Here is a 144,179-nt window from a genome sequence, read left to right on the forward strand (position 1 = left end):
AGAAAGCAAAAAGAAGATGCTGACAAAGAAGCTGAGAGGCAAATATTTGCTGCCCAAGAGGCTGCTGAGAAAGCAATTACAGCTGAACAGCAAGTCCAAAGTGTTCTTTTTCAGCAGAAGGAGGACAGCCTGGTACAGAAAAGGCTCAAGGAGGAGTTTGAGAAAGCCAAAAAGCTTGCCCAAGAAGCAGAAAAGGCCAAAGACAAGGCAGAGAAAGAGGCTGCCCTCCTCCGCCAACAAGCAGAAGATGCAGAGCGTCAGCGTCAGGCTGCTGAGGTTGAGGCAGCCAATCAGGCCAAAGCCCAAGAAGCCGCTGAGAGGCTCAGAAAAGAGGCAGAGCTAGAGGCAGAAAAGCGTGCCCAGGCAGAGGCAGCAGCGCTGAAACAGAAACAGCTGGCTGATGAGGAGATGGCTAGGCACAAGACACTTGCAGAGCAAACACTTAAGCAGAAATCTCAGGTTGAGCAAGAGCTTGCGAAAGTGAAACTGCGGTTGGATGAGACCGACAAACAGAAGACTCTCCTGGATGAGGAGCTTCATCGCCTTAAGGACGAGGTCAGTGATGCCGTTAAACAGAAAGCCCAGGTAGAGGAGGAACTGTTCAAAGTCAAGATTCAAATGGAGGAGCTTATCAAACTCAAGCTCAGAATTGAAGAGGAGAACCAGCGTCTCATCCAGAAGGACAAAGATAATAGTCAAAAATTCTTGGCTGAGGAGGCTAAGAACATGAAAAAACTTGCAGAGGACGCTGCCAGGCTCAGCATTGAGGCCCAGGAGACTGCTCGCCTGAGACATATTGCAGAGACTGACCTTGCCGAGCAAAGAGCACTTGCTGAAAAGATGCTTAAAGAAAAGATGCAAGCTATTCAGGAGGCTTCTAAACTTAGAGCAGAGGCAGAAATGCTACAGAGACAGAAAGACCTTGCTCAAGAGCAAGCTCAAAAGCTGCTTGAAGACAAACAACTGATGCAGCAACGGCTTGAGGAGGAAACTGAGGGCTTCCAAAAATCATTGGAGGCTGAGCGCAAAAGACAGTTGGAGATAACAGCTGAGGCAGAGAAGCTTAGACTTCAGGTGTCCCAGCTCAGTCATGCCCAGTCTAGAGCTGAGGAGGAAGCCAAGAAATTCAAGAAACAGGCAAATGAGATTAGTGCCCGACTTCATGAGACCGAGCTTGCCACCAAAGAGAAAATGACAATTGTTGAAACATTGGAAATACAGAGATTGGGCAGTAACAAAGAAGCAGATGACTTGCGCAAAGCCATTGCTGATCTTGAAAAAGAGAAGGCAAAATTGAAAAAAGAGGCTGAAGAGTTACAGAAAAAGTCCAAAGAGGTATTGTGTAAAAGATGGCATAAATTGCTGCTTATGTCATTGTTAACCCGCTCTCCGAAAACTAACATTGCTTAATTCAGTTCCTTTTTTTGTTACAAATGTTCCAATCTTTGATTATATTCCATAATGATTTCTCATTAATCTTAAAATAGATATTTACATAATTGAAAATGATTTGTCTGAATGTTTTCCAGCATTGTTTTAACTTTGTTCATTGTTTCTTCTTTTACAGACCGCAAATGCTCAGCAAGAACAAATTAAACAGGAGAAAACAATTCTCCAGCAGACATTTATGTCAGAAAAGGAGATGCTGCTGAAGAAGGAGAAACAAATTGAGGATGAAAAGAAGAGGTTAGAGAGCCAATTTGAAGAAGAGGTCAAAAAGTCAAAAGCCCTTAAGGATGAGCAGGAACGTCAAAGAAAACAAATGGAGGATGAGAAGATTAAACTGAAGGCCACTATGGATGCTGCTCTGATAAAACAGAAAGAGGCTGAACAAGAGATGCTCATCAAGCAGAAAGAGATGCATGAACTTGAGAGGAAAAGGCTTGAACAAGAAAGGGTTCTTGCTGAAGAAAACCAGAAACTACGTGAGAAACTTCAGCAGCTTGAGGTTGCTCAAAAAATCACTCAAGAGATTCACATCCAGACAGAATGCAAAAAAGTCCTCAATGGTCAAAGTATTTCTGATGAAGTTGACAGCACACATGGCTTCTCTCCATTATCCTTCAATGGCATTCGTGAGAAGGTCCCTGCAAGTAGACTTTTTGAAATAGGACTTTTAAGCAAAATGGATTATGATAAGCTCCAGAGCGGTGGCACCACAGTCGAAGAACTCAGCAAGACAGACAAACTTAAAACAGTTCTCCAGGGCAAGAACTGCATTGGTGGGCTGCTTGTGCATCCAAATCAAAAAATGCCCATCTATCAAGCCATCAAGGAGAAGAAGATTGCTCCTGGGACGGGGCTAGTGCTTCTGGAGGCACAGGCTGCTTCTGGATACATAATAGACCCAGTTAAAAACAAGAAACTCTCTGTCAATGAAGCAGTTAAAGAGAGTCTAATTGGACCTGAACTTCACAACAAGATGCTGTCTGCGGAGAAAGCTGTCACTGGCTACAAGGATCCATACACAGAGGCAAAGATCTCCCTCTTTGAAGCTATGAAGAAGGGTCTCATTGGGGAGGATCATGCCATCAGGTTGCTTGAGGCTCAGATAGCAACAGGTGGCATTATTGATCCAGTCAATAGTCATCGTGTGCCCAATGAAATAGCTTATAAGCAGGGTCAGTTTGATGCAGCCACCAGTAAAATCCTACAAAATCCAACAGATGATGTCAAGGGATTCTATGATCCAAACACCCAAGAAAATCTGATGTACCAACAACTACTAGAAAGGTGCGTCACTGATCAAGGAACAGGACTTCTTCTTTTGCCCATTTCTGAGGAGGCTTCTCAAAATGCCAGGATATTCACAGATGAGGAAACAAGAGATGTGTTTGACAAGACAACTGTGTCTGTGCCATTCGGCCGTTTTAAAGGAAAGACTGTGACCATATGGGAGATTATAAACTCTGAGTACTTCACTGAAGACCAGAAAAAAGATCTTATACGCCAGTACAAAACGGGAAAAATTACAGTTGAAAAGATCATCAAAATTGTCCTAACTGTGGCAGAGGAAAAAGAGAAAAAGAATGAGCTTGCCTTTGATGGCCTGAGAGCACCTGTACCTGCAACAAAACTTCTTGAATCAAAAGTTATTGACAAAGACCTCTATAACAAGTTGCAGAAAGGACAGCTGCTGGTAAAAGACGTGTCTGAGATGGAGCATGTGCGCAATGCCTTGAAGGGCACTAACTGCATTGCTGGAGTAATTATTGACTCAAACAAACAAACAATGTCGTTTTATGATGCCATGAAAAGAGACATGATGAGACCTGGGCCTGCTCTTAATCTCTTGGAAGCACAAGCTGCCACGGGATATGTCATAGATCCTGTTAAAAACCAAAAACTTACAGTAGATGAGGCTGTCAAAGCAGGTGCTGTCGGTCCAGAACTTCATGAAAAACTACTGTCTGCAGAGAGAGCTGTCACAGGCTATAAAGATCCTTACACTGGAAAAACAATTTCTCTGTTTGAGGCTATGAAGAAAGAACTGATCATGAAGGAACAAGGAATTCGACTGCTAGACGCACAACTGGCAACCGGAGGCATCATTGATCCTGTTCAAAGTCACCGTATTCCACATGACATTGCCTGCACAAAGGGCTGCTTTGATGATGCAACCCAGAAGTTTTTGAGCAGCCCAAGTGATGAAGTTAAGGGATACTTTGACCCAAACACTCAGGAATATCTCACGTATCCACAGCTTTATAAACGATGTGTCACTGACAAAAAGACTGGCCTTCAGCTTCTGCCTTTGTCTGAACAAGCTATCAATGCCAAAGAGGAGATTAAATACACTGATGCCCAGACCAAAGACGCAATGACTCAGGCAACTGTTGAACTTCAGAGTGGACCGTTCAAAGGGAGAAAAGTTACCTTATGGGAGCTCATTTACTCTGATTATATCACTGAAGAGCAAAGGCTTGACCTAATAAGGCAATACAGATCTGGGAAAATGACAATTGAGAAGATTATAAAGGTTTTAATTGAAATTGTTACTAAAAAAGATGCCAAGAAACAAGAAGAGGGCTGCTTTAAGGGACTTAGGGCACCAGTTCCAGCCAAGTCATTGTTTGACTCCAAAATCATTGATAAGTCTACCTATGATTTGCTGGAACAAGGTAAAAAGACTCCAAAAGAGGTCAGCAAAAACACTTCAGTCAACAAGTATCTCCAAGGCTCTGAGAGCATTGCCGGAGTTTACCTTGAGCCTACAAAAGAGAAAGTTAGCATCTACCAAGCAATGAAAAGGAAATTCCTCAGACAGAACACAGGTATTGCCTTGCTTGAAGCTCAAGCTGCCACAGGATTCATCGTGGATCCATCAAGAAATGAATGTCTCACTGTGGATGATGCTGTTAAAGCAGGTCTTGTTGGCCCAGAGCTTCATGAGAAACTTCTCTCTGCTGAAAAAGCTGTCACTGGATATAAAGACCCATTCACAGGCAATAAGATCTCCCTATATCAAGCCATGGACAAAGACCTCATCCCCAAAGAACATGCCATGCCTCTCTTGGAGGCGCAACTGGCATCTGTTGGAATTATTGATCCAGTAAACAGTCATCGTATTCCTGTTGAGACTGCAATCCAGCGTGGATATGTTACCAAACAGCTGGCCAGCAGCATTGCTGAAAGCAAGTACTTCTCTGACCCTGCATCTGATGAAAATGTATCATACAAACAGTTGAAAGACAAGTGCATGGCAGATCCTGATACAGGCTTACATCTACTAAAGCTCTCCAAACCACAGGCCCCAACGGTTGTGGAGAAGACATACCTTTACAGTGAAGAACAAACCCAGAGTGATCTATCCAATACCCAGATTGACCTACCCATTGAAGGTCAGGGCTCTATGTCTCTCTGGGATGTCATGAATTCAAATCTACTACCTGAAGATCAGAGGGCTCGGCTTCTAGAAGAATATCGTTCTGGCAATATAACAAAAGAACGAATGATTATCATTATAATTGAGATTCTGGAGCAGAGAGAAATCATTAAAGGGGGGAGCACCCAGACCGGCAGCACAAGAAGACGTCAAATCACTATTGAAGATCTCTACAATGCCCGTATCATCGACCTTGAGACTTACAACCTGCTGAAGAAAGAGAATAAGACTATGCGGGATGTCATGGAGATGCAAAGTGTTAAGCAGTATTTGTATGGAACTGGCAGTGTTGCTGGTGTGGTGACTGATTCAAATTCCAAGATGAGCATTTATCAGGCAATGAAGAGAGAGCTGATGAAGCCAGACATTGCAGTGGCCCTCTTGGAGGCTCAAGCAGCCTCTGGATTCATTATTGATCCTGTCAGGAATGAAATGCTCACTGTAGACGAAGCAGTGCGTAAAGGCGTGGTGGGCCCAGAACTTCATGATAAGCTCCTGTCTGCAGAAAGAGCAGTCACTGGCTATAAGGACCCATATAGTGGAAAGGTGATCTCCCTCTTCCAAGCAATGAAAAAGGACCTTGTCCCAGAGGACTATGCCCTAAGGCTTCTTGAAGCTCAAACAGCAACAGGCGGCATCGTTGATCCAGAATATAACTTCCACTTGCCATCAGAGATTGCCACACAACGTGGATATATTAACAAAGAGACAAACGAAAAGCTCTCCGATGAGGTTAAAGGATACATCGACCCATTGACTGATGAAAATGTTTCATATTCTCAGCTTCTGAAAAGATGCAAGCTAGACAAAGATGGGCAATATCTGTTGTCTCTAGGAGACAAAAGACTGCTCTTCAAAGGTCTCAGAAAAGAAATAACAATCGAAGAGTTATTCCGCTCAAAAATCATCGATGAACAAACAGTCAGCAAGCTTAATGAGGGACTACTAACGGTGGAGGAAGTGAGCGATAGCTTGCGAAAATATCTTGAGGGCTCAAGCTGTATTGCTGGCGTGTTTGTGGAGTCTACTAAAGACCGACTATCTATCTACCAAGCCATGAAAAAGAATATGATCAGGCCAGGCACTGCTTTCGAGTTGCTGGAAGCTCAAGCATCCACAGGTTATATCATTGACCCTATCAAGAACCTCAAGTTAACTGTAAATGAATCAGTCAAGATGGGAATCGTCGGTCCAGAGTTCAAAGACAAGCTCCTGTCTGCTGAGAGGGCTGTAACTGGATATAAAGATCCTTATACAGGCAAAATGATCTCACTGTTCCAGGCTATGAAAAAGGGTCTGATTTTGAGAGACCACGGAATTCGTCTTCTCGAGGCCCAGATTGCTACTGGAGGAATCATTGACCCAGAGCAGAGTCACCGACTGCCAGTTGAAGTGGCCTACAACCGAGGCTTTTTTGATGAGGAGATGAACGAGATCCTCAGTGACCCATCGGATGACACCAAGGGCTTCTTTGACCCAAACACCGAGGAGAACCTTACCTACCTGCAACTGATGGACAGGTGTATTGTCGACCCGGACACAGGTCTTGTGCTCTTGCTTCTTAAAGAAAAGAAACGTGAGACAAAGAGTTCTTCCAAATCCTCTGTTCGCAAACGCAGAGTCGTCATTGTTGATCCTGACTCGGGCAAAGAGATGTCTGTGTATGAAGCCTACCGCAAAGGACTAATTGACCATCAGACTTACATTGAACTTTCAGAGCAAGAGTGCGAATGGGAAGAAATCACAATAACATCCTCAGAAGGGGTAGAAAAGTCTATACTCATTGACCGAAGATCAGGTCGACAGTATGACATTGATGATGCTATTGCAAGAGGTCTTATCGACCAGAGTGCAATTGAGCAGTACCGCGCTGGCACCCTTTCTATCACAGAATTTGCTGATATGCTATCTGGAAACATGAGTGGCTTCCGTTCCCGCTCCTCTTCCTTTGGTTCCACCTCCTCTTATCCAATGAGCCCCATACCTTCCATCAAAACCCCTGCAACTGTATGGAATGATCCAACCGAGGAGACCGGTCCTGTGGCTGGAATCCTTGATACAGATAGCCTAGAAAAAGTTTCCATCACTGAAGCCATGCGTAGGAACTTAGTGGATTCTATAACTGGCCAGAGAATGTTGGAGGCACAGGCTTGCACTGGTGGCATAATAGACCCATCTACTGGAGAGAAATTCTCAGTTACCGAAGCCACAGAGAAGGGTCTTATAGACAAGATAATGGTTGACAGACTCAACTTGGCTCAGAAAGCTTTCCATGGGTTTGAGGATCCTCGCACTAAAGTCAGAATGTCTGCTGCTCAGGCTCTCAAGAAAGGCTGGCTTTACTATGAGGCAGGGCAACGTTTCTTGGAAGTGCAGTATCTCACTGGTGGCCTTATTGAGCCAGAGGTTGAGGGACGAATCTCCCTAGAGGAGGCAATCAGGAAAGGTGCTATTGATGGCCGTACAGCACAAAAGCTCAGAGATGTGAGTGCTTACACAAAATACCTTACGTGCCCCAAAACCAAACTGAAGATCTCCTACAAAGATGCCATGGACAGAAGCATGGTTGAGGAGGGATCTGGCCTTAGACTTCTGGAAGCTTCATCAGTATCCAGTAAAGGTCTCTACAGTCCTTACAATGTCAGTGGTGCTGCATCTGCTTCTGGTTCTCGGTCTGGATCCAGGACAGGCTCTAGGTCAGGTTCAAGAAGAGGCAGCTTTGATGCTACTGGCTCTGGATTCAGCATGAACTTCTCCTCATCCTCATATACGTCCTCTGGTTACAGCCGCAGATTTTAAAGCCGGACCTCACAACAAACCTACCACATGGTCCTGCAGCTTTCATCATCAATGCTGACTCTATACACTACAGTTACATAAGACACAGAAATTAACTCAAGAAAAAAATAATCACTTTATTCTGCTTTGCATGTGTTTGGTATAGGAAAATGCATTCCAAAAACTACCATTATCTTTTTGTCTGGCGATGGTTAAGTTCCCATTTTATGTATTTTGGATGCCTAAGAACTATTGCCTGTTTAGCTTTAATCATAGTTGCCTAATTTAGGTTTATTTCAGTTCATATAGATTTTGCATATTTTGAAAGTGATATTTTTTTTTTCTTATTTTATACTACAGCATCTAAAATCAGGAAAAGTTCAAATACAGCAAATTACATTTTGGAGATTATTTTATTTTATTTTTTTCTTAAATCAAACTCTGATTAGACTGTATTTAATATTACTTACTATTACATTTCTACATGTTATTTTAGGGAATTCTTTTTATACTTAGGTTTATTTAAGCGTAATGTACCAGAAAAAAATACCAAGTTTTACAAAAAAAGTAATTAGATTAACAAAGAGTGTGGTTATTTTTACATATTTGTATAGATTTGATAGATGGATATATTAGAGGATGCTAGCCATCATATCAAATAAAAGTTGACGCTGGTTTCACAGAATGTAAAAAAAACACTACACCTATACATAAACACTAAAGGAGGAGCAAGCACTTTGTACAACAAGCCAATTTTAATGTCCCCTAAAACTGGATGTTATTTTTGTTAAGAAAGTCCATTTTTCATTTACTGGATCCAGTCCGTCTCCAAAGTCCTTTTCAAAACTCCTGACTACTCTATAAAGGAGTCCTCAAGGCCCAGATTTACTGTCAGTCCTCCACTGATGTGATATCCATTGAAGATTTCAGATGACTCAGGTGTCTGATCCATTCCTCACTCATAACATCTGGGCAGATCTGGATGAAATGTAGTACTTGTAAGTTGAACTAAATTTACATTTATTGCCGCTGTTTCCTAATGACCACATTGATTTTACTTTTCTATATTATTTTTATTGTCTCAACACCTATCAGCTTCTTTTTTTAATAAACTGATTGCCATACTGTATGTCTGCTCATTCTAAAGGATTTTTTTGACAGCATTAAGCCATATAAAAGTTCTTGTCGTTTATAGTGTATGTTTTGTCATGTTTTTTTCTCTCACAGAGATCATCGGTTACTAGATATGGACAACCTGATGATGCCTCGCATTTGGTCTTGGATCTGGAGATGAATGATGCTCATCAGCAGCCCACATTCTTAGACATTCAGGTATTTATGAAATATTCACCATCTCTCTATGATTTTGCCTTGTATGTACCTATGTTTGATATTTTTGTTTCCCTTCATTCACTGTTTTGTTGCCCTTTTGTCATTTTGTTGCTTCACAGTATATTTTTAATGTTGTTTTTAGAGCCTCACTGAGGGTTTCCTCCTTCCATTGCATCTGCCATTTGCATGAAGACACTAGGGCTACCTTGAAGTTTGCCTTGGATATCATATCAAGAACTGACACTTTAGTGGACTGCTCCTGTTTTCATCAGCTGGGAGCTGGACTTTGGAGTTTACACAAAATCATTCAAAACAACAAAAGAATTGGATCCATTAAATTGATCTTAATGTGGACTTTTATGTAGAATCTCAGAGTTCTATTGCCTACATTGTTTCTAGCCCCAATATGAATTTTTAAATAAAACACTCAATGCATTAGATACAGTATGCAAACCATTGTATTGCATTACACATTTACATAATACAATTAAATACTGATTACAACTTTGACTGAATGTATTTAGGCTCATTTAGCGTACGGCAATTTCATTTTTCATTTTTACATTTAATGTGCCAAAAAACAAACAAACACGTTTTGGTCATTTGTTGCCTCCCATGTATTTCTTTGCTTGTTTTTATATTAATTGTACTTGACTTGACTTGACTTTTTTCTTTCTTTTCTTTTTTTGTTCTTTTTTGATGTTGTATATGTAAAAACATTTTTTTTTTTTTTTGCATGTTTTACTAACTTGCTATAAAGCGTTCTAAAAAGATGAAGAATAGATTTTTGAATTTACACCAATATATGGAAGATTATATGAGTAAAAGATGTATGAAATACTAACTGGTGGATGAACTTTTTCCTTAAGAGATAGTGGTAATAAAGAGTGAGTTAATAACACTATACTCAAGTGTAAATAAATATTATTTTGGAAAGATCAGTTCCGGACTTTGTAGAGTTTGTGTTTTATCTTTTATCTTGTGTTTAATCTAAATGATCATCCGTGTCACTATGCCATTCCAATATATAAATGGTACAGTACACATATTTCTAGCAATCATATATCAGAATACTTTTACAAAGTAAGCGGTTAAAGAACAAAGATGAGTAATCACCAGACTGCTTAAACATACAGACATGGTGCTGATTAGAGTCAGTATTCGGGGGATGCTGTCCTCTGGGGGTAGGGGAGTGGAATGACAGGCTCAGATGACTTTATGTTAAATCTGTAGGATGAAAGACAGAACCCAGAGGGAGACACACTTATGGATGGCCTGCCTTTGTGCCAGTACACTGCTGACAGCCTCTCTGCTCCTCCTGCATTAACTGTGCCCATGCTGCATGATGGCGGCTCTATGGTATGTCTTCAGATCTGCAGAGAGATAGAATTATTATTTTTTAAATTAATTTATAAAAGCCTAACTGAAAATATTCCATATGCAAATAATAGTGAATTGTGAATGAATGAATAAGTATGTGCTTGTTGTGGTGTAATAAGCGTGTGTTCAGATGGTGTCCCTCTGTTTCAGGAAGCAGCTGCTCAGAAAGGAAGACGGTATGGGTAAACTAAACATATAATGTTCATTTCCCATTTTTATTTAATAATAAACCCCATATATTTTTTCAATTAAATTCCACAAATGTAATGTGTTCAGGCTGTAGGTCGTGTCTGAGCTAAAGGGTAAATAGTGTTATGTTATATATATTATTTAGATGATCCTTTCCCGTTCATGGAGATTTCACCTAAACTGCTATATATTATTGATATATTAATATCACTGACATGTTGAAGATACAAGCTCTGCTGCTGCTGATTACACTGGTCAAAAAAATTAAAGGAACACTTGGAAAACACAACAGATCTCAATGGGGGAAAATATCATGCTGGATATCTATACTGATATGGACTGGGTAATGTGTTAGGAACGAAAGGATGCCACATCATTTGATAGAAATAAAAAATTATCAATCTACATAGGGCTGAATTCAAGCCCTAAAAATCAAAGTGAAAAAATGATACAGCAAGCTAGTCCATTTTGCTGAAATTTCATTGCAGCAACTCAAAATGGTACTCAGTAGTTTGTATGGCCCCCATGTGCTCCTAATGAGACGACGGATGGTGTCCTGGGTATTTCCTCCCAGATCTGGACGTGGGCATCTCTGAGCTCCTGGACAGTCTGAGCTGCAACCTGGGGCCTCGTTTATAAAATGTTGCACAGAAACCATCTTAAAATTGATCTTACGATCATCTCTCAAATATGTGTATGGGTGATTCATAAAATGAACGTACGTACAGAAAACGCACGTACGCGTCTTTTTCAGAAGTGAAATCTATGAATCACGAATAATCTTGAACTTGCACGCAAATGAATGGTTTCAGCTCTCTGCTTGTAAACGACTCCTAATTAATGTCATTAACATATAAAAGATCACCAGTCATCATCCAAATCCTTTAATTTAGAACAGCAAGCTGCAAGAACAGCTTACATTTCCAAAAACCTGCAGTACTCCAACAAGAAAAGGTGTGTACGTCTGCTCAGACCCTGACGTGACGCTAAGTATTTTTCCACGTCAAAGACAGTTTTTACAAATATGAGCGTTGACGTGGATTAAGCGTACGCACACTCTAAAATCAAATCTGAGTGTGCACATGCTTTATAAATTAGGCCCCTGGACCGAAACATAATTTCCCAGAGGTGTTCTATTGATTTTAGTTCAGGCGAGTGTGGGGGCCATTCAATGGTATCAATTACTTTATCCTCCAGGAACTGCAGCATACTCTCGCCACATGAGGCCGGGCATTGTCGTGCACCAGGAGGAACCCAGAACCCACTGCAACAGCGTAGGGTCTGACAATGGGTCATACCTAATGGCAGTCAGGGTGCCATTGTCTAGCCTGTAGAGGTCTTTCCCTCCATGGATATGCCTCCCCAGACCATCACTGACCCACCACCAAACCGGTCACGCTGAATGATGTTACAGGCAGCATAACATTCTCTACGGCTTCTACAGACCCTTTCACATCTGTCACGTGCTCAGGGTGAACCTGCTCTCATCTGTGAAAAGCCAGTGGCGGACCTGCCAATTCTGGTGTTCAATGGCAAATGCCAATTGAGTTCCATGGTGCCGGCACAGGGCCCACTAGAGCACGTCAGGCCCTAAGGCCACCCTCATGAAGTCCGTTTCTGATTGTTTGGTCAGAGACATTCACACACTGGAGGTCATGTTGTATGGCTCTGGCAGTGCTCATCCTGTTCCTCCTTGCACAAAGGAGCAGATACCGGTCCTGCTGATGGGTTAAGGACTTTCTACAGCCCTGTCCAGCTCTTCTAGAGTAACTGCCCGTCTCCTGGAATCTCCTGCATGTTCTTGAGACTGAGCTGGGAGACACAGCAAACCTTCTGGCAATGGCACATATAGATGTGCCATCCTGGAGGAGTTGGACAGCCTGTGCTATCTCTGTAGGGTCCAGGTATCGCTTCATGCTACCAGTAGTGACACTGACCCTAGCCAAATACAAAACCAGTGAAAAACAGTCAGAAAAGATGAGTAGCGGAAAAAATGTCAGTGGCCTCCACCTGTAAAACCATTGCTGTTTTGGGGGTCGTCTCATTGTTGCCCATCTAGTGCACCTGTTGTTAATTTCATTGTCTTTGAGCAGCTGAAACTGATTAACAACCCCCTCTGCTACTTAACTGACCAGATCAATATCCCAGGAGCTTAATAGACTTGAAGCTATACTCTGATTAAAAAATGTTCCTTTAATTTTTTTGAGCAGTGTATAGTAAAATTGAGCAGAATTTCATGTTGTGCTAAAATCCATGATATAACAGCTATGATACACCTGCTAACCACATGCCTGCTAAAAATCCAGATTAAAGCAACCTAAACTAAAGCTCTTCAGCTGCTGAAACTGAGAGACCAGCAAGACCAGCCAAAACCAGCTAAGACCAGCAAACCATATCAGGCTGCATCTGTTGTTGTCCTCTAGCAGAAAGACAACATTACATTGATTAATTGGTGCCCTGTGTGAATTTTATGAAATTATTAAGGCACAGAGGCTGTGTTGAATATAGTCACTCCACTCTCTGTCATCTCTAACAATCTAACTACATTCACTATACAGCACAGCACAGCCTTGTATACAATACTGTTTAATTATCTATTCTATTCTATTCTATTCTATTCTATTCTATTCTATTCTATTCTATTCTATTCTATATTATATTATTACACACTAAAGGGCCTGTTGTCAAAATGTTGTTTTCTTTTGCACTGGGTAATAAAAGATAGATTAACTACAGACACTAGTCAACAAAACAGACAACAACAGACAGAAAAATATCTATAAAATATAAAGAGATAGAGAGAGAGAAAAAATTATAACACTTCAGCATAGGAACCAGTTCTCACTATTAGTTCACTATTAGTTGTTTATTAGCATGCCTATTAGTGCTAATATTAGTGCTGTTTATTAGTGCTTATAAAGCACATATTCAGCGCAACCATGTTCTACATCCCTATTCCTGCCCAATACCTAAATTTGACAACCACCTTACTAACTATTAATAAGCAGTGCATTAGGACTTTATTGAGGCAAAAGTCATAGTTAATGGTTTGTTAATGGCAAGAATTAGACCTTAAAATAAAGTTTGACCAAAAAAAACATAAAAACACTAGTCTTCACTGACACTGTCTTCTCAACATGTATGATTATTTTCTACATTTAAAAGCAATAGTAACACAAATGGAAATATCATTCCGATGTAGCGACTAAAACATGTGACTCCCATGAAAATAATATGTATTTGATATTCATTTTTGAGCTGCTTCTTTGTCACACTTATGTGAAGTGTGAATGTGTTCCTGTACTGTTGCTAGGATGGATTCAGAGGAGTGGAGTCAGTGGCAGAGTGAGTTCAGAGGGCAGATCAGGGCTCTGCGACACTGGCTGAAGACCATGGAGAAGAGACTCCCTCCACTCGATCCTGCTGTGAGTCTCTCACATACACTCCAGCCCAAACATCTGAGGACGCTTCTGAGACTGCTTCTGTTTTTTTTTAATTAAGTAATTAATTTAAAAACATTTATTTGTTCTTATTTGAGAATGCTCCCAATAAACATCACGTGCCTGAGTCACATGATCAAAGTCACTCATTTACTTGCATTTAATTAGTAACCAATAAATGACAACAATCTGAGGGGGGGCGAGTAAAAATCAGGATTAGGTATAAAATAGTGTCTTCAGATTCATTCATAAATGTAAAAATGAGTTGAGTATTGAACAAATGTAGTTGTAATTTGGTTCAGATGAAGACAGGAATCATGTCTTTGCAGTTTTTCTGATGATTAAGGAATAATACATAGAATAAACAGGAATAATACTTCTTCACCTTACAAATGGTTGTCAAAAGCAACAATGCTACAATATGCCCCATATTTTGTGAAAAAAAAAAAAGTGATGTGATGTGATGTGCACTATTATTTTGAATTTGCGCCACAAAATTTGTAAGAAACCAGTATTGGATTTTCTTCAACAAATTTGATGTGGGGCGGTGATTTCTGTTTTAGACCACTGGATCCCTCGTCACACAAAACATACATTTTATTATCTTCTGTTACTTGTTATACAACAGCTTTTTATTTGAATATTGAATAAGCTCAAGTTTCTTTTGTGCCACTTCTGAGACCGCCTTTAACCGTCTCCACCCAGGCTTTCCATCCTTTTGTCTTGATGAAGTATAACATCTCACTTCTCATGACATCATACTGTAAGGAGATGAACATTAAGGTTTGGAGAAACGTGGAGAGACATTTATGCCATATGGCTTTTGTCATTGGATTTAAAACTAATGATCTTTATTTGTAACTAAAACCAAACATATATATATATATTATTTATTTATTTATTTTAATATATATATATACTTTATATGTGTGTGTGAAATATTCTTTGACCACCTGGATAAAAAAAGCACATGAGTCCTGTCCTGAGCACATCTGGAATATGCAGGCCTCTTCGTTGAGTGGTAATTGTGTGGGCAGGGGCCTTTTTTGATGAGAAAAAAGCTGATCAAAGGCGGCGATGTGAGGCTTGTAACACACTGTCCCCATGGTGCTGAGATAAGCATCCCTATCAAATATGCTCAAAGAATATGCTTGAGCTATAGGCATAAATCCCCCAGCCCTGGAGGGCCGTCCTGCGAGAGGAGAGCGAGGTGCAGCTCCTCAGAGGAGAGCTCTATTGTGTTGAGGCTGGTTGATGAGAGCGGGGTGCAGGTTTGTGTGGGGCCCTGCGCACACATGAGAGAGCACTCTGAAAGCACATTAGACTCTGATGAGACGCTGACGGACCGGAGAAAACACACCGTCTTACAGTGGACCTTCTCTTATCTGTCCTCAATGGAAATGTTGTAACTCCTCTCTCGGCTTTATCTCTTCAGTGTCTCGCTCACATCAACAGTAATTGAGCCATCCACTGCCAGTCTTCATGGACTAGTTTTGTACTTACAGTCAACAGAAGAGCATATGGAAGCTTATATCCACCAAGGAAAAGAAGTAATTGCAACTTTGATAGTGAGATAGTGAGAAATTAATAAAAATTCAGAATTATGAGATATAAACTCACAATTGCAAGAAAAAAAAGTTGTCTGTTTCTGCCAAGAAATAAAAAAAAAGAAAAATAAATAAAAAGGTAATTGCAATTTATTATCTCACAATTCTGACTATTTTTCATACAATTCATAGAATATCCCAGAATTCATTTTTTCCCCCCTCACAATTCTTATAAAAGAGAGAATTGCAAGAAATAATCTCGAAATTGCGAGAAACAAAATTAGCTGTTTCTGCCAAGAAATAAAAATAAAAAAGGTTATTGCAATTTTTTATATCATAATTCTGACTGTTTTAAGTTTAAATAAGGTGTTTAAATCTCACAATTCTGAATTGCAAAAAAAAAATTAAAAAAGTCCAAATGACAGGAACTCTGAATTCTGTGATTAAAAGTCAACTTTTTTTTTATTCCGTGGTGAAAATACATGGAAGCCCGTTTCCATCACTGAATAAAAAAAGTAAAAATTGCGTGTTATAAAGTCAGAATTTCAAGATATAAATTCTGAGAAAAAAGGTTGTCTTTTTATCCTCAGAATTGGACTTTAATAACTGGCAATTGCAAATATTTATCTCACAATTTTAAGAAAAAAGAAACAATCTGAATCGAGATATAAACTTGCTATTGTCAGAAGAAAAGTCAGAATTAATTGTTTCTATGATGCTGCTGAGGTGGTGGCTTGTTAGTCCCATTCAAAAGAGTCTCTGTGATCTTGCCTGGTTCCTAAATATGGCTCAGGTTCCTCCTTCAGTGTCAGATTTTTGCAAGCATATTGTTGGGATTTCACCTGTTGTTTTGTTTTACAGGTGAAAATCCTGAGGGTTAGTATTAGTATGAGCTTTGTCGCTTCTAGCAAATTATATCAAATTTAATTACAAAAACTTTATTTTCAGTTTTGGTTTTGGCTGAATGTAAACTTCGCTCCTCAGTATCATCCTTTATGACTGGAGTCGGTGGGTCTGATTCTTGCCCAGGGCCTCATCCATTGCTTCCTGCTAACGGTGAAGTCTTTGTGTGTCTGTGTGTCTTTATCCCGAGCCTGTGGCAAACTCTGCATCTCAAATGAGCCTCGCACACATAACCTGCAAACAGAGCCATGATGGAGCAGGGTGAAGGGTTACAGCACAGCATGGTCTCCTTTTCTCCATCCAGACCCTTAATGACAGCCAGAAACATCAGCTCCCTCCTCCTGTGCAGCGCTCCTCAGACAAACACACTTCACACTTCCTTCCTTCTTACTTGCATACAGAGTTTTTAAAATGTGTTTACTGTTTCAGTAAATAGCCTATTTATTGTTGTAACCTGATAAACTTTGGACTGCACACAAGTAACCTTAAGTTTCATACATTGTTAAAAGAAAATTGGGTCACACTTTAGTTTGAGGACAAGTTCTCACTAACTATTAACTATGACTTTTGCCTCAGTAAACTCCAAAATTGCTGCTTATTAGCAAAAAAAAAAGTTAGTAAGGTAGTTGTTAAGTTTAGGTGTGGGCTTTAAGGATTAAGGGATCGAAAATACGGTCACATGGAATAAAGCGTTAATATGTGCTTTATAAGTACTAATGAGCAGCCAATATGCTAATAATATGCATGCTAATAAACAACTAGTTAATAGTGGCAACTGGTCCGTAAAATAAGGTGTTACTGCAAATTGATAACACTTTACAGTAAGGTCCAATTATCAATGATAGTTTATGTATTAACTAACATTAACTAATAATGGGCAATGCATTTATTATTTATTCATTTTTGTTACAACTATTCAATGTTAGTTTCCTTAGGTCCAATCCATGCTTTAGACGTATTTTTCATTGTTAGTTTACGTTAACTAACACTAATAAATGGAACCTTATTTTAAAGTGCTCCCAGAAAAATGTAATCATTTCTGTTCATTATTATTATATTATTCATAATAGTGCACACCATTAGTGAAATACCCATCTATGCATAATCAATCACATAAAATTAATCTAAAAATGAAAATTCTGTCATTATTTACTGGCCTTCATTTTGAAATATCTGAGAAAGAAATTCATGCAGGTTTGAGGGTGAGTAAATGACAGAATTAAAATTTTTTGGGTGATCTAGCCCCTTTAAGGTAAAAGTGTACTTGTAATGCACAAATGTTTGGTGTTGATATATGTAGTGTATTGTCCTCTCATCATAGCAGGTAGACTGAGATTTTGTTAGCAGGCCGGGTCAGTATTCACAGGAGACTCTGGCTGTCACGCAGTAATTGACTCAGGTGTGGAGGTTGAGTCCTAACATGATCACGTCACATTAATTACCATATTCACACATCTGTGTCAGATCAGCTTCAGATGCGTCACACAAACAGCTTAAAGTACATTGAAAAAAATAAAATAACCTAAATAAAATTACTTTAACATCTAAACTAATTGTTTTAATTCAATTAAAAAAAAAAAAGTAACATTGCTAAATCAACCTAAATATATTAGGTTACACCAACAAAAATAAATTTAAGCGTAAGATCAGGTATAGCTCTTTAACATAATTGCAGGTTACCACTTTTTACAGTGTATGAAATAAGATTTAGCATCTGTATAGTAAAAAATAAAAAATAGCAATGCTACTAACTTAAGTACTGTCACGATTACGATTGGAGCAAGGAACGAGGAAGCATGGAGATTCTTCAATATCCAATAACTTTAATTATACAATCACCAGGGATTCAGGAGGCCATGGCGGAGCAGGGAGAACAGGAGGCCATGGCGATGCGGCCCACCCACTACAGCCGGAGCCATATTACCCCTCCCCCCCCAAAAAAAATCCTTGGGGAGACTTAAGGGGCTGAACGTTGGAATAGGAGACGTCACAGGGCTATCCACAGGAACCTGAGCCATCACTGGGCTAGGCTCGGAATCCGAGGACCATTCAGGGCATGACTGGAGCCTAACAGCACTCCTAGTACTGGACGTGGAGTCAGGGGCTTGGGAATGGCCTCCGTGGCCATGACGAGAAGCAGTATGCTTCTGAGGGACCCCCACAGACAAGACAAGACCGACAAGACCAACTAGAATAGTTCCTGTGGACACGACAAGGCTTTCAAACATGGCTTCAGGGGACATGTCTTGACTCTGGTCAGGGGCTGGAGTCATCTCACTCGACTCTGGACAGGGGCTAGAGCAGACACTGGAGCACGCGTTCGAGGAGCGGGGACTGGAGGGCGTTCTGGAGGAACGAAGCTGGCTGGGACCAGCTGAGACGAAGGAGACGAAGGAGACGATGGAGAGCTGGATGGGACCAGCGGAAGCTTAGGAACTGGAGCCCACGAAATCCCCTCATATTCCACCAGCATTCCTAGGGGCACATGCGAGGTGGACAACATCGGGCATGACTTCGGAGTCGCTGACGGCGGCGGGCATGAGTGAGTGGCGGCTGACAGACTTGACTTCATAGCGGCCGGCTGACTTGACTGACGAGTGGCCAGTGGGCTTGGGATAGTCACAGCCGGCAGGCTGGACAGAAGATCGGTCGGCAAATATGACTGACAAACAGCTGACAGACTTGACTGACGAGCTGTCAGCGGGACTGATGGCGGGCTGGTTCTGACATGGGACCAGACACTTCCCTCAGTCCGGTGGTGTCAGGGAGGTCCACGGGGGCGATGGTAGTTGGCCCTGTGCCAGAACAGTGCATTGATGGTGGTGTCATCCAGCGCCGTTGCCGCGGACTAGGGCAGCGAATCGTGCGGCTTCCATGCCGTGGGGGAAAAAACAGGAAAAAACAAAAAACTTCCAAAAATGAAGCAAAAACAAGGGAGAAAAAGGCACTGCTCACTCTTTGTTTCGGTCCGCTTTTCTGTCACGATTACGCTTAGAGCAAGGAACGAGGAAGCACAGAGATTCTTCAATATCCAATAACTTCAATTATACAATCACCAGGGAATCCAACATAGGAAGACAAGAATGACATATATCAGCGGATGCTAGACACAGGGCTTAAATAAACATACTAAACAAGATAATTAAAGACACACGGCTGGACAGAAATGAACCAATAATAAACTAATAACAGGAAACTAACCAAATAAGGGCATGGAAATACTGGGAGCACGTGGGAACAAGGCAAACACAAGTACAATTTTTCAGTAATGTTTCTCAAAATAATTTTCAAAACATAAAACTTTTCCACGTGACAAAACACATTGCAGGTTTGTATGTCACATTATATTGTGTCCTTCAGTGTACTGCTACATTTTTACACAAAATTGGGTTAGAATCCAAAATAATTGCTTTTATTAATTGCATTAATTCAGCAATGAACATATAACAACAATATAGCATACTATTGCATTTTATTGTTATGTGTTGCACAGTGCTTCACATATTAACATTTATATTCTAATAGCAATCAGATAATTAATTCAAATAGAACTCAGCATACCATTTGTACTGTACATTATGCATTAATTCGGTTCTCAGTATTCTGGTCATTCTGGTAGTCTGTCCTGGTCATTTTTGCAAGCTGTTTTTTTTGACAACTGATATAAATGAAGCCGTTCAAAAAGTGATTCAGTGGATGATCATGTTTTGATTCCCTGTGCAGCTTCTTATAATGCAATATTACAGTTTTCATTACAAATCAGGTTGTCCTCTGAGTTTTTAGTGCTAATTAATTGTTTGTTTATTTGAACATTTATCTGTTGAGGTTGAAAACAGACACCCTAACTGAGAAAATCCTCATTTCTTTGTATGAGATAAATTCTTTTCTCCTTATTTTATCATATATATTTAAAAAGATTATTGCCGCTTTGCTAGCTTCAGTATATGTAGTGACTGTGTTAGTAGCTTGTAAAGCTACTACTGTTTCAAAAGGGTAACATGACTGTGGTTTACTCACTGCTTGATATCAAGCAAGCGTTCTGTCAGCCTCTTTTGTGTTTGATCCCCTGTGATGGTTTCATTTCCAGTATCCCAGCAGGGAAGCCTTCACAATGAGCGGTCAGCACCAGTGTGTTTTGGGAAGTGACCGTTACGGTGGACATCGTTGTGTTTGTGGAACAACACTTTGATTTTGCTGCCCAAAGGAGATGTGTAGTTTTTCATGAATCACCACGCAGCGCGCGACCTGTCTGCTGAGGTGCTAATTATATACTGGAGGAGCCATTGTGTGTTATTTGATTTGAAGCAGGAGTGCTGGGGGAGGAGAACATGTCTGTGGGATTAATCCACTTTAGGGCTCTCTGGGTATTTACACACAGGGGACCCGTGATCAAATTTGGCCACATCTGCAGCCCATTTGGCATTACGCTGATTCATCTGCTGCTCTCTGAACATACAAGCCACATGTGCAGCACACAATAGATCCGAGCTGATATTACTCATATCACAGCTTTCATACAGTCCATTATGCACAATATATACATATATGCATGTGAACTGCAGGATATTTTTTTAAGGCACATGGATTTTGTTGAATTCATAAGTATATATGTTTTTCGATTGCTCTTTAAATTTGTAAGATCAGAAGACTGGCATTGCCATAGGAGTAAAAAACCTAAAGTGCACTGCCTTGAATGTTATCATATGATTCGCACACTGGGTAAATGATATGGGAGGACAATTTGATTTTCCCCGTGAGTAACCAGGCCTGGATCAGGTGTCTCTGTCAGATTGGGTATATAATGGCAGCACAGCACTGCCAAATGTGGACCCTACCGTACTCACTCTTTGACTTTGTATCTCTTATCATAATTACTAAATTGGACTTATCTGTTTATATATATATCGGTAATAAATATATGGATGGTTATATCACTAATCTGACATTTTTGTGTCCAATAAAAGACTGATTTAGGTGCTGGTTCACACAAAAGGGCAGTATATAGATAAAAATGGTAAATGATAATTAAGACTCAAAATATAAGAAAGGAAATTAGAAACTATATACTACTATTTAAAATCTTGCCGTCGATAAGTCTGTTCTGCTCACCAAGGCTGAATTTATTTAATCAAAAACACATAATATTGTGAAATATTATTACAATTTAAAATAGCTGTTTTCTATGTGAATATATGATAAAATGTAATTTATTTCTTTGATAAAAACTGAATTTTCAGCATCATTACTCCAGTCTTCAGTGTCACATGATGCTTCAGAAATCATTCTAATATGCTGATTTGCTTCCATGATACATTTGATATTTTTTTTTAGGTTTCTTTGATGAATAGAAAGTTGAAATGAACAGCATTTATTTGAAACAGAAATCTTTTACACAATGCAATTGTAACTATTGTGACATGATGCATGATATGCTTAAAATCTAAAACATTACAGCATAAGCAAATAAAAACGATAATCATTCACACTGCCTATGTATATATATGTATATATCTCACAATACTTTTCTTAGAATCGTGAGTTTATATCTTGCAATTCTGACTTTTCTTTAAATCCATATATATTTATATGATTTGCTACCCAAATCTGATCTCGAATTTAAATTCTTGGCATGTGCATTCATATACATCACAAAAACAGATTTTCAGAGGTGGTCCGTTTTAGGACCATAACTCAGGACAGACGCTGATGCCCCGTCTCTGTTTAAGAGCCTGGTTCAGGTTAAATATCTTGACCTCCTGGGCTCACAGCACTGAATTCCCTTTCCCAGGACAGTCAGGGTGACAGGCATTGTTGCTCCTCCTTTTTTCTGGTCTCCTCCTTTTGTCTGTTTTATTTAGCTGGCTGTGCTGTCTCAGTCGGGGGATGGGCCGGGGTTAATAATTGAAGTGCTGTGGTTAGTGTAGTGGCCGTGTCGTCCCCTCTTCTGCAGGTCCCTGCTGAATTCGAGGTACTCATTCATCATCATAAAGTGGATGTGCGCACTCTGCCGCTCTCTCACGAGCGCTCTTCTTTATTCTCCTCTCTTCCTCCTTCCACTTCCCTGTTTTCACTTCAGTCTGAGGGTGTGTCCCGCTGCTCCTCACCGTCACCTCGGTTCATTACGCTCAAGGTCAAGACTCACATACACTCACTGTATTCTGTGATCATTTACACTCCCTGGAGACAGGAAACAGAGCAAGACAATAACACATTTACACCTGCAGGAGGAACCCTACTCAGAGCTGTAACACCTGACCCTGGCCGCACAAAGCCCTGCACTGTCTAGATTTACTCCGTGGAAGCTGGTTTCTGCTATGGAAGAAAAAAATAAATAAATACATTTTTTATTTCACAATTCTGACTTTTTTTCTCGTAATTTCTCTGAATTGCAAGATATAAAGTCAAAATTGTGAGATATAAAGCCATAACTGCAAGATATAAACTCACAATTCTGAGAAGAAACATCATAATTGTGAGATACATGCAATTGTGAGGGGAAAAAATTATGAGAATAAATAGTCACAATTTATATATTACACATATATATATATATATATAGAATTGCGAGATGTAAAAAAGAAAAAAAGTAAAATTGTGAAAAAGAAAGTCAGAAATACAAGAGAATTTTGACTTTGTTTGAGTTTACATCTCATGGTTCTGAGTTTAGAATTGCACACTTAGAATTGCAAGAACAAAAAGTCTGAATTATGAAGTAAAAGGAAATAATATGGTCAAAAATATTCCATATTACCCATATATCATCAAGGGAGACCATTGTAACTGGCTGGGCATCATGAGAGTGGCAACATGCCGCCTTGCTTTTTATATTTTAGAATATAAAAAGAAAAAGTATAGAAATAGTATAGAATAGAAAGTATAGAATATAGTATAGAATAGAAAAAGTAAATAAAAAAAAAAAAATTTGAGTGCCAAGTTTTGTTATCTACAATACTTCTATAATACAGCGTGTATATACTATTATATAGTATTACAGTTTTTTATGGTAACACTTTATTTTAAGGTATCTTAACTAGTTGCTAATTAGCATGCATAGTAATAGAATATTAGCCATTTATTAGTAGTAATATTAATGCCTTATTCTACATGACCTTATTCTACACCCTAATTCTACCCAATACCTAAACTTAACAACTACCGCACTAACTATTAATAAACAGCAAATTAGGAATTTATTGAGGGAAAAGTCGTAGTTAATAGTTAATGAGTGTTCCCTATTATAAAGTGTTACCGTTTTTATTAATATCTTGAATTAGCTTTTGTTCTTATAATTTCAGTTTTCATTTAAATTAAAATTTTAGTTTATTAGTTTATTAGATAACTTTAGTGTAAGTAAGTGACCAGCTTATTTTGCAATGCAGACGTCTATTTTCTGAGAATGTGCAAGCTTTTTGATTCATTAGCTGCTATAGTAAAATAACTAGAAGAATAACAAAGTGCAGTAAATGCTAAAACTATTTGCACTACAAACCAGTGGGTTTTAAACTCCTACTATATATTAAAATAATATGATAAGAAATATTGTTTTGCATTATCAAGCAGCATAAAAAAAGGTAACGTGACTGACACCGAAATGACACTGGAAGCTTTGCACATTCAAGTTACAAATGCCCTTATGTTAAAAATAAAGTGGATACCGTTGCCTGTATTTAGATACATTTCTGAATCAGCTGGTGTTTTGGTGGTTTTTAGTGGCGGTATGAAAGTCAGTTTTTCTTAAGTGTCCTAACAGAGGAACCACAGGTTCCAGTACCAGATTGTAATTTTGAAAAGTAGATCTACTGTTGTATCATTTTAAATCTTTTGTAAAAAAGTGTTGCATGAAAGGCAAGCTTATTATATTGTATTTGATAAAAGAGCGCCACCTGATTTATTTATGTTTTGTATCTGCTGCAATGACATCCTGCAAATATGTTTTAGGGTCACTGTATGTAAATGTAGTGGCATCACAAGGACTTCCACTTCTCTCCCATATGTTAGTGACCTGTTCTATTGAGCGATCGAGTGTTTCTTGTGTGAGATGAAGGGTACGTAACAGTGCAGGTGTTGGGTAGAGTCTTTTGTGTGGTGAAAGAATGGGGGAATTGTGTGTTTGTTACACACCTGAGTCTCCTCACTGCACCTGCTATACACACCTGTCCTCACTCTCCCTCTCGTCCCCCATGGGAACCAGTCAGAGGGATTATTTGAGATCTGACACCTACAGACACAGTGGCGATAGAAGCTTCTATTCTCAAGCAGCAACGGAGCAGAAAAGACTCCAAAAGTGGAGACGCAGCATCACGCAACTCCCATGAAACTCAGCCAGACGCGGCCGAGTCCGTCGCTCTATTGGTTTCTCTACTGTTCTTTGTTTGTTTGGCAATTTCGGGACTGAAAGTGACTTGAAAGTAATCAGAGATGTCTTACAGTAATTAGTCGTCTTTGTAGCTGTGGCGGGGGCTTTGAATGGTGATGAGGGCTTTGTGTGCGGGATGGTTGGCTCCTTTTGTAGCCCGCCTTGGTCTGCCCTGGAGAGGGAGGGAAAAACGAGAGCGAGGGGCTGGAGGCAGCTGTCACTTAACATGTGAATGTTCGGGAGCAGCCTGGGGGTCTTTAGAAAGCTTTTTATCCTCCTCGTTTTCATTTGAAGCAGAGTTTGTGAGCCAAAAGAGGAGCTGGGGGAGGGGCTAACGCTGGGAGGGAAAGAGGGAGGTGAAGGGACTGCTCCTCTGTCTAAATGTCTGGCACAAGAGTTCACACAACAGGCTGCCGACTTACGGACCTGCCTTAACTCTACCAAAACCACCGGATGGGGAACACCTACTATCCTGGAGCTCAGAGAACACAGCATACAGGACTTTTCCAGCAGCTGAACATCCCGTCGGTTGCCTCAGCAAGGAATTCCTCTATGGGACTGTGCACAACAAAGGCAAGAGAGAGAGAATACCGCTGACGGGAGGGGGCAGCCGGAGGGAGAGAGGGACATTGTTTGCTTGTGGCTGTGGGCGACGGAAAAGCATGGGTCATCTTGCATAAACTCTGTGTGTGTGTGTGTGTGTGTGTGTTTAAACCGGGATTTGTGAGCAAGTGAGGTCCTGTTTGAGCAAGTGAATGTGAAGGTTTCGCATGTTTATAGGCTACGTCTGGAAAGGAAGGCCTCTCAAAGGATGCTGAGAGAAGACAGGTTTTTTGTTCTCCTGTTTGAATGATGACGGAGGAACTTGTGGAATTGTTCGTTTGGCCGTTTGTCCTCCTCTATGCACGGGGGTAAGTATGCACCACAGAGACCCCAACCGCCACAACCGCCACCTCTTTCTGGACTCATTCAAACTTTCTCACTGAAACCAGCAGCTGCTTTGGATGCAGCCAGACAGTGATGCTATCAGAACCACTTAAATTCCACTGAAGGCGATTGTGGCAGAAATTTGGTACGGGTAGAAACAGCTTGCGAGGATTTGGATGTAATTAGTTCATTTCACTGTACTGTGAGTATCTGTTTATTTTGAATCAGTACATTTGTGTGTTATATATTCATTGCTACTGAAGTTAAATATATAATATAATTGTACATTCTTCCCTGCAGTTTCTTTATTAGTATAAACTTTTAGAACTGAATCAACTTTTAAATTCTGTACCAACGTTGACTAACATACAACATCAGTTCAACTAAAATATAGTATATTAATTATGCAGTTTATTCATGGTATGCTTTCACTTAACACCAGACACTCTTATGTTTCTAGTGGGTCTCCTCGTTAATTAGAGAAACCATTATCATGATCACTGCACGAACTCACCTACACATAGAGCGCTGATTTATGACTATTAAGAAATCCATAAAAAGACACAAGTACATCCCAAGAGAGCCACCACTCTCGCTGCTGTATATACGAGTTAATCCACCAGCAGAACGTGGCATGACACCAGTATACACCGTCTGTCTGCCATATTGAGGTCAGATTAGGAAAGGGTATTGTCATGGTGCTCTCTGACAGTACCCACACCCATCGAGCATCTCTGCCGCCTTTATTTGTTTGACATATCATTCATTAGAATATGACAAGAATCTTTCAGTTTGAGTCAATTGTTGTAAGCGATGAGACTATATTAATCATTCTTTATGGATTGTTGATGCACAAAGCTGCCCATCACAGGGGTTAATCTAGCTCACTGGGGGCCAGTCTGTGACATGCCTCATAAATCAATATCAAGAGGCTACACAGGGTGGTCTTAAATCAGAGAGTTGGGTTAAGAGGGCGGCTGCTTCAGACAAGCCTTGATAAACAAGCAAAGGAGAATCAATCTGTATCATTTATCTCAAGCCTTAGACAATTACATTAATTCGTTCAGGCACTGAACTGGTCACCATCGCACTGTATGTTTTGTTTTGGAGATGGTGGATCTTATTGTGCTGCTACAACAAGGTTTCTTGAGTAGCTTAACCAGCAAGACCTCCTTGGTCAAACAGAATCACCAGATAAACCTTGCAGATTGACCAACATCACTAGCTCAGATTAAAACATCACTAAAACAGCACAAAACAAGCAACATCCACAATAAACCAGCCTGGAAATTATGCTGGTGTTTTGAACAGGGGAATTAGCTCATTTAGACAATCAGATGCAGAAGATGACATCACCTCTATTGAAATGTTCAGCATTGAGGTGTAAAATGTTGTGTCACCTCTAACTCCGTGGAAACAGCCATTGCAGGTGTGATAATGCTTGTAAATCTTTATATTCAAATGGCTGTAGCTTCATTGACTGTTTCAACTTTGTAAACTCCTTCCCATCCTCCTTGTGTGATCCATCAAGGATGTAGGCTGGGCGTGAGATGGATGGAATGAGTTAATATAATTAAACTTGATTTGAGGAAGAGCGTTTGTCGATGGTGATATTGTTCAGATTGATTACATAGATTTTATGTGCTCACTTTATGGAAACCAAATGAAGAAAAATAATCTTAAAAGCCATATTTTTATTATTCACCAGTTTCTCTGCTGTAGTGTTGCAAATACATGAACAATGAGTATAAATAAAGCTATATCATAGAGGTCTTAGTAATTGTTTAGCTTAATCAATTTATAAGCTAGCGTCCAGAGCATTAAACTCATCATTACAGTATTTCCTGTCACATTTTAACAATCTCAATTCACACATTATACAAGCTAATCCACCCTGCTAGAATGTGGGCTGATACTAAGTCTTCTGCTCCAGTGATCTAGAAACACTGAGTCTGTCTGCTGTCTGGAGCCAGATCCCTCAGCACTCTCCATTAGCATGCAGTGAACCACAATGACCTGGACTGACCCAGATCACCTGTGCAATTAACATGCACGCTTATCTGGATTCAACAGAACTCTGTATTTCCTGCACAAACAAAGCCATCAGCCCAAAGGTTAACATGTCATTGCATTCTTTAAAATAAAGGATTTGCAAATTTGTTAGGTTTAAAACAAAACAGATTTTGTACCATTTGATTTATTTTTATTTTATCTGCTTTTATCCATAAGAAAAACAAAATCAGAAATTAGATCTGTTTAATAATTTCTCTTAGACAGGAATGAGATTAAACAGAGAGCAAATGGAGAATTTTTTTAGTTGTTTCTCTTTCAAAACAGACCCCAGTAATCTCACATCTCCTGTAGTTTCAGAAGAAATCTCAACAAAGACTCTGCGCAGACATTATGCAATTACCAGTCAGTGATTTCAGTATGCACATACTGTACATCTGTGACAAAGTAGTGCTGTCAAACGATTAATCGCGATTAATCGCATCCAAAATAAAAGTTTTTGTCTACATACTATATGTGTACTGTATTTATTTAGTATATATAAATACACACACACACACACACATACAGTATATATTTTGAAAATATATACATGTATATACATTTATATATTTATATTATTATATTTTATATTATTTATAAATATATTTAATATATAAACAGCATATTTTTTCTTAAATATATACACACACTCATATATTATGTAAACAAAAACTTTTATTTTGGATGCGATTAATCGTTTGACAGCACTAAAGTAATCTTTCTTCACTAAACAGGTGTATATTGACCTACGACCTGCAATCTTCAGGCAGATTCTATGAGCAAATAGCACAGTTTTTTTTTTGTTTTTTGTTTTTTGTTTTATTAATTGCGCTATTATAATCCACACAAAGCAGCCTGTAATCTTTTATTTTACAAATATGTACGTTTCCTATTCATCAGGACGATCACTGGTAAAGGCCTGCATGAATTTCAACCACACACATTCGCCTTAAGTAGAAAAAATATCTCTGAAAAAGTGTTTCTGAGCATTAAACTCGGTGTGCGTCTACGTGTTCATCGCTGTCCTGCTCCTCAGGCATGTGGTCTGTGTTTCCCAGTAAACCATGAACACGTGCACTAAAAAAACACTGTTCATTCTTTTGTGGCAAAGAAATGAAGCAGCATTTCCATGCCTGTCATATTTGATCAGGAGCTAAATGGTTTCCCAGGGCCATCCCGCGGATAGTCTTGGCAGAGGACAGTGGCTGTGGCTGCCAGGAGGAGCCGTGGGTATCCTGGAGGAGACTGCCCTCATAAACAGGCTTGTCACTTGCATTTGTATGGATAGTACTAGCAATTCTGTGTTCATGTTGTAGTTTTCCAGCAGTAATCTGGCCCCTCTTGGTCAGGACAGAGCCTCAGTCAAGTGTTACCATCTCTGCTGTATAAATAATGACGGTGGTGTTTGTTGGCGTGAAAGTGGTAAAAGACTCTCCTTTGTAGGACAGCAAGGAATCTAATTGAGATTTACGCTTAGTGGTCTTTGTCAGAGCTGGATGAATCTCTTTTGAAGACTGCAGTGGAAACTGGAAACTAATAGGCTACTATTTCCTTGAAAGGGTATATATGTTTAAAGAGTATCATCTCACTTTGACCTTCCTTGTGTTGTAGGTAGTTTAGGCGACGCCTGTATGTATGGCAAAGGGACCCAATTAACCCGTGGATTGAAGAATCATGGGTAACCTCATTAGCAGACCTAGCTGTTTGGGACAAAAGTCCAAACAAGTTAAGTCAGAGGAGAGCGTCTTGAAAGAGTGCTACCAGCAACGGAGAGAATGGCCGCTCCCAGAGCCTCCTAGAGAAGAAACAGGAAAAGAGGATGTGGAAGAGGTTCTTCGACAAACTCCAACACCGGACAAGCAGAGGAGTTCCCCAGCCCCTACTGTCACCACAACCAGCACTCTGGACAATGCCTGGCGAAGCACTCCGTCCCCGGTAAAAACACCACGAAATGGGTCTTTGTCCAGAAGGTGTAATATTCCAGAGTATAGAAGATCCCCCCTGAGTCAGTATGGATCCGTGGACAGGAGAGCCAGCCTGCAGAGAAGGGATTCTGGAAGTCCCTGGTCCTGGAAGCCTCTGAACACTCGAGAGGTTACTGAAGTCACAGAGGTGACAGAGACAATTGTTACCGAGATTGTAGAGGTGACAGAGTATCCTCCTGCAGGAAAGGAGGTGACCCTATTGTTACTAGAACTGTTAGAGTCCTTACTGGAGCTGCTGAGGAACTTGCAGAGGTTATTCAATTTAATTTTCATTTATTTTAATTTTACATGTTTTTCTTTCTTTTTGTTTTTACCATCATTTACCATTTCCATTTAACTGATTTTGAAGTCAATGTGTCAACAATGTTTCACCAATTTGTTCATTTTCCAATTAAATAAAATTGTTCTGATTCACAGCTGCAGAGTGATGGTCAATCAAGCTCAGACCAGGAATCAAGTCTAGATCAATGGAAGGTACAGTATCTTTCCTTAACCTGTACTTTTTTTATGAAAACGTGATAGCATATTGTCTGGTCTTATGTTAAGGATGGCAGAAGTGTTTTGGCTCTGAAAGATGAGTTCAGGGATCCGTTGAAATTCCAGCAAAATCTGGAAACGCTGTTGACGTGGGTCTGCGAGATTGAGGAGCTGACAGCCAATCAAAAACCACCATCCTCAGAGTTTAAAGTGTTGAAAGCGCAGCTGCAAGAACAGAAGGTATGTTAAAAACTCAGTTGTTGCTATATAAACAAACAAACAATAAACAAATACATTAATATTTACATAAACTATTGATAAAAAAGGCTACCCTATTTTAAAGCCTTGTCATGTAATTTATCATCCCATCCGTAAACTTTTCTTGAACTGAGAAGTATACTGGGCAAGTTCATGCATATAATAAGCTTTGAATGTCTTTGTGTATGATATGGGAATGGGTGGGGAAAAAACAATTCACCTTTTTGAGATAGACATCTTTGTTAGCTTAGTGAGTAAGAGAAAACATGCCTGAATGCCCACAATGATCCTCTGACACATGATACAAGTGTTTGGCTTAAGGACCACAAAGAAAGAACAAGGTGCATTATAAAGCTTGTAGATTCTCAGAAGGAGCAATACCTCTATGAACAAAATGTGTTTGCTTCCTCATACAAAGCATCTTTGAAGACGCAAAAGGGGGTGTTCTACAAAACTGTATTAGGAAGGCAATTCCCAACATGTCCTCCAACCGTATAGGTTGTTTGTCACTTTCCTGATATACGACCCATCAAAGCGTTTACTAAATTTGCGCTCCTATCGACAACAGCACACTTTCATATAAATGCATTGTACCCTTTTATCTGCATCGTAATTTGTGTTTCATGTAGCTCAATTGGTAGAACATTGCATTATGATGCGATTATGGGTTCGATCCCAGGTAATGCACATGCTCATAGAATGTATATGCACTGTAAATCACTTTCCAACACACCTGCCAAATTCATTTATGTAAATGTGTTTTGCGAAATGGAAATGGGACAAATGGTGGGTAAGGGACCATATATAAGTCCACACATTAGGCCTCATTCATGAAACATTCGTAAATATAGGAGTAAATTCTGAGTAATTTGCATGTAAAGTGGACCTTCCCGAAAACTGTCCTCTGTATTCACAAACGCTTCGTAAACATATGATTTGATAGTTAAACATGTGTATGTCAATGAATTCCAATCATTCGTAAATAGGGTGCTCGTGCACGCTCATACACAATTAGCATAATCCCCACCTATGAATTACAGCTATGCAAATTGCGTGTCCAGGAACGCAGTGGAATATTCTGGTCTACTTTCTCAGGTTTGACTCCAGTTTTGCATAAATGCAAAAAAGACTAATAGGCCATATGGCTAACAATAAATATTCAATAACGTTTGTCCACCAAAGCGATTTTAGCCAGCAGAAAAATGTCTTGAGAATGCTTTGGTGGCACACCGTTTTTCCAGCTGAGACGCTTTGGTTGCTATGATAAGGAATATCCATGACAGTAATGTATTACTAGTATCTCATTTTGAAGAATATTACTGAATATAAAAATGCAGTAACCAGCAATATTAACTTCTCTATTGTTGTTCAGTTGTTGTACAAGTAGGATGATTGGTCGGTGTAGTATTTGTCCCACCCCTCCTCCATTGATTGGACAGCTGGGTAAAAAGCGACAGTGACAAGCGCTGCATTTTAACCCAAAGCTAAACTGGAGCTAAACAGTTTATCAAAAAAAAACAGACAAAAAAAAAAAATAAACTTGTAAAGTATTATAATGGCAGTGCATCAAAATTCAGTGCCATCAGTTTGCCAAAAAGAACAGAAAACGTTTTACGCACCATTTACATGTGGTAGGGAGCATGTGTAGATTTCTTTCGTACCTACTAACGTTTTGAAAATACAAACAAAAAAAGTTTACATCAGAACGGCTTTACGAATGATTTACACAAAAATTTGTTCTGCTCGTGTTTCATGAATGAGGCCCATTGAATGAACACTCAATTTGATTGGTCATCATGACAGTATTCTTCATTTTATGACAGGAGACACAACACTGTCACTATTTTCTCGTCAGCTAGAGGGCACTTAACTTTAAAATGTAAATATAGGTCATAATAAGGTGCTTGCACCAGTGTTGCCAACTTAGCAGTGTTACCCCTTTAGTGACTTTTTTCCAAAAAAGTACCTAGCGACTTCTTGGACAGCCTCGCCAGTACTGCCTCACAAGCACGAGGTCTTGTTTTCAAGCTTTCAAGCTACTTTCAGTTGAAAGAAGTTGGCAACACTGGCTTTCACAAATGACCTATAGCAGGGGTGCCCAATCCTGTTCCTGGAGATCTACCTTCCTGCAAAGTTCAGCTCCAACCCTGATCAAACACAACTGAACCAACTAATTAATCTGAAGGAGCACTTGATAATTACAGACAGGTGTGTTTGATCAGGGTTGGAACTGAACTCTGCAAGTAGGTAGATCTCCTGGACCAGGATTGGGCACCTATAGGGTCGTTTTTTTGGAGGAGGACAGTCTCCCCACTGTCCTGCAGAGTTTAGCTACAACCCTAATCAAACATACCAGAACCAGCTAATTAAGGTCTTCAGGAACTCTTGAAAAATCACAGGCCAGGTGTGTTGAAGCAGGTTGGAGATAAAGTTGCAGGACAGTGGGTCCCCAGAAGCAGGGTTGAAGGGTTGACCTAGACATCTCCAAGACCAGGGGTGCTTCTCATTTCTTATTTGTGTATCCTCATTACCTTTCCTCGCTTCCTTTCCTTGCCTTAGCTCCACGAAGGAAGGCATGAAGGAAGGATGCAAGGAAAGAAAGCGAGGACGGAGGAATCAAAGGAACGGTTATTTGTACACTGGAATATTCTTGACCACTCAAGCGTCACTTCAATGCGTCATCAGCTGTGATAAAGGGATCTGCCCTTATGTTGTTTATGTTATGTGATTAAAAGTTAAGATATCCATAATAAATATTAATAAAGCAAGATGCCCTGTTGGAATATATAACATGTATTGTTTATCTAAACTGCATATGTAAAATGTAAATTTAAATTATTATGACAGATGAGAAGGGTGTGGAAAATTTACAGGTGTGTCAGGTTTTTCGACAAGAAAGACTCCCGCATAGGATACACCTGTTTATCCTCGCTCATAGCTCATAGCTCCTAGCTCCTCTGGAAGCCTCCTCACTCAAATGAATTGAGATGTCCTTCAAGATGGCTCAGTTTGATCGGTTTACGGGTCACAGGCTCGAGGATGGAAAAGCGAGGATACGAGGAAGCATCAACAAAGCCACTAGAAGGCAAGCCTGCAACCATTAGCCAAAAAAGGGTAACAGCTAATGCTAACGGAAAGGAAGAGAGAGAGGCTTCACTACACTGAATAAATATCTTTATAGAGGAAACAGCTCATCATTTAATGAATCCACAGACTATCGGTTAATCCTCAACATGTTTTACACTAAGCAATACTTTTGGAATGAACTATTTTTTAGAGTTTACACTGAATTTTTTTTTATAAGAGAAATAACTGACTTTTTGTGATGGGTGGGATTCACCTTACGGCACTTCTCATTCATTCCTATGGTATCCGTAAACAGCGATTGAGTGTCGCACAACTCTGACTGAAATTCAATGACGTCAAGGCTGTAATGTGATTGGTTATTACGGCACACGTGTGCCAACTTAGCCATTACTCTTTCTTCAATAGTAAGTAATACAGACCCTCTCATCTCCCTATAGTAAGACAATCTCTGGCATCAATTTGACTATTGAGAAGCATCCCAGGATTGAGAAGCACTTCCTTGCAAGCCCTTGCCCTTGGAGGAAGCATAATACATTTCTTCAGCATAATAAACATAATAAGTTTCTTGTCCTGCAGCTCTTACAGCGCCTCCTAGAGGACAGGAGACCCAGTATGGAGACCTTGATGCAGGAGGGTCCATACCTGGCAGAGGAGCTTCAGGGAAATGACAGTGAAAAGACCAAAGTGCAGCTTGCACAGCTCAAGCTCAAGTGGGAGGCTCTACTTCAGGGCGCCAACAGCAGGTCAGTCTGGTTGACACTTTGGTCCACATTTTGTTTCCAGGAAGACCAACTTAGATGGGGCTGTTTGACCGACATAAAAGAGCCAACCACAACTTTTTAACCTGATGCTTTGGGTGGGTAAATCTGACGTTATATGTTTTGTTTTGACAATTAATTTGTTTCACAGACACAGGATTCTGGAGGACATTCTGCCAAGAGCTCAGCTATTCCAGGAGAGGACAGACAGACTTCAGCAATGGCTTATATCTGTGGATCAGGACTTAGCTGAGCTCCGCTCTGCAGAGAGAGGGATGCTCCATCTGCAAGAAGCCACAGGACAGGCCAAGGTCAGCAAAACATTAGACATTTTTTTGTTTATCTATTAATGAATTTGTATACTAGATTCATTGTGGAACAATAATTGCTCTTCTTTATCACCTTTTAGGCAGTTATGGAAGAGATAAAAGCTAAGAGTGTTGACCTGGGGAAACTCCAGCAATGTGCTCATGAGCTCATGGAAAAGGTTTCAGGTGGTGTTTCTTCCCATTTTTTGTCATTGTATACACTCAACCTTGCACAGTTCCCACAAGAACATGTTTCAAACATGTTTCAATCTTTCACATGCTAATCTAAAGAGGAGGAAACCCAGCTGGTGCAGGAGCGGGTAGACAGTCTGCGTGTCCGGTACTCGGTGATGAGTCTAGGTAGTGCTGATGTCCTGCAGAGGCTGGAACAGGCTTTGGAGGCATCTAGTCGATGTACCTCCAGTCAGGAAGACCTCCACCTGTGGCTTGGTCGAATCGAGAGAGAGCTGCTGGCTCCTGCTGCCCAGAGTCAGACTGGGGACACAGTCTTGTGTTCTTCTGAGAGGCAGAAGGTAAGAGACAGGTGGATACCTCAGGTTGCATGAAGTGTACTGTAAGTCACTTTGAATAAATACAGCTGCTAAATGCCTACTTACCTATCAGCCTGTTTGCATTTGATCAGCTGGAACAGGCTGTTGAGAAAGAGTTGGCTTGGTTTAGAGACACCTCACTGGCACTGGAGGAGCTCAGAGCCATTAATCTGGACCCAGACATCATTGCATCCCAGCTCAATGAGCAGAAAGTGAGTTTTTGCACATTCACAATGGTGTTCTCTGTGCATATACTAGAAATTCTGTAAAATTCTTTAAAATAATCCATATAATGTCTGTTTTTCTGCAGATACTTGCTGTAGAGATTCTGCAGCACAAGTTTAACATTGAGAAAATGGTGAAGATTTTGGAACTCCTGCAGATGTACACTGAGGATGGAGAGACACTGAGACTCCAGGTAAGCTAATATTCATTCTTAATACCTTTTTAAATATTTTGACATAAGAACCAACATAATACTACTGTCTCTCCCCCCCACCCAAAGTCTTCCCTAGACACCTTACAGGAGCAGTGTCAGGTCACTACTGCCACTAATTCCCAAGTCTTGCTTCAACTGGAACATGCTCAGTCACTCTTGTCTCAGTTCTCAGAGGGCTATGCTGAGTTATTACCATGGTTGCAGGAAACCAAAGCCCTTATTGGCCAGTTTACCCTGAACACCATCAGCTACGAGGCTTTCCGAGAGCAACAGGACCTCTTACAGGTACTAAAATACTTGCTTCTTCAGAGCAAGATATTAACAACAGATGCTCATGTTTGGCCTCCCATTTGCTATAGTACAGGTTCAAGTTGAACACATTGGATTTTAATAGCCTTCACACTGTGTTCAATATATTAACTTTGTATTGCAATCATTAGAATTCATTAGTTGTTTCAGATGAAGTAATACAAACATCAATGTTTGATCATGTTGCTCCATAACTTCCAAACAGGGCATCAGGGAGTCCATAGCAGAGCATAAGCCACTGATAGCACGGCTGATCATGCTAGCCCAGCGTCTATCAGACCTGAATGCAGTTCAGGGAGAGGAGTTCTGCCAGAAAGCCAGGGACACTGAAGAGCAGCACCTGGCCATCAGAGACAGGGTTCGAGAAGCTGCTGGAGTACTGGAGGAGTCTCTGCCCCGCTATACACAGGTGACACACATGTAGATCCAATGCAGATTCCTGGTGCATATGATGAAATATTTTATTTATCCTATAGAAAGCAATTGTAGAAGTAGTTTGAATACTGTAAAAGCTGGTGTGTTTTGAAGGCCTCATGGCCTACGTGACTGTGAGAGAAGTCACACCGAAAAGAATGGGATTTTGGCTGAAGTTGCTTGCAAATGGCATCTGCACTGATACTAAGTTGCTCTTTTGGGCCACATGGCCTTCAACATGTTCTTTGGATAAAAATTATGAGGCAAATACACCAAATAGTCACTTTGTGATTTGTTTTGACATAGGCTAGTTGGCAGTCTGCTACCCTTACAAGAGAACAAGAGACCAATTAATGAGGTGAAGAGTTAGGGAGTATTGGGAGGAGAACACCTGCAATAAGATCATTGGTTGAAAACTGTATCAAATGGGTAGCTGTGAGTGTGTCAGATGTTCTGCAGGGATCTCAGATTTATTGTCTTCTTGCAATAAAGTCTAATTTTGACTTCTTGAACTCTGCTGCCTCAGTATTATTTTTCAAGACAGAGAAGACTTTTCTCCATAACACATACTGGAGAATCCAGCTAAATCGGCTTCTTATGGTAGTTGGTTTAACTTGGTTTGTAGCTATAAATCAGAGGTTCTTAAACTTGAATAATTCAGACCTCCACAGAAGGGACCTACTTTTGATGAATGCCCCAAAAACTCCATTGTAGATGCTAAGACCAGTGTACTGAACACTTTGAGAAGGTTTAAAAGATTAACCTGTTATTAAAAGCTTTTTCATAACTTACAGTATATCAGTTTATACAGTTCCAGGGATTTAAACCCATGGACTTGGTGTTGCTAACACCATGCTCAGCTAAACTACAGCAATGCAACCCACTGATGCAATACACTGATATAACCTGTTTTCAAAGAAGCCATGTTTTATGTTTCAAAAGTGGTATAGAAAGACAACATTGCCACATTTTAGCTGCATAAATGCTAGCTCACTCCTGAAACTCTGTATGTCCATGTCAGCTGAATGAGAGGATGACTCTGATTGGAGAGAGACTGGAGCGTCTGTGTAGTCACCTGCAGGCCTCAATGGCTCTTCAAGGCCTCACCCCACGAATTCAGGAGCAGCTACAGGACAACAAGCACACATTGTCTGAGCTCTCAAAAATGGATCTGGACCTCAGCAGTGTGAGGACACAGGCTCAGGAGCTCCTGACCAACACAGGGGCTCTTGGGGACAGTTCCATTGGCACAGGTACCTCAAACATGAATCGCATACATCTTCTGGCACATGCAGTTTTATATGCTAAAACATCTCATAAACACTATTGTTTAATAAGCATGGTCTGCCTATGATGATCTTGGTAATTACAGCTATTCAAGACCGGGTTTGCAGTCTAACAAGCCGCTGGGAGGAGGCTCAAAGACAAGCTCAGGAGAGGGAGAAGTGGCTTCTCAATCTCCTGGATCTGGCAGTCAGATTCTGGAATGATGTGAGTGACATGACATCTGGACTGATTGATGCTCAGCAAGCTGTTCTGGACCTCAACTCCAGTCGATCAGATTCAGAAACCATCCGACAGAGCCTGGAGACCATGCAGGTAGGCTACACAAATGATACTGTGGTCAATGTTTCTCTGCTCTACGCAGGCCCAGGCTGGCCCTTGCTGGTTTAGCTGGTGAACCAGAAATGCTGGCGAAGCTGGTTGACCAATATAATATTGCTAGATTTACTTTAGCAGCTTTTAGAAGTACATCCCATGTTTTGGACCAGCGTCCAAAACAGAACATATGCTCATTACCTGGTTTTGTTCTTTCAGCAGGGTTATTTAAGGATATTTCCTCATTGCGTCTTGAAAGTTTTGAATCAATGCAATGCCTCATACCATTCAAACTCTCTTATCCTTCCTTCTCAGACACTCAGGGAGGACATTGATTCTCTGCAAGGTGACCTGGACACACTAGGAATTCTGGGAATGGAACTCATGTCAGCTTGTGGTGACACAGACAAGCCAGAGGTCACCAAAAGTTTGGATGAGGTTTGTATTTGAAACTGAAATGAGACTAATCCTCGCAGAAACTGTTGTACATTATGCAGTCATTTGTTCACATCTCACTATCCAGCTGTCTTTTTCTGCAGCTTTATGGTACGTGGAACAATCTCAGTAAGATCTGGACAGAGTGCAACAGTAAGTTAGAAGAATGTTTACGAATGGCTCTCCATTATCAGGACAGTATGCAGGTGAGTTAGCCGCAAGGAACAAGTTTAAATTCCTTTCAAGTCATTCCTAATGTAGATCAACTATACATCCTCATTTTTCCAGATTGGACATGTCCTGACAGGATTTCTAAAATGTCCAGGTTTTGGCTTTATTTTCCTTTATTTGATGTTCTCTCTACTGTCCTCATAAATTTTATGTATGCATATTTGCATTGCTTTGACCATTCTCTGTTGATCCCACCTTTTCGCACGCCATGATTGGTCGATTGTGTACAATGCCTACATGCTATTGGTCAAACTACTTTTCAGTCAATACCTTCAGCAAGTATGAAAACAACAGGAAAACAAAGCTAAAACCCAGACATTCTACGCAATTTAGAAAAAGCACGTATGGTCACCCTACCTAATGAAGTTTGTACTTACTGTAGAAAACTTCAAAACACAATCACAAAGAATGCTCTGTTCATTACTTTTTCTATCTTGTCTCGTCCAGTGGTGGTAGGTCTCTGTATACAGCTGTAGTATTTCAATATTCATGCCTCCATGTGGTTGTAGTGATGAGTCTCTAACAGACTGGCCAAGTTCCTGCCAATTGGCAGGACTTTTGGATGCCCTTCTAGAGAGACCAATGTTAGCCATAGAGAATTTGGATTAAAGTCAACATATTTCAGTGAATTATCTTCTTGGTTGAACTGACTTCATGAGACAATGGAAGAAATTGACAATGTGCATTTATAAATATTGATATACTGCAGAGTGGGTCAAGAAAACACTACAAAAGCAAATTTAAAAATATGACCTTCTCTTGAAGGGACTCTTTGAGTGGCTGAAGTCTGCAGAGCTGAAATCCACTGAGGAGTTCTCAGTGGGATCTGACCTGGGATCAGTTAAAGAGCAGCTATGTGACCTGAAGGTTAGACCTCACAAACTTACCTCGAGAAACTGAAAACTGTGTCACAAACAAATCTGTGGTGATGCCATCACCTCTCCTTTCAGGAATTTAAGCGAGAGCTCTATCAGAAGAAGATCGAGATTGAAAGTCTAAACCATCGCTTTGTGTGTCGTCTTTCCCCGGGCACTGAGCGGCCTGGGTCCATCTCTCCACTGTGTGACTTCCGTCAGCGATGGGACAATCTGGAGTCAGAGACTGTCAGCAGACAGGTAAAATCTCAGCTATATGAAAAATAAATACTGTTTCATCATAATGGTACTTCAACGAGAGCACTGTGTTTTCGAGCAGCACCAGTTGGAGTGTGCACTGCTGGGCTTGGGTCAGTTCCAGAACACTCTTGATGAGTTGCACGCCTGGCTCTCTCACACGGCTGACCTACTGCAGGCCTCTCAGCCAATCAGCATTGACCTGCAAACCTGTGAGATAGAGCTAGCCAAGCACAAGGTACAAACACAGACTCTAAGTTGTCTGTGGCATGTTTTTATATGCACATTCTTGCCAATGTTGTGTCCTCACTTTTGCAGTGATTTTTGCTCATTTCAAATGAAACACTAGTCTGCTGCTTACTGAATGCTGCATAGATCTACTGTATCCCAACTAACAAGAAATGTTAGAACCTAAAATTCTAGCAAGGTTCTCTCAAAGTACAACTACCTTACTAACTATTATCAAACATTCTTAAAACATATTTGTGCTAGCTGGCATACTGGCTACTGCTTTTAAAAATAGTATGTGAAACAGCCACGTAAGACATGTTCCTGAATCAACCTCTTCAAAAACATAGACCTAACCCTATTCATACACTCTTAAAAATAAAGGTGTTTCACAATGCCATAGAAGAACCTTTTTTGAGTAAATGGTTCCATAAAAACCTTTAACATCTGAAGAACCTTTCTGTTTCACAAAAGGTTCTTTGTGGCAAAAGAAAGTTCTTCAGATTATAAAAAGGTAAGAAAGAGATGGTTCTTTAAAGAACCTTTGATTGAATGTTTCTTTGTGGAACCAAAAATGGTTCTTCTATGGCATCACTGTGAAGAACCTTTACGCACCTCTATTTTTAAGAGTGTACTCTTAAACCTACCCATAACCTATCCCTAAAATCAGAGGGAAATGATAAAAACAAAGGTTCAGAATAAGAAAAAGAAGTGCATGTAACCTTGGTTGTAAGCCTAAAACTGACATTTCCTTTAAATGTATCCCTCAATTCCGATAGGTTGATTAGAATGCTATACTTGGTGAAATCAGGTTCACTCCAGCCACTGCTTACTGCATCTTACACAGTCTTTACACAGTCTGTACTGTATACTGGCTACTACTTTTAAACAAAAGTGTTATTTGTTGTGTGCCTTTAGGTTCTGCGGAATGATGTGATGTCCCATGTGCACACGGTAGACTCTCTGAACCTGGCCGGCAGAAACCTGATGGAGTCTGGGGCAGGAGACAGTTCACATGTCCTGCAGACTCGTCTGGAACAGCTGAACGAACGCTGGGAATTTGTACGCTGTGAGACAGAGCGCAGACAGCTAGAGCTGGAAAATAACCTCAGTCAGGTGACCACAAACACCAGCAAAAAGATTACAGAATTCATGAAAACAGAATGGTTTTAATTGGTCCCAGACCCATTTCCTCATAGGTTAATGATATAGAATAATCTCTTATTATTCTATATCATTACCCATTCTTGGATTCAATCTTTTCTTCTACTTGTTTTCTTTCAGGTTTTGTATTTATTTTTGAAACTGACTGATCATAGTCCTCATTGATCTGAATTTATGCACGTCCAGTTTTGAGTGAAAAAAGCATTGTGGATTATTTTGGCAATGTTCATTCCAAAACTGAGGTGCATAAACTCAGATTAACGAGGCCTTCAACCAGTTAATTCCCAAATGAAATAAATTGAATAAATTGAAATAAAACAGTTTGACAAAAGGATTCAAATCAATATTTGGCAATAATGCAGCATAATGAGATATTTATCAGCAGGCCAGGTTTTTTTTTTTTTTTTGACTGGGAACACCAAAGAAATCCCCAGAAAGTACAAAAATTAACCAATTTTATGAGGGGGAACTTGATATACCCTGTGTGAGCAAAGTCAGTGAGTCCAATGCAATAACATTCAGTAGCAAAAAAGAGAAATTCCTCTCCAGGTCAAAATGACACTTTGTTTGTTAGAAAAAAGAAAAGAAAAAAAAAGGTGTTTTTTTTGTGCTTTTTGGAGGATTTTTCCCCACGTTGTTACACTTTTGACACGTTGTTATACTTTTGAGCAGGTTCTTTACGATTAGCCTGTTGAATTGTTTACCAAGTGCATTGAATTATTCATTCATGATCTGATTACAGCTGTTCGCAGGTTTAATTATTGTTATGGTCAGAGTGAGTCTCCAGTTAAATGGGTCATGAAATGAAAAATCAAATAGTTTTTGATATTTACATGTGAGAGGATTCTATGAAATGCAATAGAAACTTGTACCTTGAGTATATGTGTGTGTGCGTGTGTGTGTATTATAAACTCAGCCCTTATAACTGGGTTTCAGGTTCAGGACGTAACCATGGAGATCCAGGATCTCCTGCAGTGGCTGGAACACACAGACCTGAGGCTGTCCTCCAGTAAGACGGTGTGGGGAATGCCAGACTCTGCCAACGAGAGACTGAACGCTCATTTGGTAATGAGCACTTGAATGCTGCATGCTGAACTTGGAGTCTTAACCCTGCAAACTGTGTTTAGAAAACTTGATCCTACACTGAAGTCAGTAACATTTTATTTTGATGGTCCCTTCTGAATATTCTGTTGACAATAAGTAACTTTGCACTTATGTGTCAACAAACTCTCATTAGAGTATTAGTAGGCTGTCTGATTAATATCTGCCAACTCTTTATAGTGATAGTCTCGCAACAGATAATCGGTAACACTTTAGAATACTGTTCCATCATTAATGAATAATTACACAAGAACACATGAGTAACACAATATTAGCACTCTAGTAACTACTAGTAACTAACAAGAAACTCTGATTAATGAATTAGTAAGTGATAGTGCTTAGTCGAATGTGGTAGTTCACCATTAGCTAATCAGTAACTATTATTTTTTTCATACCTCCCTAAGAACTACTAAGAACTACTGTATACAGGTTCATAATTAATATGAATAATACATAATGTATTATTAATTCTAAAGTAAAGGTCATGCTAACCCACTAGTAATGACTCAAGTATTACCAAATTCTTCAGAAGGAATTACTAATTATTTGGATCAGTATTCTAAAGTGAAGATCATGATAACTCCCTAGTAATGACTGAAATCATTGTAAGCTTTTGAGAGTTTTGTAAAGTATTGGATAGTAACTATTCAGGTGGTACTACATCCTTCTAAAGGAATTACTCATTTTTGGATCAGTATTCTAAAGTGAAGATCGTGATAACTCCCTAGTAATTACTGACGTTATTGTAAACTTTTGAGGTTTTTGTAAGGTCCTGGTTAGTAATTCATTTTGCTAGATTTGGTAACACTTAAATCATTACTAGTGAGTTACCATGATCTTCACTTTAGAATATTGATCCAAATAATTAGTAATTTCTTCAGAAGGATGTAGTAACACATGAGTCATTACTATCCAAAACCTTACATATATTCAAAAGCTTACAATGACGTCAGTCAATATTAGAGAGTTATGATGCTTTTCACTTTAGAATACTAATCAAAGTAATTAGTAGTTCCTTTAGAAGAATTTGATCATTCTTGAGTCATTACTAGTGGGTTACCATGATCTTTATTTTATTACACAATATGCATAATTCACATTAATTATGAACCTGTATACAGTAGTTCTTAGTTGTTCTCCAGGATATATATAAAAAAAATAGTAGTTATTGATTAGCTAATAGTGAACTACCAGTGAACTTCAACTGAGTGCTATTACTTACTAAATCAATAATCAGAGTTTCTTGTTAGGTAATAGTAGTTACTACAATGTTAATAGTGCATTAGTCACTTGTTCCTGTATAGTTATTCATTAACAAAGGATCAGAATTCTAAAGTGTTACCAGATAATCTACTGACTATAAGTAATTTTGCAAGTACATGTCAACTTATTCTAACCCTAACCCTACCAATCTACTTATACTGTACTAACACTGTAATGAGAGTTAGTGTATTATGTAGGTGCAACGTTACTTATAGTCAACAGAATGTGTTACAAGTGGGACCATCAAAATAAAGTGAAACCCTGAAGTCTCATTTCTGTATCTTGCATTGCAGGAGTTGTGTAATGAGATGGATTCTAAAATGCACGCATACACAAATGTGCGCAACGCCATTCCACAGGATGCTGGAGGGCAGAGAAGTGGCCCGGGGCTCCAGCACAGAGCATAGCTTATGCATACTGGAGCAGAAGTGGAGCACTGTCTATGCTAAAATGCAAGAAAGAAAGGTGATGACAGCATATTCTGCATAATTATATTAGGGATGCACGATATTATCGGACTGATATTGGAATCGGCCGATAACAGCTTTAAATGTAAATATCGGCCCGATATGAAAAATTATGCCGATATGTCTTGCCGATAAGAGGAATATGTTAACTCACATGTGCTCAGGGTGTGCTAGTGATTAGATCACGTCAACAGTGTGGCTCATTCTTGAAGCAAAGTTTTGTCTGAATGATGATTAGATTCACTCTTTTGGATCTGCATTTAATCTGTGAAAGCAGTACAGAGTGACGCATTCGGTGTGTGATAGAGTAAATGGTAATAGCACGTGCAGCGGCAGCCTCCCCCGGGTCCTAAAGGAGTTTTAATCTGTAGGGGGCGCTGTTGGCCTACTTCTAATTAAATTAAAAGTAAAATAGCCTACACAAATAACATTTAGACTGTGTTTCTGATTAAATAAAGTAGTAATTGATGTCATAAAATAATGAGTATGTTTTGATTTAATGGTCAGGAGCTCTCAAAATCCCAAACATAACGCCTGTAAATTAAACAATTTTATATATTCTGATTTATTCATTAATGTATAATATGTTTTATTTTTAAACAAATCATAAGCTCTAAAAGATTTTCAGAATTTTTACAACTTTTGCTTTAGACCATCTACAAATGTTAAATCTTAAAATAAAATGTTAAGGTTAACACTGCATCTTTCTGGGGGAAAAAATGCAGCGATTGATATATAGTTTATTTATAGTTATTTTCAAAGCTTCAATGTACTGTCAGAAAACAGTATTCATTATTTTTTATTTAATTCTAACAAATAAGTTCTTGTTAAAACTAACCAAAATTAAAAATATTTTGCTTATCATTTCTGCACAGGAGAGACTTGGTGTTGTTTCCAAACAAAAGGAAATATATCGGTATCGGCCAAAATGAGTTGAAAAATATCGGCATATCGGATATCGGCAAAAATCCAATATTGTGCATCCCTAAATTATAGCTAATTTTAATTTTCTTAAATTTAAAAGGATTTTATACATATTAGTTTAGTTTAGGGACCAATTCTCACTATTAACTAGTTGCTTATTAGCATGCATATTACTAGCATATTGACTGTTTATTAGTACTTATAAAGCTCCTATAAATGCTTTATTCTGCATGACCATATTTTAGACCCATTGATCATTAAATCCCACACCTAAAATGAACAACTACCTTACTGACTATTAATAAGCAGCAAATTAGGAGTTTATAGAGGCAAAAGTCATAGTTAATAGAATGGAATAGAATAGAATTGGACCCCAAACTAAAATGTGACCAAATTAAAAATTAGGATAACTCTTTACAGTAAGGTCCCATTAGTTAATACATTAACTAACATAAACTACAATGAGCAATACATTTGTTACAGCATTTATTCATCTTTGTTAACACTAGTTCCATTAATTTTAGTTAAAAAACAACTATTTATTGTTAGTTCATGCCAACTCGGGTCGAATTAATAATATTAAAAGGTATCACTTTTGATTTGAATAAAATATGAATGTTGTTAATGTTGGCATTAACATTTACTGATATTAATAAATGCTTTAGAAGTATTTTTCATAGTTAGTTCATGATAACTAATGTAGTTATCTAATGTTGACAAAATGAACATTATTGTAAAATGTAAGCAAATTAACTAAAATGGTATGTACTCCAAAAGTGTGGCTGTGAATGATCTGTTGACATTAACATTTTAAAGTAAAATGATTAAAATAATTGTCTACTGATTAATCTTAAAATATAAATAAATAAAAAATAACGTTTTCCATCAACGTTTTAAAAATAATCTTATGTTATGATATGGAATACAATGTTATGATATGGAATTGCTTGGAAATGGTATTAAAAGTATTAAATGTGTATGTTTAGTGTCATATATAGTATTAGTGTAATTGAGATACTGTTGTAAATTGTTTTAATATAATATATATATTTTTTTAATTGTTAAAGTAATTTTTGTTTGTTTTTGTGAGCATTTTTTATTTTATTTTTTTAAATATGGCTACATAATTTTTATATATATATATTTTTATTTATTTAAGTTATTTTTATTTTATTTTAGTACATTCATTTTATAAGCTAAATAGAAATGTTGCTTTGGCAACTAAGACATTTTTTATTTTCATATTTTATTTTAGTTTTATTACAGTTAAATTTTATTTTATTTAAAGTAACAGTTTATTTAAAGTACAGTTTTAGTTTAGTCAACTATAATATGCCTGATTTTTTTTTAGGCAAAGTTAACAGAGGGACTTGGACTTGCAAAGGAGTTTAACAGTAATGTCCAGGACCTGCTGACCAAAATGGCCAAGTGTGAAGAGACCATAAACACTCTGCCTGCGCCCAGCTTCATCCTGGACACCGTCTGCGCTCAGCTTCAGGAGCACAGGGTATGTGCGTCTGCGTCTGCACCTGCGTCTGTGTGTGTGTGCTGCTGTGAGTGTCAGTTTGATTCAGTCCTGTTGTCTGTAGGTGCTGGTAGGTGAGGTGCAGTCTTATGGAGAGAGGAAGACAAGTGTGGAAACCGCTGCCATGCGTCTGTCGGAGCTCAGCAGGAAGGAAGACTGCGATGTGGTGCAGAACCTGATCATGACCGTCCGGGACCGATACAAGAAACTCCTCCAACACAGCACAGACAGGGGGAAAACACTCGAGGACGTCAAAAGACATGCTAAACAGGTTTTTTAAAATTTTATTTTCAGGTTTATTTGACAGGGACAATGCACATCAATAATACATAAATGTACAATGCGCCAGAATTAGCCAGAAGGCTATTTTGCATCTGCATTCCCTGGACTTATGGTAAAATTGTCACCCTAAAAATATAAAACAATTAATCGATACATAATAAATAGTACTGTCAAACGATTAATCGCGATTAATCGTATCCAAAATAAAAGTTTTTGTTCACATAATATATGTGTGTGTACTGTGTATATTTATTATTTATATATAAATACAAACACATGCATGTATATATTTAAGAAAAATATGTTATGTTTATATAATAAATATATTATATATAATATAAATTCTATGAATATAAATATATACAAGTAAATACATGTAAATATTTTCAAAATATATACTGTATTTGTGTGATTTTATATACATAATAAATATACACAGTACACGCACATATATTATGTAAACTAAATTTTATTTTGGATGTGATTAATCACGATTAATCATCATTTGACAGCACTAATAATAAATAAATGTTTCAAAATACATATAGATTTTATACCATCCCTAAAGAAATATACCAGCTCACTCAAACGCATACACAATCCAACTGTCAGACAAAATAACCAACAGTGTATCACTAATCCATATTATCAATATACAGGCAAAGATAATGTAAGCATACAGACAAGTAACAGAAGCAGTAATCATTCAATCAGTACTCAACCAAACAACCCTATGTATATAGCATAAAAATCCCAACTAGTAAAATAGACAAGACAAGACGCCAGTAGTATTTAGTTTGTAAAATTTATGTTGACAATACTGACTCTCAATTAACCACTTCTTTAAGTGAAACTTAAAAGAGGCATAAGTATTAAAATTTGTAATGTAAGTTGAGATGGAGTTCCACTCACGAGCAGCCCTAACTGAAAACACTGTTTGACTAAATGCACTTTTTTCTTAAAGGGACTATGCAATCAGTTCTTACTTCACTTCTCGTTAATCTGTAACCAGTTGGAGCTACAAACTGGCTCAATACAGGAGGAGATAGTCCATGTTTAATTTTATACATAAGACAAATCTGTATATATAATACAATTTTCCCAACTTAAAATGTTGTATTTTTTTTTTTTTTAAATATCACATTGATGATAGTGTATGGATTTCTTATCTAAAACGATCAAAGTTTGTTTATATAGAGAGATAAGAATTGGTTTGAGAGAAGTATTACTTGTAATTTGCTTTTGACCTCTCATGAACTACAACGCTGACAGAAAGACCTCTGTTCTCAGGAAATCATTTGGCAATACTAAACTTCTGTGCTTTTCACCTCCACAGTTCAATGAATCATGGCACTTACTGGTGGACTGGATGACGGAGGTTGAACAGACGCTGGATACACACAAAGAGATCGCAGTGTCACAGGAAGAGATCAAACAGCAGCTCGCTGAACAAAAGGTACTTCTCATCTCAGGACTCAGCGACGATGGTCTGCTGGTCTGAGGCCAGTGTGAGAGAGTTTGGGGTCAGGTGACAGTGCTGCACTGACACTGCAAATCATTTCCGGCAAACTAAAAACTTTGGTTTTCTTTGATATTTTACATTGTATTTGTAAAAAAAAAAAAAAATTTGTAGTACCCTTAAAAAATGGTGTAGGATTGACATTGAATTAGGAATGCACCAATGTATCGGCCAATAATCGGTGTCGACCAATAAAGCAATTACTTGTACTATCAGCCATCAGCTGATTGCTTAAAAACAGTCGATGATCAGGGCCGATTATACCCTGTCGATCAAAAGGTGGCAGAAAAACGGGTAACATTTTATTTTGATAGTCCACTTTAGACATTCTACTAACAGTAAGTAACTTTGCAACTACATGTCAACTAGCAGTCATTGGAGAGTAGACTCTCTGCTTAAAGCGGACCTATTATGCCCCTTTTTACAAGATGTAAAATAAGTCTCTAATGTCCCCAGAGCGTATATGTGAAGTTTTAGCTCAAAATACCCCACAGAAATTATATTTAGAGCTTGTTAAAATTGCCACTTTTAGGGTATGAGCCAAAACGTGCTGATTTGAGTATGTTGCTTTAAATGCAAATGAGCTATTACTCCTGGAGAAGAGGGCGGAGCTTCAAGAGCCCTAGCTTTGCCATTAGCAGTGCTAGCCTTTGCAAATAAACATTGAACTATTAGTACAAGCCTGTTATCTTTACAGAAAACATACTCTGTTTCAAAGTCAGTCATCTGATTATACTGTGCATAATAAATTTGCGTTTATGAATTACACAGACAGGGAGAACGGCGGGATAAAAATAACAACATAGCTGGTCTCATGCTATCACAAACTTTATAAGTCCCACTTCTGATTATGAGCTCGACTACTTCAAGCGATCGATTCCCATTACTTTCACATGTAACTTTTAACTACCACGTTCCTATTCACGATCATTCTGGTATCACTTGAAGGCAGCAGCAGTGAAAACAGACAGAGACAATGATAGCTTTAGCAATTAGCCTCACAGAGTGCCAAGAAGCTCTTTCAGAAAGGCAATTTGGAAAACAAAGTCAAGTCAAGTCACTTTTATTTATATAGCGCTTTTAACAATACAGATTGTGTCAAAGCACTTAACAGTATCAAATTGGAGGATAGAGTGTCAGTAATGTATAATGATAAGATTAAACACAAAATTTTCAGTTAAAAGCATTTCATTATTGAATTCAGAGATGGCATTGTCTAGCTCAGTTTAGTTTAAACTTTCAGCCTTCATGGACAATTATATATCACTTATAAATGATTAAATACAAAATCGATAGTAGTTATTGAGATTGATGTGATTTGGAATTGGTAAAATGTTCTTGGAAAAAAAATATGACCAGAATATCAACTTGCCTAATAATTCTGCACACAGTGTAGTTGCTCAATCAGCGTTTCAACCGAAAGAAAGACGTCACATAATAGTGTCACTTCTCAGCAGGCAGAGGACGTCAATATAACGTCAGGTTGAAGTTGGACAGATTGCATTTTGGTTAAGAATGAAAATCGGGTTGACGTCAGTATTTGACGGCAATTTGACTTAATGTTGGATTTTGGTTACACAACCTAAAAACAACAAATATCAGTATCGGCTGACGTTGGTATTGGACATCAAATTATCATTGACATTAGACGTTGAACTGACATAGAATTTTGGTCACCCGCTGTCACAACCAAAATTTAACCAAATATCAACGTCTTATGATGTTGTGTGCCTGCTGGGTAGCATTGCATTTACCTCAGGAAAGTTATCCAAGTTTGTTAGTTAGCTATAAAAACACTAGTGGGGGCTTATTTACTATTAATTACATATTTATATTTCAATAAATCTGCCATGAAGTCAAGTTTTTATGAAAACGAACTTATGTGCAATTGAGTTGTATACAAACATTTTTATTTGAGTGTGATTATTATATCTGAAAAATAAATGGCATTGAATGTAATAGTTTTGTTAATAATTTTAACCTCTAATATTATGTACCAAATGAGAGGGTTCTATGTATAGTTTACAGTATTAGTTGGGAGAATTTTTTTCCCCCTTAAACGGTTAGTTCACCCAAAAATGAAAATTAGCCCCTGATTTACTCACCCTCAAGGCATCCTAGGTGTATATGACTTTCTTCTTTCAGATGAATCCAATTGGAGTAATATTCAAAATTGTCCTGGCTCTTCTAAGCTCTATCACTGCAGTCAGCGGGTGTTTCTGTTACACAGTCTAAAACACGTAAAATAAAGGGCGCGAATCCATAACGAACGTGCCTCACATGGCTCCGGGGGATGAATAAAGGCCTCCTGTAGCGAATCAATGCGTTTTTGGAACAAAAAAATATCCATATTTAAAATGATATAAACAGTTTTGTGTAGCTTCCGCTAACTGTCGTACGCGCGTTCACAAGAGGCTGTCTTTCCGGCGGATGACGTAGGACGCCGGCGCAGTGCATGTGTGTGTGAGTCTCACAAAAACCAACATTTGTTTTCAGGAGCAAAGGAAGCAAAGTTTCCTTACTTTAGCAAAGGAAAACCAGTCTCCTCTTGGCTTATATCGAAATCCTCTGACATTTTTCTTGACAAATCCTCAGTTTGTACTTCTAATTCGTGACCGGTGTTTTGTTTTGTTCTCTCTCTGCATTCGTCACTAATCACGCAATGCTAACGTCGTACGTCATCTGCCGGAACGGCTTCCGCTTATGACAGTTGAAGTGAGAGAGATGTGTTTATTATGTTTGAAATATAGATATTTTTCTTACAAAAACGCATAGATTCGCTACAGGAGGCCTTTATTCACCCCTGGAGCCATGTGAGGCACATTTTTTTATGGATTCACGCACTTTATTTTATGTGATTTGGACTGTGTAATAACAGAAACACCCACCCACTGCAGTGATAGAGCTTAGAAGAGCCAGGACCATTTTTAATATAACTCCGATTGGATTCATCTGAAAGAAGAAAGTCATATACACCTAGAATGCCTTGAGGGTGAGTAAATCATGGGCTAATTTCCATTTTTGGGTGAACTAACCCAAAGAAAAGCTCAAGTCTTGAGTAAACTAACTTGGGTAAACTAACCCAAAGAAAACTAAACTCGGTATCTGTTACTGGCTATCGTATTGGCTGAGAAATTTAGTATCGGTGCATCTCTACTCTGATATATAGCAGTATATATTGCAAGATATAAACTCTGTCAAATTGTCAGATATAAATTCAGAGTTGCGAGACGTAAACTTGCAAATGTGAGAAAATATATCAAAGCAGTGAGATAAAAAGTTGCAATAGCCTTTTTATTTCTTATTCTTTGGCAAAAAATAAAATAAAATTGTGAGATATAAACTCAGAATTCAGAGAAAATATTTCTGAATTGTTAAATATAAACTCTGAACTACGAGAAACAAAGAACTACGAGAAGCTCAGAATTGTGAGTGGTTTCCATGAAAAACTAATGGATGGATAGATTCTTAAGGAGTTATTTCTGATGATGGCACCCGTTAAAAGTTGCTGTAAAAACCCTCATTAAAGTAAAACTTGACAGTGAAGTATATAAAGAAAGTGTAAACCACACTGGAAATTTCACCACAGAAGCAGTCAATTGCATCAGTTCATTTATAAGGTGAATTTGTATGTTTTCAGGAGTTCCAGAAACTGCTCCGCTCGAAGCGGCCGATGTACGAGGCCTGTCTGAAGAGTGGCCGCTCGCTGCAAGAGAAAGCCCAGAGTCCTGAAGACACGCAGCACCTGGAGAACATGGTGTCTGAGCTCAGAGACTCGTGGGACACCATCAGCGGCAAATCCAGCGAGAGGTGAGCAGACAGGAGCTCTGTCAAGTCAAGTCACCTTTATTTATATAGCGCTTTTAACAATACAAATTGTGTCAAAGCAACTTTCCAATATCAAAATAGGAAAATAGTGTCAATAATGTAAAATGATAAGATTAAACACTCAATTTTCAGTTAAAGGCATTTCATTATTGAATTCAATGATGTCATCGTTCAGCTCAGTTCAGTTCTAATAGTATCTGTGCAAGTCGACGATATCGCTGGAAATGAAGTGTCTCCAACTAAGCAAGCCAGAGGTGACAGCGGCAAGCAACCAAAACTCCATCGGTGACAGAATGGAGAAAAAAACCTTGGGAGAAACCAGGCTCAGTCGGGGGCCAGTTCTCCTCTGTAGTGCGCTGTGAGTCTGTTTCTGAGCTCTAAACTCTGCTTTTCTGTCCCAAGGCAACACAAGCTGGAAGAGGCTCTGCTGTTTTCAGGCAGATTCACTGACGCTCTGCAGGCTCTTAATGATTGGCTGTACAGAGCCGAGCCACAGCTGGCTGAAGATGTGCCTGTCTGCGGTGAAAAAGACCTGGTCAACAATCTGATTGACAAGCACAAGGTACAGCACGACTACGACATATATATATATATATGTGACCTGTGCTGGCAAAATGAGTCACAACGAGCAAATTTTAAAATCTGAGTTATTTACATTCTCCATTAGAAGACCTTCCAAATGATTAATGTTGGAATCTGACAAAAAATGACTGAGCTACAGACGTTTGAAGTCGATGAAGTCAGCAAAGTCCATTTTGAGAAAAATCAAAGTTTTCTGAAGGTTCCTAAGCAAAAACACCAAGCAACATTGCATCTTTTCCTCCAATTCTTTTCTTAATAATCATTACTATATTAATAATCACAATATAGCTGTTTTTATTTTATCTTTGTTGTTATAAATAAGAACAGATGAAAGAAACAAGTGTAGTGTATTACTTTTTTTCATGTTACATCTAAACAAAAGCATTCACGTAAGAAAAACAAATAATCAAAAAATCACTTCAGTGTGTTCATTACAAATAAACTGATTATTAAAACCACAAAAGCAGTTCAATCAAGAGCAGCAATGTCTTTTATTGTTAGATTAACATTAATGAGACATAATCAGCAGCAGTGCAAGAAGCGAGCAGAGAAAAGGGTACTCCTCTCAGAAAACATATACAAATAAAGATCATTTTAGATGTTTAAACACTATTTGGAGCATTGGGATCGCTAGACAAGGGCTTAATTGACTCATTTTTGTGAAAACCTCAAATTTGACCAAAATCAACATTTTAAATTTTTTTTGCATGTACAAAATTAGGCCGTGTGCATTCACACTCATTTTGCCAGCACGGGTCACATATGAAGTCAGTGTGTTATAGGTAGTGTATAGTGTGCTGTAGGTGAGCTCTGCACCTCCTCTGATGCGCAGGTGTTTCAGCGGGAGTTCGGGAAGCGTGCCAGCTGTATCCGCACGCTGAAGCGCTCGGTCAGGGATCTGACACGGAGCAGCACGGCCGATGCCCGCTGGCTGCAGGAGCAGATGGAGGAGCTGGAGGGCCGCTGGGAGGCCGTGTGCAAACTCTCTGTGTCCAGACAGACTCGACTAGAGGCCGCGCTGCAACAGGTACCAGCACACGCCACTGATAATCATGGGACCTTCATTCACAAACACTTATAGTTACATTTATGCATTTAGCTGGCACTTTAATCCCAAGCACTTACATAACATTCAAGGTACTGTAGTGTTGCTACTGTTAACATAAATACAATTGAATATTCAGTTAGTTGCAAGGTCAAAATGTCTTTTTTTGTTTGTTTGTTTCTAAATGACTAATTACAAAAACTAAAACTGAAATCAAAATTTAAAGATATTTTAAAAAGCAAAAAATAATAAAAATGACTAAAATACACAAAGTACTGAAACTTAAACATTAAAACATAAAAAAAAAACATTAATAAATATTGATAATTACAAAGTATAGTAATACTAAAATAACAATGTACATTTTTATGGTGATGAACATTTGTGAGGTACATTCGGACATATTTGATAATTCCAACATATTGCACACTACAGAGAAAAAAAAATAAAAATAAAAATTATATATATATATATATATATATATTGTGTGTGTGTGTGTGTGTGTGTATATATATATGTATACAGGTGCATCTCAATAAATTAGAATGTCGTGGAAAAGTTCATTTATTTCAGTAATTCAACTCAAATTGTGAAACTCGTGTATTAAATAAATTCAATGCACACAGACTGAAGTAGTTTCAGTCTTTGGTTCTTTTAATTGTGATGATTTTGGCTCACATTTAACAAAAACCCACCAATTCACTCTCAACAAATTAGAATACTTCATAAGACCAATAAAAAACATTTTTAGTGAATTGTTGGCCTTCTGGAAAGTATGTTCATTTACTGTATATGTACTCAATACTTGGTAGGGGCTCCTTTTGCTTTAATTACTGCCTCAATTCGGCGTGGCATGGAGGTGATCAGTTTGTGGCACTGCTGAGGTGGTATGGAAGCCCAGGTTTCTTTGACAGTGGCCTTCAGCTCATCTGCTTTTTTTGGTCTCTTGTTTCTCGTTTTCCTCTTGACAATAGAATCTATGTGGTTCAGGTCTGGTGAGTTTGCTGGCCAGTCAAGCACACCAACACCATGGTCATTTAACCAACTTTTGGTGCTTTTGGCAGTGTGGGCAATCCTCATAAGGCTGCGGTTCTCTCGGTTGGTTGTGCATCTTTTTCTTCCACACTTTTTCCTTCCACTCAACTTTCTGTTAACTTGCTTGGATACAGCACTCTGTAAACAGCCAGCTTCTTCGGCAATGAATGTCTTCCCCATGATTGTGTAGCCTAGTGAACCAAACTGAGAGACCATTTTGAAGCCTCAGGAAACCTTTGCAGGTGTTTTGAGTTGATGAGCTGATTGGCATGTCACCATATTCTAATTTGTTGAGAGTGAATTGGTGGGTTTTTGTTAAATGTGAGCCAAAATCATCACAATTAAAAGAACCAAAGACTTAAACTACTTCAGTCTGTGCGCACTGAATTTATTTAATACACGAGTTTCACAATTTGAGTTGAATTACTGAAATAAATGAACTTTTCCACAACATTCTAATTTATTGAGATGCACCTGTATATATTTTGTGTGTGTGTGAATATATATATATATATTATTTCAGTTAGCTGTGAAGGCAAAAAGTCTATAATTTTCTTATAGTTGAAGTACCAAAATATCTAAAACTGGAATACTGTACATTTAAAAAAGCAAAAACTAATAGAAATGACTAAAACACACAAATGACTAAAACTACAATTAAATGAAAACAAAATATAAAAATAAAAACAAATTCAAAAAGTATGAAGTTTGTTAATACTGAAATGTCACTGTACATTTTTTTTTTACCATACACATTCAGATTGTATATTCAGGCATATTGGATAATCCCAACACATTTGTTCTCAGGCAGAAGAGTTCGATGGAATGGTTCACTCTTTCCTGGATCATCTTTCTGATGTTGAGAGGGTCCTGAAGTACGGAGTGCTGCCTGAGGAAGAGGAGGCTCTTCTGGCATTTCGTACCTGTCATCAGGTACTGTGGACCTGGACTCATTTATTACTCCAGAGATTGGTGTCATGTGAGTTTCATGACATTGTCTTTGTGATCTGCAGGAGTCGATGAGTTCCTTGAACGCTCAGCAGACGGCGCTGGAGAACATTCACAAACTGGGTGAGGAGATACTGTCCTCCTGCCATCCAGACTCGGTCATCACCATCAAATCATGGATCAGCATCACAAAGACTCGCTATGAAGAGGTGAGTCGAGTTAGACGATGATTACTAGATATTAATTAGTTGAAATCTGTTGACAGTTGTGATTGAGCAAAACCATCGGGTTCTGGAAGTCTCATTCATTTTTCTATAAAGGCATGATAATTGAAGTGATGAAATATAGTTCTGTAAAATTAAAACAAAAATAAATATCTTGTCATGTAAATCAATAAGATGTTTATAACAGTACATCAGATAAATATCACTCTATATCTCCAATAATTAGTCTTAGTAAGATGATATTGAAATGCTTAGTTTGATTATCAACACGTATAATGCAATGCAACACGATGATAATTGAGAAATGAACAAATAAACATTTTCCAAAAGCCTGATGATCATATTTGAGACTCACTGATTTTTCCAAAAAAAAAAAAAGATGTCCGTATAATCAAGTAAAGCTGAGCTGCTTTACTCCAGTAAGTGTTCATTTTCAAATATTACTACAATATGAATGTTATTCTTACACTTACTTTATAAAAATTAGTAAAGATTTGACAGCAAAAAGACACATGAAGCACGAACTGAAGGCAGACGTTTGTACAATTATACTAAAAGACCTTTGACTTGATAATATATATATATATATATATATATGTGTGTGTGTGTGTGTGTATGTGCGTGTGCGTGTTATATGTGTAATTTCATGGCTCAGGTCCAGACGTGGGCGAAGCAGCAGGCCGAGAGGATCCAGACCACACTGTCTGCTCTCGAGGCTGAGAGAGAGGAGATACAGCGATTACTGGACTGGATCTCCTCCGCTGAAGAGTCTCTCAATCTGAAGGAGCAGGAGCCGCTGCCTGAAGACCTAGAGCTCACAGCAGATCTCATCACTCAGCACACGGTAATAATAGCCAATAACAACCTATTCACATTAAACTTAAAACAAATAGATGACAATTCTGTCCTCATTTACTCACTTATGTCATTTCAAACCTGTATGACTTACATTCTTCTGCTGAGAAAAAAGTCATGCAATTTTGGAACGACATAAAGCTGAGTACATGATGACAGAATTTTCATTTTGGAGTGAACTGTCCCTTTAAGAAAAGCAAAAACATAAATAAAATGTAAGTATTTACAACTATCACTACTTTATCCTGACAGAAGGAAGAGGTTCATTTTAAAAATACAGTTTTCTACTTCAAAAACCTTTATAAAATCAGGCAAAAATCAGCATCAGTTTTCATCCTGAAGGTCCTGTCAAGTTTTTATGTTTAAAAACACTGTTTCCTGTTTTGTTCTTTGTCTCAAACAAAAATCAGTATTGATCCACAATATTTCAAAAAAAAATTCCATCACATGCATATGTACATCACAGTTATTAGTTAACTAAAACCATAAAAAACTGTTTTGCAGTTTTGTTACATGAAATAAAATAAATGTTAACTAAAATAAAATAAATTTTCTCATTTTCATTTAGCTTAACGTGATAAAATATCTAAAACTAAAACTGAAATGAATATGAATAAAAACTATATAGACATATTAAAATGAAAATGGAAAATATGAAAACATAGACACGCACAAACCCACAATTAAAAAATCAGAGCAGACCCGCCTCTAAAAAACCAAAACCATGATGCAGGTTCAAAGTCAAGAAATCTTGCTGTTTCCTTTTTAAGGATTTCATGATTGAGATGAAAGGGAAGGTACCAGAAATTGAAAACGCCACAAAATCCTGTAAACACAAGCTGGTTCCCAAGCAGCAGGTTTCCCCCAGCCGCAAAGCACCAGCAAGTGAGTAAAGAATCGGTGTGATTCGTTGCTGTGATTATTGCGTGCATGTATTCGGCTGTAATCTCTGTGGATTGTATTGATGCACAGAGAGGAGAGGCACAGCGAAGCCCCCGCCGTCAGTGCCTCTTCCACTGGAGAAGCTGGACCCTCAGACACCCATGATGAGTCAGCTGGTGAGTCAGTGGAGGAAACTCTGGCTCCTGGCCCACGGCAGACAGAGCAGACTAGAGGAACATCTGCAGAGGCTGAAAGAGGTGACCATGACTGCGCTGTAGCTTTGATAAAACAACCTGTGTTTGAATCCATATGGCTGTCTAAGAACTGTCTCTTTGGCACGTGCAGCTGGAGGAGTTTGCTAATTTTGACTTCAACTTCTGGCGGAAAAGATACATGCAGTGGATAAGTCACCTCAAATCCCGGATACTGGATGTTTTTCGTAGCATCGATCGAGATCAGGATGGACGAATCACTCACAAGGAGTTCATCGACAGCGTTCTGGCCTCTAGTGAGCATTAAAACTCTTGGTTGCTGATTTTTTTTGCATGAAGTTGTTTGGGTGAACACCCATAAGGAAAAAATATACATGTACATATGTACATGTATTACATTTCAATATATGAAACTGTCATATGAATTAAAAACATATATGAAAAATATTAGAAATTGGAACAATTTCATGTTTATATGAAATATATGCAATACATACATGATACATTTTACTATTTTTTTATGTCCATCCTAAAACCAGTCAATACATGTTGATATTATGAGTAAATATAAAAAGAGACGTATTTACATTATTTATATATATATATATATATATATATATATACTCTCTATATACAGTATATATATATATATATATGCGTACATATATTGCTGACATAGATCTTTGCATCATATAATACTACATAAATATTATCATATAGATATCATTAATATATGTACATGCTTTTATATATGTTATAAGCATATCTTCGTCCACCCAGAGAATACACGTATGTGAAAATTTCATATCGCCTTGTCGTATGGGTATACTGTATATGTAACTGTTTGCAATATTTGACTTTGCATCTGTACAGAATTTCCCACCAACTCCCTGGAAATGACTGCGGTTGCTAACATATTTGATGTAAACGGTGATGGATTTATTGACTACTATGAATTTGTGAGTGCCCTCCATCCAAGCCGAGACCCTTACAGAAAGACAATAGATGCAGACCAAATCAATGAGGAGGTATGTGTCGCTCTGTTTTACATTCTTACCTGCACTGAGTATTTCTGTAAGACGACTAACAAAAACCTCAATTCTGCAGGTGAGTCGTCAGGTCTCTCAATGCAACTGTCCAAAGAGATATCAAGTAGAGCAAATAAGCGCAAATCGCTACAGGGTAAGTGGAATTCTATTCTCAGTACACATAATCCTGTTTATACCTGATATTAACACCTGGTCTTGGCTGATCTGATCACAATTCTGGTGCGGTTCGACTGATATATGAATGCAACACGGACCAAAGACATCTAAAAGAAGCAAAAACAGGACATGATGTCACAAGATTCAACCGTAAAAAGGACAGAATGTACAAGCATATCTGGTGTGAATGTTAAACAAACCAGGGCTACGTTTCCCAAAAGCGTTACAAGCCTAAGTACATTGTAAGATCTACTGCCACCAATGGTCCTTAAGATCAACTTATCTCACAATGCTTTTGAGAAACGCAGCCCAGGACTAAATGGACTAAAACCAGAACCAACAAGTGTATACACACACAGCCTTAGTGCCATCCAAATGCTCAAAGCAGATGTTAATACCAGGTGTAAATGGGGCGGCACAGCTATATATTCATGACTACATGCCTGATGATATTTCTGTGATTTTGACCAGTTTGGAGACTCTCAGCAGTTGCGGATGGTTCGTATTCTCAGAAGCACTCTGATGGTTCGAGTTGGTGGTGGATGGACAGCATTAGATGAGTTTCTAGTAAAGAATGACCCCTGTAGAGGTGAATATCTCACACTTATTCAAAACCTGCTTATTGTAGATGAAATCAGAGGACAAACAATATGCTGACAGCTTGGAAGATCTTGCTATTTTCTGTGTAATATTACCTAATGGGTCACACTTTAGTTTAGTAAAGACTTTTATGCATCGTTCCTTCTGCACACACAGTAAAGGGACGCACAAACCTGAAAATAAAGGAGAAGTATCTCTCTCCGGACGTGTTCGAGGCGTCGGGCCGCAGAGGCAGCGCTAAAGGCCTGACCGTCAGCAGATCCAACTCCAGCCTGAGTTTATACAGCAGCGCTTCGGCCCCCAGCAGCCCGCTGACACGCAAGGTACACCAGCTAACCGCATTCATACATACAATACTGAGATGCTCCAAATGTTTCTTGTGCCTGGGTGTCACTGGTCAGATTGATTTTTGTTTTTGTGCTGATATAGGCATTACTACGCAGAAGTTTCTCTGGTGAGAGGTGCATTCGACCCAGGAGCTCTATTGCAGCATTAGGGAGCGACCATTTCTCTGCCGACATTGACTCACCTTCACCTACAGGTTAAACTCAGCACTCTAATCATTTACATGATTTTGTCTTGTGAAAGTTATGGCTTGTTTTAGATTATGGTTAAAACAAATGAAAAAAATGAAAAATTGAATTACTGTATTGTATTGTATTGTACGGTGCTGCACTGTACTGAATTAAAAATACAGCAATATTGTGAAATGTTGTTTTCTATGTGAATATACTGTAAAATGTAATTTATTCCTGTGATCAAAGCTGAATTTTCAGCATCATTACTCCAGTCTTCAGCGTCACATGGAATCATTCTAATATGCTGATTTGCTGCTCAAGAAACATTTATTATCATTATCAATGTTAAAAACAGTTGTGCTGCTTCATATTTTTGAGGAAGCCGTGATTCATTTTATTTTTTCATGATTCTTTGATGAATAGAAAGTTCAAAATAGCTGCATTTATTTTAAATAGAAATCTTTTATAAGATTATAAATGTCATCTTTAAATTTTATTTTTTTATTTTTTTCCCAAACTGATCTTATACTGATCTTATTCTTTTGTACATGACATGCAGTGGGCAAAAAATGTCAATCGTGTGCACAATTTACTAATTCATTCCCTCGATTTAAGTAAATCATGCACACTAAATAATAATTTGTTACACTTTCTGTCTGCATTCTCATAAACCTGTTATGTTATTGACAGAGACACTGTAATTGGGTTTTATTTAGAGTTGGGAATGAGTTATACACATTCACGAAAGCCTTGCAGCATTGCATGGAATCAAGTGAGAGGCATCTACATCGATTTATGAGAATGCAGACAGTAGAATGGATTATTTCGTGCACACAGTTTACTTAAAACGAGGGAACAAATTAGTAAATCGAGTGAACGGATTAGTAAATAGTGCGCAAGATTTTCTTAATTGGCCCTGTACTTTTAAATATTACTGTACTGAAAAAGTACAGATTTTGTTTTATTTTTAAATTACATTTCGTGACTTGGGCCTAGTAGATTATTACCACATTGAGTGATTTTGTGATTTGTTTTCTTTAGAAGAGGCAGAAAGACCGCCAACATGATCACATCTTGTCCCATACCATGAGCTCAACCAGGCAGGCGTTCCTGATCCGCAGGATGGACAGAAAACCACCCCAGCAGGCCTCAGATCAGTGGCCACGCTCAGACAGTTCACTCTCATGGCTGGTCACTAGTGCTCTGAGGTGTGTTACACCATCCGTTTCATAGCATTGACTTTTTACCTTCACAGACTTTGTTTTTACAAAACGGACTCCCTGCTTTGTGTGTAACGAGAGACCGCTGGAATGTTTTGCATGGGTTTGAGCAGCACGACGCCTGTAGTATCAAAGAGCAATAGCTTATGTAGTGCTTTACACAGCATATATGCACAGATCTCTTTATTTTCTGTTGTTGCCTGAAGTAGGGACAAATGTTCAATCTGACCCTGCATCCTCAAGAGTAAAACCACTGCCTTTGTATCAGTTTCTCCCCACAGTTAGTGATGCAAAATACAAACCAAAATACTGCTGTTTTATGGTTTAGGCTTTATGATAAGCTGAGCTTTTGGGGTCCATGTTATTGTTTTGTGTAAGTGTGGCTATTATATCCTCAGGTCTGAAGTGCTAGAATATTTCACGGTCTAGAGTATGAATTTAAAGACCACATGAAATATACCACCTGCCACCATTAGCCAATAGTAAATACTAGTTAACGGTGGTAAATGAGCCCAAGAAATACATGACTGTGCCTACATTTCCCGAAATGTGTAAATGGCAAATAGCAAAACCAGAAATACATTGTTCCGGGTACATTTTTGTGCACTTTTCACATGACATGTCTATAAGAGGCGCTATAAGCTATATAATTGTTCCCCATTGCAGATGCAGATTTATTAAACAGCACAGTGTCATGAAAAAAAAAGAAAATGTGCCTGTGGATACAAAATGGTTGCAAAATGATATTGTGTTGGTTATAGCAGATTTCATGGCAGTTTCAAATCGAAAGGTCTAGTGTCTGATGCTAAATGGCATGTTCAAATGTCTCCAAAACAGTTAAATGTGACAATGTTTTATTACATTGGTTGTTGTACATGTAGTGGCTTTTCATGAATGAAATCTAACCTATATTGTTTACAAAAGCAAATGTGAGATAAAAACACATTTACTGAAGCAAGCATTCCATTTTAGCTTGCTAATTACAAGTGCAGTACTTTACCAGGTGCGCTACTGAGCAAGTTTACTGCATCAGAAATGCCACACGTATGGAGCTGATTATGTGATGCAAATGACAAAATATATTAGTTTACAAATAATGCACTGCGGTAAAAGTATTCTGTATTCATAACAGAGTATTGTTCAAGACAACATGCAAAAATAAGCATTTATTCTTCAATAATCTGCCCCGTAAACATAATTTGTGTGAAAAGGAACAAAAGTTGTTGGCGTTTACTGGCGCCTCTAGTGTTCATTTCATCTGGAAACTGCAGTCAAATGCGGTTTTGCAGAAATGTAAGCGGAGTCACATTTAACTGTACTGCCAATATTCTTAAAAAACAAAACTGTCTGCCATGATTCTTTGATAAACACATTACCAACTTTAGAAGTTGGAGCTTAAGAAAATCCTGGTAATTATAACTTCATGGTGGTGTAAATACAATCATTCCAACATGACTTGGACGAACAATTCAACATAGAAAAGTAAACTGTCATTTCATGAGGTCTTTAAATACTTTGAGTCTGTTTAGGGATGTTCTTTAGCATTTTAGCATTGCGTTTACTGTTTGTCTCCCTAATTATACACCTCAGTGTCTGTAAAATGTATATTAGTGTAATTTCCAGTATATAGACATACAGTATCTATAGAATATTTGTTTTGTTTTTTTCCCATAAAAACGGTCTTATTTGATTTTGAACAATCATGCCACCGGTTGTAATAACTTCCTTTGAGGATATGAAAGTGTAGGTCTCAATGAGATTAGCTGAATTAATACTCATCACAAATGCTCCTTTATCAGCACCAGCCGGGATTTTTGACTTTTATTTGAGCCAAACAAATCAACATTGATATGATCTGCTTTTTTACAGTGTCCTGCTCAGGGCAAAGTCTGCTGTATTCATTTTTTGCCTTAAACCTATTTGTGAATGTCGTGGGTTGAATTCTTATACCATTGTACCAAGTGTTATGGATGTAGCATTTGATTCGAATTACATATCAAATATGTGTGTCTTTTAATTTTGTGCATATGCGGTTCGGTTCTCTTAAGTTTGGAGAGCTGAAATGGGTTTTGAGGGTTCAGGATTGCAGCATTTGAGTTTTTTTTCTTAGCAGGTATACTTTGCTTTAGCTTTTTGCTTTGCTTTACTCTGTTCCATCTGAGAATCAACAAATGAAGGCATTAATAATAAAATATTTGGCCAAAAATATGGCACATATATTTGCATATTGAGGTGGTCAGCGTTTAGTCATTGAGCAGTGCTACTGAATGTGGTTGAATGGACTGTGATGATTGTCTTATTGCCCGGCAATAAATAATAATGTCTGGTAGTAATTGATTATCTATGCAAAATCCATTTGACACTCAAAATCCATTTCACTTCTGTGATTATTCATCACCTTATAAATGCTGGTTTATATAATCCATTTCTGGAAAGAGATCCTCTTCTGCTATGCACCTGCTATTATTGTACTGTAAATCTCTGATGCTGTAAATAATGGTATGTTCAGTAGCATTATTGCTTATTTACTGTACGTTTCTGATCTTGTAAAATAAGTTTACATAGAATTTGTGATCAGCGCTAAAGTACTTTTAGGTGTTTTACTTTAACACCTAGTTGTGGAATGACACTAATCATAACATTTCTTGTAATTATAAATCTGTTAAAATAAAATGTTTCATAGAGAGTTGTGTATAAATTGGTCTGCTTTGTGCATTTTTGGTCACATTTAATGGTTTTTCATTTAAAATACTGTTTCTTAATTATTTTTTATCAGATATGTGCATTAAGTTTTTGTGTTACGTCTTATGTTGTTAAATGAATGTTCATTGCATGCATTATTGTAGTGTTTTGATGGTATTTTGGTTGTTTGCACCTTCTATATATTAGTTTTACCTCAGCTTTTGGAAAAGCTATACTCATGATGAGTTTTGATTAAACGTGTTTTCATCTTTGCAAGGTGATTGTCAGTATATTATAAAGGTAAAAACAGATTTTAAAAACATTGAAGCCTTGATAATTCAGCTTTTTGTAATTTACCATTTTAAACTGTAAAATGTACAGTTTGTGTAAATATGTTAACACAGCTACCAGTTGTTTTTTTCTGATATGACAAGATATTTTTATAGTATGGCATTGTAAAACTTACTCTACAAAGTTTCTCATAATATGTGCTAATTCTGCTGTGTCTCACACCGGACTGTTTTAGGTTTTTTTGGGAATTGTTTCTACTGAAATTATCTTTAGCCTCAACATTCCTTGTGTGCTTACAAACTCCAAACACTGTGGGCTACGACTGATTTACACTCCATGCCGTTCAAGGATATTATAAATGCTGACAGCTCTCACTGCGAGGCCTTGGAGGAGCCTATCTTAACAAGTGACCATGGAGCCGGACTCCTGGCAGAGAAGTTAAGAAAGAGTTCACAGCCAGAACTTTTCAAATAAATCATTCACAGACATTTACTTGACAACATGCAGTGCACAAAACCTTGAAAAGAGAAACAACTAAAAATGTTTTTCATAAATCTTTAATCTAACAGCCTTTCCATACAAAGACAGTTGAGAGCGACCACTTCCTGCAGGCTCCAAAAACACCATTAAAATATCATATAACTAGTTCCATGTCTTCCGGTGTCATCTGATAGCTCTGTGTGAAGAATAGACACTGTTTCTAAACACACTGAAGTACACCTTTTCAAAAATTGTAATAATGTCAAATGAAAAGTTTTACTATAAAGTACATTTAAAACCTTTTTGTTTTATTAATCTTTTGTCATGTTTTAAAGAATACACTTATTCTGATGTGGTGACTAACATACTAAAGCACATGTAAAGCACTTGATTATAATTTTAATTGTAGTCAATATTACATTTAATGTTAATATATATTAAATGCACTAAATTACAACTGCATCTTTACAAGTGTGTCATTATAAATATATTTAAATACACACAAGTTTGAATAGAAATAAAATTAAAGTATATTTTAGTTTATATAATTATGAAATTACCTACAAATATGTACTTAAGTCCTACTTAAGTGGGTCAAGAATCACTCTTAAGTTCAGCTATTTTAATATAAATTTAAGCTATGATTCATTTTCATTTAATTGTAAATAACATGCAAATAAGTGCCTAAAAACATACGTTCTGTTCACATTAGGTATATTCTTTTAAAGTATATTATGTCCGTAACAAGTGCTCTTTCTAAAAGCATGTACTTATTTTTTCCCTCTTTGGAGCTTGATAGACATGGTAACTATGATCTGCTTTATTAAAAGATTTGCTTTAAGAGTTGTGTGTTTGGGACGACATGAGGGGAGTAAATGATGAGTTTCATAACCTTTAAGCTAAACTTTTCTTTGGTCATTGACTCTGCCTCTTGAAATCACACGCCTCTCTCTGCAGCCTCCTCATGGAGAAGATCGACGCTTCCTCCTGTGTGAGCTGTGTGCTCCTCCTCTCTCTCAAAGTCTGTCTGACATCCAGAGCGCTGACTGTCAACATCTTACACCCTGAAGAACATACCAGGTGAGTAAACAAGCACGATGAAAACAATGATGGGAGGATTTCAGCTTCCTTATGCAAGGCTGACAAGTTTGAACTTAGTGTTGCTAGAAAATTCGGAGAAAATTTCAGGCACATTACGGATACTTTGTACAGAGAAACAATGTGCTAAGTTACGTCATTATGTTTATTCAGTTACTTATAATTTTTTACATTTACAAAAATGTTTCAAATGAATACCTTAGATGTTCAGGCCAGCAATCATGTGTGAAAATGCACTATATGAAAGCATATTTTTCTTGAATATTACATCAGAATGTGTGAACCAACAGTATCCAGATATGAAAGCACTGCTTTTGGATCACTAATGTGTTAAATATGCACTTTTAAGTTATGTGAAATTACTGTTCATTTCAATGGCAGCTGCTCAGCTGGCGCATGCAACTACATGACCCGATTGCTGCCATCTTTCATAAACACTCAGATTTTGCGATTTACATATTAAATTCATGTGTACTCTTTTAATTTACTTACTTTTACTTTTAGTCATTTAGCAGACACTTTTATCCAAAGCGACTTACAAATAAGAAAAAGGAACTAAAATTAAAAGTTAAAACTCTATAAATAATATACACACATTTAAGAAAATAAAGAAAGTAAATAAAAATGATAAATGCATACAACGACATTTCAAAACTAAACATTTAAAGGAAAATTTTAAATATATATATTATTTCATTTCCATTTAGTATGTTGAAGTACCAAAATAACTCAAATTAAATAAAACTCAAACTCAATGTAAACCTATACAGATAAAAAACGAATAAAATGACAACATTACAACAACTGTAATTAAAACTAAAATAGATAACAAAGACAAATCAAACTACATTAGTTTATCAGTAATCCTAAAAAATAACACGGAGCCAAACACACATGCTAAAAAAACAACAACAACTTACTTACACATAGTAAGAAATGGTTATAACATTTTTTTACTTTTGAATAATATCATTTGCCAGATGCATAAATGTAAATATTTACAGCATCTATCAACAGTAGATAATTACAAATGACAACCACAGACCTTGGTGCATTAAATAATTTTTCATTTATACTTTGCTGACCAAAAAAAAAAAAAAAACAGTAAAACAAAATTGGACTTTAAACTGACTCCTATTGGTGTGGATGCAGAATCATGAAAAATTACTCTGTTCAGAGGCACATTTATCACCTTTGATTACTTTATACAACATAAAGTGTCTGAAAATGTGGGTGTTACTGAGAAAAAGTCATTTATACGACCTTTTATGTGGTCTACAGAGAACATTCACATTTATTCATTTGGCACACTCTTTTATCCAACAATTGAGAATAACACGAGAATAAGGAGAAGGAAGAAAATAAGTGAAAATGGAAAAAATAAAAATAGAAACTATTAATCCGTTAAAAAAAAAATTGTACCAGAGCAGAATAAAGTGCAAAAAGGACAGTTACTATGACTAGGAATAGTGCAGAAAAAGGTTTTAGTCATTTTTACAATGGGTGCAATACACGAATAAAATGTTATCCTCTATGAGATTTTGTCCTCCAAATGAATGATTACATTTATTAGAAATCCTCAGGAGAAATGGAGCCCAAATCAGTGATCAGAGCAGTTCCAGTGTAACAATGGCTCTACTTAGTCAGAATGGACAAACAAACCTTTTCTTTTCACTTGTAATTTTCTTTTTCAAATGCCAGTTGTTTCTCCGAGTGCTTCGCATGTAGGTTCCCAATGTGTGACAGTAAAGGCTTTCAGGATCTCATTAAGCTTGCACATTTTATAATCTAGTGGTTTTTTGTCTTTTGGAATAATAGAGTGACAGTCAGCTTAATACAATACGAGTGTTGTGTTTAAAGGACATGAGATCCAGTTGAAAGAAAGATTTTTAAAAAGCCTCACGTAACACATGACTTGAGTAACAGGTGGTGAATGCCAGAGCCACTGTCATCAACATATTGTAACTATAATAAATAATTAAACATTTCTTTAAAGTAATTTAAAGAGCACTTATGTGAGCAGTTTATTTTTGTAATGAAAGCAACAAAAGATATTGGATGAGAGATGTACAGTATACACACTAATTATGCAGGTTTACTGAGAAGATTTTGAAACAGATTCTGTGAAAATGTAATGTATTTCATTTTCATTCATTTACCTCCCACAGATGTTCAGCCATTAATTAATTGCAATTAATTAAAAATGTTTTATAGTTTAAATTTATATTAAATGCAATTAGCTGAAATTTAGAGTGCTTTCTGACCCACTTAAGTAGGACTTAAATACATATGTATATTTTCTTATAAATATGGTTGAATTGACAAGCATTTGTAATAAACATAAATATACTTTGAAGCCATTTCTATTGAAACTTGTATGTCATGCATTTAAGTATATTTGTAATTACACATTTGTAAAGTTGTAATTTAGTACTTTTAAAATATATTAATTTTAATTATATCAAATGACAAACAGTTCAAATTGTAATCAAGTACTTTACATGTGCATTAGTATGTTAGTCAACATCAAAATAAGTGTATTTCTTTAAAACACGACACAAGACTATTCTTGACAATTATTTCAAATGTACTTCAAACTAAACTTTTAAATTAATATTATTACAAAGTGCACTTTTTAAAAGTCTACTCAGATGTGTTAAGAAACACTCTCTCTTTCAGTTCACTTAAGTAGCCTTTTATTTCATTAATATTATTTTATCTGCAAACACAGCTTTTTAAATATATTTTGAAGATTTGGAGTACACTAAAGTGTACATTCAGCACAGTTACGCACACTTCTTTTTCACAAAGGTTGTGTGACTTTGTGATACTGAGAGACTCCAATTATAGGGTTAATTCAGGATAATTGGACTGTTTTCCCAGTCATCACAATGTTAAAAAAATGTCCCAACTCCCCCATTAAATGTGTTCCTCCCAAAACTGTTATGATAAATATTAGACTGTGAGCTGCATTTGTATGGTGTTTAACCCATATTTAGTAAATAAACATAAATAAATAAATGATATTTGTAACAACCGTTGCCAGAGTTTACAGTGAGGGTTAAAGGATCATTTGAATGTCAGCTGCTTCAGCCTATGTCATGTAATAAGCTACACTTCCTGCTTCAGCTCAACGTCAAGGTTGTTATGAGAGAGAGGGAGGGAGGGGGAGGGAGAGCGAGAGCGAGAGAGAGACAGAGAGAGAGAGAGAGAGGGAGGGAGAGAGAGAGAGGGAGGGAGAGAGAGAGAGAGGAGGGAGAGAGCGGGAGGGAGGAGTTATTGCGTTATGCTTACACTTGCCTTCCCTGTTCACCCTTCGCTGGGCAGCCGAGCACATGGTTTTGAATGTTAGCCCACTGGGATAAAGGACCCCTGCTTCACACAGCTCGCGCCTGTGTGCTCCTATTACCATCAGGTGAATTTCAGAGCCTACAGGAACATAAAGAGCGAGAAAAACAGAACTCAAACTCGGAATGTCAGAATGTACTGAGACCTCAGGACAATCAGGTGGGATGTGTGTGTGTGTGTGTGTTTGAGATTATCCAGTTTAGTGAACTAAATGTGGTGTTTTATAAACCAAAGAGCCAAAAGGAGCTTCAAGGGCACTGACGAGTCCATAGCCACTGGTATGAGCACAAACTGGTTATTGTGAATTGATAACATAAGGAAATGATTATGTCATAGAACAAGGAAGGTGATCAGGGAGTGAATACAGAGGTAATTACTGGAACTGTTGGTGTAGTATTAAGTCTGCGTTCATAATGTGTAATCTGTTCGGCTTTAGTACTGTAAGTTTGAATGGGAAAGGTCATGTGACATCTCTGATTCAGAGTGTAATTTCACATTACCAAACATTACCAAAACAGGAATATAATAGAGAACTGCAAAAATTCAATAGCAGTAAAAATGTCACTCGCTAAAGGGAAGTAAATACAACTGAAAATACATGTTTTTTTTAATGTGATATTGTTAGTGTAATTAGTTATGCATGCAAAGGCAAATGCCATTATCCATAGGGATGCCTAATCTTGCTCCCAGAGGGCCACTTTCCAGCAGTTTAGCTCCAGCCCTGATTAAACACATCTGAACCAGCTTATCAAGGTCTTCAGGATCACTAGAAACTTCTAGAGGCAGGTTTGTTGGAGCTAAACCTTGCAGGACGATGGATTGGTCATTTTTGGTCTTGGTCTTGACTTCTGCCATTACCAACATCGTTTAAAGATTCTGCATTTTCCAGAGCCACAGTTCCAACAAACCACATGGCAAACGTGTGTGGTCGGAGCTACAGCCCTCGACCTGTGGTTAGAAGCATAGTTTCTTTGTGAGTGTGACATGTTGACCTCAATAGATCACGCTCTTGGTCACAATAAGCAAGCTAACAGTTCATTCGATATCCTTCATTCAATTTAAATACATTTCAGTCAATCAATTTTAGCATGTAAATTACCGTTTATAAAGAGTGCGCATGTGCATAAAAGCGAAAGGGAAGAATGATGTAAGGAGGGATCCTGTGATAAATCAAACCAAATAAAGGAAAACTATGGGGAACAAAATTATTGAAGTAGTCGTCAGTTGCCATGTTCGTTACAGCAGTATCTCGAAGGAATGATGTAACAGAGAAAGCTGCTGACTGAATGAACCACATGCCCACGGAATTAATGTAAACTGCATATTAGCGCAATAAAAGAAAAGAATGGATTTCTGTTGTTGGTGTAAATGAACTATAATTCTCCACCACCTACCCACGTTATAACAGACCATCCTATTGTTGAACCAACATGGTTCAAACAACACAAGTGTGACGTTGTTACAACGGTTTCGCAAATAACTAGTTAATTTCTCCAACAATGCAATGGTGGTTAAGCAGCAAATTACATATTAATTATACAATAAATGCACCCCTGTACGATAAAAGAGCTGAAAAACAATCCCACAGATTTACTTTGAAGGAGGGACCAGAAGATCAGAGACTTGGCCAGTAAGCAACCACCCAAAAAAATCATAACACCACACTAACAACCACTCAAAACAACCTAGCAATCACTTAGCATCCACCATAGTATTGTGGTAGTCTCGTGTAGCTAGACCTTCAGATTGACTGCAGAAGGTCTGGGAACCTTGGCTGCTTTGAATGGCCAAGACCCACCCAAGAGACCTTATGACTGACAGGTAAAGCAACCAATCACGTTTCATTTTGTGCCGTGTCATGTTTGGGGGCATGGAAATGTTCCCACAATAACAAACCGGTGTGTAAAACTCCGGTTTTAACGCATTTTAAAGATTCTGTGCCGCAAACTTTAAATATTTCACATAAGTTTGAAAATGCAGCGTTTAGTTGATCCTGCTGAATACAGTTGTAAACACAACAGCTCTCTTCTTTCGTGAGGCGGTTCGGCGTCACGGCATCTTTGTTTCCAGGCGGAATGTTAAAGAACGCGATACACACATCTCCCGGAAATCCTGTATAATTCAACCAATCCGAATGACGACTTTGAAACTCCTCAAGTGTTTCCAATTTTGTGTGTGATATGCACCAGATGCTCAGCCAACGGTCTGTGGGCGTGACGTCTGAGGCTGGCATCGTGGCATCATGAAATCTGAGCTTCTCAGCTTCTGTTCTTGAATATTCTCTTTTCTGTTATGCACAGTACAGTGTTAAAGTAGTATTGGTAATGCTTCAGTAAGTTTTCTGACAGCACTTTAAAAGTCAAAGAAATGGAAAGGCTATTGCAAAACTAATTAGTTTCCCTGTACTTCCATGTTTCAGATAACCTTTAAAAACCAGTTGCCTTTTTGACGTGTGGACCTCAGTGCCTTCATCATGTCGCTGCTCACACACGTGTTGGCCTGCCTCTTTGGCATCGGATCATGGGTGGCGATCAACGGGATGTGGGTGGAGCTACCTCTGATCGTCCCCTCCATTCCTGAGGGTTGGTACCTGCCCTCCTACCTCACAATCATTATCCAGATGGCCAACATCGGGCCTCTCTTCATCACGCTCATGCACCACTTCAGACCGGGCGTGCTGGACGAGCGGCCCGTTATCTACACCATCGTGACGGTCGGTGTGGTGGCCACCTTCCTCCTGGCGTTCCTCTGGAAACGCACACTTACTTTTGGAGGAGGCAAACACAGTGCTGCCCTACTGTCCCTCAGCTTTCTGCTGTCTGTGGTGGACTGCACCTCGTCTGTCACCTTTCTACCCTTCATGATGCGTCTACAGCCTCAGTACCTCACCACCTACTTCATTGGAGAAGGTCTAAGCGGTCTGGTCCCAGCGCTGGTGGCTCTTATCCAAGGAGTAGGGGTGGTCCACTGCAAAAACGCCAGTGCTAATGCAAACTTTAGCATGGGGAACTCATCCTGGGGCTTCGATGGAGAACTGCAGGCACACTACCAGCTGGCCAACTTCTCCGCTCAGGGTTTCTTCCTGTTCCTCAGTGCGATGATGCTGGTGTGCCTGGGCGCTTTCTTGTTACTCAACTTCCACCCCGCTGTGGCGCGGGAACACAAGAGCAAAGGTTATATTAATGATTCTCAGCGGGTGGAGAAGATTGATATGAGCCAGTCCCCAAATAATGAAACTCCAGAACAAAGGCCCATGTTGGATTTCCCAGAAGGCCCGGTGATAAAGCAACACAGTTCATTTGGAAAAGGAATCTACAGCACAATGGAGCTGGTCTTCATATTTGTGGTTCTGGCCTGGGTAAACGCACTGACCAATGCAGTCCTGCCCTCGGTCCAGTCTTACTCCTGTTTGCCGTATGGAAATCAGGCCTATCATCTTGCAGCCACTTTGTCTTCAGTAGCCAATCCAGTGGCTTGTTTCATTGCCACGTTTGTGCCAATCAGGTGAGAACATTGATGCACTAAATTCATGCAACTATTCCATTTCTGAATTGGATTTGATTGGCTGACATGCTATCTTTAATAATGTCAAAGGTCTCTGGTGCTAATGGGGGTTCTGACAGTGACCGGCACAGGGTTTGGAGCATATATAATGGCCATGGCAGCACTGAGCCCTTGCCCTCTGCTGATCAATCATGACCTAGGAGCAGCACTCATCGTAAGACTCACACACATGCTTTCCATTGGTCTTAGTTGTTCCATATTTTACAAGCATAAGTTAGACCAGTAAATGTGACTGTAAAGTACATTTACTGGCACTGAAATTTACATTCTTAAAAATTAAGGTTCTTTTTTTGGCTTTTTTAGTGGTTCCATGAAGAACCGTTAACGATCCATGGAATGTTTACATTGCACAAAAGGTGGAAAGTGGAAAGAGGTTCTTTAGATTCTAGTTCTTTAAAAATGTTTACTGAAAGGTTCTTCTAAAAATAGTTCTTCTGTGGCATCATTCCAAAAAAATCCCTTTTTGGAGCCTTTCATTTTAACAGTGTAGGCTACTTCTCTTTCTACATTAATGAGATATTCAGTATATACTACATAGTGTGCATGCTACTACATACTTAAGCAAACATGTAATGTGAGGGCAACAAAACTCACATAATCTCCGTTTTCTCTTTCTCCCTTTATCTTTAGGTCATAACCTGGGTCATATTTGTCCTGACTTTGTCCTATGTGAAGGTGATTATTGGAGTGATCCTGCGAGATGAAGGCCACAGCGCACTCGTGTGGTGTGGAGCTGTGGTGCAGCTGGGCTCAATGCTAGGTGCCCTGTCTATGTTCCCTTTGGTTAGTGTTTATAGTCTTTTCCAGTCAGGAGATCCCTGTAATACCAAGTGCCCTAAATAAAAGCAATCATTATTCAGAGTAAAACACTAATATGTTAGTGAACAAGGCTGAATAATACACAGATGTAAGACCACACACATTTTTCCATTATACCTTTTTTTTCACATTTACAAATCCTACTGCTACTGTATTGTTCCAACAACTATTTTTCCATTTGGTTGTCATATTGTCATATAGATCAGAGTACTGTTACATCATGACAAAACAAGCTTCATAATTGTCTATATGGCACTGCCTTATAGTTACAGTGTAACTTGTCAGTTATGACATTTTTGTTATATTTCAATGTTATTATACTTGATATGTAGTGTTTTTGTTATCATATTGAACTGTTGCTAAAGCCTGAGGTCATGTTTTTTAAAAGAATTGGAAAATATTTATGATTTTATATAAGGCCTTGCTAATCCTATTCCTATTCCTGTTCTTTTTTTTTTTTATTAAGTTTGGTAAAATATAAATAAATAAATATTTGAATAAAGTTGCGTTGTGGTGATTTCTTTGAACATCTAGTTGACTAATATAAGTCTATCAGACTTATAGGTTAGAATGGGAAATTTTGATGGGCATGTATGAAATTATTTAAAGTGCTCTATAAATATTTCTATAGCATATCAGCAAATGTGACAGAATTTCCATTTCCATAAGTTATTAGACTCTTGATATAGCTCTTTTTATTCTACATATTTTCAGAAATTATAGTGATAGTGGTCCAAAAGCTCCCTAGGTGTTAAAATGAGGAAGAAAGCCTGAATCTTGTTCTTCTTCCTCTGGTTCATGTGCATTACGTAATTTTGGACAAAAACACAAACAAACAAACACAAATCAGCTGGCTAAATAATCCACCCACAGAATGTTATAATTATAGGTAGCTACCTAATTATACCTAATCAAATTATTTTAGGACAGTTTGTATTTTATTTCATATAATACTGTTTCAGCACACATAAGTTGTTATATATAATGAGAACATTTGTTTTAATACTTTTTTCTTATTATAGGCCTATACATATGGAATAATTACTACAAACTAAATAAGCAGGCCCACTAGTAAATGTAGAGAATGTTCACTATTTTGTAACTTTTTAAGACCTTGAAATGTGGTGGACTTGGGGAAGGGGTTGATGGGGGTTGGTATTTTTGATTTACAAAATAAATTAATGTTCAAATTTAAATAAATGTCGATGTTATCACCCTAAAACCTCAGTTGGTTGTAACAGCATCGTCACTGAGTTACAAACCTTAAAGGGAAAAGTGTTGCAAAACTATAAATTTTCCCCTACTACTGCGTACTAAGTAAGTACTAGTATATGAAAAATGACATTAATGCATAATATTTAAAAATCGCCCCGAACTAAACAGAGTCGCCCTTACCAAGATGGCCGCCGTTCCGGGGCGTGATTTTACTGGCTGAGGCGCAACTTCCGCTCTCGACTCCTCCTTTGTCTGAGTCCTTTCGGTCCTCCGCCTAGTTATTTATTTATTTCCTTTTCGTTTGTGGGGTATATTTTTATATATCCTTATCTCTCGGTTATTGAATGACATTCGATTCCGACACATATATGCCTAAAAGCAAAGCCCCCAAAATGGATGATCTGGACTACAGTAAGTAAAGCTGGTTTAGCGTTGTGTTTGGTGCCGCATCACGACTGTCTGTTTCCTTATTCACATGAGCTCTGGGAAGGCGTAATGTAGAAGGATGCTTGGGTTATTTCAAAGGTTTAATCTCTAATGTCAGCTGTTTGTTGTCACATCTATCGTTTCTGCAACTGTAGTACATAATTCAGCCTCTCATCAGCAGTCATTGTTCTGGATTCATTCATGTTTGGCCTCCTTCAGTTGTTTACATCTGTAATGTGTCTGTTTGGTTTTATCAGAGGCTGAATAAATTAATATCAGCATTGTGTGTTTCTTTGAGGCCTTATGTAATGTTTCTCAGCTGTTCATCACATATCTTTTGGGTGGCATTCTTGGATATTACAGTATTTTTTTTTTTTTTGTAATCTTATACAGATACAGCCTTGTCATAACTTAATTTTTAGTGAATTCTAAGCTAAATTTTTCTTGTCATCATCATCATCAGCCTGCACACTTCATACCTTACTGGAAGATCTTGAAGATAGGCTGGAGGCCTACGTATAGTGACGTAAAAAAAGTCCACATTAAAAACCTGAGGTTTAAATGACAAAGAAACATTGTGTTGAACCCATATTTTCTATTTCTATGTGACTAATCAGATGGAAGTAAATACGTGTCATTGATCTGAGAGTTTTGTGCAGATTGAAGCTCAAGATGCTCTTTGGATGATGCTGGTGAACAAGATCATCAGGTTTTGTTCATATAGCTCCCAGACATTCTCAGAGTCGTTGTTGTTGTTTATTCAACTTTATTCTTCTTTTTCAAAAAAGAAGATTTTTAAAGTATCTATGTACAAATTTAGAATTTGCATTTGAAACAAAAGATGACATGAAATGACAAATCATCTGAATTGGCAGATTTTTTTTTTTTTTTTTTGTAATTGTTAACCTATGTGTTCATTTTTGTAACTGCTGTTTTAGAATAAAAGTGTTCCTGTTTTGAACCTTTTGTAATGAAAAGACTTGAAGTGGGGTAAGGGAGATTGTAATAAGGGATTGATGATATTTTTAGATGGTTATTTTTTAATATTATTTAATTTAAAAGAAAAGAAAGAAAAAATATATATATTTTCAGTATTTGTGCAAAATTGGGATTTGCAGATGAAACAAAAATAGGTTGAAATGACAAAACTGATGTCATTTTTTTGCCTTTAAACATTTTTTGTGACTGCTGTTTTAGAATAAAATATGGCTTATTTTGTACCTTTTTAAATTAAAACACTTGAAACAGTGTGGAGTTTGGAGGAAAGGGATTGATGTGGGTTGGTACTTTTGGTTCTATTGTCCAAATGTAACAATTGTCATTCTGATATTTTGAAGTGCAATGGAAATAAATTGTATGAAGTAGAAAAATGCAAAGCAGAAGCATTTTCATTAGCGATCTCTGACTTGACACCCCATTGTACTGTATATCACTGACTCCGTTCAGAAAGCTGATAGTGTCGTGTTTTTTATTTATTTTAAGTGATTGGCTTGAGGATTTGAGCTGAAGATTGTGAAAATTAGTTTTGCATGGAGGAGTGTCGGAGTATGTGTCTCTGCCTGCAGGCGCTGCTTTCTGAGCTGCTGTGGGTTTGGCTCTGTTCTGTCCTGGCTTGCTCCCTTGAAACCCTCCAAACACCAGCTGGTGTCGTAAGACTCGTCCGTTAGTCCACAGATAGTCTGAATATAAACGTCTCCAGTATGTAAACAGCTCCTGCGCATGTGCAGTGCCCCGAATCATGTTTGCATTTCCATCTCACATCATAAAGTGAATGATGTTAGACACAGGCCCCCAATTACAGAGTGTCAAGGGCAGCAGGAAAACGTGTTAACGTGAAAAACAGCGGGTTCGTGTGAAAGAGGCCTGGATGTATAGTGAATAGGAACGGAAGTGAAAAGCCTATGCAGACCCTGTGTCCTCATTTCGCCTTCTTTCTGTCTCTCCACAGTCCCAGCGGACCTGAGCCCAGAGGAGCGCTCCGAGCTGGAGGAGATCCGCCGCAGGAAAGGAGCGCTGCTTCTGGAGATCCAGAGACTGAAAGAGGAGCTGAGAGAAGCCATTATAGAGGTGGAGGGGCTGGAGAGCAGCACAGAGGGCAGGTTAGTCTCACATCCGCCTGTTTTATTGACGGGAACCGGTTTGTGCTACTGGTTGTTGCTCCAGTGTTTGCTTTATTTCGTTATCCAATTTGCCTTCTCTGATAGATAACAGTCAAATAAAAGCACACAGACGTTATCTCTCAGTAGCTGTGTGTGTACAGTGCAGTCGTTGACATGAACTTGACCTCTCCATGCTGTAGGTTTGTAGGACACTCAAAGTGAGTCCTTGTACTTCACCCCTTAAACGTGAATACAGTATTGACCTCCTCTCTGTTTTTCGTAGTAAAACATTACAGAAGAGTCGGCATGTGGCCATGGGCAGGAAGAAATTCAACATGGACCCGAAAAAGGTGAGCCGTCCTGTAAAAAAAAAAAAAAAATACTAAATTGAGCCATTGCTTACCAGTAATAATATTACAGGGATGCATTTTAATATACGGTTGTGCTCATAAGATTACATACCCCTTGCAGAATATACAAATATGTTAATATTTTTAACTAAATAAGAGGGATCATGAAAATTGCATGTTATTTTTATTTAGTACTCTCCTGAATAAGCTATTTCACATAACATGACATTTATATATATACTCCACAAGAAAAAATAATAACTGAATTCATGAAAAATGACCCCGTTCAATCTTAATAATCTGTGTTGTTTCCATTCTGTTTTGTGATAGTTGTTCACGAGTCCCTCGTTGGTCCTGAGCAGTTTTCCAGCATTTTCTGCATATTTGAACTCTTTCCAACAGTGACTGTGTGATTTTGAAATCCATCTTTTCACACTGAGGACAACTGAGGGACTCATACACCGCTATTACAAAAAGTGGAAACATTTACTGATGCTCAAGAAGGCAACACATTAAGAGCCAGGGGGTGTAAACTTTTGAACAGGATGATGATGATGATGTGTACATTTTTCTTATTTTGTTTAAAGATCACATCTTCACTTAAGAAGCTACGTAAATACTTAAATGTTTCCCAGAAGACAAAATAAGTACAATTTACCCTGATCATCCAATTCAAAAAGTTTACACCCCCCAGCTCTTAATGCATTGTGTTGCCTTCTTGAGCATCTGTAAATGTTTTCACTTTTTGTAATAGCTTTGTATGAGTACCCCAATTGTCCTCCATGTGGAAAGATGAATTTCAAAATCATACAGTCACTGTTGGAAAGGATTCAAATATGCAGAAGATGCTGGAAAACCAAATAATGTGCAGGAGCTGGGGGATTTTTCTGAAGAACAGCAGGCAGTTGAACTGCTCAGGACCAACAAGGGACTCGTGAACAATTATAACAACACAAAGACAGTCGTGGATTATCCAGGAGACGACACACAGTATTAAGATTCAAGGGTGTGTAAACTTTTGAATAGTGTCATTTTTATAAATTCAGTTATTATTTTGTCTTCTGGAGAATAGGATATAAATATCTGTTATGTGGAATAGCTTATTGAGGACAGTATTAAATAAACAATAACATGCAAGTTTTATGATGCCTCTTATTTTGTTAAATATTTTTTGTATATTCTGCAAGGGGCATGTAAATTTATGAGCACAACTGTATATATACACTACCGTTCAGAAATTTGGTTAATGCTTTACTGTTTTTGAAAGTCTCTTCTGCTCAAGCCTGCATTTATTTGATCAAAAATACAGTAAAATCAGCAAAATTGTGAAATATTATTTCAAGTTAAAATATCTGATTTCTATGTGAATATATCTTAAACTGTAATTTATTTCTGTGATTAAAAACTGAATTTTCTGCATCATTACTCCAGTCTTCAGTGTCACATGATCTTCAGAAATCATTCTAATATGTTTATTTGCTGCTCAAGAAACATTTCTGATTATTATCAGTGTTGAAAACAGTTGTGCTGCTTTGTTTTTTTGTGGAAAACTTGATGCAATTTTTCAGGATCTTCTGATAACTAGAAAGTAAATTAAAAAAAAAAAAAAAAATATATATATATATATATATATATGTATGTGTATGTTATATGTATATTTATATATTTCGGGTAAAATAAGTATTGAACGCGTCACCATTTTTCTCAGTAAATATATTTCTAAAGGTGCTGTTGACATGAAATTTTCACCAGATGTCGGTAAGTAAGTAATCCATATACAAAGAAAGCAAAACAAATAAGTTCAGAAATTAAGTTCTGTGTAATAAAGTGATTGACACTGGGAAAAACACGTGCAGAAAGGCATGGAAAGCCAAGACACGAGCTTAAATCTATCAGTAATTAGAAAGCAATCCTGCCCCTTGTCAGTGGAAATTAATATTAGCTGCTTCAGTCTCAACCGATGGCCTTTAAAAAGATGTCTCATGACCAACGTGTCACACAAGAAACATTTCATGATGGGTAAAAGCAAAGAGCTTTCTCAAGACCTTCGCAACATTATTGTTGCAAAACATACTGATGGCATTGGTTACAGAAGGACTTCTATACTTCTGAATGTTCCAGTGAGTGCTGTTGGGGCCAGAATCTGGAAGTGGAAAGAACATCATTTCACCATAAACCGGCCACGACCAGGTACTCCTCACAAGATTTCTGACAAAGGAGTAAAAATAATTATCAGAAGAGTTGTCCAAGAGCCAAGGATCACTTGTAGAGAGTTTCAGAAAGACCTGGAATTAGTATGTATAATTGTTTCAAAGAAAACAATAAGTAAAGCACTCAGCCGCCGTGGCCTGTACGCACGCTCATCACGCAAGGCTCTATTGCTAAAGAAGAAGCATGTTGAAGCTCGTTTGAAGTTTGCTGCACAAGTCTGGTCAGATGAGGCAAAAAATTATACTCTTTGGATGCCATAATACTCAACATGTTTGGAGGTCAAATGACGCTGTACATCACCCCAAAACATCATGGTGCGGCACTGGCAAAAATCATATAATTGAAGGAAGGATGAATGGAAAAATGTACAGAGACATTCTTGATAAAAATCTGCTGCCATCTGCCAGGATGATGAAGATGAAATGAGGGTGGACATTTCAGCAAAACAAAGATCCCAAACACATAGCCGAGGAAACTCTGGATTGGTTTCAGAGAAACAAAGTAAAGCTGCTAGAATGGCCAGCCAATCACCCGACTTGAATCCAATAGAAAACTTATGGAAAGAACTAAAGGTCAGAGTTCATAGAAGAGGCCACAGAACCTTCAAGATTTGAAGACTGTTTGTGTGGAAGAATGGGCCAAAATCACACCTGAGCCATGCATGCGACTAGTTTCTCCTGCAGGAGCGTCTTGAAGCTGTCATTACCAACAAAGGCTTGTGTACGAAGTATTAAATCCATTTCGGTAAGCGTGTTCAATACTTTTTCACCTGTGTCATTCCATTTTATTACACAGAACTTAATTTCTGAACTTATTTGTATTGTTTTCTTTGTATGTATGGATTACTTGGGTTGTTACCGACATCTGGAGAAAAGTTCATGTCAACAGCACCTTTAGAAGTATATTTATTGAGAAAAGTGGTGACGTGTTCAATACTTATTTTACCCGCTGTGTGCGTGTGTGTGTGCGTGTGTGTGTGCGCGTGTGTGCGTGTGTGTGCGTGCGTGTGTGTGCGTGTGTGTGCGTGTGTGTGTGTGTGTGTGTGTGTGTGCGTGTGTGTGTGTGTGCGTGTGTGTGTGTGTGTGTGTGCGTGCGTGTGTGTGTGTGCGCGTGTGTGTGTGCGCATGTGTGTGTGTGTGTGTGTGATATTTAAATAGAAGTCTATGCAACATTGTTAATGTTTTTACTGTCAATGTCATGTCTCCTTGCTAAATAAAGAATTAATTCATTTCTTTTTTTAATATTTAATCAGAAACACTTGTTTCCCTGACATTCATAAAAATGTTACTAAAATATGTCATGTTATTATGTTGCAGGATCATAAGATATATATAATTTTTTATTTATTTATTTATTTTTTCTACATTTTGTCCAATGTTTCACAGGGCATTGTATTCCTAGTGGAGAATGAGCTTCTTAGACACACTCCAGAGGACATTGCCCAGTTTCTGTACAAAGGAGAAGGACTCAATAAAACTGCAATAGGAGACTATCTGGGTGAAAGGTATGGTTAATTATGATCTGTGTTACACTTACATGCTACAATTATCAAGAATTTGTATAATTTTTTATGTCAGTGTAAAAAAAAGGAAGTTTCTAATTGGTGAAAAAAGCAGTAGAAGCAGTTTGATATTTTTGTTGTGAGATAACATGCATGCTAAGCAGGAACAAAACTGTATCAAAACTATATTTTAGATGCTCAAAAAAAAAAATAAAAAGCATTGCATCTAATGGTCGATTTGCATGTGTGTGGCTGAAGTGGCAGTGCATTTGAGATGAATTTAAAGACAGGCTTCTGTGAGGGTTTTACCCTGCAAACTGTCTAACAGCTAAAGAACAGCATGCTAATTACAACATTTATTTTTTAATAATTTAAAACTAGCCTTGATGTCACTTCCTTGTATCGTTGCAAAATGTAAACTATATTATCACCCAGCTCTAATTGCTAAATGCAACTAACTATAATGCATGAAGATATTGGATATTGTAAACATTAACATCATGATTTCCTTTATTTTTCTACACAAATGAATTTGATTTGACTTAATCTCATCAGTCGTGTAGTTAATTGTAGGCTAGACAATCATTGTGATCCATCCCTGCTGCTTATATTTAGTCAGAACCAAACATATTAAAACAGAGATGTTGTTAAAATATGACTCTCCTTCTCTTTCAGAGATGATTTCAATATTAAAGTATTGCAAGCTTTTGTTGATCTTCACGAATTCACGGATCTGAACTTGGTACAAGCACTTCGGTAAGACTTCTTTTTATATTTGCAACTTTTCTGAATGTTTCTTCATTAAAAATGTATATGGTTGTTGAATAGTTGTTGTGCAGTGCTTGTGTTCCTGATGTGTCCGTGCGTTTATGTTTACTGCAGGCAGTTTCTGTGGAGCTTCCGCTTGCCTGGTGAGGCTCAGAAGATCGACAGGATGATGGAGGCTTTTGCACAGAGATACTGTCACTGCAATCCTGGAGTCTTCCAGAGCACAGGTCTTGCATGCAAACATAATAGCCATTGGTGTTACTTCACTGTTAGTCAGAACTGCACAGTATAATCATAACTGAGTAGGCGTTTCTGGATTTGACAGCTTGTGTAATTCAGAGAACATTTCAGAACTTGTCGACCACAAACCAAAGGATTTTATTGTTAGAGAGTTAGCCTAGAGTAGACGCACCATGTCTCTCTGTCCTCAAACTTTGTGTTCTCCTCGCAGACACATGTTACGTGCTGTCGTTTGCCATCATCATGTTGAACACCAGTTTGCACAACCCCAACGTGCGGGACAAGCCCACGGTGGAGCGCTTCATCAGCATGAACAGAGGCATCAACGATGGAGGAGATTTACCAGAGGAGCTGCTCAGAGTGAGTGTGCGCCCGCATAAGAAATCAGCGTTAATGTCTCTTCTGAACTTTTCCCCAAAAAATTTCCAATGTTAAAATAATGAAAACGAATGACTTCTGAAGTGCCCTGTGATTTCTGTGATGTGGAAAACTTAGACGGAATCACAGAGTCCAGTCATAAAAATAGAATTTACTGTAGAACGCAGAATGTCACTGAATTTGGCATTTTTTGCATGAATAAATCAAAAGTCTATACGTTTAATCAAATCATTATATTATGGACTTGTGTCTGTGAATGTTAAAATGCAAAAAGACTGCTATGGCACTTCTCAAAGTCATAATAATTATTAAATTTAATTAGTAGCTATTTTTAAGAAATATCCCACAATTTTTCTTTCATGTTTTAATTTTAACAGTAAACTGTGCAGCACTTTCTTTGCAAAAACCAAAACATTCTTTGATTTATTAATTTTTAAATATTAATTAAATAGGGGGTTTTTTTATGCCTTCATTTGATTACCACCATTTTTGGTAATACATTTGTATTAAATCATGAATCCAGAAAAATTAAAACATACAGCACAAATTTTCTGAAAAATAAAACATTCCATAAGGCCCTGTTATTGTAAAAATGTTAGTAAATTATTGCATTGTTAAAGTCTTATGAATTCAGTTTATTTGTTTGTCACAACTGTTGCAGTTTAATCAAACCTTTAAAACAGGACCATAAAAATATTAAACTTAATAAATTGTTGTAAAAGTTTCATGATTTGAATGAATTTTGATGTGCTTTTTGATCACTAAAAATTAGTAAAATATAATCCAGAAAAATTACAATGGGGAAAAAATAGAAGAAAAATGAAAGAAAATGTGGAATTAGAAAAAAAAAAAATGTAATTTGGGCATAAATACAGTTAAAATGGCCTTATTCAGGTCTCTGTGTCGCCCCAAATCACAGTCAGTGTGAAAGACTGTTGTTTTTTTTATAATAATGGTTCACATTAAATGTTTTCTTTTAATAATCACTGTTATTGTCGTCTTCAGAATCTGTATGACAGCATCAAGAACGAGCCCTTCAAGATCCCAGAGGATGATGGGAATGACCTGACGCACACTTTCTTCAACCCGGACAGAGAAGGCTGGCTCCTCAAACTGGGTGAGTCTGTCCTGATGTTCACCGGGAGCGTTTCTGTTTCACTGAAGTGGTTGGCAGGGTCTCAATCATTGCCGTCGCATGATTTTCTGTTATTTCATTGCTGTGCTTTGCTCTGTTTTCCTAAAAAATAAAAAATTTTAAAAACCCTAGCGAAACATCACTTCTATGTTTGGCACTTTCAGAGATTTACTTTCTTTCTGCATGGCGAGCTCTGTGATCTCTCAAGCACTAAAAGCTTTTAAATCTTCTTCCCTCTCCCCGTGTCTCTGTGTTTCTGTTTCCTGTGATCCGTCCCCGTTCCCTTTTTTCCCATCTCTTCTGGCTCCTGCTCTGCTTGACCTGTGATTTCTCTGCTGATGCTGGTGCTGTCCACCCTTCAGGAGGTACGTACAGCCTCTTCTCCCTCACTAGAACATCTCATAGAGAAGCACGTCTCAGATTGCTGCTGAATGATGTTATTAGTAATGTTTGGAAAGCATCATTATTATAGCATTTATGCTCCAGACATAATTCCTCAAATAATGTAGCTTGTTGAAGAGAAGTGTGCTGATAGTATTCAAGGCTTCGTTACATAGTAAGCGTTTGGAAATTTCACACGTTTCTCAATCTCTGTGAACACTTGAACTAGGGTTGTTCTGATTCCGATACTAGTATCAGAAATTCCACCGATACCACACACAATTCTGGCATCGGTATCGGCGAGTACTTGAACCCATGTACCGATCCGATACCATTTGCTTAAACAAGATATGTAACTAGTTATGTCCGCTAGCTTTGCTTGACGCTGCAAATCGGAAATCGATTCCAAAGGGAAAAAGGGTATCGGAACATCTCTAACATGAACCATGCAGTTTTTACCATGGTTACATGGCTTTATAAATATTAATGACACATTTGTACAATAAAAAGGACAATTTGTTGCTATTATTTTCGTATTGGCCTGACTAATGAAGCTGAAACAACATAAGTGCCACAAATTAATAAGATAAAACATAATAAACAGACACTTCACTTGTTAACTGCATTTAGTACATTACATTTTCAATCATATATCATCTGCAGTTGGTTTATAAAAGATGTTTTAATGCACGCTTTGGCAGAGTTTTTGTTACATTTACACTGTTCTGACAAATAAAAACACGCTTTAAAATGGTGAATCATTTTGCAAAGCAATTGATTCAATCGATCCAAAGTTGAAAAAAACACGTCCCATCACTAGTGATCAGATGCACCATTTTCCTCTGCAGACCTGCAACGTGACCTGCGTCTGACATAAATACTCCCAGAGACCTGGAGATGAGCTCTTTTGACTCTTGCCAGTAAACAGCAGCAACTAACCAGTACTCAGGCAATCACTCCCCACACATTAGCATCGTGCTGAAGAGTTTTGGACTGGCCAACATGGCAAACATCACCCATCAGGCCTAATCGTCCGGTTCATTTAGAAGGAATTTAGTTTAGGTTTTATAAGGCAGTATACTCTACTAATAATATAACGTGTGTAGACGTGTCTTGCTGTATCTGTGTAGTTTAGCAGGCTGACACGGAGGAAATGATTCATCTCTTGTGTGTTGTACACCTCTAATCCGTGTAATCTTCTTCCTCAGGAGGTCGTGTGAAAACATGGAAGAGACGGTGGTTCATTCTGACTGACAACTGCCTCTATTACTTTGAGTACACAACAGTAAGTCAAGAACCATATCGACATATTTCATCTTAATATGCAGCTCTCTTATTTGTATAACGACTTTATATAACAAATACATTTATTTTTTGGTAATTAGCCTTTTATTAAGCAGGATAATGAATCATGATAATTGTCATATCAAAATTGGGGCCCTGACATGAAACTGAATAAATAAATGGACATCAACTTATTGTATTGTAATATAAGTGATTTGAAACAAGCTCAAATATGTAATAAATCACTGGCTCCGGACAGTCAGTTATACAGTTCAGCATAATTGTGTGAAATTATTTGACCACAAAATCCTGCAAATGACCAATCAGAGTAAAATATTCTAGAGATCCTTGTAGTAATTGATTGTACCGCATATTATCCCTTATGTAGACTACTGTTCATAAGCTAGGGGTCAGTAATTATTTTTAAATGAATTTAATGCATTCAATTGGTGAAAGTGATAGTGAAGACATTTATAATGTTCCAAAAGATTTAAAATGAATGCTGTTCTTTTGAACTTTCTATTCATCTGTGAATCCTGAATAATAAAATGCATCACAGTTTTCACAAAAATATTAAGCAGCACAACTGTTTTCAGCATTGATGATAATCAGAAATGTTTCTTGAGCAGCAAATCAGCATATTAGAATGATTTCTGAAGATCACGTGACACTGAAGACTGCAGTAATGATGCTGAAAATACAGCTGCGCATCACAGAAATAAATTACAGTTTAACAGATATTCACAAAGAAAATGTATTTTGTTTTACTGTATTTTTGGGAAAATAAATGCATCTTTGGTGAGCAGAAGACTGGCTTTGTAGTATTTGTACTAAAAGGACTGAATTGACCCATAATAGCTAGTACTGACTGTGTGTGTGTGTGTGTGTGTGTGTGTGTGTGTGTGTGTGTAGGATAAGGAGCCCAGAGGCATTATACCGTTGGAGAACCTGAGCATTCGAGAGGTCGAAGATCCCAGAAAGCCAGTAAGTCTGTTGACATTCTCATTACACAGTCAAATACAGCTAATTAAATATAACAATGTCCCTTACACTTTTCATAGATCAACTGCAGGTTTCTTTATTGACCATTAGGGCTGGGCCGTATATCAGAGACGGATTGTGGGCTCTGCTTGTTGATGGTGATGTGTTTTCTGTGCAGAACTGTTTTGAGCTGTACATCCCTAATAACCGCGGGCAGCTGATTAAAGCGTGTAAGACCGAGGCCGACGGTCGAGTGGTGGAGGGAAACCACATGGTGTACCGGATCTCAGCTCCTACCCCGGAGGAGAAGGACGAATGGATCCACAGCATCAAGTGAGTAAACCATCAGCGGACACGGCATGTGAAAGAGATGAGGATTATTAACAACAAGGGGCCCGTATGGAAACATTTGCACCAAAGTTATTTAACCTGATTTCAGTCCAAACCTTTATCAGCCTCAAATGTTTGCATAACTGAAGTATATTTGCATTTCCTGATAGGAATAGCAGTATATATGTGCTAGTGTACTTCTCAGGATACAAAAATGAGTTTAGCAGATACACACTTTAGAAATGTAGATTTTGACCTCACAAGCCTTCCAATACGTCCCTCGCCAACAGAATATTATAAGTTTGAAATTTGCTGCGGATGAGATGAAATTCTGATGCTGTAACAGCATAGCAGATATTTGCATAAAATGATTTAAATATCAGTTGTCACGCTATATCTCCAATAATATGTTTTAGTAAGATGATATTTAAATGATCAAAAAACACATAATGCAATGCAAGACAATGATGATTGAGAGATGAACAAATACACGTTCCTCAAAAGATCCTGATGATGACTGATTTTTCTAAAAAAAAAAAAAAAAAAAAAAAAATGATTGATGGAGGATCAAGTAAAGCTGAGCTGCTTCAGTCCAGTAAGTGTTCATCTGGAAATATGACTGCAGTTATTCTGACGTTTAACTGATCAAAACCAGTCAAGATTTCACAGCAAAACGACACGTGAAGCAACTGCACCAATTACACTAAAAAAAAAAGACATGGAGTAGATTGTGCGCGACAGGTTTAACAGCAAAGTGTTAATCATGCAGATCATTAGCGGAATTAGAAATGTGCATATGAATTATGATAGAGTATCCATAACGGGTTTAAGTATGGCACATGAGATGATCTTGTGTTTGGTTTCAGGTCTGCTGTGAGCGTGGACCCCTTCTACGAGATGCTTGCAGCCAGGAAGAAACGCATTTCCCTAAAGAAGAAAGAAGAGCAGCCCTGAAAGTCCTCCATTCCTCCTCAATCCATCCATCCATACGCTCCCTCCATTCTCTGGGAAACCAATGATCCTTCGTTACGGTAGCTCTCATCAGACCAATCTGTTATTCTGGTTGTATGGAGAGATGGATGTCGTTGGGAAACCAGAGCGTCGTCATCTTCAGTTTGGATTTCAGTGGTCTGGACTTATTTCCATACTTCTACACTTGCACACTACACAGTGTTATTCACTATCACACTAGTCTGTACAGACACTCGCTGCATTATGCCGACATTCTATAGGACTTCACTGACAAACATAACGTTCATAAACCTGCATAAATCTCCATCCTCATCTCACACTCCCTCCGCTCTCACATTCGGTGGCTTTCAACCGCCGTTCCTGTTATTTACAGCATTTTACTGTGAAGTTCTTACACAAACAGGGTAGACGACCAAACAGCCTGATGTATTCTTCATCACCACCATCATCATCATCATCATCAGGGACGGATCTAACCGAAGCTTTAGCAGAGACGAGTGGGACGTTTTGTTCACGCTGAAGGCTTTTGTTAGTTCGGTCGCTGTTGAGTTACTGAGTCTATTCTGCTGCCTGTCTTAACGTTATTTTATCTGAACTGACACTATTTATCTCGGACTCGTTTGAGTTTATTTACATGTTATAAATGAAGATGTAAATGAAGGTCATTGCTATTCACGCTATTCATCGAGACTGACGAGCGTTACTGAGCTGAGCGTATCACTTCAGTTTACCTGCTAGTTACATATCACTTCAGCATATCTATGAAACAGGATATGCGTTTTACACTAATGTTGGTATCGGCCCACCGGTGATGTCATTTCCTGTGCACAGTTGATGACAATTGTGTTGAACTTCACTGACGACCCATCAGAACATCTGTAGAAATGCACATCATTATTTGTGAATCCTTGAATAAGCTCCTTCACCTTAAGAAACGAGCCTTAAACGTCCCACAGCCCTGTTTCTGAATGTCCTTACACTAGTGTTTCAACTAAACTAACTAGGTTTAATCACAGGGGCTGCAAAACTGTTCTTGGGGGAATCTCACGAAATCATGTCCAGATTATACCACACACACTAAGAAAACAGATTTTGTGTGTTTTTTTTTGTTTTTGTTTTTTTTTAAAGGCTGATTTTTATGTATTTATTATTATTTGGCATTATTTCCATAACTAAGCACATTTCCTCCTAGATGCATACAAGCGTTTGGTGGAATGAATTCTATTTTCTTATTTCTCTGAAATCTGGAATGAAATTTGACTCATGATCTTGACCGATTTGGTGAGATTCACTCTCGTACTCTTTCCTACTACAAGCAAAGAAATTTAAAAAGATGTTATTAAAGGACTGATTATGGTAATTTGCTGAAAATGTACTCACCCACATTCGAGATGTTTTTCATCAGGTTTGTAGAAATGTGTCTCTGCATCAGTGTCTCAGCAATGGATGCTCTGCAGTGAATGGGTGCCGTCAGAATGAGAGTCCAAACAGCTGATAAAAACATCACAGTAATTCAGAAATGCCTTAAAGATGGATTTGTTTAACTTCAAACTGTTGAAAATATGAGTCCATAATGACGCTTCCTCCGGAGAATCAGTCATCTGGTCTGAATCAGGAGAGAAATCAAACCCCGTTTACAAGCCGAAACCGATCTAAACAAATATGTGGCTGGATTTTGATGTGGACTTTTTCACTGGAGGAAGCGTTATTATGGATTATGGACTCGCAATTTAGTTAAAAACATCTTAATGCTGGACTTGTTTCAGCTTTTGTCTTCTCCAGATGGACTGGAGTGGTGTGGATTATTGTGATGTTCTGACGGCACCCATTCACTGCAGAGCATCCATTGCAATGACGCATTTCTCCAAAACTGTTCCCATCAAGCCTGAGAGTAAGTGCATTTTCAGCAAACTTTCATTTTTGGGTGAACTATTTCAGTTTGAAGTCCTATCTTTCAGAATGTGTGTTTGCTATGGCAGAGAAAGACGTGTCCGCTGCTTCATCCCCATGAAAGATGTTTTTCTCTGATCCCCGATCCTAAGATATGTGCCAGACGATGCGACGAGCTGTATTGTTGCTTGTGTGAAACACTAGTCACTCCTCTTACTCAGTGCTGTTCAGTTTGAAGGAGTCCATGGCAGCTTTTTCCGATGTACATGATATTTTGCCTTTTCTGTTTGTAAATACATGTTGTTATGTTGGTTTACAACACACATTGATAGCATTTTTTATTTATTGTTTTTCAGTTCTTTCTTTCTATGTGAGACATAAGGATGGGGGCTGCATGTTGTACTGAACCGAAGCGTCTTTCTCCAGTGTTTCGGGCGACTATTAGCGTTCTGTATTTCTAAACTCGCGAGAACTTGCTGGGCAAAGAATTGGCATTGCTGTTAAAATAGGCTACAGATTACGAAGCGGAAACGAAATAATCCATAAGATCTTTTAAAATGACTGATCATACAGAACACTAATAGCGTCTGTAGTCTAACATAATAACCGCTCTATTTAAATATACTAATTATGAAACGGTCAATACTGAGAGTTGTTTAGCAGTGCATTTTGCTTGACTTTTGTGATATTTCCCGATTAATATAAAGCTTGGCTGTAGTAATTGAGACCTATTTAATAGTTTGGAGTTAGAATCCATGTTTATATGGCACTTTACTAGAGTTCAGCACAGTTTCGACTAAACCACAGCTTGTTTTGCTCTGTACGAGTGTGTAACTAGTACTGCAGTTCTTAACTGGTTTAAGCTTTGCTGCACATGTAAAGGATGCCAGTATACAGCATCCGTACCGAATCGTTTGAAGTGAATCTGCTTCACGTTGTATTGTATGCGAAGCCACAGGCCGTCCGTATGTGACTGAGAGACTCCAAGTGTTAAATGGCATCAGCTGCGGACTGCAACAGTACATTCCTTGATATAAGCTATGCGTTTAAACTCATATTTCGGGCATGACGTGGTCTGATGAAGACGCTAGAATGACTTGAATATGTTTTGGAGGCTCTGGAGAAATATGGGCATTCTTGATGAGAAGTGCAAAGGTGCCAAAGCCTTTCAGCTAGTCTGTGAATACAGTAGGACAAATGAAAGCATTTCCTCTTCCTCCTCTTTGTTTTCTCTCCCGGCTTCTGATTGGCCACAGAATGGTACAGATTGTTGGAAAATTCATGTAGCAAAATGAAAACTCAGTTATGGTACACTGGTGCCAATCAACTCTAATAAACAAAATGGATAAAAACATTCATGTTGCGTGTGCTTTATTGATCGCTGCTGGTGAATCGTATTATTCCCAAACAGGGGTACTTAGAAATATTTGTTTTGTTAAACATAAATAGAAACTGAGTATGCAACCTCTATTTTATGAGAAACCATTTTCATGAAGTTGTAATTTTGTGTAAAACGCAGGATTTTTTTCAGATGTATATAGTTTTTTTTGTTAATATTTTGATTTAGTTTTTTTTTTCACTTTAATTTTAAGTTTTTATATATATATATATATATATGTATGTGTTTACGTAGTTCTTATTCATTTTATTTGCTTTTGTTTGTTTATTTAGGGTTAGTTTTAGTACTTCAAGTTAAACTAGACCAAGATGTGAAATGTTTTCTTTGGCAAGAATATTATTTGTTATTTATTGTTTGTTTTGTTAAACCTACAAAAAAAGAAACTATGAATATACAACCTCTGTCTCATGGGAAACCACTAATTTGTACAGTGTGATTTATAAGAAAATGTTTTTCTATTTATAGGAAAGTGGGAGTTTTTTGGGGTTCACTCTATATATATATATATATATGGTTAATATTTGGGATTAGTTTTAGTTTTTACTTAAATTTCAGTTAAAGTTTTAGAAATTGTTTGTCTTTTTGTCGAAGGTATTTATTTAGTTGTCTATTTTAATATGTCTACGTAGTTCTTATTCATTTTATTTGTTTAAGGTTCAAGTTTAATAAAACCAATATACGAAACATTTCCTTGGCAATTAGCTAAAAGTACTTAAAGCTATGTGTACGATGTCATCTTGTGTGGATATAAAGATGACTTTGGCGGCCGCTGATACGTGTGATGAGGGTCATGGCAGATGATCTTGCAGTTGCGAGCAGTGCTTATGTTTGCTTTAGATAATGCTAATGTAATGTCCTCCTTGCAGTCTAAATATGAAGTAAGTGTGTTGCTGTGATGTCATGCTTTAGCTTGTTAGCTCATTTCCTGACTGATAACCAGAACGATTAGCGCTGCCTAATCTTGTTATTCTGTGCCTCAGCAGAGCACAGACACTCAGACCAGAGGCTTCCCATAATGCCACAGTAAACACATGCATTTCAGCTCAGAACATCGAGTTCACTTAAAGGTTACGAAATATATATTTTTTTACTTTACTTCTGGAACCCTATTGTCATGTGTGTATAGTTCTTTTAAGAAGCTTTACAGAAAACGGTGCATAAATATCAGCAGTGTGACCGCCAGTGGAAAGAAAAGGGCGTCCCTGAACGCTGCACGTGCTTAAATAGCTTAGTTTCTAATAATAGCAGTGAAGACCAGGCTGCCGTTTCACTGAGATCAATACTGCAGGACTGCAGACGAGCCTGAAGAATTCAATCATTTACAATATTATGCCAAAAGTTTTTCGAATTAGTCAGAAACCATGAAATCGCTATGAAAGTTGTTTTCAAAATTCAGTCCCTTTATTGCATTTCTGCTTTCAAAACTGCAAACAAATACAAACAGTAAATGCATAATAAATTCCAATGCACAAACATTAGTGGAAAATTATATTCTTTTGAAACATTTACAGTAAAGTAAACACGGTAGATTAAACTAAATCAAATTACGACACCATCTGAAACTCAACACGTATCAAAAGTATGATAGAATAGCTGCTTATTTAGCTCGGCTTTGAGATGGCTAAACATTTTAACATCTGGACAGTACAGTCAAACCTACGAAATACTTATTTCAGTTAGAAAGTTTAATTAGAAAACACAAAAAACAATGTACAAACACAACAGCAGCGCGCGGTGTGTGACTCTTCTCTTTGGTTTCGCTGTATCTTTAGATTCAATCAATCTTTTAACTTCAACTCGCTGCTCAAATAGAGACTCGAGTTTTTCTGTTTCTATTTTTTACACCTACATTTATAGTCTTCACATCCTATTTAAGATCTATGGTTTTCTATCCAAGTTAGGACAATATGTCATACTTGCATCAAATGTTGAATGGCACTGAAGAGCCATTTGTAAAATAAAAATAAAAAATAAAAAAGTTCAGTAAGAAAACATTCGCTACACAAAACACTGAAATGATACAAAACGGGTCCCTGTTGAAATCCTGGAGGTCATGGGGTCGTTCAAGTTTCTCTTGTAAACAGAAGGCAATATTGAATGAATTTTGCATTACGATCAGGTGACGAGTCGTCATCAGAATGCTTTGAAATCACTTGTGAGTGGATTGTCCTTCTCTTTAATGGCAGGGGTCAAAGGGGTACTTGGTGACCCCGCCGTGCAGATCCACCACTGACTCCGCCCACGCGATGATGTCACCGGTCATGTGACCTCCGCACGACGCCAGGCTGTAGATGTCATGAGGTGTGAGAACATGAGACCACATCTGAACGTCTGAGATTTCACCAACGAACGCCTGCGTCGCGTCGAAACGGCCGCCCAGTGTGTCCTGGGAGATCGGGGAATATCACATTAGCAACACCAAACAGAGAATGAGTTTAGTGTGTTATACACTTGGTGTGTGTATATATATATATATATATATACATAACTTTGACCCTCTAACTCTTGCACTATTCTAATTCTATTCTTTAAAAAAAGAAGAAAAAAAATGCTTGTTTTCTTTATAAAATTTTTAAAAAACTAACTTTTTTTTATTCTATCTATTTGTTTTCTTTTTATTTATTATACAATTAACAAGAAAAACTTGCTATGTGTACTGTGTTAAGCTAACAGACTTGTTATAGCACTTGTATATCGTTGGTTTTGATGGCTTCTGTTGTCCTCATTTGTAAGTTGCTTTGGATAAAAGCATCTGCTAAATGACTAAATGTAAATGTAATATAGGCAACAACTTCAACAACTTGTGACTTTATACATGAAGTCAACTTTGAATACAACTTTACTAGCTTATTCATATTGTATATGACTTTCCTTGTGAAAAGAAGTATTCTTTAGCATGGTTGTTAAAAAAAGAGTATTTATTATGAAAATAATATACTTTAGAAAAATATACTTGTGTAAACTGAATGTAATGTTTTCAGAAGTTATTTACACTTATTTATTATCGTTTCAATTGATATTAAATGCAGTTAGCTGAACTTTAGAGTGTTTTTAACCCACTTAAGTACATCTTTATATGTAATTTCATAATGACTTCTATTGTCTTTGAAATGTGGTTAAAGTGTTACTGTTGAATGCACTGACAAGCGTTTATGATAAACTACTTTAATGGCATTTCTAACCTGTATGATCAAACTTGTATGTCATGTATTTAAATATATTCAGAATTACACATTTGTAAAAATGAGGTTGCAGTTTAGTACATTTAAAATATATTAACTTTAAATGTATATAACACACTACATATAATACACTACAGTTGAAATTATAATCGAGTACTTTACATGTGTGTGTTAGTCAACACATTAAAATAAGTGTACTTTAAAACTTGACAAAACGTTATTAAAATGTACTTTAAAGAAAACATAATTTGACATTATAACAAAGAGCACATTTTTAGAATTGTACTCAAGTGTGTTAAAACAAAAGCCATGAAAGTGTCTCTCTTTAAATACACTTAAGTGGCGTTTCATTAATAAAGTTACGAATTTTAAGATTTTACACTACAAGTGGTCTTTCAATGCAATTAAGCGCACTTCTTTTTCACAAGGGTTTAAATATCTATCAGTGCTTTTGCCACAGTGTTAGTGGGTTGTGGATGGTTGCCAGGGTGTTGCTATGCAGTTGCTAATGTGTTCATGTTTTTTGATTAATGGCGCAAGTAAAATGAGGAATATGAGCAGTTTGTTTGATTGTATGCTGTCTGTATGTTACCTGTTCCTGTCCCAGTATGAAGACACCTCCAGGTTTGATGGGATGCCAGGGCGAGAGGTTTTCTCCCGAGCCTCTCTTCACTCCGTCCTGATAGGCCTCCCACAGACCGTCCCGCGTCGACCACGTCACACACACATGGTGCCATTTACCATCACTGACCGAGAGCGGTAAAGTGACGGCCTGTCAACACACACACACACAGAGAGAGAGATCAGATCAGAACAAAGAGCAAGGTCACACAGAATTCGCTCAAGAGGAATGTGAACTCATTTTTGGAATGTTCATTATTTAATCCTCTTAAGATCCAAATGGGATCTAATAGAATCCTCTAGAATTCAAATAAGATCCTGCTGGATGAATTGAATTTTTAAATTCTTTTTGATAACTAGACTAGATTTATTAAATATTGAACATTGTTTAACGAAGACGTCTTAACTAGACAGCTAAAGGGGATCACAGGTGTAGTTTTAAAACCACAAAATATTTTGAATTCTTTTTAAAGTCTTAAAGGGATCTAATATTTTGGTCATCATACTAGTCTTGTTGGAAACTATTGTACATCCCAAAGTCTGGGGTCGGTAAGATTGTATTTATTTATTTTAATTAGCGTGGGTGCATTGAATTGTTCAAACGTGACAATAATTACATCTATAATGTTACTAACGGTTTCTATTTCAAATAAATGCTGTTCTTTTGAACTTTCTATTCATCAAAGGACCCTGAAAAATAAAATGCATCTCAGTTTCCACAAAAAGTATTGTTTTCAACATTGATAATAATCAGAAATGTTTGTTGAGCAGCAAATCAGCATATTAGAATAATTTCTGAAGATCATGTGACACTGAAGACTGCAGTAATGATGCTCAAAATACAGCTGTGCATCACAGAAATAAATTACATTCTACAATATATTTACATAGAAAACAGCTATTTTAAATTACACAAATATTTCACAATTTTACTGTATTTTTGAACAAATAAATGCAGCTTTGCTGAGCACAATAGACATTAAAAATCATTTTTAAAAAACCCCATTATAAATCTTACCAACCCCAAACCTTTAAACTGTAGTTGGAATGCAAAAAGATGCAAATTCTCAATAAGGCCCTGTATTTCTGGTTCCAAATGATAAAATATGTGCACATTCCTTCATCTCTTTCACTCACTCTGTCATCGACCAGCAGCTCCATGGGGTTGTTTCCCCACTCGATGAGCACCAGCTCATTGGCCTGTCCAGGCACAGAGTAGGAGAAGGGCGTCCCGAGCCCCGGCCCGATGCCAGCCTTCATCCACAGACACAGCGTGAAGGAGAAGATCTCGTGCAGCAGCGTGTGCTTCAGCCGCCCGTACATGTAGTTGGTCCTCATGGGGAAGCCGATCTGGAAGGCTTCCGTGGATTTGCTTTTCTTTCTAGAACCTGTGAAGAAGATAATCAGCGTCAGGTTTTGCATTACCCGTGCGATTTATAACCAGTATGTTAACAACTAGTTTAACTAGCATGCAGCTAATCAAGGAGTAATCAGTTTGACTTCAGATTAGACCAATCCACCAATATTTGTTGTTGATTTAAAAAAGTTATGACCAGTCTTAAAGAAAGAAATTATATGATATGTCCTAGTCTAAACTAAAGTCATTTTTAGTCATTAAGTTAATTGTTAAAGATTTATTTACTTTACTTAATTCAGCTTAAACAATTATTTTCAGGTTTTATTTTAATTACACTTCTATGTTGTCGAAATTTAGTAACTGATTTAATGTCAGCATTATTATCTGGATTATGTAATTAGATTCTAAAAAGTTCTCATAATCAGATTACAACTATTTTTTATTGATTACATGATTACCTATCATTCACACTGTAAATTATTCATACTTTATTTATTTTCTCTTTTCTCCATGAAACCATGGCATAATGTCATGTATAATTGCAGTCCATATTGTTGATAACAAAGAATGGAATTCATTTTCTTTCTCTTTGTGCAATTTTGTATCAAAATGGTACAAAATAGTTTTATTTAAAACTACGTGATAAACGAGTTAGATCAAAAACTACCCTTAAATAAGGAATCTGTTAGTTAACGCTACTAACTACAGTGTAATTTGTAATCCGGAACAGTATTTACCCAAATTTCTACATTAAAATTTCAATGATTAAATTCTTGCTCAAAAATAAATAAACAAACCATCTGTTTGTTTGTTTTTTGAACAAATCACACTCTGATTAAAGGTAAAAACAGGTCATAGCAACTTGGTAACTGACTTTTTTCTGGTCAAAGATGGCCTACCAGCCCTAATCATCTTGACCAGGATCTTGAATCATCTTGACGATATCGCTGGATGCTTAATTTCCAGCGATATCGTCAGCTTGACTGCACAGACACTATGTAAACTGAACTGAGCTGGACGATGATAATCACTGAATTCAAGGATGAACTGCCTTTAACTGTTATCGTTTTGCATTATTGACACACTAGTTTCCTATTTACTGCTGTAAAGCTGCTTTGACACAATCTGTATTGTTAAAAGCGCTATATAAATAAAGCTGACTTGACTTGACTTGAGCAGGATCTATCTAGGGCATCTAAGGGCCGAAACCGGCCGGACTGGTCCAGCTGAAGTGCTCTTAAGCTCTCAGGGTTCATCTGATCAGCTGTCTCACCCGTGTCAGTGAGCCTGTGCTGCAGCTGACTGAGAACCGCGTCCAGTTTGCTGTGCGCTCCAGCACCCTGTGCTTCTCTGTGACCCTGCAGGTTATACGACAACCTCTCGAAGCCATGCTCGGAGGCCTTGTTGTCATGGTGACCGTAGTCTTGGTGTCCGTCGTCGTGGCTGTTATTGTCATGGTGGCTGTCGTTGTGGTGATCGTCGTCATGGTGATCACTGTGGTGACTCTCGTCGTGAGGATCACCGTGGTCATCGTGGCTGTCGTGGTCTCTGTCGTCATGGTGATCGTCACCATGGTGGCCGTCGCCATGGTGACCGTCATCCTCCTCCTCCTCATCCTCGTGGTCGGTGTGAGCGGCGCTGGTTAGCGAGGCAGAGTGATGGTGTTGCATCTGTCGCTCCAGAGCGCCGATCTTCCTCTGCAGGAGGTCCTTCAGTGAGCTGGAGTAGCTGCTGGAGGTGTTTCTCGTCTGCAAACACAATCACAGCAGTCTGAGAAAAGGCCTGCGCACTGCTGTACTGTATGCTGCTGATCCTGGCTCCGTGAAAAAAAGCATGATGATTATGACCTCGAAGTCCAGAATGAAGTCCTTTTTTTTCCCAGTTTGTTCAGATTGCATATCAAAAATCCAACATGTTTATATCACTCCGACTGACGAAACCCTTTTTATTAAATAAAATTAAATCAGTCCAAAGTGACAGAGCAGAATCTTTCAGCACTATTTATGGCAGGGGTGCCCAAACTCGGTCCTGGAGGGCTGGTGTCCTGTAGAGTTTAGCTCCAACCCCAATCAGACACACCTGAACCAGCTAATCAAGCTCTTAGTAGGCATACTAGATACTTAGCGGCAGGTGTGTTGAGGCAAGTTGGATCTAAACCCTCCACGACCGAGTTTGGGCGCCCCTGATTTATAGGATCCATTGACTATCACCACTCCACCCTAAACCACAAACCACTTAGCGCCCAATCATTTTTATCATCCCTTGTATTATTAACAATTAATATATATATATATGAATTAGAGTTATTGTAGTCAACAAAACAATTTATTACTTAAATGTCAACTGAAATAAATTGTAAAAGAAAAAAAAAAAAATTTAAACATTTAATTTCAACTATGCATTTCTCATTTTCATTTAGTTTAACTTGATGTACTAAAATAACAAACTAAAGCTGAAATACTGTATAGACTATACTATAACAACTACATAATAGCTACAAAATAATCTACATATAGCCGAATCAAGTTAATTTCATAACTGATGAACATTGCAACATCGAATCTGCTATTGAACTGAACTGAATCAACACTGAACTGAGCTGAGCTGAATAATGACACTGTTGTCTTCTGTAGAGCGGCTTTACAGCTGAAACTAAATTTGTTTCATAACTGTGCAACACTTTTATTTTCATGTTTATTACTGTGAAGCTGTTTTGAACCCCATCTGTACTGTGTAAAATTCTGTAGAAATGCATATAAATTAGGGCTGTCAGTCCATTAAAATTTTTAATCTTATTAATTACATGATGTGTCGATTAATTCATCGAATTAATCGCAAATTAAATTTGGCTGTGAAAGTACCAACAAAAGATCATTTAAAGCCTTTATTGTGTTAAATGAGAAAGTATCAATTAGACATAAACTGTAGCTTTAAAAAGAAATATTCTAACACTATTATTTGTATTAAATACAAAAAAACTAGTTTACGCTAATGCAGCGTCTATTGGATGGACAGTAAACTTGACATCGCTCTCTCTTCTGACTGCCGTCATCAGTCTCTCTTTTTTTCCTTTTATTGAAAGTCATGAAAATATTGTGTAGTTTTTCTTTTGCTATTTGAGCAAATGGGAATGCAAAATATATATTTGTGGTACTCTCCCATTCACTGCTCTAACTAAGTTAACCTAACTATGACGACTTCCATATTTTAATCGCGCTATGTTTTCATAACTAATTAATTAAGTGTATGCGTTAAACTGACAGCCCTAATATAAATGTGTACCTGCAGGTTGTCCAGCCGCTCCTTTAGGCTCTGCAGCATCCTGCTCATCTGCTCCGGCGTGGACGAGGGTGAAGGGATCTCCCCCGTCACGTGCTTCTCGCTCAGCGCACCTTTCCCCGCGTGATGCCCTCCGACCTCGTCGCCATAGTGGCCCAGCTCCAGCCCGAGGTGTCCGGTGTCCGGTGCTGTGGGGTAGGCGTGGTGGGCGTGATGGGCCAGCTGTGCAGGCGTGCGGCTCAAACCCTCACACAGGTTCAGTTTGGCGGTCAGATCCCGGATGGTCTCTCTCTGGTCCAGGATGGTTTCCTTCTGCTGCACCAAACTCTCCCGCAGGTGCAGGATCGTGGCTTTGGCCTCCTCGGACATCCCCCACCAGCCGTTGCTGTTCCCGCTCGGCCCGCCGTGGTGTCCGGGGCCCCCGGGGCCGCCCGCTGTGGAGAAGCACCCGGGATCGGCATCAGCGGGAAGAGGGGTGCAGATGAAGCGAGGATGAGGGTTGTAGTCCGAACCCGGCATTCCTGTCCCGGTGCTTATGGAAAGACAGATGGCATAGAAGAAGAAGGAGAAAAGCCCCTCGCTCTTTCTTGAGCTTGCTGGATGCATTTTTGTGGGATGAATGCAGCCGAACTGACCAAATAGTTGACTATTTGGTGTTTAAAGCTTCTAGATCTGTATCTTCAGTAGAAGAAGCGCAGGCCTGCTTCTGTCTAAATCCTGTAAAACTGTCTCTTGCTGCTTACTATGTCTTTCTCAGCCTCCTCCTCTCCAAGGTCATCATCCGTTCAGAGACCATGTGTATTTACATGTAATCCGTCTGCTGATCCTGTTCTTGCCTCTTCAGAGCGGCTCGTCTAAAGCCTGGAGAAGGAAATAAAGAAAACTCTTGTCATGATACGTTTTCAGAAGACATCTTTTACTTTCAAATATGACATTTTAAATTCTTAAATTGCTCTTTTGACCCACTTAATATCAATGTTACGTCTTTATATGTAATTTCATAATTGTATCGTCTTTTTAAAGGAAGGAAAGGAAAGGTTAAAGTTACTGCTGAATGCACTGACAAGCATTTATGATAAACTAAAATATACTTTAATGTCATTTCTATTGAAATTTGGATTTTAAGTAATTACACATTTGCAATGATGAAGTTGCAATTTACTACATTTAAAATGTATTAACTTTAAATGTAATATCAAATAACACACTACAGTTAAGATTATAATACTTACTATAATCAAATACTATACTAATATGTAGGTCAACACATCAAAATAGGTGTACTTCACAAAGGATTATCATTATTAAACTATGATTTAAAATATACTTTAAAACTTTTAATTTGACATTATTACAAACCGCTCTTTTTAAAAGTGGACTTAAGTGTGTTAAGAGACAGTCATTAAAGTGACAGTCTCTGTTTAAGTACATAAGTTGCCTTTTATTTCATTACAGTTATAAAAAATAAAACAAACTTCTAAGATTTGAAGTACACATGTGCACATTCATGTACACGTGTACATTTTTTTTCAGTATCAGTGGGTCAGTGACCCATTTGACCTTATGACCTATATGACATTAAAACAACTTCAGTTGCAATTTACAGTGTTTACTCTGAAATTTAACCATGAGGAACAACATATTATAAATGGTACATGATTTACAGCATTGCACCGTACAGTATGTACTATCATGCCACCCAGCCCTACTACAATTTTCCACTTAAAAATAAGGGCTCCTGTTATAACCGAAGGGGTTTGACAGCCTGACACCATCCTTTGGTAACACTTTAGTTTAAGGACCAATTCTCACTATGAACTAGTTGTTTATTAGCATGCATATTACTAGCATTTTGGCTGTTTATTAGTACTTATAAAGCACATATTAATGCCTTATTCTGTATGATCATATTCTAGATCTCTTAACCTTTAAACTCCATACCTAAACTTAACAACTACCTTACTAACTATTTATAAGCAGAGCAAATTAGGAGTTTACTGAGGCAAAAGTCATTCCCCAAAGTGTGACCACACCTTTATATGATCTTCAGTGAACTTTTCCACTCTCTAGTTCTTCTAAAAACCATCTACTGATACTTTAAAAAACCTCAGAAACCATTAGACTAATCTGTAGAACCTGCAATTTAACACCAAGAAGTCCTTCGAAGGAGATTTCAAGAAGGTCGCTCCTTTTAAGGATTCAGGATTATCAGTTTAAGTTCCTCGAAGCCACTGAATTAATACAGGACAAACATTTACGCCCGCACAAGTGGAAGTGTGTACGTCAGAATCTGTCCTAATGAGGATAAATCAAGAAAAGATTTGTCATCAAGGGTCTGCAGAGGATTAGCGTGTGTTTGAGAGAGAGAGAGAGTGTTATGTATCTACCTGCTGAACTTTGTCCATTAATTGGATTAATTAAGTGCTTGGACTGATGGCTGGCAGGAAGGCAGCTGGAGTTTCATACTGTCCACAACTTAAAGAAGAGAGCGAGTTGAGTACGACTGTACCGTATCAGTAGAAAACAGGATGCAGAATTTAAGGAAGTACGATTCAAATGGAATGAAATGCAGAGAAACTCTGCTGAACTTTTCCATATAAACATGTACAAAAAGTGTAATACCAGACACATTAAACAATATATATATATATATATAATCAGTGTTTTAAATGATAGAAATAGACCAAATTTTGCTATATTTACTAAGTTTAATTTTTTAGATCATGCTGGAAGAATACATCATTCCTCAGAAAATATACTCCAAGTCTTCAAAACTGAGCCAAACAAAAACATAATCAGTAGATAAAAATTTTGAAGTCAGTATTTCTGTTTAGTTATCTGAAAATGTGGCGGATGTTTGTGATGCTGTTTAGCAAAGTTCAAATCTGTTGTGATGGCTGTTAATTGTTGTGTCCTTATTGAAGTTGAGAAAAAAAAAATGATGCAGTATTTCACCAAATAAACTGAAATAATCAGTTGTGTTAATATTTGTTACTACTGAAATTCTTTTGTTAAATGTCTTTGAATTTTATTTTGGTAAATTCCTCTTCAAAGTCAAACTCCAATTCAACATCCAACGTTGGGTTCAATAATTTTTTTTCTTTTTTTTTGGGGAGATGCAAACAACATTGTGATGCTTTCTTAACTGCACTTAAGTAAATTACTCTTTCCAATTCCAACTTCAATTCAACATCATGTTGAGTTTGGCCAATTCAATTCATATAGATTTTTGTGAGCTGAAAAAGATCCAGTCCTTTGAATCTGAATGTTACTCATCCCTGACTGACATTTATACAATTCTGATTCAAAGAAATCCAGGCCTCACGGTCTCTCCATCAACAACAGACAACTTAGATGACCGTTTGTGTGGGATTTGTCTAGTAACGGTTGGCTGAGTGCGTCTGCCAATGGTTTGTGTTCGATCGTGGAAGGATTCTGCTGTGAGACACCTTTGATGAAACCAGAAAAAAGTACCCTTGACCTCAATATAAAACAATATGTATGCTAAAAGCACATACAGCTTCAGCCACCCATATACAGCAAGAATGAAGCACATGATCAAATCTGGACTCCACAGATCGTGCGCATGTGTATGCATGAAGATCACAAGCTTAGAAAGCGTGACAGATGGAGGTGGTTGAGAACAGCGTGAAGCCGTTTCCAGTCTCTCTCAATCCACACTTCATCTCAGTTTATCTTCCTGTCTAAATCCACATGATTAGCCTGATTGTCGGGTTCGAATGAAGGCAGGACTTTAAGTCAGACACATACAATGCAGTTTAATGCGCCTTCTGCTGAATCCATATCTGAATCTAGTCTAGTAAAGAACCATCTGGATCTTCAAATGCCTGTTAATTCTGCTTTAGTCATAACACAAAATGTAATGTGAAATATGTCATCTTTCATTTAAACATCACTAATGTTCTTCTCAGATATTTGAGAGCATTTACAATACTACAGTAGAATTATAGGCAAAAGAAAATCTGTCTGAGAAATGAATGCAATTAACTTAAGAATACTCTTAAAAGGACACGTAACTGCATGGTATTGTCAATTAAATGAAATCGTATTGCAGTTTTAATGTATAGTTAGCTGAACTTTAGAATGTTTTTGATCAATTTAAGTAAGACTTAAGTACATTTTTATATGTAATATCATAATTACTTCTATTGTTGCAATTTTAAACGTATTACTGAATTATACTACAGTTAAAATTATAATCAGCATGTTCTTTAGTATGTTAGTCAACATAACCAAAAACTACAACACACGATTATTAGCACTTGTACGTGAAATTAAAACCTTTAATTTGACATTACTATAATGTGCACATTTGAAAAATGTCTCTCTTAAAGTACACAAGTTTCATTTCATTTTCATTCATTTTATATTATCTGCAAGTACAGTATATTAAAACATATAGTTGAAATACACTACAAGTGCACATTCAGTATACAATTAAGTGCACATTTCTAGTCCTTTATCAATGTTAATCACAGCGTTTATCGACAAAACCGTGGTAGCTCAACCACTGTCAAAAAAAGAGATCAGAGATATAAACTTAACAAAATTACACAAAATCCTAGAAGCTTCTTGCACTGTTTCTTACAATGAGATCCTATATTAACAATACCATCAAAAACAGTATTGCAGTTATGACTATCATTCTAAAAGCTTATCTTGGGAGAAACTGATTTTTGTGCCAATAATGCAAATGTTTTAATCTTGTTTGTTTTGAAATGTAATCATATAGAGTATAATATAAAGACACACGCAGAGAACATCAGTGTCATTCACACTGGAGTTAGACACACATCAGATCATCTCCATCTCCTTACCTGTGCTACAGATCTCAACAAAACACAACAATTCACGAATCAAACACAGGCAGTGAGGGATCTATGACAGCCATAAACAATCTGTCAATAGCAGAGACTTACAGTAAGAGTGCAGATGCTGATGTTCTGTATTGAGGCTGTTCGTATCTGTGGACTCCTGCAGGTCTGTCTCTGTGTTTGTCCTGTACTGCTAGTACAAATCAGTCACCAGACGGCTTGTAAGGGATTTAATCCAGTAGAGTCTGTTTAACACGCGCCTCCCCTCCCCTCCGCTCCTCTCCTCCTCTTCTCTTCTGTAGCCCCCGCTGCTCAACACCAATTAAAGTCTCTTTTGCCCTGTGCTCATTAACCCTAGAGCTTGCAGTTAGTCATTTCATTACAGTTTCACTGTTGTGTTTAATTGACGTGATGAAATGTTTGTGCTAGAAAGACCTGTAGGTTTGACATTTGTTGCTGTGCAAGTAGACAATATAGACAGCGAGCTCCAAAAGCACTAGTGAAAATGCTTCTTTTTATATACATAACAATTTAACAATAACAATATATAGCAATTTACATTATCAGCATTAGAATTTGAGTAATAACCTGGCATTGTATATTGCAAACGTTGTTGACTCTGTGATAGGGATATTTTGCATCGTTGAGATTAAAGAGTGTAAAAATGATTTTTCAAAGTTTTAATTGTTAAAATCAACGTGTTTCCACTTGCTGTTTTTTACATAAATAGAATTCACTGTATTATTATAGTTTTTAATAAGTATTTAAATTTTAGCTATTCTGTTGTTTTCGTCATTTTTATTATTTTTGTCTTTTTTTTAACGTCTATATAGTTTTATTTAAGTTTATTTTGTTTAAAGTAACTTTTTTTATAGTTTTCGTTAAGTAACCACACTCGCTTTTGTTCCTTTTTGCATGTTGCTTTGTATAAAAGTGTCCGCTAAATGCATGACTGTAACCGTAAATTTAAAAAATGAACATACATTTTAAAATTTGGTGCTTCACTTTTGATTTCAAAGCTGCATAAACACATCCTGACGATCATGTTCTGCTGCAGGATTTGAGATGATAAACCAAAGAGCTTTTTCTGCTCTGATACATTTAAGTAGTGACCAACACTTCCCGTGAATATTTCTTAGTCATTTTACATCACAACTACAACTTTGTTGACATGCTGTATGTATCTGCCGCTCAAGACACTCTTCAGACTGCGGACATGGAGTCTGGAGGCCATGTTGTGCCACATGCTGTCACAGGTCTTAACAAGATAACCGGCCTAATTAAAGTCTGAGCAGAATCCAGCACAGTAGCCACAAGACAGATGGACGCTGATTGAGGTCAGAGGGAATATGCAAAAACACAAAGCACAGAAAGACTGAGAGAAAGGTGAACAGGACAGACTTTGGCTCACATTAGCGACCCATTAATTTCCATCCAGTCACAATGTAACAGACAGTTTGAGAGATCACTGTAAAATATGGCAGTGTGATAATCCATAAACTTCCTTTATTCTGTGCCAAACAAGGAGGATATGAACTGGATTATTATGATATGATGCTTAAAAAGCTAGTTTGTCTTTCTGTTCAACAGAATAGAAATGTAAAACAGTGACTGAAAAAAATAGTAATATGAAATATTGAGTGTTTTATTTTGTGTTGTCTTAGACAATAGGATGATTTGAGAGACATAAAACTAGCACAGAAATGTAAGAAATCACTTGACAACATTTAACCAAACAATGTCTTGACTGATCAATCAGATTTTGTGATATTTGTAATTAAAAACTCTCAGAAACAGAGCAGCAACTCTACTAAACAAGCCATGAAAGTACACTACATGAAGACATTAGTATCATTATCACATTGTTCTCCAGTCAGGTTAGTTAACTTGTGTAAATGTGTTTGTTGTGACCTGATGTTGGGTGTTTGTGTGTCAGATCTGCTTCTGTTTCCAGGAAGACAGAAATCTGCTCGGCACACAGCCGGAGGTCAGAGGTCAGCTCACCTGTGACTGTCCTGTACTGGCAACAGTCAGATGAGCTCACAATGGTGGTACGAGACAGAGCTACTTATGGAAAACAACTCTGATTTATTTAACTGGAATCTCCATTAGATGCACTGTAAAACAGGTTACCATATGAATCTTTCTGAACTCTCAGCCAAAGCATCTGCAAAAATTTTTGTTTATCTTTAACTACAACCAAAAATGTAAAATAATGTAAAAAGACACAGAAAAACTTTTAACTGGTTAAAGGGGATAGTTCACCCAAAAATGAAAATTCTGTCATTAATTACTCGCCTTCATTGTCATTCCAAACCCATAAGACCTTCTTTCATCTTCAAAACACAAATTAAGATTTTTTTTTTTTTTTGATGATATCCAAGAGCTTTCAGGGAGGGAACTACCACGTTCAAGGCCCAGAAAGGTAGTAAGGACATCATTAAAATAGTCCATGTGATATCAGTGGTTCAACCGTAATTTTACGAAGCTACGAGAATACTTTCTGAGAAAACAAAAATAACGACAAATATTCAACAGTTTCTTGTCTTCAGTGTCAGTCAATGTGCGTTTCACAAGAGTACCACGACGCATGTGTGTGACACAGTGTCTAACGCGACATAACTACACGTGATGCGACACGATTCCAGTAACAAGCAATTTGGGTGTCTACACCAGACGCGGCGCGACAGAATCAATCAAATATCACAGCCAATCAGAAGCGTGTGTGGGCGGACTCTCTCTGGAAGCGCACTGCTCTCGCAACGAAATGTATACATTTATAATTAAATTCATAAATATTAAACCTTTTTAACATCATTAAATGTACATACTGAGTGACTGATTACATCTTTGTCATGGAATACACTTGTTGGTTCGCAGTGAGTCACTGTTTTAACGTACATATTTGTTTTCATTTATTTTCAAGATCTGAGGTAAACTATTGTTGCTTTCAGTATGGCTAGGTCATGCAATATGATATTTAAACTTATATTGGACACATTTAACTTTGAATAAAGTACTTAATCATCTGAGATTATCTACTGTCATATAGTTTGCATGTTGTTCCAGCCACGACATTGCGGAAATAAAAACCGTTTCAAAATTAGAAATTTAGCATGTTGCCGTCACGGCTAGTTAGGACAAAAACTCAGATTAACATGGAAAAGATACCTTTTATCGCGTGTTGCGGCGTCGCGTCGCATGTAGTTAGGAGACGGTGTTATGCTGATGACATTCTTGGTGGTACTGTCGTGAACACGCATTGATTTCTGACACAGAAGAGAAACTGTTGAAGGTTTTTTTTTCCCTCTCCTTTGCACACAGAAAGGATTGGGCTTTCAACTTGGTAGTTGCGTTGCTGTATATGGAGGGTCAGAAAGCTGGCGGATTTCCTCAAAAATCTTAATTTGTGTTCCGATTATGAATGAAGGTCTTACGGGTTTGGAACGACATGAGGGCGAGTAATTAATGACAGAATTTTCATTTTTGGGCGAACTTTCCCTTTAACTTACTCAACACATATTTTATATTTATATTTTACACACATATACATATACACACATATATATAAATACATAGACTGTTTTTTACCCATTGTGCCATTTAGTTTTCCTAATTGTATTGTTCTGATGGTTATCATTTACAGTTTTTTGTAGTTCAAGTAGTTTGGTAAATTAACAATTTTAATAATTTTTAATTTCATGGTTTGATGTGGCCAACACGCTTTTACCACAATTGTAACATTTTTGCAGTGTATAAAAGGTCTCTGTTTGTTATACATTGTGGCCTGTATAAACTTACCGTAAAAGCACACACTACTGTTCAGAAGTTTGTGGTCGACCCTGTAAGATTTTTTCTAACTTAAGTTTTTGAAGTCTCTTATGCTCACCAAGGATGTGTTTATTTGCTCAAAAATACAAGATTACAAGAGTAAAACTGTGAAATATTAATTTAAAATAACTGTTTCCTTCCATAGGCTCACTTCGATGCTGCATCAGTAATTGATGCTATGGGAACACCCCTGTGTGGAACCAATTGTTTGAAGCCTAAACAGTCACATGTCAATTCATTGGCTGATGGTACTGTTGCATCATGCTCTATATGTGCTTTCTTGCATTATAGAGAAGCTTAAGTTGGAATAGCCAGCTTCAGCCCAGTGCAAGTTTGATAAGATTTTTCTTACTGGCTATAGTCCATGCCCAAGACAGCTGCCTTTTCTCCATGTCAAGACAGACAGGGATTCACAGCCTCATCCCACAGCTCACCAGCACCCTCACAGTTGTATTGATTTGCAATTGGCAACTAAAGGGTATACCTTCCAATTTCGATGCAATCCACCTTGCTTCAACTGAGTGCTTCCCACTAAAGTGAATGTAAAGGAGGCTCCTGTTTTGAGGTAAATCCTTTTTGCTCTTGGAGAAGAGAGCTATAGAGGAAGTCTCTTTTTCAGAGGAGTAGAGCGGTTTCTACATCCATTATTTTCTAGTACCAAAAAGGATGGAGTTCTGCACCTATCCCGGACCTGCAGCATCTGAAATATGCTCTGGCAAAAAGCAAGTTCAAGATGTTGTCTCAGAAGCAGATTCTGGTGGAGATTCAACCTGAAGATTGCTTTGTCACTGTAAAACTGAAGGACGCTCATTTCCACGTTCAGATTGCCCAGAGTCACAGAAAGTTTCTCAGATTCGCTTTTGGGAGCAAAGCATTCCAATTTCCAGTGCTTCCTTTCAGCACTGGCACTTCACACACCTTACATGCACTGAAAAGAAGGTAGCAGGTGCTTAGGTAGCTAGCTTGAAGCCAGTGGGGCTGTCGGTAAGAGCAGGTCCAGTCTAGTCAAACCAGGTATAGGAAAGTTTATTATACATCCAAGGAGGTTTTGTGCATCTAGATGTGCATATGGTTTCTATAAAGGGAATAGATATACATTTTAGTTTACCAATAAACGGTGCTAAATAAGGTACAAGGCAACCACAATGTTAAATCAATTGCACATTAAATAACTAAAGCACATGCCTAAACAGGAACTAGAGCAAGCATGAAAATAAACATTTAGGCCAAACTTAAGTCATACAAAATATTTAAGCATCAAACAAAGGCACTTACATGGTCAATTATGCACACGCAGGAAAAACACAGAAAGGAGTAAAACTCAGTCCTCTGCACTGTATAAATGCATGCAACAAAAAGGCAAGCTGTGGACACAGGTGCAGCTAATAAAGACTGTGAGATCATTCTAATTGGCTTGACATTGGGTTGGTGGAGCTTGGGGCTAACAGGGAACTGAACAGGCTAAGAGGGGTGTGGCACTGCTTTGAGGGTGCAGCTTAGGGACACAAACTTCTCAACAGCCGCCCCCAAATTTGTAATGCAAATTTGACAATTTACGGAGGATCAGGTAAGACTGGGAGAGGAACAAGTTGGGCAACGGGCCTCGTGTATGTCCTGTCCTTGACTTGGACATCAGCGACCCTACAACGGCCATCCTTGCTGGGAAGGGAGATGACTTTGCCCACTGACCACGGGGAAGTTGAGGATCAACAATCAGGACGACAGTATTCAGTTGCAGGATAGGATTGTCAGTGCGCCACTTCTGTCTGCACTGAAGAGAGGGGAGGTAATTTCTGAGGAAATGAGCCCAGAAATGATCAGACAGGATTTGACTATGACGCCATTGACGGTGACTGTGCAGCTCAGAGTCTGAATATGTTACGAGAGGAAGGGAAGCATCATGCCACCCTATCAGCAGCAAGTTAGGGGTAACAGGGTCAGGATCAGCAATGTCAGATGACACATAGCCTAAGGGCTTGGAATTTAGAATGCCTTCGATTTCAATCATGACTGTGCGTAGTACCTCTTCGCTGACAGTTTGAGCACCAAGGGTGGTCTCCAGGGTGTATTTCACGCTCCCAGGTTCCACCGAAGTGGGGTGCGTGTGGAGGATTGAATTTGAAGGAAATCTTCTGCTTAGCCAGAGCTGCCTGAAGATCAGGGGTTAAGATAGGCTTCCAGTAGCTCTTTATTGCCTCCAATGAAGTTGGTACCCCTGTCAGAGAGCAGCTCAAATGGTTTACCTTTGCGAGCAATAAAAAGCCTGAGTGCCATCAAGAAGGAATCTGTATTCATGTGACGGAGTAAAAATTATTCCCCTCATTTTCTCAGCTCGTCTGCCAATCTTTACTGTGTATGGCTCGAAACAATCCATCCCAGTGGAGTAGAATGGAGGTTTGCAAAGGCGAAGGCGGGCTGGAGGAAGATCTGCCATTTGGGGAATAATAGGATGGGCATGGAACTGCTGGCACTTTGTTGATGTTTTCGGACCACCTCACGACCTCTCAAGATCCAGACCTTCTCCTTAACTCAGCAAAAAGCCTTTCTGCCCCAGGATGGTGTAGGTGGTCATCACAATCCTTAACTATAAGTTTTGTGATAGGATGTGCAGGGTCCAGGACAACTGGATGCATGGCATCAGGGAGTAGATCACTACGCTGACGTAACCTTCCACCTACCCGAATGAGCCCTAATTCTGGGTCTAATTCTGGGGCAAGGGAGAGTAAACTGCTTGAAGGTAGAAGGGGCTTTTGGGTTTGAAGGCAGGCCAAATCATCCCTGAATGAATCCATCTGGGCTTGTCTTAGGATTGCGGTCTCTGCATCATGGTAGTTTTTTGCTGACGGAGGATTTGCCGCCCCATGAAGAGAGGTAGCCATGCATTCAAGGAGGTTTTGAAAGGTGGTAAATTGACTGGGGTCAGGGATGGAGGGGTGTGGATTGAGGGATACAGCACCACAGAAATTGGGCTTGCGCAGCTCTATAGGGTCATCAGATTGATCTATATTAGGGTTACTGGGCCACAGTTCAAGGGGTTAAAACAGGAAGGCAGGTCCTTGGTTCCACCTGCAGGGTCTGCCAAGATCAGACAGCAGCTTTCCTCTGGTTAAGTCATCCGGCTGGGTTGTTCGGTGAATCCACATAATGCCATTCCTGGCCTTTAGTGAGATCCTGAATCTCAGCTACCCTGGTTCCGACAAAGACCTTGTAGCAGCAAGAATCAGAGAGAAGCCAATAGAGAACAGTCAGAGTCAGTCCACAGAGTAATCTTTCTGATATGGAGAGTGAGCTCTGTTTGGAGGAGACTAGATAGCTGAGCTCCTATGAGAGCTGCACATAATTCAAGTCGTGGAATGGATAGCTGTTTTTTGGGAGCAACGCGGGATCTTGCTATGAGGAAGGACACATTCACCTGCTGATGATATTCTGTACGCATATAAGCAACCACTCCATAGGACTGCTCTGAAGCGCCACAGAAAATGCGAATGTCATGGGTGGCTAAGGAGGGGTTTACTGACTGAGGTGTGAAGCAGCGAGGCAAAGTGATGGTGGAGAGAGCAGGGAGTTCACTTTCCCATGAAAGCCAGGCTTCTAGGAGATTATGAGGGAGATTTGGGTCATCCCAGTCTCGTGTCTTACCCCATAATAATTTTGGCTCTTGTTGTGTAAGGATATAACCGAGAGGATCGTACTGGCTAGCAAGAACTCTGTAAAGATGATGCATAGTTGGGGTGGTAGGTTCAATGGCTCTATGCCTGTATCGGAGGTTGTCTGTAAGGCAGTTCCAGAGGAGGCCTAGTGTAGACCCTGAGGGATCAAGAGCAGGATGGTGTGATAACCAGAGGTCTGTTTGTTCTGACCTGGCTTCAGGAGGTAGGTCACAGATGACTTGAGGATCATTACTGGCCCATTGTCTGATTTCAAAGCCACTAGAGGAGAGGGTAGTGTGCAGACTGTGTAAACCGTTATCCACGTAGAAGCAATTGTGTATGGAATGGGTATTGTGCTCATCTGCCTGTGCATCCTTGATGATCCTTTGGAGGATGTAAATAGCACAGCAAGGGCTTGAGGTCGTGCCAAAGGGGAGAAATTGCCTTTCATACACAGTTGGAGGCACTTTGCAGTCCAGGTTATGCCAGAGGAATTGCAGGAGAGGTTTATCCTGAGGTAACAGGAGCACCTGGTGAAACATTGATTTAACGTCTCCACTGATTGCAGTTCCGTGCTGCCTAAAACGGGGCAGAACTCCAAGGAGAGAAGGCCCAAGGATTGGTCCAGGAAGTAACTGTAAATTCAGACATTGATTTCGGTAGGAGAAGGAACAATCAAGCACAAGTCCTTACTGTTGTAATGCACAATGTGGTGGGGTATATAGCAGGATTCAGGGACATCCTTCACTTCAGATGAGGATAACTTCTTGACATATCCAGCATCAATTAGTTTCTGGATCTCTCTGTTATAGATCTCCACTTGTTGCGGGTTTTGAAGGAGTCACCTTTCACAGCTGCAAAGACAGGACATAACTGCCTCCTTGGGGGCCAGGGTTCTACACGAAGGAGAGGTGCGGCATATTGTAGGATGCCATCAACAGGTGTTCTGATAGTTTGGGTCTATAGCTGGTGCATTGCCTCTTGATCCTGTTTAGATCAAACCACTGCTTTCATGTTTCTCTGAGGTAGTGCATCCAGCTGCCACAGCTTCTGAACATTGTGGTAGATGTCATCAGGTGGGCATTTAAAGGAAATCTAGTGAAAATGAGTGGAGGAAGAGTTGGGGAGATCCCTTGCAGGATCCTGCAGTGTCCAGCCGAGTCGGGTTTTAATTTCAACAGGGGCTCCCGGACGGCTTAATTTCACTGGTTGTGTTGGGGTAATCAGGTGTGTTTGATCAGCCCCTAAGAGGAGTAGGGGTTTGACTTTAAGTTGTTTGAGGGGAAGCTGACGGAGGTGAGGGTAGCGTCGCTGGAGAGATTTCACAGGGTGAGAATGTTCGGGCAAGGATAACTGGTCAGCTGTGAAAGCTTGACTGATGATATAAGACTTAGATGGATGCTCTTTAGGAATGAGGGTGAAGGACACCATAGCTCCATTAAGAGTCTGAACATCCTGTCTCACAGTTCTCAGCTTTAGACTCTCAGATTTTCCTCTTAACTGAAGTGTTTGGGCAGCAGAGTGCAGGAGGATTGTTCTTTCAGACCCATCATCCAGTAAGGCATAAGTGTCTAAAGGACTTGTTTCCATTTTGCAGGGTCACTTCAACTACCTTCAGTAGTACTTTATTGCAATCACTAGGATGGTCGAGACATAAATTCTGCACTTGCCTCTGGTTAATGGTGCATAGGATGTGTAGGTGTTTCCCGTTGCATTGGCTGCAGCATCCCTTCAGGTCACATTGAGCTGCAAAGTGATCTCGCGCTCATCGCCAACAACGTCTCTCTTCCTTGATCCAGTTAGTTCTCTGGTCTTTGGTGAGCTGGAGGAAAATCACCACATTTACTGACATGATGTTTGGTACAGTTGCAATAGGGCACACACTGAACAGCCTTCAGATGAGGTATTGGGGAGAGGCTGACTAACTTTAAGCGGGGCAACTCGGGCTTTAGAGGAGGTCACATGAGAGGCAATTTTGGCACCATGGAGTATGGTTGTACTTTTTAATGGATGAAGGGGAGGAGGCCTCAGGCAGATGGGCTGTGGTGTTATTTCCCTTCTGGGCTGACAACGAGCTTCTTCTTGTAGCCAGTTGGAAAAATCTAGGAGGTTATAGGAAAGGGAACCTGATCTACTCAAACTCATACATCTCTTAAACTGGCAAAACTGCTCATGGGGAAGCTTCTCTAGAAGCCGCTCAACATGCGAATCACAGGTAAGTTCAGCAGACCTTCAGAGCCCATAGACTGAAGGAGGCCCACTAATGCCTGAACGCTAAGGGAAAATAGGCGATGGTAGAGGCCAGGACCAATGCAGATAGCAGGCATCTCCATTATAGCTCGGAGCTCCTTCCAAGCAAGTTGTCTAGGTTGACCATAACGCTCATCTAGGGCCCGTATAGCTTGAGTATACGGATCTGGGGCATATTCATAAGCCAATGCAAGTCTTCTCGCCTGGTCTACCTTCAGATGATCCAATAAGATGTGCTATTTATACTGCTCTGACTCTCCAGGATCTAACAAATTAGATAGGGCCACCTTTAACATCAAGTGCTGGCTTTCATCCTCCCTAATGAAATCAGGGAAAGAAGGACCTTCTACCCTCCTATAACTTGACTGCAGAGGGCCAGTAGAAGGAACTAGCTGACTTAAAGGGGGAGCAGATGTCAGGTAGGGAGGCTGCACATTGCTTTCTGGCTGAGCAGAGTAAGACATAACACCAGGCAAGGATTGACTTGGCAGAGTATAAACTGGGTACATGGGGTTATACGAGGCTGGGACCTGAGACGTGACTGGCAACTGACCTTGACTGGGGGGATGTGTGAGCTGCAAGGGCTATGGCACAGGCTGGGTAAGAAGGGTGCGGCTTACAGGAGTAGGAAGTTGCTGCTGAAGCTGAAGAGGAGAGGGACTGCTCTTAAGCATACACTGCTGGATTAATCTACCCTGATTTCTTACTTCCTCTATCAGTTGTTGTATGAGTGCAGTCTGAGCATCAAGAACGGGAGCTACTGGAGAAGCATATGGGTGGTCAGCATCAGGGGTTAGCGCTCTCTCAGATGGGACAGGTGAGTGAGAACATGGAGAATGTGGAATGTCCTCCTGAGTAAGTGCCTCCCTCCATAGGCATTTCTTCAGAATCATCCCCAGACTCCTCCTTTCTCCAGGGTTGATAATGAGGACCAGTACCAGGCATATCTGAAGAATGAAGAGGTTGTTACGCAACAACCTCTTCATTCTTCAGATATGCCTGTGGTCAGGCTTGTAAACAGGCTTCTGCTGTAGGTAGTGGATGCTGACGATATTGCAGGATGAAATCATCATAACGTGCAGGGAGCTGAGCTTGGCGCCGTGGGCGATCATGCTGAGACAATGAGGGCAGGGAGTGACTAGACATATCCACCGATCATCAATGATATTCTGGCTCGAAGGACCATGAAAGAAGGTAGTAGGTGCTTAGGTAGCTAGCTTGAAGCCAGTGGGGCTGTCAGTAAGAACAGGTCCAGTCTAGTCAAACCAGGTATAGGAAAGTTTATTGTACATCCAAGGAGGTTTTATGCATCTAGATGTGCGCATGTGCGTGTGGTTTCTATAAAGGGAATAGATATACATTTTAGATATACATTTTAAAGCACATGCCTAAACAGGAACTAGAGCAAGCATGAAAATAAACATTTAGGCCAAACTTAAGTCATACAAAATATTTAAGCATCAAACAAAGGCACTTACATGGTCAATTACGCACACGCAGGAAAAATACCAATAGGAGTAAAACTCAGTCCTCTGCACTGTATAAACGCATGCAACAAAAAGGCAAGCTGTGGACACAGGTGCAGCTAATAAAGTCTGTGAGACAGTTCTAATTGGTTTGAGATTGGGTGGGTGGAGCTTGGGGCTAACAGGGAACTAAACAGGCTAAGAGGGGTGTGGCACTGCTTTGAGGGTGCAGCTTAGGGACACAAAAACTTCTCAACATGCACCGTCACAGGAAGTGCATGCATGCTGCTCTGGCTTCTCTGGAACTCTGGGGCAACCATGTGCTCAGTTACCTTGATGACTGGCCAATATTAGCCTGATTGGAGGAGCGGTCTTGCTGACATTGAGACATTTCTTGATCATCTGCAAGAGCTGGGCCTTCAAGCTGAATTTCCAGAGGTGTGCAGGATGTTATGGCAGCTGCCTCTGTGATTCTGTTGGGCCTGCTATACATGAGAGTATTCCAATTGTTGAACAAGAACATAGAGCTCAGACTCTTGTGGCCAGATTGTCGTATGATAAGGGTCTCACACAAACAGACGTATGGAAACAATCTATGGTTTTTAACTTAAAGGAACACTCCACTTTTTTTTGAAAATAGGCTCATTTTCGGCATAATAATCAAGGAACTTTGCTGCCGTACCATGGGTACAGCCGGCACAATGATATTACGCAGCGTCTCTCAGAAATGTCTCCATGGTTGCAAGGCATGCTCCCTGTGCAAGCAGCGCATGAAATCCTGGGAATGGAGGCTGCATCTTCTGACATTGAGCCTGATATGGCAACGGTTTGGCAGAGCAGAGGTGGATCTGTTCACTTCCAGTGAAACAGCTCATTGTCCTGTGGCTGTCTGTCACAACCAGAAACTCGAGGAGTAGATGCTCTAGCACAGGAGTGGCCATAGTCCCACCTGCATATGTTTCCGCCAGTCAGAATGATTCAGTAAGTCTTGGAAAGAGTGAAAGAAGACAGAGTTCGCCTTCTGCTGGTGGTACCATGTTCTCCAGGCATGTGCGGAGCAGCTCGCTGGGGTTTTTACAGACATTTTCAATCTGTCTCTTGCCCAAGCAGACGTACCAACATGCTTTAAATGCACTTCCATTGTGCCAGTGCCAAAACACTCTAGTCCGAGGTGCCCTAATGACTACCGCCCTGTAGCACTCACACCCATCGTTATGAAGTGCTTTGAGCGGCTGGTCCTGGAACACCTAAAAGACTCTCTACCATCCACATTGGACTCACACCAGTTTGCCTACCGTAGCAATAGGAGCACAGAGGATGCAGTTTCCATGGCACTGCACTCTGTGCTCACTCACCTGGACAATAAGAACACTTATGCACGTACGCTGTTTTGTTGACTTCAGCTCAGCATTCAACACTGTCATCCCAACCAAGTTAATAGCCAAACTTGGAGACCTGGGCATCAATACCTCAATGTGCAACTGGATTTTGGACTTCCTGACCAACAGACCCCAGAATGTTCGATCAGGATTCACCTGCTCCACATCTATCACACTTAACACTGGTGTACCACAGGGCTGTGTGCTAAGCCCGTTCTCTACTCCCTCTTCACCTCCGACTGCAAGCCTGTGTATGGATCTAATTCCATCGTCAAGTTTGCAGACGACACCACGGTGATTGGCCTCATCAGTAACAACGATGAGACTGCCTATAGGGAGGAGATCCAGCACCTGGCCACATGGTGCACTGAAAATAACCTGCTCCTCAACACCACCAAACGAAGGAGCTCATCGTGGACTTCAGGAAGGAGTCAAGAGGCACACACGACACCATCCACATCAATGGAATGGCTGTTGAGCGTGTCTCCAGTTTCAAGTTCCTGGGGATCCACATCTCGGCGGACATGTTGTGGAAAACCAACACCTCCAGCCTGGTCAAGAAGGCTCACCAGCGCCTCTTCTTTCTGAGGACACTGAGGAAGAATCAGCTCTCCTCGGCTATCCTGGTGAACTTCTATCGCTGCGCAATAGAAAGCATCCTGACCAACTGTGTCACAGTATGGTATAGGAGCTGCTCTGTTGCGGAGCGCAAGGCACTGCAGCGGGTGGTGAAAACTGCCCAGCGCATCACAGGGACTCCACTACCTGCCATCGAACACATCCAGAGGAAACGCTGTCTGCATCGAGCTCGCAGCATCCTTAAGGACTCCTCTCACCCAGCCCACAGACTGTTTTCTCTCCTGCCCTCCGGCAGGCGTTCCAGGTGCCTCCGGACCAGGACCAGCAGATTAAAGAACAGTTTCTTCCCCAGAGCTGTCTCTTTACTGAACTCTAACCCCCGTTGATCCACTTCCTCATATATTGTTAACTCTTCTCTCCTACCTCACATCGGCCTTATTTGCACTACTGAATGTAAATTTTTATTACAGTAACAACTGTTTACTTTTGTAAAGTTTACACCTGGCTCCCAGGTATTGTCTGTTTGAACATTGTTATTTCTATGTCCAGAGGTATATATAGTGCACACAAGATTCCTTAAAGGAGCCAAATCAGCAGCAATAGCCAACTGACGCAGAGTCTCATTACTCACTCAAGGAACAAGCTTTAGTAATCTGTTGAAGTTTTTGCAAGTCTTTGTGTTGTAGGACTGAAGACTTTTTCATCCTCAGTGCATATCAGCCTCATATACAGTAGGTCAGATCTGTGCTGACGAAGAGCGAAGGAGAATTAACTTAATGTCTGCGCACACTACCCGTCAGTGTGAGGAGGATATACGCACTACCGGCACATCCGGGAACTTAACTGTCAATTTCGTTACCGCCCCTTTTTGGGGGAAAACAAACTAGACTTCCCATAGGCTTCAATACAAAATAGCGGCAAAAAGCAACATCCGTACACAGCCAACAGACGTGAATAACTTAAGAAATCACTAGGATTAATCATGTCAAGTAATTATGTCCACCCTGCCTGCCATAGAGCGTGAAAGATACATCCACAAACTTAATTTGGTCAATTTAAAAACTCATTCTCCCAGCGTCAAATTGGTGTAACAACCCCACCCAGTGGCCAGAGGTGTCTTACCGGACATTTACTCGTACCTAATCTAATTACCAGGTAAACCAGTGAATGATTTTACTTCGTTTGAAAGTAAACATCTTTAAATGTATATATTATGTCCTTATATTTAGAGTACTGAGTGCACTTTTCTGTCCAGCCATACAACTAGCCTGGCTTAGCTTTCGATAGCATCATCCGTAATTCATGATATTTCCATAACAGCAAGATATGGATGATGATGGCAGGTAGCCTGGGCTAAATTTGGGTTTTTACAAACATTATTGGTGCACCCAACCACACATCAACTCTTTGGCATGTTGTAAGGTTAGTTCACTTCCTCGATCCGATGCTGTATGGTGGTTTGTTTTCCCCCAAAAGTGGGCGTGAACCTGTTCAGAGACATTCTATGACGTTGCGCCGGTTGTGAGTATACAGCATTATGATAAACCACTGAATTAATCATAGTATTACCTTAACTCACCTCTTGTGTGAGTGTATCATGTACTGTAAGAAGCAGTGCTATAAACATGCATGTATATTTTACATTGAACTACCAAATAGACACAAACAGTGATCCAGCAGCCACCTCCCATTTATTATACATACACACAAACTGCCAGTCAAAAGTTTGGAATATATATATATATATATATATATAATAAAATAAATATTTTTAATGTTTTTTTTATTTTAATTCTAATAATGTTTTTTTTTTTTTTTTTAATCAGTGTTAAAGATAGGTTGTTACTTAATATTTTATGAAAATCGTGATACTTTTTTGATACTTTGATGATTAGAAAATTTGAAAGAACAAGTTATATGAAATAGAAATCTTTTGTAAAATTATAAATATCTTTACTGTCACTTTTGATCAATTTAATGTGTCTTTTGATTAACAAAAGTATTAATTTTTCTTTTTTATATTAGCCCAATGGTAGTGTATCACAGTTTCCAAACAAACAAAAAAAAAACATGAAGCAGCACAACTGTTTTCAACATTGATAATAATCAGAAATGTGTCTTGAGCAGCAAATCAGCATATTAGAATGATTTCTGAAGATCATGTGACACTGAAGAGTAATTGATGCTGGAAATTCAGCTTTGATCACAGGAATAAATTACGGTTTACAATATATTCGCATAGAAAACAGTTATTTTAAATTCTCATAATATTGTAAAATATTATTATTTTACTGTATTTTTGATCAAATAAATACAGCCTTGGTGAGCACTTCTTTGAAAAACGTTAAAACATCTTACTAAAGAAAACATATTTGTAATTGGACTTTTAACTAAAATATTTTCTAGTAACTGAAATATATCGCCCCAGATCTGACAACTTTTCCACGTGACAACTTGCAGTTTATTCAGGTGGGATGTTGAGGTGAGGCTGAATGAGTTTAATGGGTGTTTTGGAAGAACGTTAATTCTCAGGCAGGAAGCCAACTAGAGCAACACCAGCGCAGGAGTTCTGAGAAAGATGATGTCCTCACTTCCATCTGATACTAGAGGAGACAGAGAGAGGGAGACGGGTGAGTCATCCGGTTACTAGGCCAGACCTGGCGAGGTGGAGCTGCTGTATCGCTTTATCTCTGTGCGTCAGTGTCTAACACTGAGGTGTGCGGAAGCAGAGGGACCAAAATAGATTTCTACTGAAAAACAGGCACAACAGGCTTACACTGGAATACACAAATACTGACTGACAGACCAGTGGAAACTGTCAAACTCATGAGAGGCACATTCCCACACTCGCTGAATCTATATTTCCTTATAAAATGAACAAAGTGAATATTGAATACATACATTTAAAAGATGTACTTGCAAAGCTGCACCACTAAATGTCATAATATTTGTGTTGTTTGGACAAGAAGACTGAAGTCAGTATTGTTGAATAGTGCGTGTTATTTAAGTTTTGGAAGAAAAAGTTGTTACCGTGTTAATTTAATGTTGTCACGTGACTTTTCTTGCCACATTTTCCATTGGTTCCATTCGTGCGCTCAAACAGTGTCATGTAGATGTAGAGTCAAGCATGGGGCAAAAACAAATATAAAAGACCAGTACCAATTAAATGCAGGGATTTTCTGATTTATTCAAATGAAACACATTTTCAATTTTATTTTAATAAACATTTGGGTTACTTACGGTGTTCATTTACCTTTGTCTCTGTATAGATGATGTAGAGAGTCACAACATGGAACAGAGACGTCCGGTGTTACAGTGATTATTTAAAAATAATGCTTTTATGATGTTTCAACATAAGTTAATCATTTTTGATGTATTTGTGTATTTTTAGAGATATTTTCCGGCATAGAAAGGCAAATACCTTGTATGTCCTAGTTGCAATCGAAATCCAAATATACAAATAAATGAGCATGTAACTGCAGCTCATTGGACACATCGAGCATAATTAAGAGTGTACAGCTTGTGTTGAAGTAAATAACAGCAACTGCTGTCACATGACTTTTCTTTCTCATTTGCGTTGTGGTGCAGCTCATACAGTGGCATGTAGATGGAGGATCATGCACAGAAACAGACCGGTGTCAGACAAAACATTCATGCTGCACTTTAACACGCGTTCATTTTTTCATGTAAATATGTGTTGCATTAAGATTATGGAGGGGAAAGAGTTATTGAACTTACTGTAGTAATTTACTGGTGTTCAGTGAGCTTTCTTGCACATTGACTCAAACAGTAGCATGATAAGAAGAGTCAGAGCAGAGTTAATCATCAGTTTATGTATTTCTATAGAGATTTACCTTCATGTGGAGACTGAAGCCTTGTTTGCGCACAATAAATAAAGATCACAGCAGCGATACGTTATAATAGCAGTAGAATTCAGGTACAAATAAGCGCTCAACGTGACGAAAATCACATGATCAGAATACACACGCTAATGTTGTACAAACCAACAAAGAGCTCTAAGTTCATGGAGAAATTTGAGATAAAATGTTCCCTGTAAAGCCATCCCTCCTCCTTTAAAACAATGAATACAAAACACTCTTACATATTCAGAGGTATCTGTGAAATTGCCTGAGTTGAGGATTGGAGAAGTATATATTGGGGACAAAAAATGTAAGTACAACGTAATAAGGAATGTATGCACAAAAGTAAGTGGAATAACAGTACACCCTCTTTAAATTGTTTTAAAAATGAATCAAAGAAGATCAACCCCTTGGAGAATTGTATAAAGCCATGAATGAGTCTCTTTCCTTTTAAGGCTGGTAAGAAATTGTACTTTTTTTGCTCCTTGCAGCCCCCTGAAATGTTTAAAGAATGTTTTTGCTGTTGTTTATTGAAGATTTATACACATGTAACCCAGTAGAATCAAAGTTCTACAGGTATTGGGTTTATTTCTATTAGTTTAGTAATTCTTTCTAAATTCTCTTTGCTCTAATCCAGAACTGAAATGTGAGTGTGTGAATGCCTCATATTCTGACATTTACATCCTTGAGCTGTTTTGACTTTTTAAATCTATTATAATTAAATTCTTTATATTTTGTCACTTATTTAAGAGTTGTATTATTTCAAAAGAAGTTTGGGTTGACTATTTAAATATATTTGAGTATATGTCTAAATTCTAAGTAACTTTCTAAAGAGAAATACTTCATTTTGTGACGTCAGAGGGGTCTAACTACAGCATTGCTGTAGGCATTTAGTTTATTGAACCTGGTGCGCTCTCCTAAAATTATAATAACTCGTAGTTTTTTTTTTTCATATGCATATTAGTGTTTCCCACTTGAGTTTGTAAATTGACATTGTTCAATAAAAATAAAAAAAACAGCTCTAAAATAGTACAAATCACACGTGTAGTCCAGAATTAGCTTCAATTATTCAATTATTAACTAGCATGTACGCTATGGATTGACTCAGTTTAGAACTAAATCTTGGCCTAATAGTTAGAGAGCTGGACTTTTAATCCAAAGGTTGCGACTTCTATTTGTCTAATTCTATTTGAACTCATTGCTGTAAATATCATGTGGTTAGTCGCCCTCTAGTGGACAAGTATTACAGTCTTCTGTCACTCACATTGATATGAACGGCTGATCATTTAGAAACTGCTGAAACCAGAAATGTTTGTGTATTTTTGTATATTTTTCATGTCAAGCTTTGTGAAGTTTGTACATTGTGTTTTCAAGAAATAGGCCAAATAGTCATGAGCCACACCCCAAAATATATCAGCTCATATCTGCTAAACAATTCAATTAAACTTTAGTCTTTGGATAACTTTTTGCAAACAGTATCTCAAAATGGTGCATACCAAATTTTGTGCAAACCAGAAAAACGGCCTAGGGTGAGTCTGAAAAGGAGGTTTCTTAAAGCGGCGTAAAACATTTTGTACAAAGATTCTCACAAAATGTAGTATGGCCTCATGTATCTTTTACATACAGAACATAGTCAATTTCAGAGCATTCAGTTATAGCTGCTGAATAACTTGTGATTTGTTTTTGATGTAGCGTCCCTTATGAATTCCATGGCCTATTGTTAAGTAAAGCACAATTAACACAATATAGGTCAAATAGCCAAAATGAGCAATGTCAGGCCATTTAATTGGCTAATAACTTTGATAAACCAAAATTCTTTTAAAATCTTTCAGTCATGAGAGTCTTGTTTGATGCATGCCAAGTGTTGAATTGGACCAACGGCGAATTTATTTTTATTTATTTTTTTAATAAATAAATACAAAGATTTTTTTTCCTTTAAATCTTCAATTTTTCAAAGGTTTAGAAGAAAAAAATATTTGTATTTATTTATAAAAAAAATTTTTTTTTAAATCGAACATTTTTATCCTAGTCCTTAAGAGAATAATATTAATTGGCAAAACAGTACAAGTACAACAGTGTTTGAGGCTTGGGCCCCTGATTATGATTTTCTGCAATGCATGGCTAAGCATGGGCTTTTGTTTGAATGCAACTGTTTTTGCTACCAGAAATTATTCATGGTATTTGCATTAAGATGTAGTATATTCAGTTCAAAGTGTTTTTATTACTTACTTTTTGTAGCCTACTTACATACATGTTTGGACTGAAGATTGAGAGAGAAAACACACACACACACACACACACACATTTTTATGCTCTGTTGTAAAGTTACATTTTGAGCAACACGTTTACATTAATTATTGTATTAAATAGCCATTTAACAAGGATATTTTAAATATACGAAACCTTGTACAGAAATATTTTTATAAAGACAAAAAAGAAACATTTTTGGTCATAATTAAAAACTCAACAAAAATAATGTCCAGTCAAAAGGAACGTGAGAAAAGGGCCCAGCATAATTTGTTTGCACATGCCTCTTCTGATATTGTATTCATGGAATTAAAAGTGAAGAGTTGGTGTATGAATGAGAGCGGCTGTGTGTGTGTGTGTGTGTGTGTGTGTGTGTGTGTGTGTGTGTGTGTGTGTGTGTGTGTGTGTGTGTGTGTGTGTGAGTGTGAGTGTGAGTGTGAGTGAGTGTGTGTGTGTGTGTGTGTGTGTGTGTGTGTGTGTGTGTGTGTGTGTATGTGTGTAGGCCTCCTGTAATGAGCAGAGGCGCTATTCACAGCGCTGTCCCGTTACCTCATTGACATTCAGTCCCAGTGAGAGACACAGACAGAGAGTAAGAAGACATTGTCCGGGACAGAGACAGCAACCGAGCTACATAGCGACAGCAAATGGACATTTTGAGCGGAATGAAGATTAAAGTTTGATGTGAGCATGAAAGACTGTGATCTGAGGAACAGTGAGCACTGAGTGTGTTCTGCCCTGGATTCAGTGAGGAGTTTGGGAGAGACGGGGTGAGGGGTGAGGGGTGGACGAGGGATTTACTGGGTCAAACAAACCGACTACCCCCACCACTGAAGAAGGGGAAGTCAGAAGAAAAAACACCAGACAAAGCGCTAAGGATACGATGAACACTGAAAAGGTAGGAAAATTCCTCCATGTTACACAGGACACTGGAGTTCAATCACTTAAAAATACAATGAAACTAACAATCTGCTAAATGACTCTCAGTGCAACAAGTGCCATTTGAAAGAAAAATGAAAATGCGATTATTAACCCTCTGATGGACGTGATTGGCATTGTAAATTCTCAGACTGATGAAGATGCATTGCTTACTAAACTTTGAGTAATTTTTCAGCGCGATGAATTGATTAGCTGATTATGAATTAAGCTGTAATATTTAAGAGAACATCTATCTATTGAAATGCCATGTTCATCTCATCTCATCACGTGTTTTCCTTTCACTGTTACATTAGCAGAATCTAATCGCCACCTTTAGCTCATATTTCATCTCTATATCATTGCGATAACATCACTTTAATCGCCAGCTCTAACAGGGAACAGGTGTCAACTATGAGAAAAAATTAGAGACGCCAATTTATGTTATAGAAATGAATGCTATTTATTTATGTGGCAATACAGATCAAAAAAAAAAATATGCACACAATTATATATTCACTGACGATTAAAGTTTTATTTAGTGAGTAGAAATAAAATCTGTTTCTGTGTGGAGTTAGACCTAAAGATCCATATTCAATAATCCATAATGTGATTTTGCTTTGAGGTCATCTACTTTTAATTGGTGATCTAACTTTTGGCAGAGACACTCACTTAAAATTTACAGTCTTTCTCTTTCAGGAAAATGGACATAAATTCAGATATAACTCATATTGCACTCAGAGCTGCTGACACATTTTTGTCCAATCAAATGTGCTCTAGTATAGGAATGCCCCCCCAACCCCCCATATCACTTAGACATAGCAAATGGCAAATCATGGTTAATGGCTGTGATGACTAAACTACTAAACTACTGTTTGAAAAAAGGGATGAGCCCTTGTCACTGTGGCAGAAGACTTAATGGGACAACTTTGTGCCTTATTTACCCCTAACAGACACATAGTAGTTCATATTACTACTCTAAGATACTCATATGCAGATTTTAGGTCTAGATACGTATCGGTGTTGTCACTTTAAAGGTATTCCCTTACGAAAAAGAAGTTTATTCAAGTGTGCTATTAGTATACTTCTTTTAAACTATAAAATAGGAAAGTATACTTTTAGTCAACTTTTTATGTACTTCTCAGAAATGGGTTTTATGGACTTCTCAGAAATATACTTAAAATGGCATTTAAGTGTACTTGACTTATACTTAGAAAAAGTCGGAATATTTTTGAGCTATACTTGTGCTCCTAGAATCCGTGTTTTCATTGTTATATGGTAGGGGGCGCTAGTACACATCTTCTGTACAGAATTTCCCTAAAAAAAAACAAAAAAAACAAGCGAAGAAGAAACCGAAACAACAGAGGCTTCCACGTGTAATCTAACACGATCATCAGACATAAAACAGCATCAAAACTGTGTAATGTTATGGAATAAAATGTCACCAATGAAGAGGTAATAATGACTGTGAGGCTTCGGGGTGTTGATCGACTCCATCTACGTTTTGATTATCATTCTGAATCCAATTCATAGTCTTTTTTCAGCTTTTTGTTCAAAATGTTGTTTATTTCTTTATTTTACACTTATGAAACTTACCCACATTCAAGTGTTTAAAAAAAGATCTAGTAGTTTACTGAGACTATACTTCAAAGTATACTAAAAATGCTACTACAAGTATTTAATTAAGTTCTCTTTTAGTATAGTTGCAGTACAAGCTAAAAACGTTGATGTAAACTAGTTTATACTCAAAGTTTACTACCGGTATGCTTAAAGTATACTTAAAAGTATATTTTATATACTAGAAAGTGGGCCAATTTAGTCCCAAGGAGTATTGAAATAGTACACTTATATACTACTAGTATACTAGTACACTATACTTACTACATAAAGTATACTTTAAAATAAACTTGAAGTATACTACTTTTTGGTAAGGGTTTCTAGCTTAATTTATGGGAATATTGTTGACTTGATTGCATAGATAAAATTTGAACTGAACTGAGCTGGACTATGACATTACTGAATCAATGATGAACTAAATTTAATTTTATACAATACAGATTGTGTCAAAGCAGCTTTACAGCGTTAAACAGTTAAAGTCCAGTTAATGAACGTTTGTTCAAAGTTATCTGGTCTTTAATAAAAAAAAATAATCTGGTCTGCACAAAAACATTATTTATGAATGAACCGCTTGTTTTAAAATCATTCATTTACTCTACAATGAGTAAGTCCACTTCACCAGCTAATTACTCTTCAACAGTGATGCTATAGATGGCTGCACATTTGTTTCTCTGACGCATAAGGCCTGCACAGTGTTTATTCAACATTTTTTCCTGAAATGCTTTAGTTGGATGTTTATCCAACTTTTATGTTACTACTTGTTTCAGAGAGCATTCAAAAGTAACATTTCCATAATGTTTGCAAAATGGAATGTTCCTGTAACATTTGCATAATCAAGAAAAAAATACTTGCATACTTTCTTTTAGTATTTTAAAAGCTGGATGTTTTGGACGTTCAGAGAACATTCAGAAATAATGTTTATATAACGTAATGGGAGCGTTAGCAATATGTCCTTAGAACAAATGATCAAAACAACACATGAAAGATGTCAAGCTATTTCATTAAGTCTTTAATGAAACTTTAAGCATAAATAAATATCATGAATTGTAGGTGAATCGCTGAATGTTGGAAATGGTTGGTGAACTATAAGTCAATCATCTGCTGTCAGTGTGAGTCACAGAAAAACAAGGCAAGAGAAGATGCTCAATGCAGTATCATATGATGAGAATGTTATTTTTTGGGGGGTCTCACTCAATCACTTCTTTTAGGTCAAATTCTTCCTCCTAATCTTCCTCTAATAACACACATGAGAGCGCTGACCTGCTGTAAACACTGGCTGAAGCTTTATGTGATGGGTAATCCTGACTGGAATCTTTTATTCGCGATCTTTCCAGAAGGGAAGCCGTGTGAGCGCAGTGTTTGTTCAGCGGCTTGACTCTTGCGCTTGGGAAGAACTGCTCTCCTCCGGGGCACTGTGACACGTCAGACTCAATTTCATGAACTTAAGACATGCAATAACAGTGCATTAGGACGGCTTTGACCAGACTCAGACTATGAAATCTCTCAAGGGTCACTAACAGAGGTGGTCCTTATTTTGAAATTCAAAGAATTATGTACAGTATATATATTTTTTTAAATCACAAGGTAAAATCCTATGTCAAATATCCACCCTTTCATTTAGGTAGAAACATTTTCACGACTGAATCCGCCTGACTACATTAGATTTTGTATCAGATATTGGATTTGCTAGCAGAATGAATTTGATTACTAAATTTGATTACTTTATTGAAAATGTGTGCTATTTAATGGCTAGTAACCGTTTTATAAAAATGCTATATTAAAAGTTGGAAATATAGTGCATACTTTATCTGCATACAGTACACTTATGTAAAGCAATATACTGTATAGCAAATCTCATCAGCTTGATTGTTTATATTGTTAAATGTAAAATGTTTATATTGAAATGATGTAACTATCCAGCTCTAATCTACTTAATGTGACTTTAAGATATTATAACATTCACATTATGATTTCTAAACAATGTGTATTGTGTGTTATATCAATAAAAAATTGAATTAAAATTGATTTGACTTGATATAAGCAATGCTGCATGTCTAATTTTTGTTTAAAATGATTTAGGATTCCATCTGTCCAACAAAACAAGTCAAATTCCTGCAGGAAAAAAAAAACAATTCCTTTCTAATTCCTGAGGAGAAATTAAAGATCACTTTTTGTTGATGGGTTGGTTTTGTTATCTGAAGCTGTCATGAGTTTTCCATGGTTTGGACTGAAGAAAAATACTGATATTGTAGACCATTCTTTTGTGACACTGTGACACTGGCTTCCTGTTTTTGAATGCCAAAATATCTTTATCATACAAAAATGGTTTGTGAAGACAGTTGTGGAGGATCTCAATGAGTCCAGACTTTTGAGATAAACTGGGGCTGCGAGTCAGGCCTAATCATACAATCACACAGTGCCTGACCTCTCTAATGCTCTTGTGCTTGAATAGAAGCAAATCCCTTTAGCAATGTTATAACATCTAGAGGAAAGCATTCCTGAGGCCAGCGGGGCTGTTATCACCACTTCAGTTAGTTTCAACCCGTATGAGTTTCTTCTGTTGAGCACAAAAAAGATATTTGTAGAATGTTGGAAACCAAACAGTTGATGGGAGCCATTGACTTCCATAGTATGAAAAAAAAAAAACAACACTATGGAAGTCAATGGCTGCCGTGAACTGGTTGGTTACCAGCACTCTTCTTTAAGGCAGATCTCAAGCTAATGCAGACAAACTAGTTGCTCATTGCATGAGCCAGATCCATCCTCTACGTCTCACGTTCTTGATCTCTTTCTCTCCGTGTAGCCGCGTGTGCAGTGACTTCCTGACGTCGAGAAGTGAGGTGAACTGATCTGAGACAGAAGCACAATGTCACGATCAGATGAGGTCAACAAAATGACAGAAAATGTCTACAAGGTATGTGTTCAATGAAAGGGAGCGATAAATAGACAATCCAAGATGGTAAAAGGAGATGTCTTTTAAAAATTTTGTTTCAGACATGCGCCAAGGTCTTAGAAATTTAATCTTTTCTTCGTGTTTGTTTTATACACATTTTTGTGCAAAACAAATGCATATATCAACAAAAATAATTGACATGAATAATGAAAAAAATATATATGATATAATTTCCTGTATATATTATGATATAATTACAACTTTAATCACATAAGTACTTTAGCTATTTAACAGCATTATAGCTATGACAAAAAAACAAGCAATTAATTTTGTAATCAGTGTATGTTTGTCTATATGTAGAGAGAGAAGAATTTAATATAATTGTTAAAAAAAAAAATTTTTTTTTTTAAATGCTTGTCTGCTTTTTTATTCTTTTTATAATGCAATCTTTTTTTCTTTTTAAAAATAAAATAGAAATATGCCAAATCCTTTTTAAAACAGTTTAAACACCACCTAGACATTTTTCATTTTAAATTCCACAAAAAAATCTAAATTAATTCTAAAGGTATATTTCAGTCATTGTGAATTGTTTTTTTAACGGTATTTTGAGTAATAATAAAAAATGAGCATCATTGACAGGTACACAGTCCATTTTCCATTATTTCACCTCATGTATCGCTCTGTTCTGTTATGACAGCTAAAAAAGGCTATGAAGGGGTATTTGTCCATTTTCCATGTCTTCCTGTTTCAGTATTTTAATTACTGATTAAAATGTATACAGTTATGTCCTAATTGAATGTGTTGTGGATTCTGTGTTTAGGGCGTTCTGGACCAGTTCAACCCCAGTCTGAAGAATTTTGTCACCATGGGCAAACACTATGAAAAGGCTCTGACAGGTCAGACATCATTATGTAATAATGTAATAGTTCATTTTCTCTGTGATGGGCAAAAGTCTGGAAATTAGTGTGAACTTGGATGTATGTTCATCAGCACAATCATGGATTCTGCAGCACACAGACTGCTGTAACCTGCACATGCTCTCTCTATGTCTCTCTCTATTTCTATTTATCTATTTCTATCTCTCCAGGCGTCACAGTAGCAGCAAAGGGTTATTTTGATGCTCTGGTCAAACTAGGAGAGCTGGCCAGTGACAGCCAGGGCTCGAAAGAACTGGGTAAGACACTTCAAATCCAAACACAGTGAAAATACCAGAAAGATTTGAGTAAATAAATGTCCTCAAAGTTAAATAATCTCTCAAACTAATTGTATGGTCTAATTCATAACCTAAGTATTGCACCAGGGTTAAGTCATTGCAAGTATACTTACAGCACATTTGCAATTAAAGTACTGATGTTGTCATGTAATTCAACTTAATTATTTCAAATGAATTGGCATAAATCAAGAGATGGGCAAATGATTTTTGGAACAGAAATAAGCTTCTATTAGACAAGATGTTTCGATAAAAGTGAAAATGTTGCAAAATGTTAATAATGTTATAATATTATTATGTTATATGCCCCAAATCTAATTTTATAAATAAAAAGTGTGTTTTTCTGCAAACTACACTACATTATCAATAAGTGCCTTAAAGTTGACTTCAAAAAAAATAAATAATTTTTTTAATTATTTTAACTGTTGACCAAAACATATTCAAGTTACAGTTATGAATATGAAATTTGAGGGTATTCTCATCACAATTGGAGGAAAGGTTAAGGAATGACAGCTCTTTAATATGTACCTCCCCCTTTTTCAAGGGACCATAAGTAGTTGGACAGTTGACTCAAAAGCTGTTTCATGGACAGATGTGGGTTATCCCTTGGTTATTTCTACATCAATTAAGCAGGCAAAAGGTCTGAAGTTGATAAGTGTGTCGTTTGCATTTGGAAGCTGTTGCTGTGAACCACATTATGCGGTCAAAGGATCTCTCCGTACAAGTGAAACAGATGATTGTTAGGCTTCAAAAACAAAACAAATCCATCAGAGAGATAGCAGGAACATTAGGAGAGACCAAATCAACAGTTTGGTTCTTTCTGAGAAAAAAAGACCGCACTGGTGAGCTCAGAAACATAAAAAGACCTGGACGTCCACGGAGGACAACAGTGGTGGATGATCAGAGAATCCTCTCCATGGTGAAGAAAAACCCTTCACAACATCCAGCCAAGAGAAGAACACTCTCCAGGAGACAGACGTGTCTACAATCAAGAGAAGACTTCACCAGAGCAAATACAGAGGCTTCACTACAAGCTGCAAACAAGACCAGATTAGACTTTGACAAAAAACATCTAAAAAAGTTCTGGAAAAGCATTCTTTGGACACTGAAATTAAGATCAACCTGTACCAGAATGACAGGAAGAGAAAAGTCTGGAGAAGACTTGGAGCAGCTCACGATCCAAAGCACACAGCATCATCTGTGAAACATGGAGCAGTGTGATCATGAGCTGCATGGCTTCAGTGGCTCTGGGTTACTGCTGTTCAGTGATGATGAGACAGAAGACAGAAGCAGCTGGATCAGTTCTGAAGTGTGTAGAGATATACTCTGCACAGATTCAGTCAAATACAGCAAAGCTGATTGGGCGCCGCTTCAAATGAATGATGACCTAAAACAAGCAGCAAAGGCAATCCAGGAGATTTTGAAGGTAAAAAGTGGAATATTCTGCAATGGCCGAGTCAATCTCCTGATCTCGACCCGATCGAGCAGCATTTCACTCGCTGAAGACAAAACTACAGACAGAAAGAGCCACAAACAAACAACAACTGAAGTCAGCTGCAGTAAAGACCTGGCAAAGCTTCACAAAGAAGAAACCCAGTCTCTGCTGATGTCCATGAGTTCAGACTTAAGACAGTCATCGCCTGCAAAGGATTCTCAACAAAATATTATTTTATCTATGATTATATTTACTTGTCCAATTACATTTGAGCCCCTGAAAATGGGGGGCTGTGTATAAAAATGGTTGTAATTCTTAAGCATTTTATGTTGTATTTTTGCTCATCCCCTTGAATTAATGCTTAAAGTCTGCACTTCAATTTCATCTTGATTGTTTGATTTTTCTTCTATTCTGGTTACATACAGAGCCAACATTATGACAATTGTGTCAGTGTCCAAATATATATGGACCTAACTTTCCATGATTTAGATCCAGTGCTGTTTTGATACCATTGAACGTTTTTATTTTAAGATTTTAAGATTTTCCATTTTTGTTTTAATTTTAGTTCACATTTTACTAATATTGATGGGTGTTTTTGTCATTTTTATTTAGGTTTACGTATATAGTTTTTGTGGTTTTATTTTAGTTTTATGTAGTTTTTATAAGTCTTATTTCTGTTTTAGTTTTAGTTAATTAAGTAGGCTAAATCAAAGTTAAACTAAATGAAAAAAGTCATCTGGCAACTAACCAAAAACATATTTATATTTATTTCAGCTAGTAGCCAAAGTATAATTTCTCATTTTAATTTAGTTCACGTAGCTTATATACATTTTTTTTCTTTCTTTTTTTTCTGGTTTTAATTTTAGTTTTATTTAGGGCTATTCAAATCTGTTTCTGAAGCGACGCTTCCGGCAGAGTAAAGTTAATAGTGAGAACTGATTGTGAAAATGTAAGTAAATATAACTACATTGTTCAAGTTCATAGTGCAGGAAACGAAAGCATAAAAACAAGTGACTACAGCAGAAGAGAATGAAGAGGCAAAGCCTGTACGATAAAATGGAGATGAAGAAAGTAAGAGAAAGCGAGAGACGGGCAAAAGAGAGAGAGGCCTTTGTTGAAAGATTAACAACACCACATGATCTCATTGTGCTGCTGAAAACAGCGGGGGTGGACGAGAGGAGGGAGGAGGGCAGGAGGGAGAGATGCCAAGCTGCACACACACTGTTGCTCAGTAGGGGATAAAGAAGGCCAACATCCACAGCTCGGCCCACTGGAACCGACAACAAAACATGCCACAAATTCACCCTTAATGAAACACAAGAATGGACAGACAATGCCATGCATATCACATCCTCTGAAGGAAGAAATTGCTCTTTTTAATTTTGTTTAGACAAATAATTGCATATGCATCACAGTCTACAGTTTATGCAAGTTCGTGAACATGCATTTCAAAAAGTGAACATGCAGTTGTTGCATTACAAATCGAACTTTAATGTGACCCTATCGTGACCTTTATGTGAGTGAGATGTCATTATCGGGTCGTGTGTGAAAGTATGTTTGATAACACGTCTGTAAATTGTGATGCAGATCTCACGGTTTGTGTGGAATGTCTTTGACACGTCTTTCTCATAATTCATATTGATTCAGGTGATACATTGTTCCAGATGGCAGAGGTTCATCGGCAGATCCAGGTCCAACTCGAGGATGTGGTGAGTAAATGTGATTGCATTGTTGGAGCAAAGCTGTACAGTTTCAGCGTAGTATGAAGAGTGTGGTGGCAAAAACATTCAGTTTTTCTTGTACATTCTTAGCATGTTCGTTCTTAACGAAGTGACAAGTTACAATCACACAGTTCTCACTTTCGCAAATTCATATCCTAGATGCATTACAGTTTTTTTTTCAACTGCTTACACACAAAATCCTTCCTTGTCACACAGTTTCTGAAACCTGAGACTCAAACAGCAGAAGCACACACCAAATCTGCAAAACCAGACGCTAATTCTCAGCCTTTCATAAAACACTTTTTGCAAAACACAACACAGTTCATGTAACACACAAAAATCTATCAGGAATTAATATTATGGCAAATGTTTGCTTTTGAGATGTGTTTGTAATATTTTGAATGCAGTGCTTCGTTTTGCAAGAGATGTGAGGCATTTTGCACTTTGTGTGTGCAATTCTTGGATTTGTGTGTAAAGTTTTTAAAATGTGTGTAAGCAGTTGAAAAAAAAAAAAACTGTAAAACTACTAAAACACTTCATACGCATCTCAAATCAACTCATTCCTCTTTAGCACTAGCAGCTTTTCACCCAGCAAACATACTTTGTCACTCATAAAACACAGACCTAACAACATTACAGTTCAGTACGAAAGGGGAAAACTTAATAATTTTGTACTGTAATGTAAACATGTACTGCAGTGAATTATAAGAAGTACATAGAGCCATTCTTGTGTTCTAAAGAAATGTTACAGAAGAAAACCTACGTGTTTCGTAGATCAGTCTTTCATGGGTGAAAGCCTTTGCTAGTGTTATGGAAGAATAACTTGATTTGAGACACGTATGAAGTGTTTTGGTAGATTTACTGCATTTTGAATGTGAAATTAACAGCTGTGCCAAGATGGTTAGGAGAACTGTGTGAAGAGTTTTGAAAAAATGGCTTAAATATTGAGAAATGTGTCCTATAGCGATTGTAAAAAAAAAAACTATAACTGGTAACAATACACAATGTTTTCTTCTGTAAAATTTCTTTAAAAAAGAACCAGCTCACTGCCATATGTTACATGGTCCATGTTTACATTACGGTTCAAAATTAGTCTTTTGTATTGATGGGAATGCTATTGAAACACCTGTGTAGGTGTTCAACTTCATCTGATTGTTTTGATAGTATTTCATTGTTACTATAGAATATATTTTGACCTGGTATAGCCCACATAGATACTGTTGTGCTTCACTGTATCAAGAGTTTTGAAAAAGTGACCTATAGTGAGAAAAACTATAATGTGCAGTATTTGATGTAATTATTCCTTTAGCAGGTGCTGCAAAGAAGTCATATTCTGACTGCCACAAGAAATGCTAGTCGTACACAGCAAATCAAGAAATGTTAAAGTGCCAATAGAAATGTGCTGTAGATATCTCTGTTCTAGTTTAGTCAAATGTTCTGAGGAATTTACCCTCAGGACCCGTGTGTTTCCATACTCACTGTTTTTGCTGTGTTTTCTGTCTGTCTGCAGCTGAAGCTGTTTCATTCAGAGCTGCTGTCTCAACTCGAGCAGAAACTGGAGCTAGACATCAAATATCTGACCGTGAGTGGACATCACTGCCTAACTAAACAACCTACTGAATTTACTAAATAGCGGCGCTCAAACAAGTAAACACAGAGTTTGTCTTGTAAACCCTTTGAGTAAATGAATCAGAAAAGATGAATATGGGAATGAGCTACTCCTCCTGAACTCTCTGAAACTTACCAGAAGCGTGATGTACTGTATGAAAACCTTTGTCCAGGCGACGCTGAAGAAGTACCAGAGTGAGAGGAAGTCAAAGGTGGAGTCCATTGAGCGCTGTCAATCACAGCTGAAGAAGCTGCGGAGGAAGAGCCAGGCTAGTCGCCATCCTAACAAATATGGAGACAGAGAGATGCAGGTACAAACTTCTAATTCCTCTAAATGATCAACATGATCAGACTGTGATGTCACACACAATCTACTCCATGCCTTCTGCCGTCTGATTGACAGTTTATAGATTTTTTTATACAGTAAAAGCTCTTTTTAATGTAATTGTAGAAACGTCCAGCTTCAGCAGCTGCTTCACGTGTCTTTTTTCTGTCAAATCTTGACTGATTTTGATCAAGTAAGCGTCAGAATAACTGCAGTCATGAACACTTGCGATGAACACTTGCTGGACTGAAGCAGCTCAGCTTTACTTGATTCTCCATCAATCATTTTTTTTTTTTTTAGTAAAATCAGTGCGCCTCAAATCTGATCATCAGGATCTTTTGAGGAGCGTTTATTTCTTCATCTCTCAATCAGCTTTGCATTATATGTTTGGATCATGTCTATATCATCTTACTAAGACATATTATTGCAGATATAGAGCGATGACTGATATTTAAATAATTTCATGTAAGTATCTGCTACTGTTATAAAGATCTCATTGATCTACAAGCTGTCAAACATATTAATATCAGCATCTGCACCAAATTGCATATTTGTGCACAGATTGAGCCTGATGTATCAAATGTGATACAAACCACAAAACACGTGATTTTTTTAGATTTTGTCTATAAGTTAAAAAATCATTTAATAAAAAAAAAACTATTATTTCATATGTCAGACATTAGAGGGTTAAAAATTAATTTTAAAAGACATAAACCAAGAAATGTTCTTAAAAATGCAATCCTTGTATTCTGTGAACTTTTATACCATCTTATTTGATTAAATGAAAAGAATACAAGCATTGAATACAAGCATGCACATCAAAATAAATGTTATATAAATAGTGGTATTTGAATAATGGTATACAATTCAACAATAATAAATTTTCCTTGACATTAAAAGTTTTACAAATATAGTATTTTTTCATGAAGGTGTTCATCTGTCCTGTCTGTGATGTCTGACATCACTTCCTGTTTTATGGTTTTCTTGCCACATGACAGAAAATTGGCTTCCCTGACATTTGATCTGGCACCAAACATTTTTTTTTTTTTTAAATAGTAAAAACATTTTGTAATGTGACTCGATAACCGTAGAGTTAATTGCATCCCAATCTTGGCCTGGTCACAATCACCTTCGAGCGAAGCCACGCTGATTGGCGCGGCAGTAAATGAACAGTAAATCACTTTGGATTAAAACGGCTGCTGAAGAACTGAGTAATTGTGTTGCTTGCCAGTTCTGTGACTGCTGTGTTCATTACTGAAGACTTAGTGTGGAATGTCATGTACTGCCAGTCATTTGTAGTTTGTATGACTCATAAAGGCCGATTGAGCCGAGAGAAGGCCATCTGTGAGACCCAGTGTCCTACTTATTAAAGCTGATTTGAGAGCGGAAGACTTTTCCTCCATGTGTGAACAAGTGTTTGTTTATTTGAGCATGTGTGTCCTCCAGCACGTGTTTGTTCAGGAGCGAGTCTATCTCTGTTTATGTAGGCCTGAGCTGTGCTATCACGAGCATTAGTCTAAACATGTTTTCAGAACCAAAAAAAAGAACAAGTCATTTAGTCTGAGATTAAGCAGATATCCGGAACAGTTGATTTGGGGCCAGAAAAAAGTAAGACTGATGTGGTGAAAAAACAACGGAATGAGAGAGGGGAAAATCATGAAGTAAAACAGGATCGCAGTCTGAAAGATGTTTAGAAAGGAAAATATAGGATAAAATTACAGAGATATTCAATGGAAAGGTCAGTTAAATGAACATTTGGAACAACATTATGGTCATTTTTTGGGTGAACTGGTACTTTACGGCAGGGTTCATGAGTTTAATTAACTATATTGAATGTAACATCAAAATAAATGAGTGGGGCGGCACGATAATCACAATTTAGCTTAGTTTAATTATCAAATCAAAGCCTGCGATTTCATTAAATGCGAATGAAGCGCAGCACTATGTTCATTTACACACGAGCAGCTCGTGATTCAGTGTTTTCAGCTTCTTGGTTCACAGTAAATGCACTGAACTACATTGAGTTTAATGCGCATGTGGAAATGCAATGTGCACTAGGTTTGCTTTCTTTACATATTTGCATAATTTCCAGCATTTAGACAGAATTTTACAGCATTTCAGCAGTGTTTTGTGCATTTGAACATGTGGAAATCAAAGAAATTAGACATAAATATTAGTGTTGTAACTTGTAAATAATAATGATAAAACTTATTATTATCAATTATTCACAATTGTAGTTTAAAACTATAGTATTTTTAGAATGTTAAAACATAATAACAACAACTATAATAATAATAACGATGATGATAGTAATAATAATATACATTTTTTATCAATTTTATTATTATTATTTAATTTGATTAGGCTCCTAAAACACCAGTGTGAATGTAGACTGAGACACACAACAACAAAAGAGGTTTGAGTCTACTTTAAAGTCCAGCTGCAAAGGCAAAATAAAACACTTACTAAAAAAATAATAATAATAATAAAGATATTATATTTCATCTGTTTACTTGCATGTCATGTGATCAACTTTAGAGAACCGTGAACTTAAAATCTCAGGGGGTACTTCAAGTAAATATTTAATGCCTAATGGTTTTGCCTGACAAAAAGTTTGGGAGCCCCTTCTTAAAAGAGTCACATGCTTATTTGATGTAAATTCTCTCACTGTAACAGTATGTGGAGCTGATGAGTCGTCGGCAGGGCGAGCTGGACTCTCTGGTTGCTGTTGGTTATCGCTCCGCTCTGACAGAAGAAAGGAGGCGCTATTGCTTTCTGGTGGACCGTCAGTGTTCAGTCACCAAGATCCTCATCAACTACCACTGCAAGGTAACACTACAGATATCAGCTTGCTCAAATGTGAGATAAAATCCATCTACTGTAAAGGACAACAGCCTCAAAATGTGCCTACATTCTAGCAAAACTCATAAAAAGTTATTAAAAATTATATATTTTTCTTTTATGCCAAAAATCATTAGGATATTAAATAAAGATCATGTTCCATGAAGATATTCTGTAAAATTCCTACCGTAAATATATCAAAACTTAATTTTTGATTAGTAATATGCATTGCTAAGAACTTCATTTGGACAACTTTAAAGGTGATTTTCTCAATATTTCGATTTTTTTGCACCCTCAGATTCCAGATTTTCAAATAGTTGTATCTCAGCCAAATATTGTCCGATCCTAACAAACCATACATCAATGGAAAGATTATTTATATATACTTTCATGATGTATACATCTCCATTTCAAAAAATTGACCCTTATGACTGTGGTCCAGCGTCACATGTATGTATGTAAATGTGCTCGGCAGCGCACCTGGTACAGCATGTAAAGCACTCAGGAACAAGTCCCTTGAAACACAAGTCACTATAAAAGAGCTCAAATACTTGTAGAAGCAAGATAAAATGACATTCTACAGCAGATGGATTTTATCTGACATTTGCGTCAACACTAACCACCATTTTCCTACTGAGTCCACAGTCTTTTAAATTATGGAAGGCTCTTCGAGTTTCAAAAAGGCTGAAACAAATCACTTCAAATCATAAAGTTGTGCAACAAAAAATCATTATCTGTCAGTTTGATAACGTGTAACATACTGTATATCAATGAATAACACTGGCATTTTAACATGACTATAAATCAAGCATATCTGTTGCATGAGCTCTTCTCAGTGTTCTCAGCATCTTTCCTTCTGATTATTTTCATTTTTTCTTTGTATTTCACTGCAACAATATGAAAAAAAGTGACAACATATACTGCACATTTGTGGTCTGCTTCCACTATGTATTTATGATATGTCCCATATGTGACCTTGGATCACAAAACCAGTCATAAGGGTCAGTTTTTTTAAATGGAGATACATAAATAAGCTTTCCATTGATGTATGGTTTGTTAGGATCGGACAATATTTGGCTGAGATACAACTATTTGAAAATCTGGAATCTGAGGGTGCAAAAAAATCTAAATATTGAGAAAATCTTCTTTAAAGTTGTCCAAATGAAGTTCTTAGCAATGCATATTACTAAACAAAAATGAAGTTTTGATATATTTACGGTAGGAAATTTACAAACTATCTTCATGGAACATGATTTTTACTTAATATCCTAATGATTTTTGGCATAAAAGAAAAATCGATCATTTTGACCCATACAATGTATTGTTGGCTGTTGCTACAGATATACCCTATATCTGAAATCCTTGTCCTTGTGGGAGCCCATAATTTTCGCAAGGAGTAGGTTTAGTGTAGGGGGATAGAATACAAGTTATACACAAGAATAATACAGTTTGTACAGTTGGCTGTTTAGATCCCCATGAGGAAACAAGCTTATAAATCATACAGAAAGTTTTTTGAAAATCTAAAAATGCAGAAAGTCTCCTGTAAGGGGTAGGTTTAGGTGTAGGGTTGGTGTAGGACAATAGCACATACAGTTTGTACAGTACGCCTATGGAATGTCCCAATAAAACATGGAAACACAACGTGTGTGTGTGTGTGCCTACTTAACCATATTTTGGGGACAAATTGGTACCCAAAAGTGAACAAAACCTGACAAAATCACCAAAAACCCCCCTTTAAGGACGTCCTCATTTGTAAAAATGTGTGTTTTGCAATTTGTGAACATACAGGAGGATACAAGGGAGAGGAACCGATCAGAGATTGATGAGAGATCAGAAGAAGGGAGACAGATGGCATCAAATACAGCATTTTGCATTATATTATGCCATGTGATACTGTGTATACTGTAGAGGCATTACCATGGTAAAGACTGCACATTACTATAACCCACCTTTCATCTGAAAAATTCAGTTACAGTATAGATTCAGTCACATGGCTCAGTGAGGACATTTACTGCACTGACAGTAAACATACCTTCATCACAGCTTTTGATACAGTAGCTGGGTAGATACTTTTAAGGTAATGTAAGGATATTTTCTAACATGACAATTTTTGCCTCAATTACTGTAATACAGTGATATTAAACACATCAAAAATATTGTTGCAAAAAAAGGTTAGGTGTAAGTTCGGGTTTAGTGTAGGTGGTATTGTTTTCAAACAATTTTTTGGTCTAATAAAATGTTGCCAGATTTATCTGTTTCACATAAAACTGAACAAGCATGTAAGCGCCACTCACTGGACATTTTACTTTCAAGAATCAGCATAATGTCATTTTGCATCTGTGCCAACAACTGTGTATGTAGTGTTTGAAGAAATATGAATATGAAATATGACTGGTGAGACGAAGAGACTCTGACCAGAGCGCTTCTGTGGTTATTAAAGTAAGCTGTGTATATAGCCATCAGCAGTCTAAAGATCTGGTTTTGTTTGGTAGGTGCGGGAGCTGTTGTCTCAGAAGCTGTCATCGTGGCAGCAGTCATGTGCGCAGCCGACCAAGCTCCCCGAGCGAGCGCTGAGCCTGCTGCGTCACACCGCCCCCCAGAGCTCTGGAGGAGCCGGGCTCGCCGAGGTCCTGCGCAACGCCAAACTGGGAATCACTCAGCCCGCAGAACAGGTTCATCACTTACATACTCACATTTTCACATTGTCACAATGCAATGGTGAACATAATGGTCATAAAATAGGATTCAATTTCCTTCTTTTCATTTTGATTTTTATGTGAAATAATAGGGAGGTTTCTTAACATCTCAACACATTTAATGAACGGCTGTGCTCAAAGTTGAGTATCAAAGTGTTTTGTGTCTGTATTTTTGGAGGAAAAAATATTAGACCCAGGACTAGTGGCATGTTGTTACTAGTGTTATTACTTTTAAATGTAATACTTAGGAAATTATTGAACAATAACCCAAATGAATTACTGAGTTAAATATAAATTTCTTCGCTATTCATTAAAACCTATAGTGAGTTTATTTAATCTGAATTTACAGTGTTGCTATTAAGACATATCTTAGATTAAAATAAATTATTTTTAAATAAATGAAACATGTAAATATTGATATTCCTGTAAATAAGTCATATAATAAATTTACCTTTCAGATGAATGTCTTTTGCTGAGATTCAGGGTTGCTTTGTCTGTGACTGACTATTAAATTGTCAAAACACTATTTGAAATATAATAGTTGACTTGGTATTTTATATGAATGGCATTTTTAAAAATATAATATAATATAATATACATACATTTAAGTACTTTTATAATATTTATTACATGCTTTCAGTGCTATATATATATTATATATATATTGTATGATAAAATATGATAAAACAAATCCACACAATTCGGTTCAATTCAAATGTTCAACCTAATTCTTTCCAAAACATGCTCAACTGGATAAATCTTATGTAGTATTTGGTAGGACACAATTTTGTTATCAATACAAAATTTGTATCACATTTTCCATATGTTCTTTCAATCGATATTAATAAAGGAGGCCAAAAAAAATCTTGCTGCAGAAAAAGCATTTCTTATAACATCAGTGTTGAATTCCCAATTAACCCCAATTAGATCTGGAACTAATTCTCAGTTAGATGTAGAACTAATGGTGGCTGATTTGTGTCTGCTCTCTCAGAGGCTGTCTGTGCAGGAAGTCCCGCCTCTGTTGAACGGTGACAGCAGCAGTCGTCCTCAGCAGCAGCAGTCTCACCAGAACCCCTCCAGTAATGGACACGCCCACTCCGGTTCCTCAGCCAGCCCCGCCCACTCCCAGCCAGCAGTGGGCGTTTCCGGGCTTCAGTCTCCTCCCACTGTTAGCCACACCCCCAGCTCCGCCTACAGCGCCCCTCTGTCCCGCGCGCTGTCCAGCTGTCCCGCTGCTCCCGATCTCTACTCCACCTCCACACTGCCTCTGCCCAGGAGACAGTCCAGCGACACTCGCCAGGGATTCATGGGTGTGTGTGTGTGTGTGTGTGTGTGTGCGTGTGTGTGTGTGTGTGTGTGCGTGTGCGCGCAATCATTTGTTGTGTGAAGAATTACTCGGGTCATTTTTTTTATTTTAGTCCCAAATATATATATTGAGGATATTTTAAGACTGTTTTGGGAACATTAAAATAATTTCTTGACATAATTTCAATTGAAATTATTAATAGTTAATAATATAATATAATTAATATAATATTAACATATTTAATATTTAAATATCAATTTAAAATATTTCCATTTCAAGCAAAATTGTCATTGTCATTACTGTAATGTTTTTCTGCTATTTTTTATTATACAAATATGATTAATTATAACAAATCACAAATCCTAGATGCACCTTTAAGTTTGAATAATATAGTTCTTATTGCATAACAGTAGTAAGAATGAGATTGATTTAATTGCCATTAAATGGCACAATCCAAAAGTAAAACATCATAATGGAAAAAATAGGCTTCTTTTATATGAAATATAGTTTTACTTTTAGGTAAAATAATATGGACATTTCTTGTCCATTTTATTTTTTAATATTATTTATACTATTATAGTATTTATTAATATTTTTAATTAGGTTTTAGTTTAGAGATCCTTAGTTTTTATTTACATTTTTAGTTTAAGTTTTAGTAGTTGTGTACTTTTGTAATTTTTATTAATTTCTTATTTCCATTTAGCTTTCATTTATATCTATAACTATTTATTATCTTTTATTTTAGGTTTAGAGATTTGAACACACTGCAAAAATTATACTAAATTTTTTTTTTTTTAAGGTAAGTGGTTGCAAAATGTTTATTTTAGCTACATTTAAAAAATAAATTATGAAAGTTAGTCAACTAAATTAGTTTATTTAAATGTAGCTAAAATACATTTATTGCAACCTGCGTACCTTAAAATCTTTTTGTAAATTCAATGAATAATTTTTTTTCAGTGTACTTAAACTGAAACTATTTTATTTAGATTAGTTGCCAAGGTGATATTTAGATATATTTTAAATAATTTTTATAATTTAAAAAAAAATAATTTTAGAACAATAACACCACCGTTTCACCGTATCTTTCCACGTGTTTCCATATGTTTTCTATGGAACAAAAAAGGAGAACTGGTGGCTGTCAAGCTTCAAAAAGGACCAAAAACACCATTAAAATGAGTCCAAATGACCAGTGCGCTCTATTCCGAGTTATAATTCCAAAAGCATTATGGCACTTTAATGGCGCGTTTGGCCTTTTCGGTGTTGAGCTTGACAGTCATGATCTGAGATTGCTATGTGAAGATTTTTGTCTTTTTTCCTGTGCTCTCCTTCTTTTATGTCCAGGCATTAACTGTATGTTATGGTTGTGATGGTTCAGGTTCGACTCTTCCCCGTGTGCTTCCTCTCTGTGCTCCGTCCCGTGTGGAGGCTCTGTTCCCTCACTCCCCAGACTCCTGCGAGGGAGAGAAGCCTGGAGACCGAGGAGGAAGCTCCTGTCTGCTGTCCTTCCTGCCTGGAGACACTCTTTCCCTGCTGATCAGTGAACCCAGAGACGGCTGGCACTACGGCCAGAACGAGCGGACGGGACGGTATCTGACCACCAGCCTTTCAGTCAGGGCCAATTAAACACTAGCTATGCGTCATTTTTGTACTGATTTGTGGTGCAGAACTGAATAATCATGTCAGAAATATGAGGAGCCTGTTCTGAGAACAAGGCTTGTATGGTTGTTTTACAAAGGCTTGGCATAAAGCAAGATTTTCCTTTAGTTCGAAGCAAAGCCTGTTCACACCAAGAATAAAGCCCTTCAAAACGATGCATTTGCATGGACAAGACTTTGCTTTAGGATCAGTGTTATTTTAG

General features: G+C 38.0%; 7 protein-coding genes across 11 annotated transcripts in view; 6 read left to right on the top strand and 1 right to left on the bottom strand.

Annotated features, from left to right (window-relative positions):
* plecb (plectin b) overlaps nt 1-9,936 on the top strand; it is a 145,200-nt gene extending 135,264 nt beyond the window's left edge. Inside the window, exons 33-36 of the mRNA XM_058746105.1 lie at nt 1-1,335; nt 1,568-8,661; nt 8,891-8,995; nt 9,138-9,936. The exon at nt 1-1,335 is cut by the window's left edge and continues 2,019 nt beyond it. Of these exons, the coding sequence (XP_058602088.1) occupies nt 1-1,335; nt 1,568-7,684 (7,452 nt within the window). The 3' untranslated portion in view covers nt 7,685-8,661; nt 8,891-8,995; nt 9,138-9,936. The remainder of the gene's footprint in view (nt 1,336-1,567; nt 8,662-8,890; nt 8,996-9,137) is intronic.
* A 3,779-nt stretch (nt 9,937-13,715) lies between these two features.
* Nucleotides 13,716-46,387, top strand: macf1b (microtubule actin crosslinking factor 1b). 4 transcript variants are annotated; one of them, XM_058746090.1, is made up of 23 exons: nt 25,229-25,721; nt 25,803-25,939; nt 29,401-30,026; nt 30,192-30,491; nt 34,173-34,339; nt 34,506-34,665; nt 34,764-34,848; nt 34,954-35,195; nt 35,306-35,425; nt 35,524-35,631; nt 35,719-35,937; nt 36,167-36,370; nt 37,397-37,628; nt 37,748-37,974; nt 38,290-38,412; nt 38,514-38,615; nt 39,406-39,507; nt 39,591-39,755; nt 39,835-39,990; nt 40,899-41,096; nt 42,081-42,209; nt 43,802-43,973; nt 46,251-46,387. In XM_058746090.1, exons 5-22 carry the CDS (start codon nt 34,209-34,211, stop codon nt 43,913-43,915), a joined length of 2,817 nt encoding a protein of 938 aa, XP_058602073.1. In that variant the 5' UTR covers nt 25,229-25,721; nt 25,803-25,939; nt 29,401-30,026; nt 30,192-30,491; nt 34,173-34,208; the 3' UTR covers nt 43,916-43,973; nt 46,251-46,387. The 4 variants fall into 4 exon arrangements, with proteins under 4 accessions (XP_058602072.1, XP_058602073.1, XP_058602074.1 ...); XM_058746091.1 differs by having other exon boundaries at nt 25,806-25,939; XM_058746089.1 differs by lacking the exons at nt 25,229-25,721; nt 25,803-25,939; nt 29,401-30,026 and adding an exon at nt 13,716-13,989 and having other exon boundaries at nt 30,192-30,248; nt 30,321-30,491.
* On the top strand, nt 46,255-64,247 carry LOC131521414 (microtubule-actin cross-linking factor 1, isoforms 6/7-like). The gene is made up of 18 exons (XM_058746096.1): nt 46,255-46,406; nt 46,489-46,695; nt 48,043-48,162; nt 51,866-52,035; nt 52,456-52,615; nt 53,468-53,662; nt 55,523-55,648; nt 55,729-55,872; nt 56,543-56,731; nt 57,513-57,627; nt 57,715-57,881; nt 57,970-58,132; nt 58,710-58,864; nt 58,944-59,018; nt 59,513-59,630; nt 59,798-59,964; nt 60,071-60,182; nt 61,201-64,247. The coding sequence occupies exons 1-18, from the start codon at nt 46,320-46,322 to the stop codon at nt 61,224-61,226; spliced, it is 2,496 nt and encodes an 831-aa protein (XP_058602079.1). The 5' UTR covers nt 46,255-46,319; the 3' UTR covers nt 61,227-64,247.
* Nucleotides 64,248-65,546: 1,299 nt separating this feature from the next.
* On the top strand, nt 65,547-74,121 carry zgc:91890 (solute carrier family 52, riboflavin transporter, member 3-B). 2 transcript variants are annotated; one of them, XM_058746557.1, is made up of 4 exons: nt 65,547-65,912; nt 71,698-72,782; nt 72,873-72,996; nt 73,473-74,121. In XM_058746557.1, exons 2-4 carry the CDS (start codon nt 71,752-71,754, stop codon nt 73,683-73,685), a joined length of 1,368 nt encoding a protein of 455 aa, XP_058602540.1. In that variant the 5' UTR covers nt 65,547-65,912; nt 71,698-71,751; the 3' UTR covers nt 73,686-74,121. The 2 variants fall into 2 exon arrangements, with proteins under 2 accessions (XP_058602540.1, XP_058602539.1); XM_058746556.1 differs by lacking the exon at nt 65,547-65,912 and adding an exon at nt 69,259-69,437.
* Nucleotides 74,122-75,067: 946 nt separating this feature from the next.
* Nucleotides 75,068-91,195, top strand: cyth2 (cytohesin 2). Its single transcript, XM_058746558.1, has 12 exons — nt 75,068-75,287; nt 77,251-77,401; nt 77,685-77,751; nt 81,348-81,466; nt 82,139-82,219; nt 82,346-82,458; nt 82,683-82,831; nt 83,855-83,966; nt 85,574-85,650; nt 86,562-86,633; nt 86,809-86,963; nt 87,827-91,195. The coding sequence occupies exons 1-12, from the start codon at nt 75,221-75,223 to the stop codon at nt 87,912-87,914; spliced, it is 1,251 nt and encodes a 416-aa protein (XP_058602541.1). The 5' UTR covers nt 75,068-75,220; the 3' UTR covers nt 87,915-91,195.
* Nucleotides 91,196-92,082: 887 nt separating this feature from the next.
* si:dkey-283b15.2 (neuronal pentraxin-1) lies at nt 92,083-104,699 on the bottom strand. The gene is made up of 6 exons (XM_058747037.1): nt 104,601-104,699; nt 99,664-100,521; nt 97,655-98,129; nt 96,162-96,412; nt 94,996-95,175; nt 92,083-93,607 (listed from the first exon to the last, which is right to left on the bottom strand). Exons 2-6 carry the CDS (start codon nt 100,264-100,266, stop codon nt 93,398-93,400), a joined length of 1,719 nt encoding a protein of 572 aa, XP_058603020.1. The 5' UTR covers nt 100,267-100,521; nt 104,601-104,699; the 3' UTR covers nt 92,083-93,397.
* Nucleotides 104,700-124,285: 19,586 nt separating this feature from the next.
* The window catches only part of zgc:158689 (uncharacterized protein LOC791177 homolog), a 23,971-nt gene continuing 4,077 nt past the window's right edge, over nt 124,286-144,179 (top strand). The window contains exons 1-11 of the mRNA XM_058748245.1: nt 124,286-124,652; nt 129,090-129,200; nt 130,000-130,075; nt 130,267-130,353; nt 133,472-133,533; nt 135,056-135,127; nt 135,327-135,464; nt 138,155-138,307; nt 140,812-140,991; nt 142,007-142,325; nt 143,697-143,907. Coding sequence (XP_058604228.1) covers nt 129,153-129,200; nt 130,000-130,075; nt 130,267-130,353; nt 133,472-133,533; nt 135,056-135,127; nt 135,327-135,464; nt 138,155-138,307; nt 140,812-140,991; nt 142,007-142,325; nt 143,697-143,907 — 1,346 coding nt within the window. The 5' untranslated portion in view covers nt 124,286-124,652; nt 129,090-129,152. The remainder of the gene's footprint in view (nt 124,653-129,089; nt 129,201-129,999; nt 130,076-130,266; nt 130,354-133,471; nt 133,534-135,055; nt 135,128-135,326; nt 135,465-138,154; nt 138,308-140,811; nt 140,992-142,006; nt 142,326-143,696; nt 143,908-144,179) is intronic.

This window comes from Onychostoma macrolepis, chromosome 16 (genome assembly GCF_012432095.1).
Source record: "Onychostoma macrolepis isolate SWU-2019 chromosome 16, ASM1243209v1, whole genome shotgun sequence".
NCBI lineage: Eukaryota > Metazoa > Chordata > Actinopteri > Cypriniformes > Cyprinidae > Onychostoma > Onychostoma macrolepis.

Coding starts and splice junctions, on each gene's coding strand:
- macf1b (XM_058746089.1), top strand. CDS start 13,855: ATGTGTTCCTGTACTGTTGCTAGGATGGATTCAGAGGAGTGGAGTCAG. Junction 38,413..38,513: donor TCACCAAAAGTTTGGATGAG/GTTTGTATTTGA, acceptor CTTTTTCTGCAG/CTTTATGGTACGTGGAACAA. Junction 39,508..39,590: donor AGCAGCTATGTGACCTGAAG/GTTAGACCTCAC, acceptor CTCTCCTTTCAG/GAATTTAAGCGAGAGCTCTA.
- LOC131521414 (XM_058746096.1), top strand. CDS start 46,320: ATGGCCAAGTGTGAAGAGACCATAAACACTCTGCCTGCGCCCAGCTTC. Junction 58,865..58,943: donor CAGACCAAATCAATGAGGAG/GTATGTGTCGCT, acceptor TCAATTCTGCAG/GTGAGTCGTCAGGTCTCTCA. Junction 60,183..61,200: donor TGACTCACCTTCACCTACAG/GTTAAACTCAGC, acceptor TGTTTTCTTTAG/AAGAGGCAGAAAGACCGCCA.
- zgc:91890 (XM_058746557.1), top strand. CDS start 71,752: ATGTCGCTGCTCACACACGTGTTGGCCTGCCTCTTTGGCATCGGATCA. Junction 72,783..72,872: donor GCCACGTTTGTGCCAATCAG/GTGAGAACATTG, acceptor ATAATGTCAAAG/GTCTCTGGTGCTAATGGGGG. Junction 72,997..73,472: donor ACCTAGGAGCAGCACTCATC/GTAAGACTCACA, acceptor CTTTATCTTTAG/GTCATAACCTGGGTCATATT.
- cyth2 (XM_058746558.1), top strand. CDS start 75,221: ATGACATTCGATTCCGACACATATATGCCTAAAAGCAAAGCCCCCAAA. Junction 77,402..77,684: donor GAGAGCAGCACAGAGGGCAG/GTTAGTCTCACA, acceptor TGTTTTTCGTAG/TAAAACATTACAGAAGAGTC. Junction 86,634..86,808: donor TCGAAGATCCCAGAAAGCCA/GTAAGTCTGTTG, acceptor TTTTCTGTGCAG/AACTGTTTTGAGCTGTACAT.
- si:dkey-283b15.2 (XM_058747037.1), bottom strand. CDS start 100,266: ATGCATCCAGCAAGCTCAAGAAAGAGCGAGGGGCTTTTCTCCTTCTTC. Junction 98,130..99,663: donor AGCGGCTGGACAACCTGCAG/GTACACATTTAT, acceptor TTGTGTTTGCAG/ACGAGAAACACCTCCAGCAG. Junction 96,413..97,654: donor GCACAGGCTCACTGACACGG/GTGAGACAGCTG, acceptor TCTTCTTCACAG/GTTCTAGAAAGAAAAGCAAA.